The 139,596-nt window shown below is 47.5% G+C and overlaps 2 protein-coding genes and 1 long non-coding RNA gene across 3 annotated transcripts; all 3 read left to right on the plus strand.

Moving 5' to 3' along the window:
- Positions 1 to 16,256: 16,256 nt before the first annotated feature.
- Positions 16,257 to 36,724, plus strand: LOC119390656 (gastrula zinc finger protein XlCGF52.1). Its single transcript, XM_049415139.1, has 4 exons — positions 16,257 to 16,506; positions 31,069 to 31,137; positions 31,217 to 31,439; positions 35,472 to 36,724. Exons 1-4 carry the CDS (start codon positions 16,474 to 16,476, stop codon positions 36,461 to 36,463), a joined length of 1,317 nt encoding a protein of 438 aa, XP_049271096.1. The 5' UTR covers positions 16,257 to 16,473; the 3' UTR covers positions 36,464 to 36,724.
- Positions 36,725 to 43,808: 7,084 nt separating this feature from the next.
- Positions 43,809 to 47,052, plus strand: LOC125758206 (uncharacterized). Its single transcript, XR_007415971.1, has 3 exons — positions 43,809 to 44,301; positions 46,285 to 46,349; positions 46,719 to 47,052. It is a non-coding gene; the product is annotated as an uncharacterized LOC125758206 (long non-coding RNA).
- A 3,943-nt stretch (positions 47,053 to 50,995) lies between these two features.
- Positions 50,996 to 115,518, plus strand: LOC125756219 (gastrula zinc finger protein XlCGF57.1-like). Its single transcript, XM_049415143.1, has 4 exons — positions 50,996 to 51,091; positions 101,658 to 101,735; positions 101,815 to 102,031; positions 109,944 to 115,518. The coding sequence occupies exon 4, from the start codon at positions 110,051 to 110,053 to the stop codon at positions 111,188 to 111,190; it is 1,140 nt and encodes a 379-aa protein (XP_049271100.1). The 5' UTR covers positions 50,996 to 51,091; positions 101,658 to 101,735; positions 101,815 to 102,031; positions 109,944 to 110,050; the 3' UTR covers positions 111,191 to 115,518.
- The last annotated feature ends 24,078 nt before the right edge of the window (positions 115,519 to 139,596 follow it).

The raw sequence follows: 139,596 nt of genomic DNA on the forward strand, positions 1-139,596 counted from the left end.
TGCGGTCGCTGCCATGCCCTCTCGCAAAGCATCCGTACCTCCTTTCCAGCATCCTGCGAGCTATCCTCCACCTCCGGTCCGCTGGGCCAGCAATGCCACAGCCAACCCGTGGCGCACGCTCGACAATCGCCCGATATGCTTCGCATGTCGATACCCCGGACACGTCGCCAGGTATTGCCGCCGCCGTGTGCAAGGCAACGACGACAGCCCTCGAGAGCCGTACTGCCCGCCAGACTCAAACGCACATTACGCTCCCGCTGCTCCAGCGCCAGCTCGCTACCAGTCTGATCGCCGCCCTAGGTTGGAACATCTTCGCTCGCCATCTCCGCGCCGCCGCTCGCTTTCCCCTATGCGTCGACGGTCCGCACCTAACGAAGAGGGAAACTAGACGACGCAGTTCCTGAGGCAAGAACTGCGCAAGTTTCGGTTTGCCCAAGTCCTCATTCGTCACCTGCTAATGTTATTGATGTGTTCGTCGAAGATGTCGCTACAGTCGCTCTTATAGATACCGGTGCTGCTGTTTCTGTTATCGATGCTGGATTTTGCCGCTCACTTCGTAAAGTAACGACGCCTCTCTCCGGATTGTCACTTCGTACAGCCAGTGCTCAGCCCATTCAACCGGCCGCAGTCTGTACAGCGCGTGTGACCATTCAGGACGTTCTGTACACGATAGAGCTCATCGTACTTTCATCGTGCTCCCATGCGATTATCTTAGGATGGGACTTTCTGTCGCGTCACAACGCCGTTATCGATTGCGCTCGTGCTGAAGTCGAATTCTGCTCACTCGATGACCCACCCTCCGTCGACCACCAATCTTCTGCTAAACTTGTGGTCAACGACGACACCTCCATCCCTCCGTACTCTTCGGCAGCCGTACCAGTCTCGTGCAGCGCCATATCCGACGGGCCGGTCTTCTTCACGCCCTCTCAGATCTTCGTTACCCGAAGAGCCCTTCCGTTGCCCTTTGCTGCTCTTGACCTTGTCGCAGGTTTCACCACAATGCCCATTTACAATCATCATTCATCGCCGCTATCATTGCTTTGTCACGAGTGCCTTGGCCACGTCGAGACGGTCAACACCACACGAATCATCTCCGTCTCCGATGAGGTGCCTTCGACGGCCGTCTGTGAACTGGGTGTCCTCTCCACGCCTGACCCAGCATCTACAGACGTATTCCGACCGTTCATCGCTGAAGATTTGACACCTGCGCAGCGATCAGAGCTCCTTACCATCCTTCAGCACTACCGCCCTTCTTTCGACGTTGCACAAACATCGCTAGGTCGTGCCTTAGCAGTCGAACACCACATCGACACGGGTTCTCACTCACCGCTGCGGCAACGTCCATATCGCGTGTCTGCTACAGAACGCCGTGTCATCGCCGACCAGGTGGACGACATGCTCCGCCGAGGTGTCATTCGACCTTCCCAGAGCCCATGGGCGTCTCCGGTGGTACTTGTCACAAAGAAAGACGGTTCCATCCGCTTCTGTGTCGATTTCCGGCGATTGAACAAGATCACGCTGAAGGATGTCTATCCACTGCCGCATATTGACGATGCTCTGGACTCTTTACAGGGCGCTGAGTTCTTTTCCTCGCTAGACTTGCGGTCAGGCTACTGGCAGGTGCCGATGGCGGAGGCCGATCGCCCCAAAACCGCTTTTGTCACGCCAGACGGCTTGTATGAATTCACCGTCATGCCTTTCGGACTTTGCAACGCACCTGCTACGTTCGAAAGAATGATGGACAATGTTCTCCGTGGCCTTAAATGGAAGATCTGCCTATGCTACCTCGATGACATCGTGGTCTTCGCCCCTGACTTCGCAACACACTTGCGCCGCCTTCAGCACGTCCTTAGTTGCTTGACCAACGCGGGTTTGCAATTAAACCTTAAAAAATGCCGATTTGCCATGCGTCAACTGACCATTCTAGGCCACGTTGTGTCCAAGGACGGCATCCTCCCGGATCCCGAGAAATTGCGCGCTGTTACTGCGTTTCCTAAACCTACTAGCATCAAAGAACTTCGCAGTTTCATTGGCCTATGTTCTTATTTCCGGCGATTTGTTCGAAACTTTGCGTCAATTATATCGCCTCTCACACAACCCCTTGGCGACACTAAAGATCTTTCATCGTGGTCTCCTGCCTGCGACGAGGCTTTCACCACCTTGCGACGGCTTCTCACGACGCCACCCATTCTTCGCCATTTTGACCCTCAAGCTCCAACTGAGGTCCATACCGACGCCAGCGGTGTAGGCCTGGGTGCTGTGCTTGCACAGCGTCAACCTGGCCACACAGAATACGTCGTGGCATACGCAAGTCGCACGCTCACCAAGGCAGAGAGTAACTACAGCGTCACAGAAAAGGAGTGTTTGGCCATTGTGTGGGCGCTTGGCAAGTTTCGCCCATATTTATATGGCCGTTCTTTTGACGTCGTGACTGACCACCACGCGTTGTGCTGGCTTTCGATGTTAAAAGACCCATCCGGCCGCCTTGCTCGCTGGGCGTTGAAAATTCAAGATTACGATATACGCGTGGTTTCTCGCTCAGGACGGAAGCACGCTGACGCTGACGCGCTTTCCCGTTCCCCTCTCTCTCTGGAAGCCACTACTGATTCCACGTGTGAGAGCACATTATCATCTCTCGACTTTGACAGCCTTGCTGCCGAACAGCGCAATGACCCGTGGACTGCGTCTCTGCTAGACCTCCTCTCCGACCCTTCTCAAGTGGCAGCGTCGCGAATGCTCCGGCGCCAAGTCCCGCACTTTGCGATTCGTGACAAGCTCCTCTATCGACGCAACTATGCACCAGAGGGACGCACGTGGTTGCTCGTCGTACCGCGAGCCTTGAGGTCGGAGATCTGTTCCTCTTTCCACGCTGACCCACAGTGTGGCCACGCAGGAGTTTTCAAAACGTACGAAAGACTTCGACACCGTTACTACTGGCGTGGCATGTATACTTTCGTCCGCAACTTCGTCCGCTCTTGCCGTGAATGTCAGCGCCGAAAATCTCCACCGCACACCTCCGCCGGTGAACTATTACCTTTGCCATGCCCTTCCCGACCCTTCGAGAGGGTCGGTATAGATCTCTATGGGCCGCTTCCATTGACTCCTACCGGCAACAGGTGGATAATCGTTGCAGTCGACCACTTAACACGCTATACCGAGACTGCTGCTCTTCAAACTGCCACAGCACAAGAGGTCGCCTCTTTCATACTACACCGTTTTGTGCTGCGTCATGGAGGTCCTCAAGAACTTCTCAGCGACCGTGGCCGCGTCTTCTTATCAGAGGTCGTTGAAAAATTGCTCGCTGAATGTGCTATTGTACACCGCACATGTACTGCTTACCATCCGCAGACCAATGGCACTACAGAGCGCTTTAATCGCACTCTTGGTGACATGCTCGCTATGTACGTCACACCTGATCACTCGAATTGGGACCTAGTTCTTCCGTTCGTAACCTACGCCTACAATACCTCGACGCAAGCTACCACTGGTTTCTCCCCTTTTTACCTCGTTTATGGCCGTCACCCTTCCCACACCATTGACACCATTCTGCCCTATCGACCGGACGCGTCCGAGTGCCCGCCGATCTTGGAATCCGCCAGGCACGCAGAAGAATGTCGCCAGCTGGCCCGCCACTTTACCTCCGATGACCAGAACCGCCAAAAAGCCATCCACGATGCCCAGAACTCGACTCCCGTCTTTCTCCCGGGTGCCCCTGTGTGGCTGTCAGTGCCGCATCGCACACCAGGGCTCTCTTCTAAATTTCTTCCCTAGTACGATGGGCCATACCGCGTTCTCGAACAGACTTCTCCAGTCAACTACCTTATTGAACCTCTCACGCCACCGTCTGACCTGCGGCGTCGTAACCGCGAGGTTGTACACGTCCAGAGACTGAAACCCTATCATGATTCTACGGTACCTGCAGACGACTAAGTCGCCAGGATGGCTCCTTTTTTTTCGCCGGGGCCATTGTAACGAAGACGAAGTACTCCGGCGCAGAAGCAGCAGCATCGAGGGTGCAGCAGAGCCTCGCGCTAGCGGACTGTGCTCGGTGCATTACGCGACCAACGATAAGCTCGACGCCCAATAAATCTCCTTTATAATACATATAATGCTTAACAATGGGGGTGACGTGGCTAAGGACTACGCATTATTTGCAGGATGTTGTGCCTATAGTTTAGGTGCTTATTGATAAAACAGTAGGTTGTCATTACAATGTGAACATGTATGAAATGGCATGAAGTGTTTAAAACCGATTCAGAGAATAATTTTACGAATCACAGAAATTTCAGTTTGTTTATAGGAATTCATTGTAGGATGAAGGCATGCAGACGTGAAAGAGAAAAGACACAGACAAACCAAACGCTAGCGTTTGAGCTGTCCGTATCTCTTCTGTTTCCGTGTTGCATGGTTTACTTTCTTCTAGAATAAACATTTTTTGTTGTTTTACGCGAGCGGCAGTTGTTCTGAGACTCATCTATATAAACTTTGAGTAGTATTTTATTTCCCCCAGAGGAATCGAGTGCATCACTGTAAAGTTGCTACAAAAACTTGTTGCGGCTGTCATGCATCCACCACAGTGTTCCTGTTTGAGTAAGCCCGGTGGAAGTGCCTTGTTGAGTAACAAGAGGTAGCGGCACCAACTTTCGTCGATTGTCAGATAAAAACCCTAATGGTGTTCGCTCTGATTTGAAGCTCTCTTGAAATTCTTGATCAATCTCTATAAAACTTGTTTAGTTTATGTGTATTTGTACGCTGATTTTGAAAATGCAAATATTTTTTTACTATTATATGTCGTGTTAATTAAGTATATCAAACATTTTATGTGCCATGTTAGGCCTGCACGAGCTACAAACCTGAAAGAGTTACAAAGTAAGCATATCACAATAATATAAAATGGGAACTGTATGCAGCATAACCAGAATACATGTTCTAAACCCACTTAACAATAGTCATAGTATGCTGAACATTGACCAGTAAGTGTATGTCTAGCTGGTGATTCGCTCACGAGAGTTCAATATTACGTAACTTTTAACTCAAATGGATTTAAAACGCGAGTTCGTATGTGGGCTAGTGGGTTCATAAACATTATGCCAGAACAGCGCAGTAAACTCTTTTAAAACTATTCCATACAGTTTTATCCCCTAACTATAGCGATATGTCGAATTACTTTGTAACTCTCCAAGTTTGGAAAGGCTTGCTCATCAAGACACATGAAATTTTTATGTGTTAAAACTGCGTTTTCTTCGAGATAATTGCATATTTGAAATCGCCACATAAGTAAACCTAAACTCAGCAAGTTTCATCAATATCGACCAAGAAGAAAAATAAACGCATTATTTGTTGCAGAGTGTCTCATTGAGTACCACGAAGTGGTCACACTGACTCTTGCCAGGGGAGTCATGTACACCACTGTCCTTAAGGACAACGGAGTCAAAGGAACGCTCCAGTGGGGGTCAGCGTTACCATGGCAAAGGGGTCACCCTGACTACCTATAGGTACTAGCGGGAAATAAAAGGTAGTCGCGTAGACTCCTGCGTTGGGAGTAATACATACTCTCTCTCTGCTTGTGAAGAAGGGAGTCGTTGGTCTGAAGAACGAAGGGAGTCGTTTGACACCCCAAAAGGTCATCATATGTGTAGCAAGGCGATTACCACTTAAAGGTAGTCAGTACAGACACCCTTTTTTTAAGAGTGTACCGCGTCGTCGATTAACATAAATGGCGTGTCGAAGAGCGGTGATAAACATTGGCTGTCGATGACTAGTGGTAATTCATCTCACTGCATCGGCGGCGTAGAGAAATACAAAAATTGGCCCGAGCGTCAGCTTCTCCGCAACGCATGGTTGCTAGCGGCATTTGGAAGACAGATGCACAACCAAAAGGCACAACTTTGCTACCTAAAGGTAGTAACCATAGAGTTTCTTACAAAAATACCTAGAGGGAAATCTGGCGCCAGCGTCTATGCGAATTTCTTAAGGGGCGCCGTTGGAGCGCTGGGAATGACGGTATATGTGTCTGCGAGGCTTGTCTTGGCCGGTGTTGAGCGAGGCTTCGGCTCAAAAGCGGATACGACTGCGCAAATAAAGCTTCTCCAAAACAAAACCTTTATAGACGGTTTCGCCAGCGCCTGCCGTTCTCTGGCAACATTGTGCGTTGGCCGGAAACTGGCCCTAGAAAACTTCCTGTTTACCTTGTTTTAGCGTGGTTTTAGCCTGCGTTGCTGGCCGCGGCTGCTTGTGTTTCCATGTTTTCTGCTGATAGAATTATCCCGATGAAGCGCTCGCGACTCGGGCACTGTCCTGTAGTGCCAGGATGCAGTCTGCGGTACGGAGCTAATTTGCTATCGCAAGTCAAAACGTTCTGTTTCCTGAGAGGTGAAGGCAGAAAGAGCGCCTGGATTGCAGCGATCAGGCGAGAAAACTGGATTCCCATGAAAAGCGCGTAGATTTGTTCTGCCCACTTTATCAAAGGCAAGTAAAGTTCAAAGCATACTCTAATGGCACAGAGGCGATGCTGAGACGTTAGTCGAAGGTCCCCAATGAAAAAGAACACGTCGGACGCCGTCGTCTTCCACCCGTGGCAGAGAAGTACGCTGACGCCTGAAGTGGATAGCAAGAGGTGAAAGCTGGTTAACGCAGAAAATTCACCGTAAAGGTGTTTCCTGTAGTTGGAACCTCATCAGTGATGTGTACTGTTCGAAGCAACACGCGGAGCACCAAAGCAGTCGCGCTCAACATGAATTCCCGCACAGTGTAAGTCGCGGTGCCCGTGTTTTGTTGCCGTTGAGTTTGCATTTTATGAGAGCGACGCCTGCGAATGGGTTCGCATCAGTGAGAGCAAATGACTCATCACCTGTCTTGTTGCCGTCAATGGACATCGCCCCACTCTAGCTAAATCATCTTCCGGTGTGAGTGTGGGCAGTAGATGTAGGCGGGTTAACTTGAAAGTTGTATTCATGAATACTGTACTCGTGAATAAACCATAGTAGTTCGCGTGACTCAGCCGCACCTGACATCATCGCATGAGTACATTCATCTATATTATCTCAGTCACACCGAAAACGTCGGATTGCGTGCGATTCCGATCGGCGCCGATCTCTATCAAGAGTGCCCGGTGTGACACAGGCGCAGTAATAAGCGTTGGGAGCGGCCCGCTGCGCGCTAATCGCGCGTACCGAAGGACTAAAATAAAGTTGTTCATCCATCCATCCATCGTGAGGTTGTGTGCCTAGACGAATATACATAAATGTGTCCGCGGCTGTGATAAAAGGCAGGTTTTTGGCTCCTGTCGAAAAGCCGAGTTGCACGACTTCTCTATCCAGCGGATCAGGCAATTCTCCTCGCGGCTGCAGGTTCTGCTTGTACCTCTCCTGTGCCACGTCGTCGAGCCCCTTCATGCAGACGCTAGACATCGCTCTAAACACATCTGAAGGAATGCGCCAGAAATAATAGAGCAACAAACTCAAACACACCAGGAAATACGGCCGGGACCATTGAAAAAGTATTACCGGAAGTGGCGCACCGGAAGTCTTCCTGGGCAGGCCGTTCGGTGCACGCCACTTTGTTTACAAACAGCGAAACCGTCTATAAGCGGATATCATTTACGCGTATTATATTTTAAAATAAACCTCCACTCACCTTGACGGCATAACCAAACGGCGAAAGAAAGAAACAGACGACGAACAGCTAGTGGCAGGGGAACGCTGCCTTTGTCGTCTGCCTGCCAAGTTTAGCGTCCGTTGGTTACTTTTTACGCTTCGTAAAACTATACATCGACGCAGAAGTTTCCAATATTTAATAAAACTCGTTTTTCTACAATAATAAAAACAAATAGCTCACTCACTACGTGCTCCTTCAGTAAGAAATGAACCATTTCGACGCAAGGAACGCGTTGAAGCCAGACGCGTCTTCGAGGTGTCTGGTCTCTACGTGAAGGATACGAATCCGAGTCAAGTCCGAAGCTCACATATCCCGGCATTCCCATGCGTCCAACAGCTCGCAGCGCCACTTCTCCCTCTAGGTAAGTGTAGGAAACTCTATGGTAGTAACTCTAGGCACGCCTTACATCAGACGCCCCCGTGTGGTGGTAGACGCAGTGGGTTACTCCCACTGTTAAAAAGAAAGTTAAAAAGAAAGAAATATCTAAGAGCGTCGGATTCTTGTCGACATTTGCAGACGCAACGCTCCTAATTTTCTTTCAATGTGAAAACTGCCCTTGAGACGCGCACGAGAAGTTGCCCTTTTCTGTACCCACTCGTGATGTGGAAGAAAAAAAAAACAAAACAAAGAACACTGGACACACCGCACACATCTAAGGCACATCTTGCATCAGACGCCCCCGTGTGGCATCCCTTTGCGTTCTTTTCGGGCGTCCTTCTTTGTGCTTCAGCGGCGCGCTGCAAGTATCGAGCTGCTTCTCGTTCTTCGTGCGACATTCCAGTTTCTTGCTATCGCATTCATTGCTTCGCCCTTGCGGCGAAACTGTGACTTTTTTATCTAGAAACCTCGCCATTCGTCTTCTTCAATGCTTTCTTGAGTGCTTCTGGCCAGAAGGCGAATCTTTACGGTCCGCAATAAGGCTACTCAGCAGACCTTGGCACTCGTGCTACTCGGTACGTCCAACGCTGCAGTGAGAGTAAAATGACCTTGTGAGTACGTTGTTGCAAGTGAGCGTGGCTTTGTCGAGTGTAACGACAACAGTGTGTTGTCGCGCATTTTATGTTACCAATCTTGGAGTCTATGCTCACTTTCAAGCAATTTCGGTTTCTCGTGGTATGTCAGAGAGCGCCAAGCAACGGTCGTTACCTGCACACCCTTGTTACACGCCATGGCTACCGAGATTGCGCGCCGGCAGGTTTCTTTCCAGCCGTCCCAATCGCACGGAGAGAGCGTAATTTCAGAGCTGGGCGTGGCCGCGGCGCCTCCTCCGCACCACGGTACAGGCCACCGAGGCATCGGGGGAGCCGGCCTTTTGGTGCGGCTTGGATGAGGCGAGGAAAAGATGGTTTTTACTCTAATATATAATCTTCCACTGACTTGAATATGACAGTTTAATGTGTACATCCGTAGTGATTGTGTTAGAGACAGCACAAACACAGATGTGCATGTAACACGGCGTACGCAGACCGGTGACATTGAAATGTCCTCTCAGTTGCGCAGAGCGCCAGCGCCGCATCTACGAAAGGTAACCATGCAAACATTCAGTTTCAGCAGCATGATTGCCTTACAAGGACATAAGGTCGAGCACACCCTGAAGAATAACGCTAACTAAACCGACCCAACTCGATACTTGGCATCAATCACACCCTTTTCTCGCGATGTCGCTGACGCCGCCGGGCATGGCACGGCCAGACAGACCTTGCGGCGAAGGCGAAAGCCGTGCTCGCATAGCTTCCCATCCTCTCTAGCATAATGCCTCGCGCTCGCCTGGCGGCTTCCCACATTTCCCTTACAAACTACCTCCCGTCGTGTCGCAGAAGCGAGGGACATGCAGTGTTACCTGTGCGACGCTTTGGGTGAAATAATAATAATAATATATGGGGTTTTAAGTGCCGAAACCGCGGTATGATTATGAGCCACACCGTAGTGGACAGCTACGAAAATTCTGACTATCTGGTGTTCTTTAACATGCACTTATATCGCACAGTACAAGGGCCTCTAGCACTTCGCTTCCATCGAAATGTGACCGTCGCTGCCGGGATCGAACCCACGATCTTCGGGTCCGCAGCCGAGCACCTTAACCGCTACACCACCGCGGCGGACTGCTTTGGATGAATTTGAGACTGCAGGAAACGTGGAAGGTAATATTGATATAGCCGTTGTGCCACCAAAGCATCAGGAAAACAGGGACGATGGAAAAGGCGGCGATGAAAATTCTGACACTTTCACCATCAATGACGCGCGCGTACATGTAGGCCAGGTAACCAAAGCCTGCAACAGTATTCCGGCTAAATTACGTACAGTTTTACTTCGGTGGCTTGAACATGACACTCTAGGTTCTTTCTTGGGCGTTTTTTTAATGCTGCGCGTTGCTAAGCTTTTCTGCTGGGGCGCAACTAAGTGCAGGCGAACAGATAACGCATGTCTTCAGAACGGTGGACTCGTGAGACGCGCTATAAAGCTTCCTATGCGTATGCGCTGGGAAGTGCTCTCTCTCTCTCGCTCTCTCCTCTCTCTCTCTCTCTCTCTCTCTCTCTCTATATATATATATATATATATATATATATATATATATATATATATATATATATATATATATATATATATATATATATATATATATATATATGGATGGATGGTGGAACTTTATTAAATATAGTCCTGAGAGACGCGACTAGCGCGCAGTGCGCTTTTATATATACATATAAATAACCAGGGGATAGAGAATGCGCGGAATACAACCAACCCCTATACATAGCCTTCATCGATTACGAGAAGGCATTTGATTCGGTGGAGACATCAGCAGACATGCAGGCTGTGCGGAATCAGGGCATCGACGAAGCCTGTATAGAAACATAATAGAAGAAATCTACAGCGGATCCGCAGCCACTATAGTCCTCCGTAAAGAAAGCGACAGAATCCCAATAAAGAAGGGCGTACGGCAGGGAGACACGATCTCGCCAATGCTATTCACCGCATGTTTACAGGAGGTTTTCAGGGCCCTAGATTGGGAAGAATTAGGGATAAGAGAGATAAGATTCTTTAATGAAATGCCCGGAGAGGTTAGCCTGGTTTGTCGCCTGGCTTGCTTGTCGGGTGATTATGGTATATACAATGATCACATATACAGAGTATCTCAGTAACCTGCGATTCGCTGATGACATTGCATTGATGAGTAACGCAGGATACGAATTACAGCTCATGATTATTGAACTGGATACGGAAAGTAGAAGAGTAGGTCTGAAAATTAATATGCATAAGAAAACTAAAGTAATGTGGAACAATCTTGGCAGAGAACAGCGCTTTGCGATAGGTGGCGAGACACTGGAAGTTGTAAAGGAGTACGTCTACTTAGGACAGGTAGTAACCGCGGAGCCGAATGATGAGAGTGAAGAAGAATAAGGATGGCATGGGGCTCATTCGGCAAGCATTATCAAATCATGAATGGTAGTCTACCACTATCCCTCAAGAGGAACAGCTGCATCTTACCGGTACTTATCTACGGAGCAGAAACCTGGAGACTTACAAAGAGGGTTCAACTTAAATTGAGGACGACGCAGCGAGCGATGGAAAGGAAAATGATAGGTGTAACCTTAAGAGACAGGAAGAGCGCAGAGTGGGTCAGGGAACAAACGGGGGTTAAGGATATCATAGTTGAAATCAAGAAGAAATGAATATGGGCCGGGCACGTAGCACGTCGACAGGATAACCGGTGGTCACTAAGGGTAACTGACTGGATTCCAAGAAATGGCAAACGCGTCAGGGGGAGACAGAAAATTAGGTGGGTAGATGAGATTAAGAAGTTTGTAGGTATAACGTGGCAGCAGAAAGCACAGGACCGGGTTGATTGGCGGAACATGGGAGAGGCTTTTGCCCTGCAATGGGCCTAGACAGGATGATGATGATGATGATGATGATGATGATGATATATATTGCTGCAGTAACGTTTGGGAGCTTCTAAATTTAAATACGCCACCAAACGAAAGAAAGAGTCACCACGCAGTTGGATGAAGGCGGAGTCCCAATACATGCACAATCCTCATACTGCTGTAGCCGAGCATCTAAAGTAGAGAGTGAAGGCTGTTTCAAGAAATATCGCCGACTAAGGACTTTACACTTTAGATGTCTTTTGGAATAAATCTTGACGTTTATTGCCATGTGAACAAGGACATATGCAAAACAGAAGAGCGAGCGTAGTTTTGTGCGAAAAGTGTACGTGCACTTTTAACACAATCACATGCAATTATAGAGGTGGAAATGAATTGAGAAGTGGCTTGAACATTTAACCCTCATAGCAGTTGTGAACAAATCTACACCATTGCAACTTGGGAACCAATAAACATCTGATCAGGGTGTCGGAACGAAATGTTTTTCGTTTCGGTTTTAGTTTGGTTCCGACGCAAAAAGTTCCGTTCCGTTTCTGTTCCGGAACGAAAAAAAAAATGTTCCGTAACGGCACGTAACGGTATTTCTTATGCAAAAATTTGAAGTTAAGGTAATCATAAAAAACATATGATTTGTGATGTAGTTACTTTCCCTCCTCTTAAGAAAGTGGGACAAGAGTAAAACACTTTCTGCAGAGGAGCGGAAATAACTGTACCACGAATTCCTACCAACTAGCACAAACCAGTATTAATTTCAAAGTCATAGTATTTATTTTCTCAAAAGGCAAACACGAATTTTTTAGTGGGCTCAATGCTTTGAGTCAAAGGAGTGAGCACGATCTCAGAAGCAGCACGTCATTGAGTGTACTCTCTGATGTGCGAGACCGCTGTCCTGATAAAAAAGATCGCCAGGCCTGCGCGGAACACGCAGCACAGTCACAGCCAAAGCTGGAAGAGGGGACTTAGTAGAGCCCGTTGTATTGTCTGTTGGGGCAACTAATACAAGTACACATGTAAGGTACCCACTATGCCATAAATAATCGTAATTTTTCTGCAGTAGCCAAGTTTCCACTAGGTCATTTTGCGTCATTCTTCGGAAAATCGTGGCACCCGCTACACACCTGTAAGGCATTATGGGCACTTTGTGCTGTGGCCGATGATGATGAATTATGGCTGAGCACTTTGCAGTGGGTGCGAAGCAGTGTTGCGGCATGGGCGCCTCCATTCCATTCCAATGCCATTCCGGGGAATTAGAACTTACCGCAATTCCATTCCTTTCAATTGCTCGGAATGAAAAAACTTCGCCCATTCCCACTCCTGGAATAGCCTAGCAGTTAATTCCGTTCCTGTAATTCCTCAACGTAGGAAAGACACCTTGATAGTTTTATCGGGTTAAGAATGAACGCCCCATAAAGCTGATGTTCATCAGATGCATTAAGAACTGCAAAAAGTACGCAAAACACGTTACCAAGGCCGAGGGATATTAGCTTAGTGACATATCTCGTGCAGTATAACCACCCTACTAATTCCCATAGGGGCAGTCCTCCCGCTACTTACAGTATTTGCATGGTTAGCATGTTTGAACGAATGGTGATGTTTTATATATATTGTTTAAGCTTAAATGTGTTAATACTAAAATGACGACATAGCGTATTTTTATGCTGAAAAAAGATGTATTCAAGAAGACTAAGCAGTTTTGCCACGCGCCTGGAGTGATCGTGAATATGGAGAAACTAAGATTTGGTTAATGGGGAACATAACCCTCCAGATCTGCTGGTATTAGTTGGAACAGTGCACCGCTCGCGCACCTTGTGCCTTTCCATCGAATACGGAACACTGGGCCGCACTGCTCGTCAGCATTCACGCTTGTCAAGCGCGCCTCGCAAGCATGGATGGGGTGAGGAGAACTTTCTGTGTTCGCCTAGGTTTGCGCAGGTATGCAATTCCTTGTCGCAAAAGGTTATTTACGTGTGTCAGGTACTAAACTGCTCGTGAGATAAAGATCAGGCTGTGCATAGAGTATCCGGCACTTTCGTGCGGGGGTATCAATGGAAACCAACGCGCAGGGGTAATTTGTTTCTCCCTTCAGTATCTCCTGGGATAATGCATTTGTTTGTACACTAACTTATGCCTTGGTTTGTAGTAGGCGCGTTGCTTATAAATGTGGCGTTCTTGTAATCAGCCAAACCATGTTAAGAATACTGATTTATTGTTAAATTCGAGGCTCTTACTTACTAATGTTTGAAGTTTGAAAAACAGCACGTAGGGACGAAAACGTGCTCTATTTTCGGAAAAAGACGTAATTCCATTCCCATTCCATTCCGTGCGAAAGGCTCTTAATGCCATTCCCATTACATTCCTCCAAGCTTTGTCCCCATTCCATTGCGGGGTCGCGAAAATGTGGAATGATTCCGGAGTCATTCCAATTCAGGAGTGGCAACTCCGCAACACTGGCGGGAAGCATTAAACCACACACTCTTTGCGCTATTAACATTGTGTGATTACTGGTTGTTATTTTACTTTTCTGCCACGCTATATTACATATCTTAACACGATTCCTTGTCCGACATGACGCGTGTATAGAATATTTTTGCGAAGGAGTTACAAGCACCAGCGTGGCCCTGTGGTGGAATACCCGACTGCCACGCTGATGGCGCTGGTTAAAATCACATCGGATCTTAGACATTTGTTTCTCATTTGATTTTTTCTTATTTCACGCGATAGCGGTCACGGACACCGGCGGCGGCGGACAACTATGGCGCCAAATTCAGGTGTTGTGATCTCATAACAGCTTTCGCTGTAACAAACTTCTGCGCCGACGATGCCCTCTCCACTTTGGCCTGCGTGACAGGCGCGAAAAAGTCCACTTGCGTTAATATAAACATCTCTGGTTGCCACTGTTTTTGTTTCTCGCCTAATTGCAACACATCTTTGAGTCAGAATTCCTGCCTGAGGTACGCGCTAATACTGTACTCTGAGATATGCTCACATTGCATGAGCTCAGTTGTTCAGGATTGCGAAGTTTTCTTGTGAACCGAAAAACGATTGAAAAAATTTCGGTTTCACTCCGGAACCAATTAATAGATCAAATTTCGGTTACGTTTTCGTTCCGGTGAAAAATATCGTTTTTTTCGTTTTCGGTTTTCGTTCCGTTCCGACACACTGCATCTGATAATAAGTTTTAAGTGCGTCGTATTTGCATTATTCTTTCATTATTGCCGGATTTTGGTGATCACTGCGGCAGGTTTTGCATGGGTCATAACGGATGAACAGAAAAACGGGCTTCAAAATTACTCATGCTTGAATTTGTCAACCTCATCTTCAAAAACAACGAAAACCTTCAAAGTTCGCGATTTTTTCTTCAGCTTACTCAAACTATCCCGAAGCAATCTTAATAGTGGATGTGGTTTTCAGGAAAGTGTTTTTTCGTACAAAAATGTTTAGCGGTGAAATAGACTTAAATCTTCGCGAAAAAAATTGTGAAATCAGAGAACATGTGCGATTTATCACACGTATTTTTTGTACTGAGGCGGTCCAAGTAAAAATCCTCATTATACGGCGTGTGATAGAAGACTTCATGGCTAAGTAAGGAAGAAAGTCTAATCGAATCACTTTTGTCTTTTAAGGAAGAAAATAATTTTTGAATTTGACCCTCTGATCGCACCCTGCATTTCTTTCTGTTGCCACTTCGCTGCAATGCACGTGGTCGGCGTTGCACCTGACACTCGTCACAGGAGGCGTCAAGACGCGAGATGTATGTCAGCGGCTCGTGAGCACCCAAAAGTCTTGTCGCCTTCATGTCAAGGCTACGAGTAATGAATTCGCTTTACATTGTGAGCTCGCTTGGCGGGCCCAGTGGGAAGTATGTACGCCGGACAGCAGATTACGACTTCCTTGGCACATTGTGCTACAGGGTCGTCTGCACAACTAGTATGCACAAGAAAAGGTCTATACAATGTGCGTTATTTCTTTCGTTATGTGCATATTAGTTGTGCAGACGACCCTGTGCATCCAGCAGTACGATGACACCTGCTTCTTTCTTTCCTTGCTTTTTTTTTGCTGATGCCCCATCAACCGAATCATTGTGATTCAACCATTATTTAAAAAATGGAGAGCTATAATTCCTCTGCACAAAGCACTACTGCCAAAAAAAAAAAAAAAAACGTCAACTACAGAGATTATCAAATGGGTGCCGCAGTGCTACAGCTGACCTGCCGAGAACTGGAGGGGGGGCCAGGCCCTCCCTCCCCGAGCCCCCCCCCCCTGACTTTAAGCATTGCACTGCTTACGTTGGGCGATGTTTAGGTGGCTTTTTTCTCGTGATGGAAGTAGGGATTACCCAATTTCTGTGGCCCATATGGAGTACGAGTTTTAGCGTACATGGGACGGACAAATTTTGGTTTCTCGCCACCACAGATAGCCTCGCTGTAAAGAGAACTTGCCACAAGCGCAGTTGAAACAAGTTTCGGCACTGCAGGGAAGCATGCAAGCGCCAGAGTTGAGCGCTCACCAGAATAGGGACCTTACTCACCAGCCAGCAGCAGCGCCGCCTATCAGTCGGATCAGAAAGTATTACACTTTCTTTCCGCCGCTCCTGACAGCGGTTGCAGACTGACTATGATGCACAGGGCCGACGCTGCGGCCGCTATTGGCCGCTGGCGGTCACATGGCCTGATGGCAACTTTTGCTTTTGTTTCTTCGTTCTGGGGCCAAGATGGCAGCGCCCACGAGACGCGAAGCGGGGTAGTTTTGTAGTAGTTGTTTACATTGTGCCACCGTAGAAAAGACGCGTCCCAGGCGCTCGCACCGTCAGCGTGTGCAAGTTTTTCGCATCAGTCGTCCCTCTTATCGTATCTTATCAACGTCCCCAGCCCATGTTTATGATTTACGCTTCAAAAAAGAGCTGCCGGACGGAGAACTTCGTCTCATCACCATGCCTGCCTATTGCTCTGACGGCCGAAACGATGTAAGTAGTGTTTCGGAACTTCCTACGTGAGAAAAAAAAAACAAAAAACGAGCTACTCAGTGAACTACTGCTGTGAGAGCAAGCAGTTTGAAGCATTCGTGAAACATTGTACTCTCTTCAAACCATTGTCCTGACAGTGACAACCATCAGAGTTTATCGCTAATCCGTGTAATGAGAATTCCGGTAAAATCTGCTGCTCGTATAACGTGTGCTGTCATCGACCTTTGTTCACGAACGGAATGAAAGGCAGGCTCCGATGGCAACATTCTCGAAGGAAAGAAAACAGCAGGTGTTATATCCTATGTTGAAGCCTAATGTGCCCCACTAAGAAAAAAAAATTGCGATTGGTGTAGTTCAAAATTCCGCGCTAAATGCATCTGCACTACTGTGAAACATGAGGAAGTGCGTAGCACGGCCGCCTAGTGATTCCCGTTCGTGAAGTTCCCACTGCTCCGTTTACCGAACCGTCGATGCCGTCAATGTTTGAGGTAAGCTTACAGGATTTCGCCGGCACGAGTAGGATGTTGTTAGGGAGATTCGCAAACTCGGTGTGCGTGTTGTGCAACTTGCGCGCTACTTTTTGCTGTGCTTTATCGACTTCCTGCTTGTTGCTCAGTCGAAATACGTGTTGTCCGTAGCGAGTTCCGTCAGGTTATGGTCAGGTTGTTTCCTCTGAAGTACAGTAGTTGTGTACTGTGTAGTGGCTAGGAAGGTTTACCTGCAGTCGTGGGCGCGCTCTCTGGGCGGAAAGCGTTTTCGATACAATCGGCAGATGGCGCGGCAGCCCGCAGGCGAGCTTCGTTCGCGAGGGCGCGTGCTTCCGCTCTTTTCAATGAAAGGAAGCTTTATGGCTGCGATACAACCTCGTTGCGTTCGTCAAATTTTGTGCTAATATATTGCAAAACCAGCAAGAAGAAAAAAAAAAACACGTGAGCCTCTGAGGGTATGGTTAGCTTTTCCAAGCAGCATGCTGGCGCTGTACATTGATTGAGCGCAGAATTAAGCGATCGAGGTGCAAGTGTTGTGGAATGCAGTGTGCACAGTTCCCTTTTTTTTTTGTTAGAACCATAATAATAACAACAAGTGTCACAATACATATTCGCCTGAGCGGTTCTTTTGTTCTTACTGACACTGTAACATTTTCAGACGTTCTCGTGTTTCGAAGCCGCGTAGGTTCTTATTGCGCGACTCACAACTTTGTGAAAAAGTGTAGAACTGGTGAGTGCATGCTACTTTAAACTATCCCCATTAAGCCTTCGCCTGTATTCCGTACAGCCGAATGATTCTAGTTCACAGCAAAAACTAAAAAAAGTTCCAACAAACTCTCAGTTAAAATTAATAAGTTAAATGTCATTTATATTCCGCGAAGCCGACTTAAAACAGCGCTAAAACCTGAAAAACCTGCAGTATTCACTGTGTGTTCAGAGAGCCATTCTTATCCAAAATTCTCCATCTGCAAAAAATCAAGTCACAGTTAGGTGAGCTGCATGTGCAGTCATTGATAACTCAACTCCCAAATCTAATTGAGGAGTTATTGAGGCGTATATCTGGAAATCGTATAGTGCGATCATGTATGGTTCGAAATCATATAGTATTCGAAAATCGTACAGTTCGAACGGTGTCGCGAGAGCTCAAGAAGGCTGAGAGCTCAATAAGGCAAATGCTGACTTTAAACCAAAATCTTATTGAAATACGCAGATTCAAATGTTCTGCGCATGCATTTGAATAAAATTTTAGTTGAGAGCCGGCGTGTCAGTGTGTTCTCGGTGATTTCGTCTTATTTCCCGGCGCCCTTTCATGAATATGAATCCACACCAACTGAGCGAATCGTCAGTCCTTTTAGCATGAAAATTACAGACTGTTGCAGTATTAGTTCTTGGCATTTACTACACTTTGCCCGTTCTTTCTTTTTGCGAGCGTTGTGTGCATAAGGTACGTGTGCTTGATTTACAGTATGGCTAATACGGCCTTCATGTTCTTGATGATCGCATCGTTTCCATACACGAGGCAGAATATTGTGAGACGCAGTTTAATTCTTGTCTTTCAAATTCTGTTTTGAGGGTCAGTGGTAAATGCATATGGGTTGAAGATCATCCACAATTTGCCAGACGTTTGGCATGTGCGCACTCATCCGCTTTTTGTGTGATCTTGATTTTTGTCCGCAAATGTTCTTCTCATGTTGTTTGTGTGGCTGCATTCTAAGACAGTGGTATTGTGTTAGATCTAGTCTCGCTTGGACATATTGACTTTGTTGTGGCGGAAATGTTAGCAGAGAAGACATATTTTTGGTACGACATTTTTTTCATATTTTATCTGAATATACCTTTTTATAGCTTTTTTTTTTGGTGTTCGAAGATAATATGACATTATTATAAGTTCGGTATTTACGAAAGATGACCGACACGTTGTACTGCATTTTTCCCGCGTTCCACACATGTATTGTCCCAATCATTTAACTTACTTCCGTTTATTAAGTTACGTGCGCTTTAAACTTAATTTTATGGATATTTCATTCTGTGTTGAGCATTCCATCCAGGTGGCTTTACCTTTTCGGGGTGCCCCGCCACGGTGGTCTAGTGGTTATGGAGCTCGACTGTTGATCCGAAGGTCGCGGGATCAAATCCCGGCCACGGCGGCTGCATTTTCGATCGAGGCGAAAATGTTTGAGGCCCGTGTACTTAGATTTAGATGCACGTTAAAGAACCCCAGGTGGTCGACATTTCCGGAGCCCTCCACTACGGTGTCTCTCATAATCCTATCGTGGTTTGGGACGTTAAACACCACATAATATTATAATCTCCCTGCCGCGTCCTATTTGATCGTAGAACTAAACTTGGGCATGGAGCCGCCACGCGCGTCATACGACCACAGCGTACTTGAAGCGCAAGAAGCTGAGCTTCCACGGACCTAATAATAATTTGACTCAGCAGACGCACGGTCTGCAACGTCACTCCGCTAAATTCAATGGTGGCAAGTATTAAAGCACCTCGGCAGTGGATAAGGTACAATAAATCACTCGTATGCTAACTTGTTGTGGCGTACCTCGGTAATTTTTGCTAACACCCTCATTTATTTAGCCGTGCAGCAACCACGTGGATCTCGTGCTAACGAATTGTTAGCGCACAGCATAAAACATGCTTCGTACATCAGCGTTATCCTTTTGAAACATCGTCTTTCAGTATCAGCGGATCAGCTGGTCGTTTGATCAACAAATGTCTCAATGTTCACTTAATGCAGCACACAGGCATGGTACATACTGTTGTGACTCGCTACAACAGCGTTTCTAACACATTTCGTCCTATTAACTTCAATGGCATTGAAAGTTTAGAACTTCATAGAGAAAGCTAGCACGCAATATAACCAACGTTTGAACAAAAACAGACACCCAAAGGAGCGCTGTTTGCGCTTTTCGAAACAATGCAGATGCCTCTTTCCTTTTGCTAGCGCAAGGAACAGTATATGCGAAAACCAACAGCGAATCCCAGCCATGACGGCTATATGTCAACGAACGCATCGCAATAGACGACTTCATAGTTTCGGATAGCGAATGAAACACTCAGGCAACGTAAATGCATGTCGGCTCACCTTTTTTGCGCACGGTTCGCAAAACACGGTCTCTCCACTTATCCTGTACCATGGCGAGTTATGCGTCCACTCTCGAATCAACACACTCCTTGGTGTCTTCCTCTTCGGCATGGCTGAGAAGGGCAGAGCAGTAGCAGATATCCAGACTGCTAAAAGTGAGATGCCTTCTACTGGCCTGGCCGAATCGCGTAGAGCCAATTTCAACCCAGACCACCCAACGACATCAACAGCAGCAGAACTTGCCGCTCTTCGCGCTGCACTTTGTGTAGTCAACCGTGAACAGCCCCAACGATGGTCAGTCTTCTGCGATTCGAAGGCAGCCCTGCAATCTTTGCTATCAGCCCTGCGACACGGACCATACGAGCAGTTGGTCTTCGAGGTTAGATATCTCCTCCATACTTCGTTAGAGAAAGGACACCACGTGACATTTCAGTGGCTGCCAAGTCACTGCGGCCTGATAGGCAATGAACACGCCGACAATGCTGCTCGATCAGCTCTTCAAGGTGACAGGATCGAGACGATACCCCTATCAAGGACCGATGCTGCTAGCCAAATTCGAGTGGCTGCACAAGAAATGACTTCCTCCACTTATAATACAGCAAGCAGACTGCACAACCACCACCGCCACTGCCCGACCAATCTGCGTCTTCAGACACCTACGGGACTACGCCGAAATGATGCCACTCTGCTTTGCCGTTTAAGGCTAAGAGTGGCTTTCACAAAGTCATTCTCCTTTCGAATCCAAATGGCTGACAACCCGTTTTGTGACAACTGTGGTAGCGAGGAGACACTACAGCACATCTTCTGCGACTGTCCTCGCTACAATGCGCAGAAAAAATCCCTCGCAGTCGCTCTTGCTCGCATAGATCCCAGACCGATGACGGCAGAAGCCATTCTGGAATGTCGTCCTGATAGGTCATCGCGGGTGAAGGCGACGAAGGCAGTGCTCAACTTCTTGAAGGCATCAGACCTGCACCGTTGGTTATAGACTAACGTCGTTATGATGACCGTGAGATGTGTGTGACTTTTTGTGCGTGCGTGCTCTCCTTCTCTCTCTCTCTCTATCTTTATATCTCCCCTATCCCTTCCCCCAGTGTAGGGTAGCATACCGGTCCTTCTAGACTGGTTAACATCCCTGCCTTTCCTTTCTCTCCTTCTCCTTCCTTCCTTCAACCCTGGCGGTGAACATATCAAGAAGTAAATTACAAACAAAACAAAAGTTGCGTACACATCACTTCTTGTTGCGATAGCAATTATATGGACCCTCTCGGCGGGTTTTCGCCGCGGCGTCATGTTAGGTATAAAGTCCAAATCGATAGCATGGTCTACCCTTCGGTAAAAGCATGCGAGCGTGGGCGACGAACCTGGCGGAAGCAAAGATGAAACGAGCCGGCCGTTTCCGTGGCACGGAGGGCGCATGCGATAGCATCATCAAGACTGCAAGGTCTGCGCGTCGATTGCTCCTCTACCAGAGAGCAAACGACTTTCCTCTGCCGAAGGAGCATGGGCGCCGGATGAGGAGGGGGGGGAGATGTTGTCACCGTACGAGCAGCAAGTGTGAACTTTAGAAGAATTGACATTTGGGCAAGTTGGAATTGGTTATGCATTTCGAAAGGGGCAGAGCGAAAACGAGGACGCGAGAAGTACTACACGCATTTTATATTTTGGAAACAGATTACACAACTCCTGTGTCAGTGTAAGCGCGGCCGCTGCGGTTACGGGTGAGATGGCAGGCCGCCCCTCGTGCGTTTCTATGGTTTCGCATTCGCCAACCACTCGCGCCATGTCATCGCGGAGGCGTATATGCTGGCCGGTGTGACCCATCTCACTGCTGCTAGCGGTTGTTTTCCGGGAGTTGGTTGAGCCACAGAAATGGGATATGCTGCTCTGCGTTAAGCTAGAGGACTAGGTTGAACCCCATAGAGTTTTAAAAGGTCAATACTGCCCGGTAACATGAATAACGGTTTCAGCTGCACTTGAAAGCGAAATTTGAGGTTAAATAGTGCTCATATAGGCGCCGTTTTTGAAAATAGGAATTTATAGGCACTTATAGGCTTTTAGGCACGAACCTCAAAAATGGGCATTTTTAGGCACTATAAAAACACTATAAAAGCCCTTCTTAACCTCTAATTCATGCTCATATATCAAAGTGGCACGATAGGAACGCAAGGAACAAAATAGGCATTTGCCTAAGATCCGGTCTCTATACTGATGACTCCTTGCATCTACGAAAGATCTGGCAACGTGGGTGGCTAGTAGTTACTTAGTTAAAAATTCGGCAGATCCCACGTAGTGTGGGAGTCGACGTTACGCGAAGCATGCGGCAGGTAGGTGACCGTGGCGTAACTTCTTTTACTTAGCGACACGTTACAAAATGACGCTAAAGATTTGTATAAATTTTATACGCACAGATATATATGTTGAACAGACGCATATGTGTTATATAACCAGTTGTTTACGGTTGGGTAACGCTGCCAATGGCAACGTGGGTATTACCAACACCAGAAGCTGTAAGCTGATATGTAGTGCTTGTACGTGTCCCGAGAACGCACGCACGTTTCACGAACTCGTGTGCATGTGTGCAAGACGTTCTTGACAGTTCTTGAACAAGGGCATCATCACCGTGATCAGTGAGCACCAGCAGCTGGTCATGACTAGTTATAGGATCCGGTCGTGATCGTGGTGACGATGGGTCCATGTGTAGTGAAGTGTACGGTATAGTAGAGCTGTTGGAATTCGTGGATGCCTCGGTCATTTCGTCGACAAATTGTCTGTCGACAGAGCCGGCGCAATGTCAGAACCTCAAGCCACCCTTCGCGTTGGTGAGGTGGTGAGGTATAGGCCGTCGAGGTTGGTAGGCCTGGATAGTGCTACGTAGACCAACATCAGTGGATGGTGTTTGTCGTATTCGTAGACTGCCTGGGCGTATGTGGCCTACGCGTATGTGCGCGTATGTACGCGTATGGGCGTATGTGGCGTATGTGGCCTACGTAGCCTGGTCTACAAAGCGGCTGTCAATCAATCTGGCATCATCCTCGGTCAGCATGAGGCCATCGCCCAGCCTTGTAAGAAATGAAGAGGACACTGCGTCGTTCTGGTGAATGAAGCGCACTTTACGGTGTAGTGATGTGAATATCATCTGTAACTTTCGTTAGTGTATTCCGAGCAATGCTTCAATATAGCTTGCTGAATCAGGAATACAAACATAATGTTTATTAGACTGCTATAAAAGCGGAGCCAACACTGGAACTACAGACGTTAATCTCATATGACGCCTGTATCGTAGGAGTACACATCGTAGGAGTATCATGTAGTGTTTATTGCTTTTTCGTAAAATTAGATAGCCAGCACCACAACCGCAATTGACGTTGCACCGACATTTCGCCTGCGTAGGCTGTTTTTCCAAACCAGTTTATAGACCTCGTGTGGCTCAGTGGTAGAATACCTGATTGCCACGCAGAATGCTTGGGTTCGATTCCTGCTGGGATCCTAATTTTCATTTTTTCCATTCGTTGAGTCAGCGCTGCCGAAGTTGGTTTTCTTTAACGCTCTAGCATTTAAGTTACCAATGTCTGTTCTCGCCGTTCCTGGGTAGATATAAACTTTCAATCACCTGTGGCGCATACCCGTACACCGCGGCCCGTGGTAAACGGTTATGTGCCACACGTGTCTAGTGGAAAGAATTTGACGACGTACGCGACACGATTTTAACGTTATTCATGTCATGACCCGGCAATCATATTCGTCAAATCCTCTTACCCTCCCATGCAAATTTTGGTCTACACCAAGTTAAGGAGGCGATCATGAGAGCACCCAGACGTAGGCGGCTAGATAGATAGATAGATAGATAGATAGATAGATAGATAGATAGATAGATAGATAGATAGATAGATAGATAGACAGACAGATAGACAGATAGATAGATAGATAGATAGATAGATAGATAGATAGATAGATAGATAGATAGATAGATAGATAGATAGACAGATAGATAGATAGATAGATACGCTCAAAGTGCCAGAGGTTCGCTAAGAAATGTTTAAAACACCAAGTAGACTTTCTGGTTAGTGAAGGCAGCACTTTACGACCTTTACTAACTGCTGGCTAGTAAACAGATTTCGCGAAGGTAGTAAAATACGCTCTAAACTAGTAAATGCAAGCATTTACTAACCATTTACTAACTTTTTTTCTCAGAGTGTAGGGCTTCATTTAACCGCTAGCGCGCTGAAAACGACTGTTACGTTCGTTACAATAGTGTTCAGCGGAAATAAAGTAATCCTACAGATATCACATGTGCTTTCGGTTTTAATTGTTACCGGCACTACAATCGTTATCACGTCCACCAACCAACGTTGTGGGCATGTTTCACGCCAATGGAAGAAGACCGAACGCAGATCTAAAAATTCTGTTTTAAAAATTGCTACCCACTTCCCAGACAAACCACTGCAAGGTTGGACACTTCAGGCGGTACGCTTTCTATTGCGGTACAAAACAGGAAAGCGATGAAGGACGGTAGACAGTACCTTTAATACAAATATACACAACAAGTATTATGCCTTAAAGGCCAACTCCGGTGATTTTTCGAGGTGAATGGATGTCAATAAAATTGGCTGCGTACGTTCCTTTTCACATTCCCGTTATCTATGCCAAATTACAAGCTGGAGAGATACGCAGATTCATTACAAATAAATTTTATTGATTGCCCCGACTCTCCCGACCTCGCTTCCCAGAATTATTGGCAACATTGTGTGCATGACGTCATTTTTGACAAAACGGAAGTGATGGAACCGAGGGGCCACTGAGCGTCTGCTATCCGCAAGGCAACAATCGTGTATGTTTGGCCAGCGCTTCGTTGGCTGGGCGTGCGAATTTCAGTTCCTTGTGGTAGTGCGTGCGATGGGTGGCAAGTGGTGTTGCTTTCTGGGCTGCACACGATTCCCCGTTGGCATTTACAAAACGCTCGCACCTAACGATTACCCTGCGTCTCTATATTAGAGTGTTTTAGCTAGCAATGCCGGTTTACCGCACGGAAAGTGCGGTAGTACTGTACCGGCTAAAGAATGCACATGCGTGAACATTACCGTACGGAAACACTTTCGGTAACATACAGGGTGCACCGTGACCGGGTCTATCGGTATACGGTGATTTGCGCGTCGCGCGAAACAACGTAGCCTAACCTAGTAACGTTGGTGCGAAAGGTGGCTCGTACTTGGCTTATACTAAATTCCTTCGGCCCTACCAACGCGATGTTGAACGCCGCTATTGCCAAACTTATGCACTCTTCCCATAGCAATATTAAGAAGCTTTAGTTAGTCCACAAACTTCTCAGCGATAGCATTTTACGCGATCGTGGCCCTGCAAACTTGAGACGCCTGGACCGGTGGCGCCATCTGGCGGTGGAATGAGCAACCAGGCAAGCAAAGAACTAAACAGGTCTGTTCTACTTCATCGAAGAGGATTGGCGATTTTAGTTGGCCTCCAAATGCATCGGAATCACAGCTGTCATTTTCCGACAGCTCCAAGAAGCTTGTGCACGTGGCACGCTCAGTGACACACAAGATATATTTCCGACAGAATCACCTTTCCCCTGAGCGTCTGCTCTTCACCGCTTTCGCAGCTTTCATACTACACGCTGGCTGGACCGGTGTGCCTTGGATGATTTCCGGCTTTTGCCGACTTATACGTCACGCGAAGACAGTATTCTCGGTTGTGTTTTGGTGTTGCGCTTTTTTGCTCATTTAAAATTATTCTCCAATTTGCCGAGTATTTCTGCTATCGGGCCCGTGACAGGAGCGTCTCGGGAACATAAAAGCGTCATTACTTTCACATAGCCAAAAAATCGCCGTAGTTGACCTTTAAGGGCAAGTCTATGTCGCAAATAATAAAAAAAGATGCGTTAGGTTTCTACAATAGCAATCCTGTGCTTGCAAAGTTCTTTACGCCACCAGATGGCCCCACCTATCCGGCCTCTCACGGTTACGCCTGCAGTAACCCTGAATTACGCTAGCGTAAAGTAGTCTACGGACGAACTAAAATTCACTATTAACGCTACCTGCGTGTTACTTGTCAGCGATGATGTTTATCTATACGCTACTCCACTTTGACAGCTTGTCGTGTCGGCGTGTATCTCACGTGTAATGAAACGACGCAGTCATTCCGCTTTTTCAGCGCTGCCAACAACACAACATGCTGACTGACGAGCACACGTCGAATCGTGCTCTTTCCTTTCGCCTGTCTTTTCTTTGCGATTTGCGTCTTGTAATTTCATGAAATCATTCAAGCGGCGCGACGAAGATTGATCAGGCGTGAAGAGTGAGAGCTTTTCCAGGCGTCGGCGCCACTATAAAAACACTCGAATCGTCGACGTCATCGCTGTGCATCGTCACTCAGGATCGCATGCGCCACACCGAACACGTCACAGTAGTGTCCATGTCGCAGGGTGCTGAAAGCCCCTTTGAGCTTTCGTACGCTCTTTGCCCTCGAAATAAAATAACTTCCAGGTGATGGACGCCATTCAAAATTGGTCAAAAATGCTTATGCATACTGAACAATCGAATGAAGGACACATCTCGAGCTTGAAATTTTATGTCAGTACCCCTTTTAGCGCAGGAGAACGACCACGTAATGTGCCCAGGCAAATCTCATTGAACGTGGGAACCGCAACATCAAGCACATGCTGGTTGAGATCGCGGGGTCACCCAATCGCTCCCAGGGCTACTGTGAACCCGCTAGACTGGCTTTACCCCCGCCACTCTCAACCTTTGAAGGGAGCTGCCAAATGCCGTAGAACATACTCTGCAGGAATGCAGCATGACACTGGTTGCTTCGTCAGCACGCGCTGATTATGCAGCTGGGCTGCGCGTGAAGGTGACGAAGGCTTTGTGCAAAGCGCGACGGAACATGAGCATTGCTCGTGCGGAGCAGAAAGAGCAGTATGAGCGCTCTCATCCGGACGTTCAGTGCAAAGTGGGCGACCTGGTGTTGAAACGCCATCATGTCCTAAGCGATGCCAGTAAGAAATTCTCGTCTTCTCTGTCAACGAAGTGGATAGGACCGTACCGGGTAGGAGATACTGTCTTTTCTCTCGTGTACAAGCTGACGGACTTGACACCAAGGCCGATCAGCGGACCGGTGCATGTCTGCGATCTCAAACCCTACTATGACGGAGGGAACGAGTGGCCCGAGAGGAACGCTGCCCCGCGCCCGCAGGCAGTGGCATCCGAGGGCACGGCTCGACGTACGAGCTCAGGACGACGTTACAACATGCGATCTCGGTAGAAATAACTCTGTCCGGTTCGTAGGGGCTTACTTTACTCTGCGTGATATTGGATGGGACGTTCCTCTGATATCTAGAACGCAACCTTCGAGAGCGAGCACGCGCTTGCTCTTTTGGAGGATAAGAGAGGGGCCAACCAAATTTTCATAGTCGTAGATCACCCATCGGCAGCCGTCCAGCAACAGGCAAGCCAAAATGACCGTTTTCGCGGGCAGCTGCCCGCACTTTGTCAAGTCGTCAACGCAAGCGTCTTACAGCAGAAATCGGCGACACCAAAGACTGCGGCAACACCCAAGGTCAAGGCGAAATGAAAAACAGCAAAACAGCTTCCGGTCCCGAATGGCCTCGGTGTAGAAGAATCCACGGAATCACAGCACAGCCCGACGCAGAGTTGCGGACCCGGCGACCGAACTGCGGAGTGCACCCGCGGCACGAGCATTGTATCCCGCTGCGCGAAGGGGCTGCAGTCGGTAGCCGCAGGCGTCGAGGGAATTTCGACCCCAAAAGCCTTAGAAGAACAAGAGAAACAGAAAGAACAAAGAGCGGGAGGAGCAGCCAAGACGAGGAGAAGCGAGAGGACGAGGCCACAGGAGCAGAGCGGACACCACCTGAGCAACAAGTGGGGAGCCGCTGAGGACGGGTCGGCGCCTTCGTTGCTGCTTTGTGTGCCGATAGTCTCAGAGCAGCGGAGGCGCGCTACACGGAGAAATCTTCAAAAAGAAAAAGGAAGAACCATTCCACCACAAGCGAACCTGTAACATCGGGACTGCCACCAGAATCGAGCTCAAAGCCGGGTGCCCCTTCTCAACAGCACGGGCCCGCGAAGTCCGAGCAAGCGATTGACGCCAAAGGCAGACAAAGGCGTACACGAGCTCAGGCGTACACGGCGTACACGGTCCGAGCTGCCTGGTTTCCTGACGGGCCCCCATCAACTGTTATGTCTGTCCAGTAACATCACTCAGCGGTAACGGTGCGGTGATCTGCGTCTCCGTGTGGCTCCCCCATCGACACGGACGTCGCCGTGTTCCTGGTGGAGTCGCTTAGAAAGCCCCTGATGATAGCGGTCCTCTTTTGTGGCTACCGGGTTAAATTAAGGAGGGGGGGGATGTGGGGTTGCATGCGCAACCCAGTGTCTTTAACGTGGCGCCTCGGCACATGATATTTTTACGCGCGCAGCGGCGAGAGGGATTGCGTTGTAAGGGGGCATTTCGCCGCCCCCGCTGTCATTCGCGCACTGCGCTCATTCTGCAGCCGAGACTCCCCGTTTCTTCCTTCCCCTTTTGTGGGGAGATTTCTCCTCTCAACCCGAGGAACGCGCGTCGCTTTCTCGGGGCAGGAGGTCTCCGTCGGGGTCTTCGGTCTTGGGAGGTGTGACTGACCACATCGGACCCCAGCCGTGAGCAACGCCGCCGCCATCAACCCCTGCAGTGCTCCGGCCATGGAGTGCGAACTACCGCCCCGGACCGGAGTGCAAAATCCACTCGGGGTGAGATGAACAGTTATCATTCCCTCGACGTGTGCTTTATTTGTTTACGGTTGTTTCCCCCAGTAGCGCGGAACACTCCGCCGCTGAGGTGTTCTATTAACTTGATGCGCTATTGTATTTGTTGCAATTGGCAGATATGTATCTGAGGTGAATAAACACCTTCAGTTGAAAGACTTGTCTCTGTACCCACTGGCCTGAAGCCCGCAGCGGTCGCGACTCAACGCGAACCGCGGGATAGGGGGTCACTGCTCTGACTGTTAGGGCTGCTGCGTACAACTAGCTAGAGTGACTGACACTCCGATAGTGCGCGGAGCGATTCAAATGAGGGACAGGTTCGCACGCGCGGCTTGTTGTGTTCATGTTTCATATAAGAACCCCTATAAGCTAAAGCGGAAGGTATCGGTGATCGAGAAAGCGCATCGGTGTCAGAGTGCTTCCTGAATGATCTGTAGACAATGCGAATGTCATATTATTGTAAGAAAAGCGCCCATCGGTCGAGGCGGCCTGACGGATCTTTCAACGAAGAAAGCCAGCAAAGGGCGTGCTGGTCGGTATCAACAGCGAAAGTACAACCATGTATACGTGTGGACGAAATTTGCCGAGAGCCCAATCAATGGTCAAGTACTTCTTTTCTGTAACAGAATATCTCGCTTCTGGCTTCAAGTGCCTCTGGCATATGCGACGACGTACTCGTATTAGCCGTTTTTCAGTTGAGCGAGCGCTGCACCAAGGGCGATGCAGCTAGCGTCCGTATGGATCTCTGCAGCGCTGCGAAACTAATGTCGAAGGATAGGTGATGAAGTAAGTAGGATACGTAGTTGCTCGAAGGCTTCATCGCACGAGGTTCACCAAGCAGTGATTCTGTTGCTAGCGGTAAGCAAATTCGTCAGTGGTGCTATGATGGTTTACAAAATGACCTACAAAGAGCCCGAAATTAGAGCATAGGCCTACAAACCCGCAGAGCGCTTTTGGAGTAGGGGGCTTGGGAAACTCGGGGACGGCACGAAGCTTGGCTCGGTCAGTAAGCACGCCATCTTTCGATAAAACGTCTCCCAATATTGTTGACTTGCGGGCAGTGAAACGGCACTTTTTGGGAGAAGTTTTATCGTTTGGGAGTTTTAAACTTCTCCCAATATTGTTGGAAGCTGGTCAGTACTGTAAATTCGTATAAGCCACCGGTCGTTACAAAAGCCGTCTTCTCGCAGTCACCTTCAACCATCGACTCTCACTAGTAGCCAGAGCGATAATAAGTACTCCACGCCTTGAAAGCAGTCGAGTGCGTTATCTATGCGAGGTGGCGGATAGACGTCTTTACTGGTGATTCTTATTTAGCCGACGGTAATCCACACAGAAGCGTATTAAGCCGTTCTTCTTGTGTACATACCTTAGGAGACGCCCAAGAACTGTCGGAAGGGCGAATGACGCAACGCGGCAGATTTAATCCACTTCTTCATTAATCGCCTGCCGCTCGGCTACCGACACACCGCATATCGCTGGCGTAATGGAGGATCAAAACAAGTGTGGACGCTGTGACCGACATTCGCCGTACGCCCCAAGCGCAGTTGGTCGTAATCAAACAACGAGCGAAAATTCTACAGAAGCGCAAGGACCACGCACCTCCCCCAGATGTCTTACTGCGCCGTACGCCCCAAGCGCGGTTGGTCGTAATAAACGACGAGCGAAAATTCTACACAACCGCAAGGACTCCGCACCTCCCCAGATGTCTTACTGCGATTCATTGCAACACACTGATGACCTGCACAGTCGAGGTAGCGCCATTAGAACACAAACGTAGATCACGCGCACAGCAACAGACGCCCGAGCGTTTCTTCTTCCCCCTCTTCACTACAATTCTTTCAATACTTTCCACCCCTGCAAAGGCCGATTTACAGTATTCAAGTTTCTTTTGAAGTTTAATGAAGTCGATTCACATAATCTTCCAGTATCTGATATTCTATCATGCGTGCCAAATCAAACTGCATAATTAAGTATATAATAGGTTTGATTTGTCTGAGCGAGATTCATGACAATTACAAAAAAGACAAAGCTGAGAATAGCGTCAGAAAAGCGTAAGACCTGGCGATTATGCAGTAGTATAAGTAGTTTCACTGTATCCTTTTAAATACGTCTGAAAAGTACTAATTTTAATAATTGCCATACGTACCCGTTTTGTTGTTCACGTGTCAGTAACTCATATTTTCATACGCTGTTGCAGATTCTTGGACGGCTGCTCTCTGAAGACGGAACCATCAGGTACACGCCAAGACCAAGCGAAAGAGATCACGTAAGAGTGCTTTCATTTCTTTACTCGGCAACAATCTTTAGCGTGATCACCCGCAACAGCACAAGAATATTTATTTCAGGATGACATTGTACCAGAGCCATTACATCACGCAGCACCGAGTCCGGCTAATGAGTCGGGACAAGCTGTAGAAACACCACCAGAGCTAGCGTTTGATCTGGGCCATGTCACCGATAAATCTGTTCAAGTTCGGCTACTAACCTACCACGAAGCATCTCAAGCAAATGAAAAGAAAATTCTGTCAACAAGTGCTACTCAAACAGAGCCTCAAGTTGTTTCTTCAGGTATGTCTCCGCATTTGCTGTGAGATAAAAAAAAGGTCAGTGTTTTGCAGCAAGAGCGAAGCAATGAATGCTATAGCAGCATATCGGGATGTTCTACCAAGTTAGGCCAGGAGCTCTCTCCTTTAGGGGGGGGGGTGTGGTTAATGCTTCTTCAATCGCGTTTATCCCCTTGGAGGGCTGCGGTGAATTAACAGTCTCTTTTTGAAAACAACTTCCCATTTTCCACTTATATTGCAGCCTAATCCATTATATACTTTGGATTGTGATGATGATGTGACCGTGCTAAACTGCTACTTCGGATTAGTTATATTGAAACGTATAAAATTGACTATTCCCTATTTTCACTGCTAGTGTATTGAAATTCGAAACAAAATAATGCATTTCATTGAAACAATTAAATTTCGATCATCAGCGTGAGAAAATTGTTCTTGTCTTGCGAAGTGCTCGTTCAGACTAGGTATGTAACAATGTATACCTTTCTTTTTACATATCTATCTATGCTGAAAGAAACAGTTTTGAAGATAAAAGTTAACGCAATGCTCGGTAGTGGCACTTTGACTTGGCATTGCAAGATGTCAAAATTATTCCTAAGTAACTGTGTAAGTTACTCAAGCATTATCTGGAGAATAAGTGACATTGTATTCCCTCGTATCATTACGCTTTTGTTGACGCAGTATACAGACATTAGCGGCAAACGTGTAAACTGGGGCAGTAATATAATAAGTTCCTTGTGTAATGCACAATAATGTCCTTGTAATTATTAATGCCAAAAACTGTGATGCCATTGTAACTTTTATAATATTTTTCCCTTTATTCATATTCAGCTTGATTCATAAAAACTTCATTCACTGATACTTTATTTCATATGCTGCATGTGTTAGAATATCAAATGGCCCTTTTGTGGCGCAGTGTTTTGTGGATACTTCTAGGCAAAACAAAAGTACAGTAAGTAGTTTAATGGGTATATGGTGCATATTTGAGTTTGAGTTTATTCAACCACGTGACAAGTACATGAAAATACACTGTATACGTGGTTTGGTGCGAAGGGAAAAAAGCTGCATTTCACAGCTTGACTGGCCCCTTGACCCAGAAAAAAACCTAAATTACAAATTAAAAAAAAATTACAAAAATTACAGGCAGCGGAAGGCGACAATACAAAAAGAACACGTATGTGGCCCATGACAGCAAATAATAGAATGACAACTCTGAAATACATACAAAAATATGCATAACAAAGCAATGTATGAAAGAATGAAACTAAATAACCATTACAGAATTCACCCAACATTCATTGACAACACAATCAGCACATCCGATTTAACATTTCAGTTTTAGACAATATACGCAGATTATCAATTGTTAGTTTCCATCTGTTCATCACACTTGGAAGACGGCAACGTATTGTTTCGAATCCATAGTTTGTGCGAGGACATGGTACATGCGAAGTCTCCGTATACCGAGTAAAGCCTGTTTCACATGCGAGCGACCGAGCGGCGGGGCCCACGGCGATCGAGCGGCAGCAGGACGCTCGGATGCGGCTTCGTTTCACATGCACCGCTTTCGCGTGGCGCGCGCCTCTGCGATGCGCAGTGATGGTTGTGGGAAGCGCCCGTTATCCGCGGGTTTCCTTTCTCCGGGCTCGCTTGTTTTGGTGCGCTTGGGTTGCAAGTTTCACCAGCCTTCTACTTCGGTGATCGATTTTCACGCGCCTAAACCTTGAATGACGAAAATGTGCAGTGTATCAGAGTGCATTTAAACAACTTCAGTAGTCACGTTTATTTCTGTTCCAGCTTTCTTTTTTTACCACGCAAGTCATGTTGCACGCACATACACTTGGCCAGGGAAAAGCAAAAGAAAGAATTTGTTTTTGGGGTTTTAAGCTTTCACGGGGCTTTCGGTGGCTTTTGCTCTCGAATGCCGCAAGGCGTTGGTGCGCCGTATGGGCCGGCAAGCGGATGCAAGCGGCCCAGTCGACGATATTGTGGGTTTGTGAAGGAGCTCGTCTTTTTTTTTTTTTGCCTATGGGCATTCTGCAGTAAAGAGGCGGCGGCATTTGTCGTCTTCGGGGTACGTGACCACTAAAAAGAAAAAAGAAAAAGAAAACAGTAAACTATTCGAACGTGCTGTACCAGAGTAGTAAAAAAAAAAAAAACTGAAACATCTGCTGCGAACAAGTGCGGAGTGTCGTAGGTCCCCCTGTCCGGACCTATGTTGGTGTCACGATTAGATAAAAATACAAAAGAACAAAATGACATGTGCAAACGATTTGTCTGCTTTGATGGAAGCGCAGTAGAGAACAACAAAAGGAAAAGAACGCGGCGTTTTCTACACTGCCAGCTCGTTGCAGCGAATGTCGTCTGCTAGGAAACCGAGTCGGAGCGAGTTCCTCCCGGCGCGCGCGGCTGCTCTCGTCTCCATCCCTACAGTCACGTGCTCCTCGCGTCACTGCTCCCCCATTGGTTGACCTTGGGCAGACGCTCTGCCGCTAGCGAATTTTTCCAAATGTTGCGAAGAAGATCGCAGCGTCCTTTGGTCGCCCTTAAAACCTGTTTTCGGGCTCCCGCGACGGCAGCCGCTCCGCTCTTGGAGCAAAATCGCTGCATGTGAAACAGGCTTAAGGCGACTGGCAGGATTTGGTTGCAAGGTGGCCAAAGTGCGTAAAAGGATACTTCCTCTGCGTATTTCTGATTTAAAAGCTGACAGAAGCTGGTATTCGCAATAAGTGGTAATTCTTAAAATTCTATATTTTGCAAATATTGAAGCAGTGTGTGCGTTATAGGATACACCTTCAATGCATCGCAAGGCATTTTTTTTTTGTAACACGACCAGGCTCTTTAAAGTTGCTTTAGAGCCTGTAGACCAGACCAGATGACAATAGTGAAAATGTGAAGAAAAAAGAAGATTGTACACTAACATTTTTTTGTTTCACAGGTAGTATGTTCTGGCATCGACGCAACACACCTCAAACTTTACAAAGTTTGTGACTAATGTGTTCGGCATGGTAATTCCATACCATGTGTTCGTGATAATGGACACCGAGAGTTTTAACTGTTTGAGAAAGTTTAATTTCAACGTTATTAAGTATTAGTTTGTGAGACGTTTCAAATGACCTGGTTTTCGCACGGAACAGCACAGCCTTGCTTTTAGAGCAATTAATGTGTAGAGAATTTGCCACAGTCCAGGCATATATTTTATTTAGTATTTCATTAGCAGAAACAATGAGGTCATCAGCCGTTTCCCCAGAAAAAAAAAATATGCTGGTATCGTCCGCGTAGATTACATATTCTAAAGAGCTGTCAATATGTACAATATCGTTCATAGAAATTTTAAATAATAGGGGTCCCAAAATGCTACCTTGATGTACACCATTCTTAACGTTCATGGCTGATGATAGCTCTCGAGCGATTGATACACACTGTTTCCTATTAGATAAGTAGCTTCTTATTAAAGCTAAAACGGTACCGCGAACGCCATAACAGTGAAGTTTTTCTAGCATAATATCATGGTTTATTCTATTGAATGCTTTGGAGAAATCTGGAAATATTCCTAGGGTAAGTTTTTTTGCTTCTATATTTCTTAGAATCAATTCCTTTTGGTATAGTAAGGCACTTTCAGTTGAGAGGCCTGACTGAAAACCGAACTGTGACGGCGTAATAATGTTTTGTTTATTAAAGAACTTAGACAACCGAATGAAAATAAGTTTTTCACATCCCATCCCTTCCCATTCAAAAACAATTTACACTTTATATAGAGAATCGGAATGACATCTGAATCGAATTATATTTTTTGACAACCTGGTGTTCGCATGTATAAAGCATAGTACTTATGTGCTGCAAGGTGGGAATGTTGGTGAAATATGCTGTTTCGGTGCACTACGGCATAACGGTAGCTTTGATTTTGGTGAGGCAATGTGATCATCTGCTTCACATGCATGTGTAGCAACCATGATGTTAACCGCTGCCGCCGCCCAGTTCCATATAGTGTATGACACATAAATTTCATTACCTTTGTGTGTTCTTGATGGCTCTGCAGATTCCCTGTCTTTTGCGTCTCTGGAACGGTCTTCTTCATTGGAGCCTGTACGACCTCGACTGCATTCCTGCCAGCAGTGCACCTATGTGACACATAATAAGTCATATATGAGCAGACACCTTCGGATGCACAGAGGCGAACGCTCCTTCCAGTGCAACCTGTGTCCAGCTGCATTCACTCAGAACTCCAACCTGGTGGCTCACATGCGCAATCACACAGGAGAGCGTCCCTTTTCCTGTGTCCACTGCAATGCATCCTATACGCGGAAGCATACCCTCTATGTCCATATGCGCACTCACACAGGAGAGCGCCCCTTTTCCTGTGCCCACTGCAAGGCATCCTTTTCGCGGAAAGACTACCTCAGTGACCACATGCGCATTCACACAGGAGATCGTCCCTTTTCTTGTGTCCGCTGCAGTGCATCGTTTTCGCGGAAAGACACCCTCAATGGCCACATGCGCACTCACAATGGAGAGCGTCCATTTTCCTGTGTCCACTGCAATGCATCGTTCGCGATGGAAACCAGCCTCGTGACGCACATGCGCATTCACACAGGAGAACGTCCCTTCTCCTGCGTGCACTGCCATGCAACCTTCGTGCAGAAAAAGAACCTCGTGAGACACGTCCGCAAGCACACAGGAGAGCGTTGCTTTTCCTGTGCCCACTGCAGTGCATCGTTTGTGACTAAGCACTACCTTGTTCAGCACCTGCGCACTCACACAGGAGAGCGTCCTTTCGCCTGTGACCACTGCGATGCATCCTTTTTGCGGAAAGCGAGCCTCGTGATGCACATGCGCACTCACACAGGAGAGCGTCCCTTCTGCTGCGTCCACTGCAATGCATCATTTTCGCGGAAAAACTGTCTCGTGATGCACATCCGTACTCACACAGGAGAGCGTCCCTACTCGTGCGTCCACTGCAGTGCATCTTTTTCACAAAAACACCGGCTCACGCACCACATGTCCAGCCGTCATGAAAAGAAGAAGACATAAATGTGAGGGGCCTACGGGCTTACCTTAAAGAAAAGGAGGTGTGGCCGAGAGGGCAGAGTTTGTTGATTAAAAGTTTGGTTTAAAGGGACTCTCCAGAGACTGTTCAGACCAATGAGAAAGATTAAGTCATAGGGTTTTGTGCTGTCCTTTGTCGCATCAAAGTACCTAATGTTTAGAGGGTTGATTTCAAAGTCCTTTTTTCACTGTTCGCTGGAGAACATCCCAAATGAAAACTGCATCACAACAATCAATAAAATAGTGATGAATAGTCTCGGGCTTTTTGTACAATCTGCAATTTACGTCCCAGGGAACAAATTGTCCTTTAGTGCTTTGCCATGTCATGACAGGAAGCCATGTCATTTTAAAAAGAAACTCTTTGTTCCTGGAGACGCACATTTTTTTTTTTTAACTCGAGTTAGTACATCAGAAAACTGACGATTTCCAAATGTGGCCCGATATAGTGAGATCGGAAAGCATACATGAATAGCACTTTTCACGAACTCCTTTCGGCTTGCGCTAAATAAATAGGTTGTTGAAAACGTTGTCTGCAGAAATAGTAGAGCATCCACAATTTCTTTTTGCAACCCATAGAGCGAACAATTTTCCTCAAAGGATGACACAATAAGAGATGGTAAATAAAGTGAGAGACGACGTTGAATCATCTCTTGTAGAAAACTATGTGCCACATCGCGAGAGTAAATAAAATGGGCAACTAATTGCCATATAAACAAATGCGCAAGGCCAACACCACCCCTTTCAAGTGGAAGGAACAAGCTATCTATCCTCATCGGCTCCCAAGTAGAGCGCCACGAAGCGGGCGAATATCTTATGAACTATACTTTTTCTGGCACAATGAAGGACTTGAAACACATAAATTAGTTTGGCAGCTAAAAATACATTGCAGACTTTTGCCCTCGCAAAGATGGAGAGTTCTCTTCCACCCCAAGCCTCAGATGCATGGCGAAGCTTTATGCCACAATCAGACCAGTGTGCGTTACTGTTGCGGAATTGATCAAGGGGAACGCCATGATAACGTGAAGTACCCATGTCCCAACTAATATCGGCATACTGCGATGGAGTGACTGCCCATTGACCAAACCAAAATCCTTGGGATTTATCAAAATTAACGGATGCACCAGTAACTGCACAAAATGATTGTGTTAAACACATTTCTTATCACACTTTTCTTATCTGAACATAGAAATGCAACGTCATCGGCATAACCAAGGACTTCTACGGATGGTGCGCCATAACTGAAACCTATGACCGTATCCTGAGTAATGGCACTGTGACACAACGGTTCGAGATAAAAGAGCAAAAAATTCGGCTGATCCCACGCATTGTGGGAATCGGTGTCATGCGAAGCAGGCAGCCAGTATAGTTCTATGCTGCATTTTTTGGACTTGAGCAAAGCGTTACGAGTGTGGATCTACGTGTTTTTATTTTTTTATGGAGGAGTTGTGCGCACATCGTGGGCTCACCAGGCAGGCCGAATAGACTGACGTTTAAATGGCGGTCTAATGGTACGTTTAAATGGTAACTTATGGTCTGACGCAGTATCGGTACTCACGTTAGAGCGCAGACGCCTGCGTTATCGAAATGATGGGCATGCGACGGTGCGATAATGTGAATATCACAAGTAACTTTCTTTAGCTTATACTCCTCCGGGGTCGAGCAACGCTTCAATATAGCTTGCTGAATCATAGGAATACAAAATGTAATGTTGGTTAGAGTGCTATCAAAGCGGAGTCAACATTGGAACCACAATTCACGTTAACCCGACATGACGCATGTATCATAGGAGTACATATGTAGCGTTTATTGCTTTACTATAAAATTAGATAGCCAGCACTACAACCACAATTGACGTTGCACCGACATTACGCCTGCATAGGGTCTTTTCCAAAGCAATTTCTAGACATGGCGTGGCTCTGTGGTAGAATACCTGACTGCCACGCAGAATGCTTAAGTTCGATTCCTGCTGCGATCGTAATTTTTATTCTTTCTTTCGTCAGGTGAAGGCTACCGGTGTCGATTTTTCTTAACGCTGTCGCCTTTAAATTACCAATGTCTGTTCTCGCCGTTCCTAGATACATGTAAACTGTCAATCACCTGTGGCGCATACCTGTATACCCCGGCCCGGTGTATATGGGTATGCGCCACACGTGTCTGGAGGAAAGGGTTTGACGACGTATGCGACCGGATTTTCACTTCATTCATGTCATGACCAGACAGTCATATTCGTAAACCCTCTTGTTACCCTCCCATGCCAGTTTTGATCTACACCAAGTTAAGGAGGCGATCTTGAGAGCACCCAGACGTAGGCGGCTAGATAGATAGATAGATAGATAGATAGATAGATAGATATATAGATAGATAGATAGATAGATAGATGATGATAGATAGATAGATAGATAGATAGATAGATAGATAGATAGATAGATAGATAGATAGATAGATAGATAGATAGATAGTAGATAGATAGATAGATAGATAGATAGATAGATAGATGATAGATAGATAGATAGATAGATAGATAGATAGATATAGATAGATAGATAGATAGATAGATAGATAGATAGATAGATAGATAGATAGATGATAGATAGATAGATAGATAGATAGATAGATAGATAGATAGATATATAGATAGATAGATAGATAGATAGATAGATAGATAGATAGATAGATATAGATAGATAGAGATAGATAGATAGATAGATAGATAGATAGATATATATATAGATAGATAGATAGATGATAGATAGATGATAGATAGATAGATAGATAGATAGATAGATAGATAGATAGATAGATAGATAGATAGTAGATAGATAGATAGATAGATAGATAGATAGATAGATAGATAGATGAAGATAGATAGATAGATAGATAGAAACGCTAAACGTGTCTAAGGTTCGCTAAGAAATGATTCGCATTTAAAAGTAACGGTGAAAGGGGATATCCTTTTCTCACAGAGGGGGAGTGATTGTGAATAGGAGATGAGAGGGAATCGTTTACGATCAGCTTGGTTGTTCCACTATTGTAGCACATCCTAATTCCATTTAGCAGAATGTTCCCAGTATTGATATCACTTAGAAGTTCAAAAAGAAAATCATGGCTCACTTTATCAAAAGCTTTAGCCAAAATCCAGTTGAATAAGAGCAATCTGTTCATATATAACTGCCAGACACGCACTCTAGAATTCAACGACCAATGTGTATATTCGTCTGTATGCTGCCGCTCTGATTCCACCAGTCTGATGCTCTCCCACTAGATCACGAATGGCAGATTGCAGCCTCTTTGCTAGAATTTTAGCGAAAATTTTATAGTTGATAATATATAACGATATCGGTTGGTATCCGCCAATCTGTCTTTTCACATCCACTGATTCAACTTTCGGAGTGAGTATAGTGTGGCCATAATAAAACGTGGGTGGTACCATGTTAATATCGAAAGCATATTTGAAAACCTCCAAGAGAATTGGGCATAAATTTTCTTGAAACTGCTTATAAAACACAGCTTTGAGATCATCAGGACCAGGTGTTTTTCGTTCTTGTAGATTTTTCACTGTCAAAGCAATTTCTTCAAGAGAAATGTCTGCTTCCAACATTGATTTATCTTCCTCTGTTAATCTAGGCAAAAGATTGATAAATGTTGAAACTGCATCACGCTGTCCAGTGACTATCGGTGTGCCAAAAAGTGCAGTATAACACCCCTCGAATTCTTTTAATATTGAAGGTCTATCATAAATTAGTTTAGACTGTGTTTGAATTTCGCTAACTTCCTTAGAAAGTGCGTGTCTTCTTTCATCATCAAAACTGCGTTTTGAAGGTTACTCATGAAAGAATCGCTTCTCACGTGATCGAATAAATGCCCCTCTAAAACGTTCCGTGTCGAAACACAAGTTTGCTTTGACAGAACGTATGGCCTCTGTGTATGCATCGTCCAGGGTGTTCCAACTCCAAGGGGTGCAGTTCTACAAGATCGTCTAAGTATGCTTTTTGCTGCCACTTTCGTTCGAAAGCTAAGCGAGATGATTCTTCTATTGCAAGCATTTTTACCTCCTGTTTAAAACATTGAGCAAAAATACTGCCATTTTTGCGAGAGAATGAACAATTGTGCGATACACGCCATCGACAAAGGTATCACGCTGCGATAATCTGTTGTTAAATTTCCATAAGTCCAAATTCACAAGGTGCAGGCGGCGTCGAGATGTTCCAAAAGATGCCGATGCGAAACAGTGGTCCGAGAAAAATATAGGGCGAACTCGATAATTTGTTACCCTACTCGCGAGGCATTGGGACACACAAATTCTATCTAAACGAGCTGGAGATGAGCAGTTAAAGTGCGTAAACCGAATCTCGTTATGCTCGTGTTCATTGACATCAATAAGTCCACTATCTCTTATCAGGCCGAGCAAAGTCGCCGCACTGCGATCATATTGGTTACTATGCGTTGCACGATCACCAGGGCTACACAAACAGTTAGTCACCAATAAAAATGATGGCACTATCCGAGGACAAAAGTGGCGCAAGTGCATCAAACTACGCTGTTCGGTGTACAGATACATATCACACGAACACTCAAAGTTTCAAGCATGAAGTCACAGCAGATCAATCTCCCTTCACCATCGGTGTGCAGCGTCAACGAATTGTAACCAAGGCTCCTACGCAGAAACAAAACACCAACCCGACACTCCCACAGCGTGACTCATGCACACATCATATGCGTTGACGAACGATGTCACCACTTTCGCTGTGTCCTCGTCTGATGAAATCTTGGTCTCCTGCACAGCAACTATGTCTACTTGCTCTTGGTGAAGCAGCTTGGACAGCTGCTTCTGCCGAAGGGTAGATCTGAGGCCACGGGCATTTAAAGTCGCTATGTGCAGAGGCTTGGAGGTAGCCATGGTTGCAGAACTACGAGTTGCTTGCCCCCGGATTGTCATCCAGAGCCTTGTGCGGTGTAGTGCGCTTGTCTTACGGCTTGGCTCGCACACCCGCAGTTTTCTTTTCCCGGCTTTTCATGAGAAGAGCATCCTCCGTTGTGTCACCATCACCGCTGACTATGCTCACGTGGAAGCTCCTTAGGCGGAATGAGCACCTTTTTAGGAGGTTGAGCTTCGTAATTCTGGTTCTGCTGGCAGGCTGGACCACTGTCTTGTTTCAGGCTTTCCTTGGAACGACAAGCAGACGCAGTAGAAGGCTGCTCTGGTGTATTGTATCAGCGTACCCTCCTATATCATAATTCGACGGTGTTTTATAGAGAGGTTTTGGAGGCACATCATCGCACTGTTTTTCTGTGCTTCTCAACTCATTTTCATCAGTACACTGGGTTTCTTCTACCTGCTCCATAGCGCAGCTTTCTTTTGCTTCAGTCAAAGGACGACGAAGAGCGCCAGATGCGTCCACAACCTCTGTGACATTCATCAGGAGTTCATGATGCAGTTCTTCCTCTGCAGAACGTACCTTACTGGCGTAAGTGCTGACACAAACTTCGCTGGTATGTCTATACCTGCCACACAATGAGCAACGTGGAGTTCTGCACTGACGGCGCACACGCCCCACTCTGTTGCATCGCAAACAGAGTGGCGCCCTGCCCGGTATGACAATCATTGACTGGTTCCCGTTAATTGACACAAGGTGTGGTATCTCTTCAATGGTTCTTCCTTCATCTAGCGTCATCGCTACATGGCGGATTCCGGTACCCCCTTATGAAAATGAGTCTTGAGTGTCTAGTGTCGACTAGGTGCGCTCCTAATGAGTCACTAGACAGACATTAGACATGCAAAGCCTAATGTCGTTTAACATTAAGTGTACATCGGAGAGTCAAATGACCATGTGCACTTTAATTTCTGGTGACTGAAGTGTTCAGACTTTCAGTTGCCGTTCCTAATGTCAAAACGCGCATCACAACAAAGAAGTTAAAAAGCCTTAATCGCCACCGTAAAATCAGTTTATCACAATAGACAAGTTCGTCTTTCAGAGACTACAAGCAATAAACAATTTGTGTTGCAATGTACACAAATATCGTGTTTCAGTAGAATGCGTAAATATTTTACATATATCGCCCATGCACCGGCGATTGAAGAATTGCTGACGACCGCAGCAATGTTCATTATATTACCTGCCGTATAATAGAAGTAAGCATTTCCTTATTTTTAAAAGGCATGAGTCGATCACATATGCAAATATGAACAGATATGATCAAGTGACACTGCGAACACTCGCTCAGGGGCCCGTGTTGCCCATTTGTACACTAGAAATTAACGGAGGAGAGTGGGGATTACCCGCACGGCGTCGCGAAGGATTTTGGGGGGCGGAGAAGAATTGGAACTGTGGACAATGGGTGACGTACAGAAAAAAAGTTCGTTATTGTTGTGATAAAAATTAGGGACTGTTCTTATGCATGGGGCACTTACATATATGTCCAAAACAGAATGTTGTTGGTTGCAAAGATACGCGGACAAGCGTTTTTCCCAACCTCAAACTACTGTCTCTATCTCTCCTCGCTGTTGCAACGCTGGTCAGAAGCAGCCGACAACCAAAGTTCGATTTGGCCCAACGTCGCGTACATCCTTCTCCCGCCCCGCCTCCTCGTAATGTCGTCTCCACGCGACTCTTCCGTTCTCCACGGCGTCAACTCCTCTCTCCCTTCACTCCTTCCTTGTCCCATTCACCTCCTCTGTGTGCAACGTGGGGTGTCGCCTATCACACCCTACCCATTCCCTCCTCCTATCATAATCCCTACCTCTTTCTATCCACGGGAGAGGGCAGTAACTTGAAACACAAAAGCGTTTCTTTTGAGTAAGGACTCAGAGATGACCGTCGTCTGCGATGCGAGTTTGAAAACTGCCCATTTCTAACTTTCATTTCCCCAAAACAAAATGTATAGTTGTATAACAAAATCGAACAGCCATAACACATTCCCAACATGCACACACGGGTTAAAAAAAGCCATAAATACACTTTTTTTATGTACAGTGACAAATAAAAACAACAACATTGCTTTATTTTCTACGGAGCGCTGTTTGAAGAGAGGGTCAGCGCGCACCAAGGAGATATTTATATTTGTTTTGATTTATGCAGCGTCATTTCGCGTTTTTGCACTTGTGAAAACGTCGCACCTTTTACGTGCACCTCACAGTCAAATAGCGCCTTCGTCTTCAAGTGAGCGCTCGTCACCCTCCAGCTTTCCCGACGACTCGCCGAGGGAGCTTCTGACGAATTTCACTAGCAAATGGCTGTATAAGCCTGAGACGGCCGCTCGAACAATGAAATGGCCGTCACATGAGGTACGGAAGGTTCACAACCAAAACTAAATTCGAAACGCGCGCCGAACCGGACTATTTCGCGGAGCAGTACATGTGCAGTAGCTCCGCCCCCGTAGCCTTCCCTTCATTGCCAAGAAAAGTTGTCCTTGGGGGCGCTTTAGTTGTTTGACGGGTGCACGGTGCGCGCGGTTTGTGTGTGTGTGTGCCATGCTGTGTTCTGCAATGCTTCGTTACCACGTTTATCGATTATGCACGTTGGTTACTTGATTCAATGTCAAGTGTACCTTCCAAGACGATCTAGGTCCTAGTCTCGTGACTGAAGGCGAGTGCGGACGTACAGCAGCCTTTTGACAAGACTGTCGCCGAGTGTACGGTACATTGTGGACTGTAAAGCTGAAGAGTGCACAGTGGATGCATGATTTTGGTAAGTTCTAGAATATTTCTGAATTACACAGCTAGGTTATTTCATTACATGACGTCTTTTACGCAGGAACCGAGTGTGATCGTCTGGGCGGTGTGTTCACTCTGCGGGGATGATGGCCAGAGGAAGGATGATAGACAGGTATGTTTTACGCTATGCTCAATGCTTTCTGTGCACTTTATACGGTTGTATGAAGCACTCACCATGTGCGTTCACTACCTACAACTGCAACGGGTGGATGAAGGCGCGTTGCTTTGCGCGATACTCCGCTCGCTTCTGTAACGCAAGCGTTTCTTGTCATGGCGCTCTTCTTCCTTGGCTGTTTTTCGATTCCAAGAATGCCTGTCGCTCGGCCCGCCCGCTTCCCGATGCTGCTTCTCTACTCGGGAACTGGTTGACCTTGGGGACGCCTGCGCGATGTATGTGTCGCAGGGAGGGCAACACTCGCCCTTTTGGGCGTAGGGGACCGGAGGGGGGAGGTGAGGTAGGAGGGAAGGACTGAGAGCATGGCTCTTTCCCGGAGAGGGGACGGGTCGCGACCGAGGAGAGAGAGAAAGTGGCCCGCTCTTGGCATTCCGCCGCTCAGAAGCGATCGTGAACCGAAGGAAGAATAATTTGCAAGATTTTTTGTATCCGAGTTGTGATTCTGTAAATAAACTTCTTAGCGTCGTCGAAAGTTATTGAAATCGACTACAGCTGTATACTGCACGAGATCATCGCCTGAAGCTACTTGTACGATGGCTTATCACTTCGGAAATAGAACTGCTTTAAACATAACGTTCATCGCCTAGCCTTCTCATGATGCAGGTACAAATGAAGTAACTTTTCAGGAAACTCAGTAATAATTGGCATGTAGTACGCGGGGAGGAAGATATAAAACACGCTGCGGCTGCACATGCGCGCGCGGTGCTCTTCAGTGGCGTGTGTTTGTGGCTTTCTCCGCGACTACTGCACCGCGCTTGTTTTTGTTAGAAGTTAGTTGCACTATGGTTAGGATTTTAATCTGACTGTGCAAGGTCGTTGCTACGAGAAACGAACTTGCGTTGGGTGAACCCACTTGAAGATAATACAAGTCAGTGAATTAGGTTATATTCTGGTACTAACACCATGTGTACAGTAATTTGAAAGAGCACAAGATGTATATAATTATCAATTCTAGACAAATATGCCAGTTGCGTTTGGCAAGGTGCCCTTTGTTGCAATATTTGTGTTTGAGAAAAATGATGTCAAATATTTTTCCCGTCGTTATATTGTTTCCTGAAGCATACTGGTTTATATTAACAGAAGTTGTTGTAATGGTTAAGCAGCACTGTTCCAAGAGCTTTTTATCCACTGTGCTGGGGTGGCAAAAGCACACCTCAATTATGTGCTTATCTAAAGTTCATGTTTCTTTTGTGAGCTTTTCTTAAGGCAGCATGAAACTGAAAAGCGCTCTTATTTGCAGGTTGTGCGACTAAGACGTAGCATTCATTGTGAGAGTGCTACTTTAATTTTATGAAGTAATTATTATGGGAAACGAATCTAAACTCTCATATGTAACTATGTGTGCAGAAGTTTAGAGAAGGCTGACAAAAGTGGTTAACGGTTTTTTTTATGGCTTGCAGAACTACAAATTCAAGCCGATATTCCAGGCATTGATTGGCTTTAACACGACTAGAATTACTTTCCTAAACGGCTCAAATTCATCATATAATACAATATGTAAAGCTCGGCATTATTGAGTGTGCACATGGGCCACACATACTCTTATTTTATCAATTTATGCATTTTATATTGTGTAGCAGAGTTGATGTAATTTTCGTCATTTAAATGACCTATATCGTAATCTGCGTTCTCCAACCACATAGTGTTTACTAAGTAAATAAGTTTCTGAAAGTTCGGCTTGCAATGGCACCATTACAGTTGTCTGCCATGAGCCGTTGCTCAGGTTATACTTGTTCTTATAGCGCAATCTGAGTCCATCATTCAAGGCCCTTGCTGGTATATAAACATAGACTTGCCTGAATACATTGTATGTATTGTGTGTGAGCTGTAAGGTCTGTGTGGTGCGCCAACTCATGAATGTTTTCTGGTATCCTTAACATATGTACCCGGTGATCCTACCTGTTCGTGGAACTGAAGCAGACGACAGCTTGCAGACGAAGATGGGAGCGTTCTACCTGTGAGCCTGGTCGAGCTTATATTTTATGGTAGGCATTTGTTTCAATCTTTACAAAAAGCTTCGACATGTTGCGCCTGCTCATGAACCTATTGCAACTTTTTTGAGGGAATTCTAAGATCAAAGAAACAAGACCCTAGACGTAACTCCATTAATGTATACTTGATGCAGGACTTGACCTTCTGTGTTGTTTTCCTGTTTTCTTACAGGATTTGCTGAAAGTTTCTATTGGAAATGCGATATAAGATGCAATTTTGACTAACTCTAACTTCACAAAAGTGCTTTTTGTCAACTACCTGCACGGGGCCTTGGCAGTACATCTAAGTGTTCTAAGGTGCACGATGTGTTGGATAAAGTTTTCTTTGCAACTCTTATATATTTACTGCGATCTTTCGTGCAGGATACACATGCATGGATACACATACATGGATTCCCTACAAGGACCCTGCGCATCAAAAGCAATCTGTCATCAATGTTAAGTAGACAGATTAAACGAAACGAAGATATGACAGGTGTACACCATATTTTTCTTTCATTTAACCTCTGCATGTTTCCCAGTCAATAAATGTTTTTATCCATTTTCTTTTGTTGAGAAATGTCTTTGTACAGCACAAGTGTCGTAGAAGGTGCATACATGCACTTTTGTATGATGCTTGGCTGCATGTGTATCAACCAGCAAACACATTGTCAGGCACAACTAATATGTGATTCCGTACCATCATCCGGACATATCATAAATCTTATCATGCACTGTAATAGTTCTGTTTCAGGAATGTTATGAATGTCATTGGCCACGAAGCACAAGCTTGGCCGAGGGTCATTGCAAACAGGATGTTTCATACTCACAAGAAAGTCACTCATACGGACACATTAGAATGACGGTGGCCAATATGTTTTTGAATGACATTATGAGTACATTAAAACAATTCTGAAGAAATACATTAGAGAATCAAATGAGTGTTGATGTCAAAGGTCGTTTCATGCTCACTAGACTATCACATGTTAATACGCATCGGACTATCACATGTTAATCCGCATCAGACTATCACATGTTAATACGCATCAGAATGATCGGCCAATATGTTTTTGAATGGCATTTCAAATACATTACAAAATTCTAAAGGGACACATTAGAGCGTCAAATGACTGAAATGTCAGAAGTCATTAGACTTTCTTTTTGAACTCGTCTCACATTTTCATAAGGGCCCATATGATCCATATCATCGCACTGCCATTTTTCCTTAGTGACCAAGTGCACCTTTCCAAATCGCTCAAAAGCTTCAAGAACATGCTTGTTCTCGAGGTGTTCAGGAAGCCAGAGCAGCTTCAGCTTAACATCTCTTGAAGTAGCGTTCACTTCAAGACACCTGAGTCCTTTTTGCACGGAAGTCACTACATCGTAGCAGTTTCTCTTTAGTCGGCTCATTCGCGCATGTCACCATCCACACGTACGTGACTCATCTGATACTGTCCTAAAGCCAGCAGGTCTTTTAAGTTTACCACTTGCTTCAATGCATCACGGAAGTCAAGAGCCAAGTACGGGCGACCGCGGAGGTCCACGTGCAGAAATACGGCGTTTAAAACAAAATCATAATGGTATTCAGCGCGAACAGTAGAGAAAGGACAAAGGAGAGGACGTGGACGCGCAGCGCATTCTTCCAACTAAAATTTATTCGTTTTTTTTTCAACTATTCCAATTTTTCCAAATTTATTCCAACTAAAATTTATCCTTTTACTCTCAGGTTTTTTCTTCTCTTCTTTTTTTTCTTTTTTGATCACCTGGTCTGTATATATATATATATATGTGTTCTTCTCGAGTAAATTTTAGTTGGAAGAATGCGCTGCGTCCACGTCCTCTCCTTTGTCTACTGTTTGCGCTAAATACCACTATGACTAACTTGTTCCAACTCGTCCAACAAGCAACGTTGTTGTTTAAAACATTACCTCTGGGGCAGGCGGGGCAGAACGATACGGTAATCACTGGACGTGTCATCAGAAAGTCCTGTTGAACCTCCGCTCGTAGCCGATGCGGTGTTTCTACCAAAGTACATAGTCGACATGATGAACCACTCATCTTCTTGAAACTGCATCGGGAAAAAACACTACATGAATGTGGAAGGAGTCTTCTTAACGCATGTAATGTTGCATGGCAAAAGCGCAGAATCGCGCCAGGCGTCCAAACATGTGAATTGCGCAATGAGTGGGTGTTTTAAAGGCCCACCCATTGCAAAGCGCTCAGACATTTAATCATCATCATCAGCGAAAGCATCAACAAAGTGAACAGCTGCGTAGGATCGCGTGTTGCCCTACGGACGCGTAGTGGGCCCTTCGCTGATTCGCAAAAGGATTAAGTATGGCGTCGCGGACGCTTACCAACTTTATTTGTAATAGGTATTATAGGATACTTTGAAACGGCCAATGTTACGCGCACACTAGTTCGTTTCATTACGGCACGGTTGAGGCATGCACCGAGAACCGAAACGAGGCTAGCAGTTGAGAAGGCGATGCGCACGGGGCGCGATCAAACTATCGCGTTCTATTCTTAAGGGAGAAGCTCAAGCGTCCTCCATTTTTTTTTTTTTGTTACCTTGGAGAACGGTGCGGATGGTCCAAAAGTTCTGCTTTCGCCGCGCTGCGCTCTGCTCACGCGTGTCAGTGATAGTTTCCGCTTGCGTAGTCGCATCGCAAGGGTAGTTCGATTATCGTAAATTGCTGCGCTTGCCTTGCTGACTCGCGAGGTTCGATCGAAGTGCAATCTATAGAAAAATGCCGCGTCCATATAATCTCTTTTAATGCCCGAATTGTGTACGCCACTTGACCAAGAGCAGCTGGAGCAGCGAAATGAACGACTTACCGATGGGCAGGGTTGCCAGGTTTGGCTACTTTGCGCCAATTTGGCTACTTTTTTTTACGCCGGTGGCTGAAGAAAAATCGCCTTGGCTACTTCGCTCCCTTTTGGCTATTTTCTTTTGACCGCTGGTGTTCGAGTATATGGGGCCAAACCATGGCAGTCAAAGCGTGCTTATAACTCCGAAAATTAAATGTTTTCAGTTTGATTACGCAGATAATGAATTTCTATGCAAATGATGGTGCAGCGGCCTAAGCAGGCGTAAGGGTCAATGGTAGCGATCGCAACATAAATATAAACACGTTTATAACCTGCCAGCCAAGCATGTCTCGCGCGCTCTTAAAGAAAATTCTTTTGTATAACTGGCTCGGACTAAGCCAAAACTATTGCAGGATGCCTCATTTTGCAGATCAGCCATTGATGAACGCGGCCTTAAACCACAATTAAAAGGGAGCAGGACAATCGAAAGCGCTCTGCATTCATCGACATTAGAAATCGGGTGCCCAACATTTCAAGTGAGTACTGGAAAACCAGTACACAAAAGGCAAAGGCGGCAACACAAGCGCTCACTATGAACAGAGGTTAGTTACCGCTCGTGTTGCCGCATTTGCCTCTTGTGTCCTGGTTTTTTAGTGATCTCTCTAGAATGTCGTACCAACTCGCCCACCAATCAATCCATCGAACTGCTTGTATCGTTTCTTAGGCTTAGGTACAGACTGCGACTCTGGATTCGTCGTCACGGAGGAAATTGTGGTGGAAGTGGCTCCAGTTTATGAAGCAAAACAGAAAGGTGAGCTAGTTCGTACCTATTTATTCTTGTATACCAGAAGCGCAAAGAGGGCAAGGACAAGCAAGTGCACAACGCGAGCACAACACGAAGCGCTCGTGTTGTGCACTTTCTTGTCCTTGTCCTTTTTGCGCTTCTATTATACAAGAAGGTACAATTTATGCTTCAATGCCAGAGACTGTGATCTTGAGCGCACTGATCATGCCTAAGACTCGTTTTTATTGTCGCAACTTCTAGTCGTTTCAAGTCATGCAATACGCGTGAAGAGAGAGTAGTTTTTTTCAACAGCGCACACACTACGTTATCATGCACGAAATGATGGCTAAAGTCAAAAACTGACGCCGGAACCACAGGAATGGTAATTTTAAAGTGCTCGTGCTGCACGTATTTACCAACGTAGGTAGCGCAATGAGACAGGACAACACAAAGGAACACACTAAGACAAGCGCAGTGTTCGTCCATTGTGCTGCTTACGACGATATTTAGGTCCCAACACCAACTCGCCCAACATTAAAGTCTTTTAAAGCACATATTTACATTTTCCCCGAAAAAGCTATGGCATTTAGCCATTTAAATAAAAACGTGGAAGCGGTTTTCACACGCGTGGCTATTTTCGGCTACCTTTACTGCCCTTCGCTAAAGTTGGCTACTTTTTGGCTAGCTTTTATCATTTTCTGGCTATATTGCGTCTTTTCGACCTGGCAACCCTGCCGATGGGCTACACCATGCTACACCCCGGGCGCCACGGAGGGAACTCCTACGCTCGAAGTGTATTAAGTGCCGCACTTGTGAGCTGCTCATGGATCTGAGACGGATTGCGAGCTGCGCGCGTATCTGAACTGGATTCCCTTCCCCGTTCCTAGCCTGCGTGACGTGTCGAGGATCAGACCAGAACACAGAGAATTCCATGCGCATCGCCATATTTGCATCGCGCGTCGCGCCATCTATCGCACACGCGACGAAAAACATGCGCGGGCTGCCACGCCAGCAGACGCTACACAGAGCAAACGTGTAACTCCCGAAACTCAGCCCGTCGGAGAGCGTGTTTCGCGTCTTTTCCAGCCTGGACATTTTCGCTGATTTTATTGGAACATCAAGAACATCTTGAGTGAGCTGCGGAAGCCACCTCGTCAGATACGTACGCTGTTACATTTGTAAAAAAACGTTCTCGCTGTGGTACGCGTGAATCGTAATTGCAGTGCAGCTCGCGAAAGAGTGAAACGATGTTTTGTTGCGCCATATTACAAGTTGTGCACAAAGTTTTGTGGAATGTGATCATTTCAGCATGCATCGCGTAATAATTAGAGTACGCTTTACGGGGTAGTTTCGCGGAACGTAATTTTTGTTTCACGAGCGCTCTTACAATAATGCGTCTTGCTCACAAAAGCGTGCTATCAGAGAGTATAACCTGCAGTATCGTTCAGCGATCCCATTTGGAAGCTACCTGCGCGATTTATTCATGTAACGATGATGCTTTACAAGCGAAACTGTGCTACTCTTAGTTAAGCCGGTTAGCTACGCCTGCGACGTAAAGGACACTGGCGCGAGTACTGTTTACTTACGTGCCAATATATGTATTATGTGCAGCTGGATGCCTCGTGTCCAAATAAATTTGGGGACATCAAACGCTGCAATGAAAGCACGAAATTCTGACCAGCTGTTGAGGAGCACCGTGCCATTTATTACCTTTTGAAGACGAAATCTCGAAGGCGTGGATGCCATCAAATCACTAAAGCTTAATACTACGTTGAAAGTGGCAAAGCATGCTGATTGCTTGGCCTTGAAAGCACTACCTTGCACGAGACTTTCGTCAAAGGAAACGCTCAAAGGTATGAAGTGCACCCCCACACAAAGCTCGCGCCTGCATTCAACCCAGCTGCGTGTCACGCAAATCAGGTTCGCAAAATGAAATAGGTGGGCATCACACTGCAGAATACACGCAATTAGTGTACTTACTCGCGCATTTTCACTCGGCTCCTAGTTTTTTTGCTTGAATCACAGTTATCCACTCGCGGCGAAGCTTAAAACACCACACCGGCACTATTTCCGTGGCGCGTCGTAATCGTCGCAGACAACGCTAATATCCTCTTGTTGCGCTGCTTGTTTTGGCATCCAAAGACAACGCAGTAGTGCCCAGACGAGCTCTTACACGCTGAAGCGGCGTGAACGGGTACTTTTTCGCACTTTAAAGCCTCAGAACTGCAGCTTGCCCTGTTTACTTGGTGCTGCCCGCGCGCGCCTCGGCAGCCCGGTCAGCCTAGCGTCTGGGTGCGAGAGTATCCGCTCGGCTCGCCAGCAGCCTGGGTGCGAGACAGGCGTGCTCTGGTGTATACGCGCCTTTGTTTCCGCTGGAAGACGTATCCGGCTGGCGATATAATAAAAAGCCTAAATTGATCGTCGTCACGCTCCTGAGAGTAGATACAACCTTTATGAAAAAACAACAGATAGTGAAGCCAATAAAGGTAGAGGGGACGTTAATTGTATTGTTTTAACTGTACTGTAGTAATTACGATGTAAATGTGAAGAAAGTAAAGTGGAGACAAGTTGCCGCCTGCAGGAACGGAACCTTCAACCTTCGTGTAACGAGCCATTAAATTCAACTCATTTCGTTCATTCACAGCAGGGTCTGTTTCCGGCGCGCTTGATGCCTTCAGGTAGTATGCGTGGGCTTATCGGTCAGTTTTCCACTCGTTCAATGATCACGTGCTACGTGATGCCAGCTGGCAAAAGAAGTGATCCACACTCGCCGTCACGGCTACGAGCGGCGCTAGGACTCCCAGGTTTGCATGCACATAAACACCTGATAAAATGTACGAGCGGATTCCGCCGTAGCTCAATTGGTACAGCAACGGGCGCCTTATCCGAAGGTAGGAATGGTCGATTAAAATTTTAATCGTTATTCGTTCGTCGATTTAGCCTAAGCTTTGATCGATTAATTGCTTTCGTTGTGATGTTTCAATCGATTAATCGAAATTTTTGATGCGTGCTTTAAAAAACTGGCCGCCGTTCCGCCCTGCGAACGTGAATATCCGGCGAAGAAACACCACACATGCTGAAGGGAGGGCGGGGGAGGGGGGGGTGTTCCTTGTTACTTTAGAGTAACGGTAGTGATAATCGCTTTGTGGTCTCTGTGGTATTCGCAATGCCCACGGACTATAGGTGGCGCGCCGTGCTTTTCAAGATGGCGCCAGGAGGAGGGTCAACCCGTTTGTTAGCATAGGAACAGATAGGACGTGCGGACGTAGGGCCCGTGCCACTTTCACCGGATGAAGTCATGAGCCGCGCTGAATTGGATATGAGACTAAAATACTTTCCCAAACCATGGAAAGTGCAAAGTACCCCCCACCTAATTATTTGCTGCGGTGTGAAAGGTTATATTTCAGCTCCGTTACCGTGCATAACGATGCTTTGCGAAATCCTGTGCGTGCTACATAAAACTGCATGAACTAAAATTGACGTATGAGCTGAACGGCACACAGAGGTAGTACGTACCGAGCCTGCCTGACGGATTTGCCGCAGTAGTAGGCCGCCAGCGAGTAGCGTCATCGCTGCAGCACGGGACCGCACGTTTTAACGTGGTTATGGTTTGCAAACATAATACGCCGTCGTCATTACTTGCGCAGTCGGGAACGCGGTATTACGTCTTCAACGGAACACGAGCATTTAACATCCCATTCAGTAGCGCTTGTGTCACAGCCATGCTGAGACCCTAGCCGTGTGCAATTCACTTCACTCGCATGTTGCAGATTCGATCAGCCCGATCCAAACATGAATATCGAAAAGAATGCACACGTGTGCTTTTCGCAACGTCGAAGAAGTTAGCCGAGAGGCGTAGATTGTGGCCGTGACTGCACGTTCCATCGCTCTAACCATTTCGCTTCGCTGGTCGAGCTCGAGCACACGAGTTGGCGATGCGGCGCTCCATAATATCCACAATAATTGTGATACATGCAGTGCACAAGAGGAACTATGCTTTTATTCTGATCTCGCTCAAGGATATTATACGTTAAATACAATCAAAGCGACTTACGAGCGTGAAAGAACATTAACGCACGAGGGGACGTGAAGTGCAACTCGCTCCTCGTGAGTTCAGCTGATCGTTCATCGTCGCTGTCACAGCTGTCACTCTCGGTGCTTTCGCAGTCTTCAATGTCCAGTGAAAAATCCTCGTCGTCAATATGGTTTCTTTCAACATCACTGCTGAAAGCAATCCGAAGAAATTCCTCCGCCGAACGACTGCCACCACTCCGCGTCACCACGTTCACAATTAGAGAGACGACTGGGCGCGACGAACATTATGCTCTCGGATCGGTCAACGAGCAAATCGCTTGCAGTGTGCTGCCACCTATCAACAAACGTACAAAAACAAACGGCGCAGCGCTGGCTATGAAACCAACACACTGGCGAAGGACGGTGTGGAAAGCGTTCGCTCCACGAAAGGCGTGGAGCAGACGCGTCCTCGAATGATTGAAACGTCGCTCGCACGATTAGTAACAGCGCTTTGCTGACAAAGGATAGAGGCCCTATTTTGATGTATCGACAACTTGAGATCGCTGAGTTTTACAAGAGCACATCGCGAGCCCGCGCGACCTCCCGCGTAGCACTGACCAATGCTATATACAAGTAAAACAGGGTGAGATTCAACTGAATATGTCAGACGATAACATTTAACTAACCTACGTGGCTACAGAAAGCCTTGCGAAGCTGATAGTATGCGTACGCTGTGGGCTAGCATTGAAAGCGCGAGTCGCCACGTATTTTCACGAAAACTTCGCGCCTCGCAAAAACGCATCAGATTTCTCGTGTCACGGAGGGCCCGGTTTGTTCACTGATGCAGGGAACGTGCAAAGTCGTAGTGTTCCTTCCTTGCCATTGCGTTAACACTGAGGTTAGCACAGCCGAACAACGGAGAGACTGCGTAGTGCTGCCATTTTATCGTCTACTAACCCTCCTCGAGAGGACGCTCCTGAATTCCGCTTGGTGGCGCGACAGTCTATGGGCATTGCGAATACCGTGACGGATTCCGTCACCATTTTCAGCAAAATGAATTCATTGCTTTCGTCGAGCATTGTATTCACACTGTTCCTCTGGTGCCTTTAATTTCTATGGCCTACCCATGGCAGTCCTCGAATGAACTGAATGGGTCTTCCCATTCAGTTCATTCCCATTCCCATTCAGACGGGTCTCCATCTTCATATATTTAAGCGGGAAACAGACGCGGGGAGAATGAAGGGCCGTTTGATGTTATTCGAAGCCCTCGCGTGAAGTGCAAGGCAGCTGCAACCTAATATTTACCGGGAACGCGTGGGAGGGTGTACCCATTTTTCACTGGCGCCTTATCATCCTTCATGCGGTTTTGATTCTTGTTTGCAGTTTTCTTTATTGAAACGAACACTGAGCTCTATGCTGTATGCCGTATTGCAAAGAAAGATGCCGTTTCCTTTCATACGTTTCCTTTCCACTTCGATAACCTGTGGTCGTGTTGGCGTGTACCGTACGTGTAATGAAACGCCACGCACTTTCTGCTTTTTCCGCGCCTCGACGAGCAGGTGCGTACTACGCAGCGGTTCCCCGACATGCTGGCACGTAGTCGCTCTGATTGATCGCACTCGCGCTGAGGATCACACGACAAATCAGTTGATACGACACGATGAATCGTAGGCACGGATCGGGACAGCAAGGAGAGCCACTGGCTGGGAGTGAGAGCCGGTGAGAGCGTCGCTTGGCGTCGGCGGCACAATAAATACCATGGAGGAAGGAAAACTCAGGAGAGGCCCTATCGTATCCCAATGCATTGCGAAAAGTGTGGCGGAAGTGACGTCAGATTTATGGGGCAAACAAACCGGTATGGGGCAAACAAAACAGCAGACGCCCCGCGGCGTGCTCTCCGCGGTGGTTCGCTTCTGCTCAGATTTGTAGTCCCGGCGTAAACTTAGCGCGTATTGTGCGCTTTGCACGTAGTAAAACGTTGCAAGCAGACGTTTACCAGGCTGTTCGTGCGCGGCAGGCCCGAGCGAGCGTTTTTGTGCTACAGAAAGTACCGGTACGCGCCGTAATCCAAAACATTCAGCCCCTGCACCATTGTATTCGAACTCACCTAGCAGTGACTTACGCGTTCTACTGGGCGTTAGATCTCTATTTTCCGTTCTCGTAGCCCGATTGCCCGATTAGCGGTTGCGGCGCAACGCCAACCTATAGTTGACGTAACTTCACGTCGAAAAGAGGACACCGCTGTATTGTATACGCGATCGTGCACGTAAAGTTTGTAATTCCAGTACGCACACAACAAGCACGCAGCGAGCGCACACAGCACAATACATACATCACGTAGTCCGATAATAACAACAAAAGTTTATTGCCCTTTCGTTGAACGACACAGCCTCTAAAACGTACGATATGCCTTCAGCGCATGTTATGTACGGCGCGTCAGACGCCAAAAACAAAAGTTCACATGAGTTCTGAGTTGACAGAATGAGTAACAAGCAACAGAGCGCACATCCGAGAGCTTCGCACGCAAATACCATGCCTTAGTGATCAGCAATGAAGCGAACGTATACGTACACATGAAAAGTGACACCCGGTACTGTCCGCGTGCACGCGATTTGCACCGGGTATACGCAACAGCTGGGCATTGCGTAGCTTTCCTAAAGAACACACACAAAGAGCAGCATGCGTGAATCGACTACACCGCTCGCACGGCAAAAAACAAACAAACAAACAAAAAGGCTGCAAAGTTTCGCGATGCGCGCATGCGCATGCAAACATCGAGACGGAAGTCGCGAAATGTTTCGCTGCGCCTTCGCTAGGAGGCAATGCGGGTGTTTGCGATGTGGAGGCTTCACGAATGTGACGTCAGGGCCTCTCCTTAGTTTTTCCTTCCTCCATGATAAATACACTCAGATCGTCGACGTCATTGTTACTGGCGTATCGTCACTCAGGATGGTATGGTCGGAATCTATCACACCTGTTACGTAGCACTAGTGTCGATGTCGCAGCGTGATCAATCTTCCGTTGAGCTTTCGTACGCTGTTTGCCCTCGAAATAAAATTACTTCCACGCGACGGACGCCATTCAAATTTGGCCAAGGAGACCTATGTATACGGAGCAATCGAATGAAGGACACATCTCGACTTTGAAATTTGATGTCAGTGCTCCTTTAAACCACCCAGAGGTCGAAGTTTAGTTGTGGCGTTGCAGTTTGCACGAGTATACAGCGAACGCTAGCGGAGTTACACGAGTTTTCTCGTTTCGCTCTTCGCTACGCTGCCTTCGTCGGCTCGTCTGTCCACCTCTCCGAATGCCCTTCCTCAGCGTCCGAGGGGAAAACGCTAGGAGCGCGCGCATCTGCTAGCAGAGGAGCGCGCCAGCGTCTGTTGGTTGTTTAGGGGCCCTTTAACCTGGTATTTTGTGTTTGGTTTTATGCCACAAAATTTTCCAAAGTACGAGAGGTAAAATGACCATCATCTTGAACCTGCACGCGCTCAATCACACTGCCCAAGCACTTGGTACATAATAAGATGGTTAACAAGAGATGCTTCAACGTGCGGTCCCTAATCAGTGTTCACTGCCCGTGTGTTCTCTTCTTTAGTTGACCAGTGTGGTGAGTAGTGGGATTTGCCCGAATCCTGTGGCACGTACGCGCTGTAGGAGTTTCTTGCTTGTTCCACGAAATTTTGCGACCATCGAGAGGTATATAGCATCGCTGTAAAAGGATATCTCATTGTTTGAGAGGCATTGTTTGTGCTTGATCTCGACCTAAGTTGTTCTATCAGGCGCGCTAGATATCTCATGCATGTGCGCATTTGCGCCTGCGTGAAAATTTGCACTTTCGCCGGCTGGACACAGGGGCGTCGTCTTTGAGTGACGTCACGGATTCAAGGATCTGTGGCCATCATCCATGGACGATTCGGCAGCAGGTCGTATTTCCTCGAAGCCTGCCTACTCGAGCGCACCGAAATCGGTGGCGCTTTCGGCGACCACACTGGCCGAAAAGTCGCACCGGAAACATGCAGCGTTGCCGAGGGTGAGGACATCTCGAGAAAGGTAAACGAGACGAGCAGGAAGAGGAAGTAACTAAGACGCTCGCATTCGCAGGGACAGCATCTTTTCTCCATTTGCCCATTACATATTGCGGAAGCCCTCTATAATACTATAATTGCGGACTGACGTGATCTCTTCCGTGAGGTCACCCTTGCGAAATTTCGCAGCAACATGCTGGCCTCAAACAGATAATCGGTACAGGCATCTGCAGCAAATAGAGTGACGAGTTCTTTCGTCCCGGCTAGAACAAACGGCAGCCGCGCCAGTATACTCCACAGGTTTCACCTGGTCGTCGCCTTAATTCCGCGCTACGCGCATCTCTTCAATCGTGTGTACAGCCGGAACTGAGACAATAATAAATAGGGGTATAACGTACAGAACCATTATATGACTATGAGGGACGCCGTAAAGGAGGACTCCGGAAACTTCAACTACCTGGGGTTCTTTAAAGGGACACTAAAGGCAAATAACAATTTATGTCAGAGTGAAACCTCAATGTATGACAACGTCTAAAACGGCAATATTATCAACAGCAGTACCCTACTTGCCGAGAAATTCAGCTAACTGTATCACACGATGAACGCCTTGAGCGGGACGTTTTGGAAGTGATCCCGATGACGTGAGAGAATCCGACTACAATTAATCACTATTCATCAAAGGAGCTGCAATAAAAAAAGAACCTTCCGTTCATCAAGAGACGTAATAAAATGCTGCTTGTTCGTTTCTGTTTGATTCATGGAAAAAAGAACCTCTTTGGCGTTACCATGGGGAACGGCGCGCGTGGTTCAAAAGTTCAGTTTTCGCCGAACTGCGCTTCGCCCGGCGCCCTGCTTCGCTCACGCGGTCACGTCTCAGTGGTAGTTTCGGTATCGCGTGCTGCCGCGTGTGTTTTGCACGCTCGTGAAAGTCGCTTTGACAGGAAGTTCGACAAAATGCCGCATGCATGGGATGTTGACGGATGCCCGAATGGTGCACGCCGCCGCGCAGTAAAGGCGGGCAACATTGGGCATGGCAACAGTGACGTGAGAAAGACCGCTTTCAGGCGGGTGATTTGAAGTGCGCTAACGCGATGCGGACCACTAAAACGTGACTTTATTTGAAAATAAGCACTTTCTTGGCACAAAAATAGCACTACAGGGTTTCTGGACCGCTATTTCAACAATCAACGTCGACTTAATTTGCCCTTAATGTCCCGTTAACGTGTACCTAAATCTAAGTACACGGGCTTCAAGCATTTTTGCGTCTATCGAAAAAGCGACCGGGATTCGATCCCACGAACTTCGGGTCAGCAGTCGAGCACCGTACCACTTGTCCACCGTGGAGCTCGAATTGTGAGCGCTGTCTAATGTATCAGGCATTAGAACATATAGTATTTCGCTACCGTCCTCCCTTCGTGTCACAGCAGAAGACGGGGGCCTCTAGGCTGGCTGACATGGGTGTGCAAGCATATTACCTGATAGGACTGGATTTCCCCAGAAATATGCGACCATGCAGCTTTACCAAATGCTATACAAGGGCACTTTTTTCAATATTATTGGACTGTATGCCATGAAGTTTAGTAAACCGATTCGTAAAGTTGTGGATTATGAAACGAGTCTGTTAGACCCTTTTCATAATCCGCGAGTGCGCTTCCTTGCGCTGCATATTCACCCAACTAATGGCGGCACCTGTCGTGCTTCCAGTGGAGGCGAGGTTCCAGTTGCACGTCTATTATGCGTGTTCGTGTCTAGAGAGCCGAATATATACTTTCCGCGTCATAGCGCAAGCAAACTGCTCTTGAACACGCTGTTTCCAGAAGTGATTATATAACTGTCATTAAGCTAACTGCATCGCAGGAAAGCTAGCTTTACAATAATGAAAAGGGTATATACGCTATAAGGCGGACAGTTGAGCTAGTTACCATATAGCATAATAAAATATTATTGTTAGAGCCCTTATCCCATTTACGCTACAAATCATGTCTTACTATCTATATATATATACCGGGTGTCCCTGATAACTCGGCCCAAGATGAAAAAAAAAGAGCCATGCGCTCTAGGAAGTTTCTACCTGTTGTGTATTAGTGGTAGTCGTATGTACATACAACCTGTATTTTTTCATGACTAAACACTCAAGAAATAATTAACTTTAATCGGCTAACTTTTTTATTCTTGCTCAACTCGGTGAAATAATAAGTAGGGGTGTGCGAATATTCGAAATTTCGAATATTTTTCGAATAGTGTTTGTTATTCGATTCGATTCGCATTGGAATTTTACTATTGGAACTATTCGAAGTTCCCAAAGACAAAAAATTCGGCAGATCCCACGTACCGTGGAAATCGATGTTATGCGAAGCAAGCGCGGGATGGCGACTGGCATAATTTTTCATTTTGAGCGAAACGTTACGGAATAACGCTAGAGAAATGTGGAAGTGGTATAAACAGACTCATATGCTGAAGAGTCGCATATGTTTTATATAACCAGTTGTTTACTGTTGCGTAACGATGCCAACAGCAACATGGGTGTTGCCTTCACCAGACGCGGTAAGCTGATATGTAGTGCTCATATTCTTCAATACTGGCTAGCGCGAATCCGAACAGCGCAAAGAAGAAACACAAATGCACAAGGAAAGCGTTACTCGCAACTAAGCTTCATTCAGCAAAGTTCCCCTGGATATACACACAGCCGAGTGGCACACGCAGGCGCACTGCACGTACGTTACAGTCACAGTTGCAGTTGTTACAGTTGCGTTATACAGTTGTTATGCTAATACTTATCTGTTATGATGGGAACACACGCACGTTTCACGAACCCGTGTGTATGTGTAGAAGGGGTTCTTGACAGTTCTTGATCAAGGTCAGGGGCGTAGCCAAGGGGGGGGGGGTTGGGGGGTTCAACCCCCCCCCCCCCCCCGAAATTTTTCAGTTTTGCTAGCGTATATATACACGCACACATACAAACGCACGCGCGAACATACATAAAGTATGGTTGAACCCCCCCCCCCAAAAAAAAAAAAAAAATTTCTGGCTACGCCCCTGATCAAGGTCATTATCACCGTGATCAGTGAGCACCAGCAGCTGGACCGGACATGTTAATCGGATCCGTTCGTGATCGCGGCTACGAGGGGTCTAAGTGTAGTGAAGTGCGAGGTATAGCATAGCTGGTGGAAATCCTGGATGCCTCTTACGATGAAATGATCTATGATGCCTCCTGTCTTGGACGTGGCAGCGAGGTCTTTTGATGCCCTGTCCACATCCAAGCCGTCTTTCACACAGTATAAAGACCAGGCCTTGTTGGGTCTTGAGAAATCAGTGTTGAAGTCACCGGTAATGATGAGAGGCCTGGTTCTCTCGGCAGATTTATTATAGGAAGCATTGACCCCGGTTTTTGCGTAATCCACGTGGTCCACGTTGCGGAACACGTAGACGACTGGATTGTAGTTGAGCGTCTTCAAGGTTTGTTCTGTCTTCAGCTTCTTCACTTTCCTTGTGTCCGCCACGGTGGTGTAGCGGTTACGGTGCTGGGCTGCTGACCCGAAGGTCGCGGATTCGATCCCGGCCGCAGCGGTCGCATTGCGATGAATGCTAGAAGCCCGTGTACTGTGCGATCTCGGTGCACGTTAAAGAATACTAGATGGTCAAAATTAAAGCCCTAACAATTATTATTATTATCACTTTCCTTGCGTGTCAATGTGTGTGTGCGCGTTTACTGTGTTCGTTGAGACTTTGTATCACCTGTGGCACATACCCGCATAACTTAAACTCTGGTATGCAGCTATGTGCCACACGTGACTGAGAGAAAGGGTTTCATGACGTACGCGACAGGTATTTTGCGTTATTCATGTCATGACCAGTGAATCGCGTGCACCATACCCTGATCCCCTGCTATGCCAATTTTGGTATATTGGAAGTTATAGAGACGACCAGGAGAGCGCCCAGACGTAGGCGGCTAGATAGATAGATAGATAGATAGATAGATAGATAGATAGATAGATAGATAGATAGATAGATAGATAGATAGATAGATAGATAGATAGATAGATAGATAGATAGATAGGTAGATAGGTAGATAGATAGATAGATAGATAGATAGATAGATAGATAGATAGATAGATAGATAGATAGATAGATAGATAGATAGATAGATAGATAGATAGATAGATAGATAGATAGATAGATAGATAGATAGATAGATAGATAGATAGATAGATAGATAGATAGATAGAAACGCCCAAAGTGCCTGAGGTTCGCTAAGAAATGCTTCGCATTTAATACAGTCAACGTCCGACTGAAAGTGACCCCTTCAGATTTTCAATATGCTTCAACTCATTACATTCTCGTATTGCGGCAAAGCTCCCTTTCAATCTCCGTTACGGTCGAACATAGCAAATACACAGTCAACGTCCGATTAGAAGTGGTCCCTAGATTTTCAATATGCTTCACCTTATTACACTACCGCATTGCGGCAAAGCTGTCTTTTAGGCTCCGTTACGGTCGAACATAGCCAAGACACAGTCAACGTCCGATTAGAAGTGGTCCCTAGATTTTCAATATGTTTCACCTCATCACACCCCCGCATTGCGGAAAAGCTGGCTTTCAAGCTCCGCTACGGTCGCAAGAAAACGCTGGTTCCAACATGGAGATGAAAGATGTGGCAGAGGTGGGGGCTCAATAGGATGGATGGATGGATGGATGCTATGAGCGTCCCCTTTATAACGGGGCGGTGACATGTCTGCCACCAGGCTCGAAGGATAAAAAAAGAAAAAAAAGAAAAAAAAACTTCCTTGTTTCATGTTGTCCTAATGCCTTATCTACATTGATTAAATCTATGTTATTATAACAAAAAATATAAATTCACAGTCCATCTCTCTGCCTCTTAAGGCAGAATAACCTTTTTTCCCCCAATTATTTATTTTTGTACTTTATCTCTACTTTTCTGCCACCAATACTCTAACCGTCTCTTACTTATTTCTATCGCGGGCGTGTTCAGCTTTCCATTGTTGTCCCTAAAACCCAAGGCTTCATGTAGACTCGTGCCCACACGTATACCTGGGTGAATATCGCCACATTCAATCAGTACATGTTCCATCGTTTCCTTAGTTCCCCCGCAGCATGTACATAGTTCTTCTTCGTTACTGAATCTCGCTTTATAACTACGCGTTCTCAGGCAGCCCGACCTTGCTTCAAACAGTAAAGCGCTTCCCCTTGAATTATCATAAAACCTTTCCCTCCTTATTTCGTTTTTTCCTTTTCGGTAGTTACTCAGAGCCGGCTTCTTTTCCATCGCTGTCATCCAATAAGTCTTCTCCGCCTCTCTGACCTTCCGCTTAATGCTCCTTGTTGCCATATCGCCCGCACTGCCAGCCGTATATTTACTGGTGAGCCTCCTAGTTCTTTTTCTCCACTGCGTGTCAACGCTTTTTCTATACAAATACCTGAAAACCTTCTCTGCCCATCTACTCTTCTTCATTTTCCTCAGCCTCTCTTCGAATCTCATTTTGCTCTGCGCTTCCCTCACTTCAAAGCCTGTCCATCCCATATCACCCTTCACCGCCTCATTTGTCGTCTTCCCGTGAGCGCCCAAGGCGAGGCGGCCCACCGTCCTTTGATTTACATCCATTCCTGATTGCACCTCTGACTTCATGCACACCACTGAGTTCCCAAATGTAAGCCCCGGAACCATCACGCCCTTCCACAGCCCTCGAAGCACCTCGTACCTATTGTATCCCCATAAGCTCTGTGCTTCATAATTGCAGCATTCCTCTTTCCCTTTGCTACCGATGCTTTCTCTTGTACCTCCATATATCTATCCCCCTCATTTACCCATACTCCGAGGTACTTGTACTCGCTTACCCTCGGTATTTTTTGGCCCTGTATTAAGACCGTATGGTCTCCGTGATCATTGAATATCATCAATCCACATTTTGTTGCACTAAATCCTAGTCCTAGAGCCTCACACTCCCTTCCGCATATATCTGCCAGTCGCTGTATATCATCTTGACTGTCCGCAAATAAGACAATATCATCAGCATAAAATAGACCTGGAAGCTTCTGCTCAACCATCGCTCCGACATGCTTGTGTGACAAATTAAATCCAATGTTGCTACCTTCTAGCGCTTTTTCCATCCTCACCATGTACAGCATGAATAACAGCGGGGACAAAGGACATCCCTGTCTCAGCCCCTTGCTAATTTCAACGCTGTCCTTGCTACTTATTCCTTCCCATTCTATACAAACTGTATTTTCTCGGTATATTTCTCTCAAAAGCTGTACACAGTCGTCACCTATGCCCACTTCCTTCAATATATCCCACAAAATTTCCTGATTAACGTTGTCATACGCCCCGGTGATATCTAGATAAGCTACGTATAAGGGCCTGTTTTCTATTTTAGATATTTCTATACACTGGGTAAGAACAAACAGATTATCGTCTAACCGCCTGTCGATTCGAAATCCATTCTGAAGTTCTCCCAAAATATCATTTTGTTCTACCCACGCTTCTATTTTTAATTTTACTGCCTGCATCGCCAACCTGTATAGCACCGATGTAATTGTTAGGGGTCTATACGAGCGTATGTTATCTTTTTCTCCCTTGCCTTTATAGATTAAGTTCATTCTACTTTTTCGCCAACTGTCTGGTATTTCCCTCTCCTGTAAGCACTTTTCTACGGCTTTCAGCAGTGCTTCTTTAGTGTTATGTCCGAGTTCGTTAACGAGGCTGACGGGAACCCCATCTAAGCCCGGAGTAGTGCGCTTAGGAATTTTTCCTTCGGCCTTCTTCCAATTGAAATTCTCTAGTACTACATCTTCGTCGGTTGCTCTCCTTTGCGTACTTTTACTCACCGGGGGAATCCCTGGGGGACCTTTTTAAACGAATCGGCTGTTATCTTTCGAATGTAACCTAGCGCTTCATATCCTTCGAATTTATTTCCTCCTTCATCTACCATATGTTGTTGCATTGTGACAGACTTCCTACCCAGCGCTTTTAGGTGGCTCCAAAATATCCTAGGCGCGGCCTTCTTCTTTTCGCGAATCTCTGTCATCCAGCGTTCACTTTCACCTTTAATTTTTGCCTCGACTAATTTCTGCACAATGGATTTTTGCTCTAAATATATTTCCCATATTTGGTTAACTTCGTCCTGTGGCCGCTTCTCCTTTTTTGCCTGTCTGTGCTCCCGTGATGCCTGACGTCGCATCTCGATCGCTTCCCGGATTTAATTTAGGAGATTTTCCTAATTCAGCGCCACCTGTCGGCAGCAACGAGAAGCATTTCTCAGCCGCCATTAGTAGGTCGCGCGCCGTCAGAGCAGTCAGAGTACACGCGCGCGCGCTTCCGATTGAACGCTCGCGTGCGATCATGTTTGCGCAAATAGTTGCCGTTTCCGATAGAACGGGATCAGCGCAATGCCAGCCCATTGCTGTGTACCGCAGTGCACGCAAAGAGGATTTCGAGACGAGGATGGGTCGAAGGTAAGCAGAAGCGCGCTTGCCCGCGGCTTTGTTTACAATCGGTGCGCGGCTGATGCCTACCTTTTCTTGCAGGTCTCGTTTTTTTCTTTTCCGAAGGATACGGACTGGAGGAAAAGGTGGATTATAGCTATTAAGCGTGACGAAGGCCCTTTCTTCACCGTGACGAAGTTCACAAAAGTTTGTTCAAGGCATTTTACTGAAGCAAACTACTTGCCAAACGTCGCCGGACACCGTCGTTTCTTGAAGCAAGACGCCGTGCCCAGCATCTTCGCGTTTAGTGCTCCGAGGCCTCCACCAAGAAAAAAAGCCAAGAAATCGAGAACCACTTAACCTCGTCAGCGCTACAGTGCCTTCCGAAGGTGGGCGATCGACTACCGCGGATGTGAGCGACGTAGACATCTGCTCTCCTACATCGGTGACGAGCAGCATCGATGGTGTGGTGTGTGGTTGTGCGTGCTCGCTAAAGATTTCCGACCTCACCGAACAACTCGACGTATATGACGGCGCGTGTCCGTGCGTTAGTCGGAAGTAAAGAAAAAAGCCGAAGAAGTGGAGCTCATTAAAAGTTCGTTGTACAAAGCAGAGCAAGCGCTCGACATTGCAGCACAAGAGCGTAGCCAGCTGGAGAAGCGCGTGAGCCGAAAGTTTTCCGTTGAGTGCTTTCGGGATAGCCCTGATGACATGATGTTCTATACAGGCCTTCCAGACTACAAATTTTCATGGAACTTTTTGTGTTCCTTGACCCAGGAGAAAACTGCGAAAATATTAAGGCATGGTCAAGAAATTATGCCGACTGCCGTACCAATGCAGGAAGGCCTCACCTACTGCCCGCCAGAGAGCAACTTTTCTTAGTACTTGTAAGGCTTCGCCTCGGACTTTTCGAGAAGGATCTTGCCTACAGGTTTTTAATTTCTCTGCCAACGGTATCCAGGCTGAGTACAACTTGGATCAGCTTTATATCCCTACAGATAGGCCAGCTTAATCTTTGGTGGACAAGGGATGAAGTTAATGAAGCCATGACGTTTCGATCGAGGCGGTTTGGACGTAGCTTTCCACAGCAAACTTGTGACTTCGTTCATCGTTGTGCTTCGCTAACCTTTTTGAGGCGCTGTAGGTTTCCACTTTTTCTTCCGTAAGAGTCTCCGGAATAACTGCGAGACTTTTGGACCACGACATAAGCGAGACGCTGTAGTGTGGGCTCTCCGACACTGCCCATGCAAATGCCTGAAATGACGCCCTACTAATGGCGGACGGCAAAAAAATCAGTGTGGCCAGACTGAATTAGGAAAATCTCCTATTAATGCTGTTTGGGATCTGAAATTTGGGCAGGAAGTCCAAAAAATCGAACGCCGAAGCTTTTTAGCATCCAAAATTCGGCCGAAGCTTTTTAGCATACAAAATTCGGCACACGTGCTGAACACGTGTGCCGAAACCAGGGTGCAGCGCTCGGAGCCCACGCTGCCCTCAGCCACTCCAAGTCGGTCCTGGGAGGAGGTCGGCATCGATGTTTTTCATCTCAACGGCCAAGACTTTGTCCTTCTGGTGGATTACCGGTCACGCTTCCCGGAAGTCATTAGTCTACGTTCAACCACAGCACTTGCGGTCAGCAACGCCATCAAGAGCGTTTTCGCACGCCATGTCATTCCCAGACAACGCGCAGCGACAACGAAAGAGTTCTCCGCCTTCGCCAAGTCCTGCTTCTGCCACGTCACCAGCAGCCTCCATTTTCCACAGTCGAATGGGGAGGTGGAACGGATGGTGAGGACAGTCAAAGACCTGTTGCGGAAGGCGGATGATTCCTACCTGGCACTTTTGGCATACGACAAACATGGGGTAAATGGAGTGAGTCCTGCTCAGCTGTTCGTAGGCGCCTACATACCCGGCTGCCGAAGACGTCGCACCTGCTGGAGCCAGCCTGGCCTCCTTCGGTCACATTCACTCAACGGGACCAAGACAACCGGAGGCGCCAAGCGTCAGACTTCAAACGAAGGCATGCAGCTCACACCTTGCGGCCTCTTCAGGCCGGAGAGCGGGTCTGGGTGCGAGATGTCAACTCCCCAGCAACCGTCTTTGGGCCAGCTCAACGGCCGCGCTCCTACGTGGTGGAGTATCCGACGGGTGTACTTCAGCGTAACCGGATGCACCTGGTGCCAACGACGGGAACCCCCCACCTGGAAGCTCTGTGGCGGATCAGCCCGAGACTACTACAACACCTGGAGCTGACCAAGCAGCACAAGACCAGCAAAATGCGTCGCCTCGGGAAAGCACCTCCACTGCAGAGGAACCTCAGGGTTCTGCTTCCACGCCACGCGTCTCACGGTCGCGGTATGGCAGGAGGATCCGCAGGCCGAAAAGGATATTGACCTGTGAACATTGTTTTGCTTCGGACCATGAGTTCTGGTGCATGTGTTTTGTTAAAGTTTACCGTGGTGGGGGGGGGGGGGGGGGGGGGGATGTTGTGTACGGCAGTACCACTCGATGGCTGTATCATTCATGTAGTGTACAGCAGTACCGCCAGATGGCAGCGCGGCATGCGGCTTTCAGAGGTGCAATCAGAGGTGCAATCAGGAATGGATGTAAATCAAAGGACGGTGGGCCGCCTCGCGTTGGGCGCTCACGGGAAGACGACAAATGAGGCGGTAAAGGGTGATATGGGATGGACAGGCTTTGAAGTGAGGGAAGCTCAGAGCAAAATGAGATTCGAAGAGAAGCTGAGGAAAATGAAGAAGAGTAGATGGGCAGAGAAGGTTTTCAGGTATTTGTATAGAAAAAGCGTTGACACGCAGTGGAGAAAAAGAACTAGGAGGCCAGTAAATATATACGGCTGGCAGTGCGGGCGATATGGCAACAAGGAGCATTAAGCGGAAGGTCAGAGAGGCGGAGAGGACTTATTGGATGATAGCGATGGAAAAGAAGCCGGCTCTGAGTAACTACCGAAAAGGAAAAAAACGAAACAAGGAGGGAAAGGTTTTATGATAATTCAAGGGGAAGCGCTTTACTGTTTGAAGCAAGGTCGGGCTGCCTTAGAACGCGTAGTTATAAAGCGATGCGCTCGACACATGTGACGGACAAATTTTGGTTTCGCCCCGCCAGCCTCGCTGTGAAAATAATATGCCACAAACGCAACTGAAACAAGTTTCGGCAATGCAGGGAAGCGTGCAAGCGCCCGAGTTGAGCGCTCACCATCCAGCGGCTGCGCTCCCTATCAATCGGATCAGGGACCTTTCCGCCGCTCCGCACACCCACCGGACAGCGGTTGCAGACTGACTCTATAATGCACAGGACAGACGCTGCGGCCACTATTGGCCGCTGGCGGTCACGTGGCCTTATGCACGCTTGATGGTAACTTTTGCTTTTGTTTGTTCGTTTTGAAGCCAAGATGGCAGCGCCTACGAGGCGCGAAAGGGGGTAGTTTGTTTACGTTACGGTCCCTAGAATGTGCTACCGTAGAAAAGACGCGTCCCGGGCGCTCGCACCGTCACCGTGTGCAAGTTTTTCGCATCAGTGGTCCCTCTAATCGTAGATAATCAACGTCCCCAGCCTACGCTTATAGTTTGCGCTTCTAAGAAGAGCTGCCGGACGGAGAACTTCGTCTCATTGTATCACCATGGCTGCCTATTGCTCTGCGCTCGGCTGTACCAGCAGCGACGGCCGAGACGATGTAAGTAGTGTTTGGGAACTTCCTACGCGAGAAAAAAAAAACACAAAAAAACGAGCTGCTTAGTGGACTACTGCTGTGAGAGGAAGTAATTTCAAGCCTTCGTGAACCGTTGTTCTCTCCTCGAAATATTGTGACAGTGACTACCATCAGAGTTCACCGCTAAACCGTGTAGAGAATTCCGGTGAAATCTGCTGCTCGCATAAGGTGTGGTGCCGTCGATCTTTGTTGACGAACGGAATTAATGGCAGGCTCCGAGGACAGCATTCTCGAAGAGACGAAAACTGCAGGTGCTACATCGTATCATAATTGGAGATTTATATGCCCCACTTAAAAAAAGAATTGCGATTCGTACAGTTCAAAATCTTGCGCTAAGTGCCGCTCTGTGAAACCTGAGGAAGTGCGTAACACTTCCTAGTGATTCTCCTTCGTGCAGTTCCCACTACGTTTACCGAGCCGTTGGTGACGTCAATTTTTGAGGTAAGCATGTAGGGTTTCCTCGGTCCGTAGCGAGTTCCGTCAGGTTGTTTCCCCTGTAGTACAGTAGACGTTGTGTAGTGGCTAGAAATGTTTACGTCGTTTACGTAGTGTCGTGAGTGCGCCGGCTGGGCCGAAAGCGCTTGCGATACAGGTGGCAGATGGCGCGGCAGCCCGCAGGCTAGGATTGAGGAGCAGTTAAACAAAGAACAGATAGGCGTTTATGTGGTTACAGAAACACACCTTAGAGACTTGGAAGAGCCACCACATATTGAAAATTATGTTTGGGAAGGGTGCAACAGGATCATATCAGAAAGGAAAGGTGGGGGTGTAGGAATGCTAATTCACCGCGGCGCCAAATGGGTTAGAGTGAAACAGACGTGTTCAGAGCACCTCTGGGTTTTGGGCACAGTAGGTGGAAAGAAAACGTGGCTAGGGGTTGCCTACTTGTGGACGGGAAATAACTCCAGAGAAAAGAATCAGGAGATACTGGATTGCATGAGTGAGGATATTAAGGAATTTGGTAATGGGGCCGAAACCCAAGGCGTCATGTAGGCACGAGCCTACATGACGCCTTGGGTTTTAGAGACAATGGAAAGCTGAACACACATGCGATTGAAATAAGTAAGAGACGGTTAGAGTATTGGTGGCAGAAAACTAGAGAGAAAGGACAAAAATAAATAATGGGAAAAAAAATAAGGACATTCTGCCGTAAAGGGCACAGAACGGAGCTGAAAACTTGAGGTTTTTTTTTTCTTCTGGAGTAAAATAGTTTTAATTGAAGTAAAGACACTAGGCCAACGCTAAAAAGGAAAAGAGTAAAGTTTTTTTTTTTTTTTTTTCGAGCCTGGTGGCACACTTGTCACTGCCCCGTTATAAAGGGGACACTCATAGCATCCATCCATCCATCCAGCTTCGTTCGCGAGGGCGAGGGCTGCACACTTTCCAGTGAAAGGAAGCATTATGGCTGCGGTGCAAGCTCTTTGCGTTCGCCAAATTTTCTTCTTGTATAATGTGATAACAGTAATAAGAAAAAAAAAAAATCGCGTGAGCTTGTGGGGGTACGTTAGCTTTTGCAAGTCGCATGGCGCCGTGCATTGAGCGCAGAACCCATCGAGCAATAGAGAGTGCACAGTTTTTTGTTTTTTTTTTTGTAAAAACCATAGTGATAACACGTGCCTAGATGCATATTGCGCCTGAGCGGTTCTTTTATTCTTACTGGCACTGTGACATTTTCATGCGTTCTCCCGTTTCGAAACCGCGTGTGTTCTTATTGCGAGACTTTGTGGAAAAGTGGAGTCAAGGGAGGGTGACATGGCCATAGAGCCAATGGGGACGAAAATTTGGATACGATGGTAGCGCCGTCTGGATTCTAATGGTAGTTGCACGAACAATTAAAAATGTCATCTTGCTCAACTACGAATATTGTTTGTAGATTTTATAGCTGTGTATAAAATGAAATATGTTTCAAACGCACAAGGCCGCTTTGATATGGTGGCTGGCGTTCCGCATAGCAGACGATGCCGCCGTCCTCTGCTTCTGCGTCGCCGCTGTTCCCCGCTCGCTCCAGCAGCCCCCTCTCCACCGTCCCTGAATTTCTCTCGTTTCCATAATGTACACTGTAGTCAATTACTCATTAGGTAATCACAAGTATCTTGCATACTTACTTCAGTAGGGTAGTGCTGCCACATACAGGTTGAGCAAAATGACAACGCTGATCACACAAACTTGCTGCAATAAATTATTTTATTCCGACTGCATCTATGTTTACACAAAATGAAGGACATGTAAGTAGCGTTTTTGCATCTACACCAGTGAATAACATGCATGCATAAGCGTTTATATGCAAAGAAAGTACGTACTACACATAGCCCCACCACAGATGTCCAGAGCACAGAAGCTGTCCAGCGTTGTATGATAAATACATTGAACTGCACGAAGCCTTCGCTGGTATAAGAAAGGTATACCGCTAAAGTCCCTGCACTTCTGCTGCTCAAGATGTTGCACCACTTCGTTTACAGTATTCAGCAAACTGTCTGTACCCGATATGAACATATCCGTGTCCCTTTCACTGCCACCAGTGACTTTTGTTTTCTGGTTTGGTGCTGCCACCAAAAGTGCGTCACTTTCAAATCTTTTTAGCCTTCGTGCTATACACGCTTCCGACAGCCTAAAATTAAATGAGAAACGGTTTTTTATGCATATTGATCACAAGTCTTACAAAAAAAATCAGCGAAAAAAAGGCTTAGATGGCGTTTCGATTACCGCTGCCGGCGGTGCACTGTCGTCGTTTCGATGGGGGCGACACCTGAAGGCCCGGACGCGAAGCTCGCGTCATGCCACTGGCTTGGTTGTAGTCTATGGGGCGCGAGGACCTACCGTGGCACCGCAATGCGGAGGAATCCCTGTGACTTGCAAGGTTGGATTGCTCCGCCAGCCGTCTCCCGCTCAGCTCGCAGCCGCGTTCGCGTCTGCTTGTTTATTATTATTGTTGTACCTCACTTTGAGGAAGACGGTAAAATACTGCTGCGGCTTCGTCACTGACTGTACGAAATGCTAAATAACTGCTCAGAAAAAAAATATTACGTCCTCATAATGCCTTAGACAGCGTCCTGACTGCCGGCGTCGTCTGCTATGGCCACCGATATGGAAACCACGCGTGGGCCGCGCACGCTGATTTTGTAAAACGCAACGTTACATCGAATGGGCTTTAGCGCGTGCTTGCTACAAAGAAACATATTTTTGCTACAAGAAATGCGGGCAGCCGTGCAACTTCGTTTATTGTAAGTATGAATATAAAAACGGGCCGCGGTTGACGCGACAAGCATGGGCAAATTTACATTCCTGTTTAGTACACATAGCCCTATGACGAACATCAGTTGTTTCTCCGCTTTGTGGGAAGCACTCCAGTATGCTTAGAGATTCATGCATCCGCAACCTTTCTGATATGATTGGAGACAAACGCACGAGAGCCATATGTACGCACGCGCCTCATTCAGTGTTGTAGCTAGATAACATTCCACATGAGTTTGTCTGGGGCACGATATTAATATCTATCTGTTGCTTCTAATTGCGCGAATTTTCTAAGGTTGGCACACGTACGGTGCATTTTCGATCGCCACCGAGCCACATCGGGATGAAAATTTTCGACGATTGACTCCGTTATCCAGCTTGCACAAAGAGGCCAATCATGATCGAAAAATACGGTCCCGATCGGCCTCGATTGCTATAGAAAATGCACCGTGTGCCGGCCAGCCGTATTACTTGCGCACTTGAATGGCCATGCTGCAAGGTGTAGCTTAACCGTGGTCTAAATGGCAATTTTATGTTGCAGTGAAAATACCAGCGTCCAGCATTTATAAAGCTTCATTGATAAGCAGTATGACACTTCGCGGCTACTGTTAGAAGGTGAATCAGTGTTTGAAGCTGGCTATGTTTTCGCCTGTAGCATAAAACAACGTAGAGAAGAACAAGTGACACTGGCTATGGGCTCATTTTACAGAAATAATCTATAAGCAAGGAAACCCATGGGCTGAAGTCGAGAGCCTGACCAAAACCCGTGTGGTTGGAAAAAGACACGAGGACAATTAAAATGGACACGTGGGCAGGTGGAGCGTGGGGGGGGGGGGCAGAGTGTGGTGGAAAAGTAACATCGGTGAGACAAGTAACTTTCAGCAAAAACTGAAGCAGCACGTCTATGACATAAAAAATGTTTTATCGAACGCGCTGGCCGAACACGTAGCAGCAACTGGCCGCGAAATAGACCGGGATAAGGCAAATATAACGGAAAGAGAAAAGCACTGGACTTCTCGGCTTTATCTGGAATCTCTGACAATCTAGGCAACAGCGCACACGCTTAATCGTCATGATGGCAACTTTCCACACATGTCCGCACGTTACCTACGTCATATTTTAAAACATACATAACCGAACTGTTTGCGCATTCATTTTTAACTGTGAACAAGGCTCCTGTACGGGAGCCGGAGCGTCTTGCTTTTATGAATATTCATGGTCGGTGTCCATTTGAACACCATAGACTTGAAATAACAAAAAAGAAAGACAGGTGACAGCGGCTTCATGCTCGTGGAAAACAGAGTAGCGGTAAAAGTGAAAGCTCATGCCTGGCCCCTTCGCGTACGTAGTGCACTGTGGCACGGAGCAGAAAAGTACGAGGCCGCCGATAATTTTTACTGCACTTTAACAGATTGTGTAGCCTCTAGGGGTCCGCACACATAAAGTCAGAGCTAAACAACGCTGTTCAAAAGCGAAAACTCTGTGAAATTGTGGTTAAAAACAACGAATTCAACTGTCCGCTTCCCTTCGTCAGAGTGACGCGAGGTCACATGATCCAACTCTGCACGTCAGCGATTGCAGTGCCCGCGTCTCCAGAGGTGGGCCTCGCGCCCAATATAGCTGGTGAGTGCATGCTACTTTATTAGCCCCGAGAACGAACACTGGCGGCGCGGCAGTCGCGACAATGTGATGTCGCGGCAAGGACTCGCTTTCTCCGCGGCCGAGGATCGGCTTATTCTGCGCCCGCCGTGTACCCGCTCTTTCGCAATTCGGTGGTGATTACATTCTTGCGATGCAAATCTCCCAGGGTAGAAGGTGGAAGTTTACACTACTAGCGAAAGTTAAGTAAGCTGTGGAAAGTTTTGATAATAAAGCTTATAATAGGCAAATTCCCGTCTGAATGGAAGATTTACCTTGAAAATGGTGATGCAGGACAGCACCACATTCGTTCTTTTCCCCGCGTACTCCAAGACATCGGTGCTAAAAAAATTTACGCTAATGGTTCCAACTTCAGAACTTGGCGTAGACTCCGCGGTTAGAATATGTGTCCCGAAGAATAAAAATTAAATTAGGACATTTTCAATTCACTAACTACAATGCAGTTTATCGTACAAGTTATGTCTGCTTTGGCAGATTGTCTAGGTGATTTGACAGAATTGTACTCTCTGCTACAGGAGACTTTAGATGAATCTGTCTATCATAAAGAATCACTTAATACATCCGGAACATTAAACAATATTGTTACACGTAATATTGTGCACGTAACAATATATTACTGCCACACACACAATGGTTTCAGAAATGCTGAGAAGTAAGTATACTTGTGATTATGTAAAGATTTCTTCTCAACACTCCTCAGGGATTACGTGGCCGTATACCCTGATTTGCATGAACTGCTGTCAATAAACAATCGGGTCACAGCGGTAATGTTAAATTCTCGTGGGAGCACTGTTGAAGCCGAAATGAGCGTTCTGAACTGTTTTGATGCGCTTTCAGCGAGGTGGCACACATATTAACGTCCTTCGCCTCAATGAGTCAATTAATGGTCACGGACGTCATGTCCGCATAAAGGTTGATGATGCTCAGGGGTAATCAAAGTAGGGTAAAAATAATTTACCAGCTTGGCTATCTAAACTAGTACTTCACAATTGTTACAGGCGGCGCTGCTGCGATGTTGCATGAAGATACAATCTGACAACAATCAAAGAGGTTCCGCAATTAACCTCAAATTGTTTTTGTAGAGAAATCAAGCCCTGAAATTATTGCGAGGAAAATGTGAAACTAAACATCATGATGACTGAGCGAGTACACACAACTGCGGCGGTATTCTCAGGCAGCCCTTTCGAGATATTTTACGAACTCAACACTGCACGCATTTTTGTAATCAAGCGCGGGGCTTGGCACACCGGCTGTTCGCAGATCGCGGATACGTCCGATGCAAATAACACTTGTGGAGGCGAAGCCATCATATTTGTTAAAGGAATCTCTTGTGAACAACGCAACCTAATAATGTGAATAAAGTGTCTTGCGTGCCAAGGCCACAACATGATTGTGAGGCGCACTGCAGGTTAATTTTAACCGCCTCGAATTCTTTAACGTGCTCCTATATCGAAGCAGAGGGGATATTGCTTTTCGCACCCACTCGGAATGCGGCTGCTGTGGTCGGGAATCGGACCCATCCCTGAGGTTAGCAGCGACACAACAAACCTGATCACCCCTATCAAAGTGTGCACGACGAAGAGGGGGCACCGCTGGTGACTATTAAAAAAATGTATAGTTTTTTGTTGCTTTAGTAGGAACATTATCGATGCTGTTTTCGTCATTCATCTGAAGCTTGAGACAGGCAAAAAGCTAGCACAAACAGCGGAACAGCATACGAAGCAGCGCATGATATGCCGGCGCATCACGGCGGGCGTCGAAGAGTCCGTGCCGTGACGTCATCCAGGCCTCCCGCCAGGCGGCGCCACCCCAACTTCTCAGGGCTAAATCTGCAAAAATTAAACTCCGCACATCCTTCAGGCTTGGCACCACTGTGCGAAGCTGCCTTAATTTTAAATGCGAAGCATTTCTTAGCAAACCTTTGGCACTTTGAGCATTTCTATCTGTCTGTCTGTCTGTCTCTCTGTCTATTTATCCATCCAACCACCTACGTCTCGGTGCTCTTATGATCGCCTCCTTAACTTGGTGTCGACCAAAACTGGCATGGGAAGGTAAGAGGATTTGCCGAATATGACTATCGGGTCATGACATGAATAACATGACAATCCGGTTGCGTACGTCTCGAAACCCTTTCCTCCAGACACCTGTGGCACATAACCGTTTACCACTGGCCACAGTGTACGGGTATGCGCCACGGGTGACTGACAGTTTATATCTTGCCCGGAACGGAGAGAACAGACATTGGTCATTTAAATGCGAGAGCATTAAGAAAAACCGACATCAGCAGTGTTGACCCGATAAATGGAAAGAATGAAAATTAGGATCCCAGCAGGGCGAACCCAAGCATTCTGTGTAGCAATCGGGTATTCTACCACAGAGCCACGCCAGGTCTATAAACTGTTTTGGAAAAACAGCCTATGCAGGCGTAATGTCGGTGAAGCGTCAATTGCGGTTGTGGTGCTATCTATCTAATTTTACAAGAAAGCAATAAACTTCACATATGTACTCCTACGATACAGGCGTAGGAGTACATGTGTGAATTAACGTCTGAGGTTCCAGTGTTGGCTTCGCTTTTATAGCATTCTAATAAGCACTACATTTGTATTCCTATGATTCAGCTAGCTACATTGAAGCATTGCTCAACCCTGGAGGATATATTATCGAAATAAGTTACGATGATATTCACATGAGTGCATCATAATGGCACTTAGTTGTCAATAATACTCACGTATCTACTCTAACAGTGAGGGCTGACGTTAGTGCCACTTCGCACACAGAAGTTACCCCTTCAACAACCAGTGTTGGCGGCGTGCCTAGTTAAGCACACGATGTGCGCACAGCTACTATCACTTAACAAAAAACACGTCAATACACCTCTTAACGCTTGGCTCAAAGCCATACAAAGCCAGCAGAGAAGTCACTCGATGACTGCTGCGCATGAAATTGATTCCCCACAACGCTTGGGATCCTGCCTAAATTTTTTTCTCTCTCGTTCCTTATATATAAGGCCTCTCTCCTCCTTTCCCTCATGTCGCCTATCCTCACCCTTACTTTTATTTCCCGCTCTTTGCTGTGCTACATTGTACATGACTATGCTATGGTGTACCCTCTCACCTCCTTCTCTCCATTTCACCCTTACATCAGTCCTCGCCCTTACTCTATTACCCATACACTTGCTACACTATACAATGCTAATGCCATGCTTTACCCTCTCCCCCTCCTTCCTTCTCCTTACCTTCACATCACTCTCCTTACCCTCACTTTCCTTTCTGCCCCCTCGCTAGACACAGCTATGCTATGCTAGGAGCTGCTTGGCACATACCCGCTTTCTGTGGTGCATACCCGCCGAGTTTTCTGTAAGGCCGTCCTTACTCCGATCTTAAACAGCTCCGCTGTTGAAGATCCATGCATAATCTCCTTCGAAAGTTGTGCAGGTGATGCGTAAGCGTTGAGATTTATTGTAGGAAGCGGCCGTCCCTGGAGTGCTGTTCATGGGTGCCGTCAGCATGGCTACCCACCTCGTGTGATGCCGCTTTGAGGTGTACTGGTGGCACCACATGTGGCGAACGGTGACGAAAACCAGATACGCGAGGCCCATAAAGGATTGGCGCAAAGCACCTGCTCGTCCTCGTTTTTGCAAAACCGGATCAGGCAGGTTTCGGACTCGGAAGTGCTTGCCACTGAGCTGCATTCCCTACTTGCGGATTTTCTTGATGTGTAGAGTCCTCCCTGTCAGCTTTAATGATGTCCTGCTGAAGGATTCTATTCCACTTCCACAGAAATCAACGAAGCCTTTGTAGCAAGGGTTGTCTTTCTACATTGGCTTTTCAGTGTGGGTGCAACATTCATGTAGGTACCGTATATTTGTAGTGTGGGGCCAGGGTTTAAACTCGAGCACTGGAATGAAAGTTTATTTTCCTTTATTCACATTTCTTTATATCGGCGATCGTCTTACGTGACAGAAGGATTAACAGTTTTCTCAATTAGTCAGTATAGAAATGCTTACGCATTTAAAAGGAATTCATGAAGTAGCTATATATATACTCTGTCATATGATGATTTATGACAAAACACTGTTGACTTGCACAGTCGAGGTAACGTCGGTCGAGCACGAGCGCAGATCACACGCACAGCAATAGACTCCCGAGCGTTGACATGGAAGCAGTGTAGTACACGTTCCTCCATAACAGGAATGAAAGCTCATTCCTTCCCGAATTAGAAACGAGTTTCCGTTAAAAGTTCCTTTATTGAGAAAGGAACGCGTTCCACTTACATTTCGAACATTGGAATGTGACGTTACTTTAACGTTACATTTCATTTTCTAAATTAAAATATAGTGTCAGATAATTCCGAGCGAAACTAAAGTGAGCGATTTCAAGCTAACATCAAACTACATATACGAAATTGAACATCGCCGGCAACAGGTTATATGGAGATTAAAAGAATCTAAAGAAACATTCCTAAACAAGCATTCCTTTAAAAAGCACCGGACATACTTCAGACATGTCTAACTGCAAGTTTGGTGGTCACCTGGCCTGTTCAAAGTGCAACACGTGGCACTTTCCACGTCAGTATTCAGATGCGTAGTCAGGATACTGCGCTTCAGGTGTTCAAAGAGAAATTTCCTGTCCAATATGATTAAATTTCTTGTTCAGGAAACGGCATCGAAAGAGGCAATACGCAGGTTTTAATGAGTAAAGTCGATATTGCACTATGAGGGGGGAAATAATGCCCAGGATACACACCGGAAATTTAGTAATGTTCCTTGGTTCGCATTTTATTAATGTCCCTTGTTTGCACAGTAATGTTCCTTCTCTGCCATCTCTGGAGTTCGAAGATTTCGCAGAATCACGCGCAGGCGCCTCGACTCTTGTAGTTCGGCTCCCTAACGGCCAATCTGTTGGGGAGCCCCGCTTTCCCTGCGCCGAGAATGTCACGGGGACTTGAGCAGAACCGGCCAAGTACGCAGAAAAAGAAAGCTACACTGTAAACTATATTACACGCATATAGGTGTTTATGGTGTCTATAACTCACTCCCATACACTCCACGGAAAGGGCAAAACAAGCAGGATTACACCCTCATCATGGGCATACTTCACGGACTAACACCCTTTGTGCATAAGTTTTCATGGGTGTAATATGAAAACTGCACCCTTATGGCAAAAGTGGAATGGGGTGCTTAAGCAAACATACACCTGTATGGTCGCCCATTTGATGTCGTCACCGATCATCATGCACTATGCTGGCTGTCGTCATTGAAGGATCCCTCAGGCCGCCTCGCCCGCTGGGCACTTCGCCTACAGGACTACGATATTCGCGTGCTGTACCGCAACGGACGCCAGCATGCTGACGCCGACGCCCTCTCGCGCTCCCCCTTGCCTGACGACAATGCCCCCTGCTCGGTACCTATGTTGTTTCTTCCATCGACGTTCACACCATCGCTACCGAACAATGCAAGGATAAATGGATCGCCTCGCTGATAGACTTGCTCACTGATCCGTCGGCAACACCAACCACTCGCGCGTTGCGTCGTCAAGCCCACCATTTCACCATTCGTGACGACCTACTGCACCAACGCAACTACAACGCCGACGGCCGCCAGTGGCTACTTGTGATACCCCGCAGTCTGCGTTCTGAAATATGCGAGTCTTTCCACTCTGATCCACAATGCGCGCACTCTGGGGTATCCAAAACTTACCACCGCATTCGACAACGATACTTCTGGCGAGGGATGTACCGCTACGTGCAGAAGTTCGTTCGCTCCTGCCTCGATTGCCAACGCCGAAAACCTTCAACGCACGTGTCACCCGCCGGTCTACAACCATTACCTTGCCCGAACCGTCCGTTCGGGCGCGTGGGCATCGACTTGTACGGACCACTTCCTCTGACATCGGCTGGTAACCGCTGGGCCATCGTCGCTGTTGACCACCTTACGCAATACGCCGAAACCGCCGCTCTCCCAGCGGCTACAGCGCGCGATGTTGCCTCCTTCCTGCTACACCGATTCATGCTGCGTCACGGTCCACCCCAGGAGCTTCTCAGCGATCGAGGCCGTGTCTTCTTGTCTGAGGTCGTCGAAGCCATTCTCAAAGAGTGCCATGCTGTTCACCGCAAAACTACTGCTTACCACCCGCAGACGAATGGCCTAACCGAACGCTTTAACCGCACGCTCGGCGATATGCTCTCAATGTACGTCGCTGCCGATCACACAAATTGGGATGCCATTCTGCCCTTCGTCACCTACGCCTATAATACCGCCCCTAATAGCACCACTGGTTTTTCACCCTTCTTCCTGTTGTACTAAGGCACCCGTCGCACACTATTGACACGATACTACCCTACAAGCCGGATCCATCTGATTAAGCGCCAATTTCTGACACAGCCAGGCTTGCTGAAGAGTGTCGCGAGCTTGCAAAGTCCTTTACAACGCACGAACAAGAGCGGCAGAAGAGCCTTCGCGGTGGCACCACCACTTCTGAGTCCACGGTCCTCCCCGGAGCGCTCGTATGGCTCTCGGTCCCTACCACTGCAACTGGTCTCTCGTCAAAACTACTGCCAAAATACGAAGGCCCCTACCGGGTCGTCGAGCGAACATCCCCGGTCAACTACCTGATCGAACCCATCGAACCATCTTCGGACATGCGCCGTCGAGGGCTCGACATAGTCAACGTGGAGCGCCTCAAGGCCTACTATGACCCACTCATAGTGACGAGCTGTTAGGTCGCCGGACGGCTCCCCTTTTCGTACCCGGGGTAATTGTGGCAAAGTAATTGGTACTGTTTAACGGTTGCGCTCTCCAGCGGCTCCTAGTGGGTCGTCCTCTTCTAAACGCCGCTCGCGCTCGGAGCCCGTGCTTTTGGCCTTGACTGTCGCCATAGCTCATTGTCGCTGAGTGCTGTCCAATAAACAGCTTAACACACCCAACACCCTTAGAAAAAAGAGAGGATATGACCTTATTTTAGGATTGGCGGTCCCATACAGCCTATTTCCCACAGGGTGGGTGCCCTCCCAAGCGACTATGTACTTCGTTCTGCTGGCCAGAAGTGTGCTTGTACCTATTTTGCCGGTAGGTACCCGGCGGCAGCAATTGTCTGCCTCCCACAGCAGCGGTGGATGCTCAACTATTTTACTAAGGCTGTGGTGGGTTAAGGTACGCCCAGGGGCCTTTGCAGAAACTTATAAGGCCACCTTTTGAGATGAGTACCCATGAACAGCTGAGCGCCAAAGAAGAAAAAAGCGTGCCCTTTCCTGGCGGGTTTCGGTAATTCTCGAATGTCAAGTTGCTGTCAGACTGGCTCATAGCGAATGAAAAAAAAAAAAAATAATAATAAGCGATCCTTCTCGCACGTGGTCGGTCTCGGTGCCGCGCGTTTCGCAGTGCCCCTGGCCGGTGCCTTGAAGTGAAAACAAAGTAAGTAGCATGCAAATGGCTACATACATGCTGGCAAAGATCTGTTTTTCCAATAAAGAGCCTCTCTCCCAGCATGCAGCAATCACGTGATAGGTCAGCGGTTTTTTGCTCCTCATGAGGTCGCCCGTCCGCCCTGCTCTGCATGATGTGCTGCATGCAGGCGTCTGTTGACTACCGTTCACTGTTTACTGAAGGAACGCTGTTCCCTCTTCTGTTCCTGCGTAAACGCATCGAGTAACCCTTACAGTTCCGCCGGTGTGACGGAACGATGGCGTTCCTCCGTTTCTACCAAAAGGAAGTAATTCCTGGAACGTCGTTCCTTGGAACACTGTTCTGTACAACACTGCATGGAAGCTACATCGGAAGTTATCGGCGATCGAGAAAGCGCATCGGTGTCAGAGTGCTTCCTGTTCGATCTGTAGACAACGCGAATGGCATATTCTTCTAAGAAAAGCGCCCATTGGCCGAGGCGACCTGGCGGATCTTTAAATGAAGAAACCAAGCAGAGGGTGTCGTGGTCGGTAAGAACATCGAAAGTACGACCATAAAGGCATGGATGAAATTTGCCAAGAGTCCAAATGATGGCAAAGCACTCCCTTTCTGTCACAGAATAGTCCATTTCTACCCTGTTCAAAGTCCAACAAGCATATGGGATAACGTACTCGTCGTAGTCATCTTTCCGTTGAGCGAAGACTGCCAAGTCCGACGCAGCTAGTGTCCGTATGGATCTCTGCGGGCGCTGTGTAACTGTGATGTCGAAGGATAGCTGATGAAGTAAGCAGGCACCGTAGTTGCTTCAAGGCTTCATCGCACGAGGTTCACCAAGCGGTGATGCTGTTGCTAGCAGTAAGCAAATTCGTCAATTGTGCTATAATGGTTGCAAAATGACGCACAAAGCGCCGGAAATAAGAGCATATAGGCCTACAGTGTTGCGGAGCGCCTTAAGGTTAGTGGGCTGGGGAAACGCAGCAACTGCGCGAAGCTTGGCTGTATCAGGAAGCGCGCCATCCTTCGATACAACGGGTCCGGATATTGTAAGGTTGCGGGCAGCGACAGGGCACTCTTTGATGTTCAGCTGGAGGCCGATTGAGGTGAGGCAGGTCAGTACCTCAGTACCTCATGCAAGCCAATGAGGTGCATCAGAAAACCTGATGAAAACATGACGATTTCATCAAGATGGCATAGACATGCTTTCCACTTAAAGGAATCATGAAGCACCCCTTGGGCTTGTTAAAAAAACACATCTTGCGGAAAGCTGACATGCTATGAACTGCTCAGGCAAATATTGCAGTCGTGTGCGCCACGTAAAGGCTACAAGCGGAGCGCGAAGTTGCTGTTTTCTCAGGTGCCCTCTTTTCAAACAGAGGCCGGTTCTCACTCTCTTCGGTGGGCGGGGCGCCTGTCAGTTGACATCACGGATCTGGTTTTCTGTGTCGCAAGAGATATAGCAACCTTATTGGTCAATAGCTGACATAAATCAAGAGCGGTGTTTGTATCACATGCGCTTGTTCCCGTTGACACTGTGTACAGTAGTTATTGTAGTTAAATAAACAGGCTGAAATATGGAAAAACTTTGTTGCAAGTTTTCAAAAAGATGACTCGCTTCCGGTAGAGGCCAACTGTCGTCTGCTGAACTCAGCGTGCCCGCACACGTTCAAGCGTAACCTAAGTTTGGCCACACTGCCTTTTCGGTATCGCAGCTTCTTGTGCCTCGTTTGTTTCGATTATTTTTGCCGAGTACTGCTCGCACCGGTGGCTAGATGGAACATGAGGCGATGAACTCGGAGAGCTGGAAAGTTTTTTCAACTGGTTTATTATGACAGCTGCGCAAAAGGTGGCAGCCAGCACTGCCTGCTGCATTCAACATGGCTGCTCCGCTCCTGGCAGGTGGTTGCTACAGCAACACCACCTGGCGGTACACAGCAAGTTTTGAATGTCATAACTGGCCTCAAATCTTTAAAAACTTGTGTGTGGCGTTGAGTTCTAACGCCACGGATCTCGTGCTGACTTGATCAGTGCGTGCACAGATCGAGTTGATGCAGGTTCTTAATTAACAGGCCGGAGAGTGGCCCCTTGTGAACCATGGGTTGGATTATAGCTGAGGGTTTAACATTATTATTCTTTTGACAGTGAATGCGCACAATCATTTAATTTTTAGATAATACACTTCCCGTCAAAGATATCGATCCCGAAGATGGATTCAGCAATAAGGTCAAAACAACACAACCTGATTTCCACTGTCAACTCACTGAGAGTACTTTTGCTTCCAGTCGTCTTGAAAGAACAACCATCGGCCTGTGTTTAAGCTTTAAGGCCACCACATAACTTGTGGGGCGTCATGCAGGCCGAAGTGAACACCTTCGGCTCCGGGTTCGTCATTTGTGCCATTATACAAATGATAAACGTGTGCCCTCTTGAGTGCTTCTCCATATATCGACAATGCTTCGCTCACCCGAAATTCGTGAATACCAGCGTGACGAAGGTATCTTCAGTTGGCCGAACGTATGTGCATTCCATGGGTGTATGCTGTGAGGCAATTTTAGTAATTTCTGCCGCGAGCTGCACGAGTCCAGTTGCAGCAGCATGTTCTGAGCTGTTCTAAGACCGCCTGTATTTGCATTGTAGGGGTCTGGGCCAGCCGCCGCGCAGAACCCCTCAGAGACGAGGACGAGGCACTGAGAAACACGTCTTTATCATTCCACAGCTGCGACTTACTGTCAACGGCCACTGAGCGCGAGCCGCGAATGTGTCCGTGTCCTTCATTCTCTTCTATTGTCGTCGCGCTCGTGGCTGCTGCTTCCATAGCATATAAAAATTACACACGCAGACGCCACAGTTACAAGAATAGTGTAACGTGCCTACATTAAGTGCACTTAAAGCGCGCCTAGTGTCATGAGCTGCACACATAGGCAGCAGCGCCTTCTGAGCAGATGAACAATAATCTATTTCCGCAATTAGCACTTATATGCAATTCACGCTTTAGCATGGCATACAGTGGTTCTCTGTAACTCATATTTTGTATTTAGTTGCTTTTATACTCGGAAACTACCTACTGTCTCACTAATTAACAGTTATTGTTAAGCATCACGCCACCGTGTTAAAGCGAATGCCAAAGATTGCCCCGATGTCAAGCTAATCTAGTAACCTTGGTCAAGCACAACGTCCACAAATTTACCAGTGACATGTCTCCTGCAAAATAAAAAAAGTTAATGCACTTGCTTGTACTTCTCCCTTGTAAACGTCCATGTGTATTTTGCACTCCCCTTGCACAGATGATGCAGTAAGAATTGTAAAAAAATATGTATTACTCCTCAATGAAACAGCTGTTCAGAAAATAATGGTTTGTTTGAATTGCTCGTATACTATATTCACAGCAGTAGACAGATTGGCTTGTTTGCATTTCAGAATTTTACATACGTAATGCAGAAACACGAAGGCTACACCAAATAGGCAAAAAAACAGGAAAAATTCGGTCATATGTGCACTCCTTCATCCACCTGCACATTATGTTGAAGTTCACTTATACAACAGGCACCTTCAATTATGCTACGATTGATGAGATATCACCTAACCTACATTTTAACACATTGATGACTTGTTGCCTAACTGCCTGTAACCTATTTCTCTTCCACAATTTGTTCTAATGTGTAAATCATTTGTTCTACTTGTTTGGTGATAAAACACAAGCTGGTACATTGAGCTAGCAGTGTTTCACCAATTTGTATTGCATGCAGAAGTTAATTTCTTCCATTTGCATGCACGACAAATAGTCATGCTTCAACTGGTACAAGAAACAGTGTTTGCACTATTTTATTGGAATCAAAACAGTAGCAGTTCTCATGTCAGTGTAAGCATATGTATATTTCCATCATTGTGCACAGAACATGCACCCAATATTGAACACCTGGAATAACATATATAGTACAGCCCAAGCACTCTGCATAATTCACAGCAGTAAAGCAACATGAAAGTACTGTGTAGAACCTCCTCATAATGCCTACTAACATGTGCACTTCACAGTGCCAGTATCTAAGCACAATCCAAAGAAATGGGATGCACAAGGAACTTGGTGTCAGCCTACACATGAAGGCAACTAAATTAGTACAATAAGGCTAGCTTTACTTTTCAGAAATATCCAGCCGTACAGATAGGCATGTTCTAGTTTTTTTATTGCATTACTTTGCACTATGGCATCAAAACATGTCGCACATGATCATAAACTTGAGTTTTCTCCAGAAAAGTCTAAAATTAATTTTAGATTGACTTACCACGATTTATAAAAGCATTCAGCAATGCCCACAAAATGGCAACGCTGCCTTCATATATTGCTGCACATATTTGCTCACAGATATCTGAAAACTAACATAAATTTCTGGAATTATGCTAGGGAAGTTGTTGGTATTATCACATGACTGCAATGTACCAATACTTCTATTATGCATAATTAGTACATCTATGTTTACAATATATCCATGCCAGCTAGTGCCATCTGCAACTTAAAGTTCATCTTTAATTCCTCACTTCATGGCTTATGCATAATTACCACATTGAAAATTAAGCCCAGCATTATGGCTGCAAGGTCAACTTGAAATTAGGCAATCACATGCTTAAAATTAAAGAATTCCTATAAATAGTGGCTGCTGGCTTGGCACATTGGATCCTAGGACCTGATATGCTATGAGGTTGAATAAAATTTGACCACGCACGTATATAGAGGCTGTAAAGCAGTCAGGACTTAAAGTTCATAGCTAAAGAAAGTGGGAAAACAAAACCACAACACACATAGCAATGAAAGGGACAGGATGACATGGTACTAGTGACTGAAGTTTAACATGTGTTTGGCTTTTTTAGACATGTTTTTACTCTTTCTGCGACTGCGTGATTCTTTAATTTTGTAGTTTTTTCATACTGTGTGTGTATATCTTCCTGTGATTTGCTTCAAACTTCAGTTGCTAGTAGCGCATTGTGTTGTGCCTTTCATTCTCATTATTCTGTGTTGTGGGTTTTTTTCCCGTACTTTCTTCAACTTTGAATACACATCAACTCGCCCAACTGCCCATTTTAGGATAAAGTTTGCTGAATAAAGCCAGTTCAAGTAAGTGTCATTTTGAACAATGCGAAATTTTCAAATGCACTTTCTACTGGAAAGGTTTCACGCAGTATCATGCATAACACTTTGCATCAATCCCAGTATTTGCCCAAATGCTGTAAGATGTACGAAATGTTCGAGATAGTGTACAGTGATGCACAGTGGAGTGTTCGCACAATGCATTGTCTCATACATAAGCAGTGGGCGAGCAACTCTTGCTGCTTTGCCAGCAATGTCTTCCTGAAAATGATACAAAAAAGAAGTTGAATAAGCTTTCTGTCTCCATAAAAATGAATTTCTTGCCAAGGACTCACACCTGACTGGACTTATTGTAGACTTTCTAAAAAAACATGAAACAAATGCAAAATTGTGAGGCTGCTGAGTAGTTCCTCGTGAACTGTTCACTTAAAGGGACACTAAAGAGCAAAACGATATTTCTCATATTAGTAAAGTACTCTTTCACGATACCAAAAACACCACGATTGCTGTGAGAAGACGCCTAGTAAGCGATAAAACGTGCAAAAACAAAATGTGGGTGGCGATGCCACCTTGAAGTTTCCGCACCATTTGCCGTGACGTCACATGTTTTGACAGTGCCTACTAGGGACTACGTAGTTCCTAAGTGGTAAAAATGAAGTGCATTGTCCTCTGAGGGGGCCATAGACTTAACATACCAAGTTTGGGGTAATTTTGTTGAACCAATGGTGCCAAAATACGATAAATACTTTAAAATCCGTGACGGCACGCGGGGATATTTCGGTGCGAAATTTAAATGAGACTTTGAACTTGATTTTCTCCTCTATTAATAAACCTATGATGGCGAAGTTAACTACATTGTAGTTCTCAGAGCACAATTTATCGATCTAAATGGATTCATTGTTTCTCTTTAGTGTCCCTTTAAATTACACAGGGCAAAAAATACACGAAAGTAAAGAAATGCGAAACAACACCAGAAGTGTTACTCTTGTCCTGTGTACCACCATTCGGATAAGTTTCGATGTCAGTCAAGTTAGCATTATAGTGTAAATGGGCGTGAATGTTAGGTTCATTTTTTAAACACTTTGAACCACAGCTGCTCTGTTTAGGACTGAAGACTGGGTGACTTCGTCTTGATTCATGGCAAAAATTAACAGCTTACTTGTAATGAAGACAACAGAAGACCTGGACACAATACCAGCGCTTTTACCTTGTCAGAAATAGCATCAACAGTGAGAATACTGTGTACAGATCATAAACACTATGGCAACATGATGCAAAACAAAATAACGAGAGGGAAGAAACAAGGTGATTCAACAACGTGGTTCAACAGGTTCAACTGACTTATATTAATGTGATTAAAATAGCCTTGCACAACTAATACATCTCCTAAAGGCTATGAATATGCATATGTAACCCTGACAAGTTCCAGTGCTGATATGTGGCTAATGAAGCGACAATACCCTAAAATGCTTGTTCTTCACAACACACACTGTCACTTAACACATGTCTGTCGCATCATATGGCTATAACTATGTTTTATCATATGGTCATAATTATGTGACAATTATGCCACATGTCAACGCGCACAAATTGACATCGAGACGGAGGATCAGGACAAGCAAATCAAGCATGAAAACAGCATAAACAGAAAACAAATTTGGCCTCAATGCACATTTCATCACATGACAGCGTGATAATAGTGGCTTTTTTCTTTTTTTGCTTTAGTGTATACTCCTTGAAAGCACTCTGCTTCGTTTCTTTTATCGCAAGGAAGGAAAGTAGCGCGAATCCGAATAGGACAAAGAAGGAACACAGTTGCACAGCACAGGCGTTACTCGCAACTAAGCTTCATTCAGGAAAGTTTCCCTAGATATAAACACAGCCGAGTGGCACGCGAAGGCGCACTGCATGTACGTTACAGTCATAGTTACAGTTGTTATGCTTATACTTGTCCGTTATGACGGAGAATGCACGCACGTTTCACGATCACCTACAACTGCCCGAATGACGATAAGGACACGCGAACAGAGAAAACATAAGTAGTATTACGTAAAATTGTGTTCCCGTTGGTACCGTGAACGCAGCGTGCCCATCATCTGCTTGGTAATATACACAGTAGCATGTTCGCTTGAGTTGCCGTTCATCGTCACACCATATTGCACCCGCAGTAAGGCATATTGCACTGTCGTCACACCATGCATTTCACATCCAGCGGCGAGAGCAGGCACAAAACACGCGCATGCGCTCGACACAGCTGCGCAGTTCAGAAGCGGCGTCCACAAGGTGAAGGTAATCCCATTACAGCTTTGCTTGGGCATCCCGCACGCTGCTGGGGCCAGCCTAAAATGACTCTCCTCTCGTGTTTCCTTTTTTATTACAGCAAAAGCTGTTACGAGATCACAACAAGGGCCGTTTTTGGTGCCAAAGTTGTCCGCCGCCATCGCCGGTGGCCATAACCACTATCGCGCGAAATAAGAAAAAAAACTAAATAAGAAAAAATACCTGGGATGGAACAAAGTTCGAACCTGGGCCCTCTGCGTGGGAGCCCAGTATTCTACCTCAGATCCATGCCGGTGCTTGAAACTGCTTTGCAAAGAGACCCTATACACACTTCATTCCTGGAAGGAACCACATTAACATATTTAATGTAGTGTGGTAGAAGAGTGAAATAACAACCAGGCGTCGCACAACGCGAATTCTGTAACCAGGCGGCACACAATGCAAATTGCGCAACGAGTGGGTTGTTGAATGCTTCCAAACCATTACAAAGGCCTCTGCCATAATTCTTCATCGTCATCAGCCACAGCAACAACAAAGTGCACATAATGCCATATAGGTGCTTAGCAAGCACAACGGTTCTTTGCAGAATGACGAAAAATTGCATAGTGGCTGCTTCCGTACTTCACAAAAATTATGATTATATATAGCGTAGTGGGTTCCTCGCAAGTGCACTTCTATTGGTTGCCAAGGAAGCTCATAAGGCTCCCATGATCCATTTCCTCAGGGCAGTAAGGTTAATTCCTGCTCTCTCTCTCTCTCTTTCTCACGTTAACGTATGTTATAAAGTGTGGTGGGAGAGTTAAATGACGATTGGGCGTCACACAATGCGAATTACGTAACTGGTGGGTCGTTTAAAGCTTCCAACCCATTACAAAGGGCTCGGCCATAATTCTTCATAGTCATGAACGTCGCATCAACAAAGTGCACATAATGCCTTACAGATGGTACCTCGCTTCTCTGCAGAATGACGAATAATGACGTGGTGAGTGCTTCCGAACGTCACAAAAATTATGATTTGTGGCGTAGTGGGTATGTTGCTAGTGTACTTGTATTAGTAGCCACAAGAGAGTTTATCACGGGCTCTAGAAATGCCACTCTTCCAGCTTTCGTTGTGACTGTGCTGCGCTTTCCGCACAGGCCTGACGTTTTTCTGCTTTTTATTTCCTTTGCGTGCGCATACGTCGCGACGCTTTCTCAAATCTCGCTTGTATTCTTCCGCGTCCGATTGTCTGATTTCCTCGCTCTTGCCAACGAGCAGGCGGGCTGCAGCCGTCTGAAGGTCGAAGGGCATTTTATCTCGTTTCTTCCCGTTCACAGCGCCCACTTAAAAAGAATCGCATTTTTTTTTCTTTTGCGTCGCATTTTCTCGGCATACGATTTTATTCCGTGCGTTGAGGCAGGCCGCCTTGGCCAGTTGGTTATCTAAAAGCGTATACTGAGTGTATATTCTGTGCCAATTGGCCACATTGAGGACTTGCTGGCTTTTCATTTTAGTTTAATTTTGATTTGATGGAAAAACGACATAAGCGAAGTCACGAAGCAAAGTAATGACATCGATGCGACATAAGCGAAGTAATGACAGTATGAATGCCAATAGATCGCGTCAGCGCTTAGACCCCAGACGCGATACGCTGCGCCAGAATGTGCCACACAACGAGAAGCAGCCGACTTGAACTGTTAGTTGCCAGCAGCAGCCGTTGACACCGCCAAAAGGAAACCACACATCGAAGCGAGTTGACGTAATGCACTGGGCGGGGCACCTCGAACAGTGCTGCTCTCTGCTCTGGAATGAAGCGAGTTGAGAGGGAATGCGTCAGGTAAATGTAGCGATCGCTATATCTCCGGTCCTACTTTAGCTTTTCGAAAAATTCTTTCGGCTATATATTCCTGGGAAGGGTCTGACTCATTCCACGGTGTTTTTTCACGCCCAGCGCGAGGAGTGGTTCATGACCCCTCTAAGCCATCGGCACTAGCCAGTTGCCAGAGCGATGAGAAGTTCTCCATGCCTTCCAAGTAGTCAAATGCATTATCTACGCGAGGCAGCGGGTGGTGGTGGTAGAAACATTTATTGCCAGTGTGTGAACGTGGGGGCCAAGCCCCCTACATGGCACGTGGGTGCTCCCTCAATGTGAGGGGGCACCCTTACAAAGCGAAGGAAAGTCCCTGAAGCGCAATCCTCTTCATCGCGCAGGAGATGATCCGGCGCTGATCGAAAGCAGAAGTGCTGGTCATGATGGACTCCCAGTAAGACACCGCCACAGCCGGTGATGGGGGATGAGGGAAGGTGGGGCATGTGAGGAGGATGTGTAGGAAATCTGGTTTGCGGGTAGACGTCCTTAATCTCATTTAGCCGACGGTAATTGACACAGAGGCATATCAACCCGTTCTTCTTGCGTACTAATACCACAGGAGACGCCCAAGGACTGTCAGAAGGGCAAACGACGCCACAAGGCAGCATTTCATTGACTTGCACAGCAGCAGACGCGCAAGCGTGTCCTCTTCCCCCTCTTCACTACAATTATTTCAATAATTTCCAGCTGTGCAGAGGCCGATTTGCAGTATTCAAGTTTATCTTTTATTTCAATGAAGTTGATTCACATAAACATCTTTCGGTATCCGATGTTATTCTATCATGTGCCCCAAATCAAACTGCATAATTACACTAAGAAAAAATCGAGCATGTGGGGATTATTTCTGCCCCAAAACTATAATCCTCATCAGGCTTGCTCATGTTTCTTTTCTTGTAAACCCGGCTCTTGCCACTTTGCTATCAAGAATGCTACGTGACGCTGATATCATGCAAGCCGGTGACTGGGAAGTTCCGGGACCACGGTGACAACGCAAGGAAAGTACGCGAGGTAGATGACGTTATAGTTGTGTGGCTGAAGTATACTCCCCAAATACTCTTTTTTAGGGGCGGAGCTACTTAGGATGTGGGTCGTTCCCTCCTCTGTAGTATGTATGTGCCAGCTCTAGTTTAATAAATTGCTCACTAGATGGCGTTTCATGTATTGAGTTGCTGTTTAAAGATGACCGGTGGCGCTCTTATAACGCGAATGGCGCATGTCATTGGATGCCTGCGATCATAAAAGGCACTCGCTCTTGGCGCGCTTTCTCTTTCGCTCGGAGTCGCTGGATGGAGGCAGACAAGGCTGTGGAGCAATGAGTGCGCAAGGCGGCGGCAGCGTGCGCTCGCAGACAGAATTTGGCCGTGCAAGAACGAGAGGTCGAAGTGTGTCGTCAGGCTGCACGTCGACGCCGCGAAGATCCGGCCGTACGTGAAAGAGAGGCCGAAGCGTGTCGTCAGGCTGCCCGGCGGCACCGGGAAAACCCCGCTGTGCTAGAACCGAGAGACCGAAGTGGCCCGGCAGCATCGCGAAGATCCAGCCGTTCGAGAACGAGAGGCTGAAGCGGCACAGCAGCGGCGCGAAGAGGATCTCCAAAACGTCAGGGATCGGGAAGCGGCGAGAAAACGTGCGTATCGGCAGGCAGACCCCAATGCAGCGAGAGCTCGTGAAGTGTCTGCAAAACGCATCAGGCAAGCTCAGCCCGAAGGTGCCGATGCCCGGTTTAAGCGAGACTTTCTAGACGGTATGTGCGGACACAGTTGCAGTGTGTGCGACAGATTATGGTTCTCCAATAATCCCGTAACGGTGTCCGGAATCAAGAACGACCAGGCTCGGGGTAACGCCATTGCTGTGCTTCAGCACGAGTTTCCCGCCGGCGGCGGTGAGTACAATATTTGCTCTAGCTGCAAGGATTCGCTAGTGGCGGGAGAGGTGCCACTAATGAGCGTCTCCTACGGTTACAGATATCCACCGAAACCGGATCACTTGCCTTCTCTGAACTCCGTGGAAGAACGACTGATCGCTCCTCGTTTGCCGTTCATGAGCATAAGGCGGTTGATGCACGGGAGCGGACAGTACGGCATCAAGGGGCAAGTTGTTAATGTTCCGATAAACATCCCCAACACGGTTCGGTGCCTACCTCGGAACGTTCCGGACGACGTGGCCATCGACGTTCATCTCAAGCGCCGGCTCGTATGCAAACCGTCGTATAAGAAAGGTCTCGTTAAGAAACGTAACGTCCACGAGTGGCTCAAACACCTCGAGCATTCTCCGTTATACAAGTACCTCAAAATCAAAATTGATTGGAGCCGCCTTGCGAACATGGAAGACGACGGTGACGTGGACGACGACGAGATCGAGCCGGCGCCGGAGGTTACCGACCTGGAAGATCCGATGCAGGCTGCGATTGCTCTCAATACAATGGCGCATACCATGATCTTTGACGACAGAGCCTGCATCATCACTAACTGCGACAACAGCGGCAGTGACACTGCGGCGGCAGCAAAGGCGACGGCGGCTGAATTAGGCCTAATTGAAGGTACACACAGTCTCCACGTGGCACCTGGTGAAGGGCAGACTCCCATCTCTTTGCTCTTTGACAAGTATGCCGAAGAGTTGTCGTTTCCTCAAATATACCTCGGTGTACCTTGTAGAATCACCGGACCCAGACCAACCCCCTTCACAAAGGCGAGTAGCGAGATTCGTCGTACAGACCGTCATGGAGTGTGCCCCGATCACGTCCTGTACATGGCCATGAAGGTCATGCGCCACAACGTTGCCAGCAAGACCATGACGTTCAGGACCAATGCAATCACCAGTACGATTACGCGGCAGCAACTTGAGAGTGCAGATTTCATGGATGAAGTCCTCAACTGAGATGTTGGCTTCATGAGAGGCATATCAAACACCGTACAATACTGGCAAGATCGACGAAAGGAACTCTTCACCATGATTAGCCAGTTGGGTAAGCCTCACGCATTTCTCACGCTCTCTGCTGCAGAACTGCACTCGGACACTCATCGAAACTTTGGAGCGCTTGCGAGTGGGTCCCGAAGGGGTGGCACGAGCCATGGAAGAATTGAATTCCATGCAACACGTCGAACTGGTCAACAACGACCCAGTTGCGTGTGCAATTTACACCCATCGAATCTTCAATGTGATTCTCAACATACTCAAAGATAAGAGATGCTCCCCGTTGAAGCCGTACGTTGTGATAGACTTCTTCAAGCGCGTCGAATTCCAACAGCGTGGTAGCGCGCACATTCACACCATTCTGTAGCTCGATAACGCTCCGCAAGAGGAAGTGTCGGGCGACATGCCGCACACGTTGGACATGGTCGAAGTGTTGCTCGCGTTCGACACAGACCTTCTTAAGAGACCCAGGACCCAGCTGCTCGATCACACCCTCACTTGCTATAAGCGGGGACGCACCAAATGCCGTTTTGGGACACCGTTCATGCCCAGTAATGACACTAGGATTGTAGTCCCCTTTCCTCCGACCGAGGACGAGGCCGAGAAGGAACATAGTCAGAAACTCAAGCAACGGTACGAAGAGATGCACGACGCTTTGGAGAGGGGATCGTTCGTCTCGTTGGAAGAGTTTTTTGCAACCTTCGACGTATGCAGAATACATGGACATTCTGGAGCCGGATTTACACGTCCCTGTGTTCTACATCGTCGCACCCCGGAAAAATTTGTCAATCCCTTCAACCCCTGGATCGCCAAGGTCCTAGATTCCAACATGGATTTTCAGGTGATCCTAGACCACTACGCCTGTGCCACATATGTCGTCGATTACGTCAACATGGCGGATCGCAGCATGTCCAACCTACACAAGGCCGTAATGCAAATTTTAGAAGAAAAGCCAGAAATGGAATACTCTGCCATCGTACGCTCTCTGGGAGTGACCATGCTCAAGGCGGTCGAAATGTCGGTGCAAGAGGTGGCCTGGTTCCTCTTGGGTCAGGAAATGTCGGAAAAGAGCCATGAGGTCGTCTACATACCCACATGCTACCCAGAGGAACGAGTGCGCATACGCAGGACCAACGAGGAATTGGCAAAGATTGCCGCCTCGTCCACCGACGTCTGGAAGCTCAGCATCGTCCAGAGGTACGAGGGCAGACATTTGGAATGGAAGACGTTTGCCTTGCCGACTTTGCAAGCAAGTACAAATGCGGATACGGTCTTCGCGAGCACCCCGTCATCATCCGCTACCGCCAGTACAGTGCCGGAGATCAACCGGAGGATTACATGAGAGAGCAAGTCCTCCTTTACGTACTGTTCAGGAACGAAGCTGTCAACGTTCTCGATCATAACAAATACCTTGAGACGTTCGAGGCCAACAAGGACCTGATCGTTACCAAACCTCGCCAATACAAGATCGGCAACGATGACGACATCGTGGCTCAGTTGATTGAAGAGTACAGACTACGAGAAAAAGATGCCGCCGCGCATTCCATCGCCGCCGTCACCGAAGAAGACGCCGACCTCCTGCCTAGCGACGAGTTGATTCGTGTCATAAAAGACAATAGTCCCTGTCCCACTGTGCGTAAAAGGCAAGATATCATGGACAGGGACGAATACTCCAAAATGATGCAAATGACCAACGCAGAACAGTACGAGTTGATAAGAGAGATTGTGCCAGGCAAACTACCGCCGGTTCACCCGCTCTGCGGGTCTTCCTCACAGGACCTGCAGGGTGTGGCAAAACGTTCGTTCTCAAGCTCATCATGGACATGTACAACCGATACAACGGAAACGCACGACCGTACAACTCGTACATCATTTGCGCCAGCACGGGGAAGGTGGCAGTTGCGGTCGGAGGCACCACCGTACACTCTGCGTTCAAGCTTACCCACAGTAAGAAGGACATGGGGTTGGGTGACAGCAAACTCAACACGTTTCGAGTTGCCTTCCGTAACGTCAAATGTGTAATCGTTCATGAAGTGAGCATGCTGTCATCCGACAACCTCAGTGCCATCGATGTGCGCTTAAAGCAGATAACTCAGAGGCTCGACGAGCCCTTTGGAGGCTTCGATATCATCATGTGCGGCAACTTACGTCAACTACCACTGGTTTATGCTAACGAGGTCTGCAAGAGGTGCAGAGATGTCGGTGAACTCTTTGGCTCCACCATAAAATGGCACTACCTGGACTACTTCCCCCTAGTTCAGGTAGTCAGGCAATCGGACACCTCCTTCTCCGCTGTCCTTACCAAAATTGGAGACAGAAAGGCGCTCGACGAAGACGAGGTCCTCCTACTCGAGAGCCGATTCATCACTGCCCAGGAAGCGTTGGTGTGTGCCTCGGCAGCCCTAAGGATTTTCTACTCTAATCAAGAAGTGACTAAATTCAATACCTTCATTGCCCACCAAGAAGGAGAGGACGTTGTAGCGTTGCAAGCTGAAGACACTTATATTGGGTACGCAAATCCAGATGGTCTGAGGAAGGCAATTGCGAAAGTGGAGAAAATGTCCCACACCGAGTTTGCTAACCTCCCCAGGGAGATCCTAGTAGTTATTGGAAAACTGTACATGATAACCACGAACATTGACGGCACTGACGGTCTCGTCAACGGGGCGGTTGGCATTCTCAAGGTGTGCGAGAAAAGCGTTGGCAATGCCAAGACACTTGTGGTTGCACTTTTACGAGGCGGCTACCACGGGCAGTCTTGCTTGTCTGCGAACTAAGCAAATGCTCAAAAAAGCCATGCGAAGCGGTCACCACGTAGAGCCGTCCTGGGTCCCCATCGAACCTAGAATCACAATGCTCACTCTGGACCGCAAGACCGGCGTCACTTGCTAGAGAAAACAGTTCCCGCTCGTTCAAGCTAGTGCCATTACAGTACATAAATCTCAGGGTGCAACATACTCTTCCGTTGTGTATGAGTACAATAAAACACACCCACAAAAATTGGTTCACGTTGCACTCACCAGGTGGACGAATATAAATAACCTGTATCTCACGAATGCCAAGGGCGACCACAGGTTCTACCACAAGGAGAACAACGAAGACATGGCAATGTCGAACGAATCCCAACCGCTGATGACCAGGATCCAAACTGGAAATTGGCATTGTCTCATCGCTCCCGACAGAAGCAAAACAGATGCGAATGCGAACGGGCAGCAATGCAGGAGCAGGCCGGGCAAGCTGCGGCCCCGAACGCCACCAGGAACGCTTCAACAGGGCATCACTCCGTTAACTCGTCTGCCGCGGTGGCGGTGGTGGTGTCTCCGACAGCAACAGTCTCCACAGCGTCGCGTTAGCTGCCTCGAAGCGACCTTAAAATTGTGCTACGACCGAAGGAAGGCCTTGCCATCAAAGAATACTCCATGCATCAAATCTCTCATGCCATAGTGGCAGCCTGTACACCCCACCCTCACTGCATGGGCAACGACTTCATTGTCCGGATTCGACCCGGATCCAACATTATCATCGTAAGCACACCGCACGAAGAGACAGCGCAGGTACTTCGCCGAGTGAACACCCTGACCCTGGGTGGCAAAAACTACGAGTTAACACATGTGGCTGCCCCGGAAGGCACCTTGTGTGGTGTTATGCACGGCATGGATCCAGGAACACCACCAGAACAGTTCTTAGCAAACCTCCGGGTACGCACGCAGGGCATCAAGGTGCATAGTGCCCGAATGCTAGGAGACACTAACACTGCAGTCGTCACCTTCAACGGCAGCATGATCCCCCGATACGTGCTCTACTACGGGGGTGAAGTGGCGTGACATCCTTACAAAGGTACCCGACAAGTCTGCAAGGTCTTTGTCTGCAACAGGGGCACAGATCAGACGTGTGCCCTAACCCAAAAGCTCCTGTGTGCCGCAACTGTGGTCTTCTCAACCCACCGACAGACCATCCCTGTGCCCCTCAGTGCCAGATATGTGGGGAAGGACACCTCACAGGCGCTGAGGAGTGTCGACAATGGCTGAAGACGATTCGCCAACATCCACCACCCCAACAGACCAAAGCCCCGGCAACGTACAGTGAAAGCGGTCATAAGCCACAACGCCGCCCTCGATGGTTCAGCTCGGAGAGAGACGTGTCACGCAGCGGGTCCAGATCTGGGTCTTGATCCAGATCCAGGTCCAGATCCTTCCCGCCCCTTCCCCCGGCGGACTTGGAGCACCACCAAACCCAGGGCAGCCCCCGGAACCACCAGGACACCGAGCAACAGCAGCAGCAGCAACCACATAGTGCCAAAGGCACCAAGATGAAAAATCCTAACGCACGCCCCGCGGGGGATGGCACTAAGGTGAGCTGGCTGGCAGAAGGTTCGGCTCCTGCGGCTCCGCACTCACTAAACCAACCCCACCAGCACTTGTTTGACAGCCTAGCACGTGAAAATCTGGCACTAAAACGCGAATTACAAACCCTACAAGCCACACATGCTGGGGAACTGGCAGAGTTAAGAGCCCTCATCACTGGGATTCACACCTCACACGCCGCCCCAACCTCCATGAACTACCCTGCCCCCGTAGGCCCGCAATCCTCCAACGACCCTCCGGTCTCCCTTACAACACTTCAGAGAATGATGAGTGATCTAACACAGCAGATTACGCACCAACTTACGCAGCAGCTTAACCAAACCCTCTTGCACCAGACCACACAACTAACTGCTCGTCTCAACACCAATGAAAATCGAATTGACGCACGAATCAGCGAACAGAGCAGCATCGCGCGGAAAAAGCGAGCCACCACTGGCACCACACGTGCCGCTACACAACCACTCTTAGACCCCGGTGTCTTAACGGTGGCTCCCCAAATCACTCACTCCACCTCTCAGAAATAGTATGGGCAGCGCACCTTCTCCATTTCAAAAATCCTTAGAAATTTGGCAATGGAACTGCCGCGGCTACCGTCGTAAACGGGGCCTTTTACAACAATTTATTCAGAAGCAACTGGTGCCGCCGGATATCATCGCACTTCAGGAGACAGGGACACTCCCAGAACTAGCCGGATACGATATCTTTGTGGGTCCGGAGGATGGGAAGGTGGCCGTCCTAGTCAAGAAGGCCATAACGGTCATTGGCCACGACACCTTACATGACACTAATGTTGACCATGTAATTATTGAGCTGATCCTGCAAGTAAAAAAGCAGAAGATGAACAAGAACAGCTTAATCGTGCTCAATGTTTATAGCCCGCCTCGGCAATTGGACGCGGATCTATGGAAACTCATTTGTGGAGCATGCCATATCGCACAAGGCAAAGAAATCGTCATACTAGGTGACTTTAACGCAAACCATCATCGGTGGGGCTACCGCAAAAGAGATGCCAAGGGGAGACATTTAGACACAGCTATAGACAACTTTCAACTTGTCTTGCTTAACGATCCAGCTGCACCCACACGACTTGGCAACAGTGTATGCCAAGACACCAGTCCTGACCTTACCCTAGTTCAGGGCAACGCAACGTACACATGGGAAAATATGCAAGAGACTTTGGGCAGTGACCATTGCATCGTCCGAACCCAACTCACGGAGTGCGCCAAAAGCCACCCCATTGGGCAAACAAAGATCACTGACTGGGATGCTTTCCGTAAAGAAGCACGTTGGCTCTCGATCATCTTTCAGATCTTGGTGATTGGACTGCTCAATTAACAAAACTGAGGGACAAATGCACCAAGAACATAGCCAGAACATTAAAGAACCCGGAAGTTGACGGCGATCTACTCCACCTCTGGGAAGCACATAGCAGCCTCATCAAGAGGTGTAAATCCCAGAAGCACAATCGCAAATTAAAGCTTAGAATTGCAGCCCCAACAACTCAGGCGGAACTATATGCGATGCAGCCAACCTGCCTTAATTGGGCTCAATTCAGGGACAGCCTTCAAAAGTCACTGGCGACGGCCCGCACTTGGAATATCTTAAAGTCTCTTATCGACCCCACAAAAACAAAAAATGAAACAACTAAAGCAATAACACGACTAGTCCACACCTACCCAGGTACTGAAGATCAACTCTTGGAGCAGGTCCGACGGAAATGCTTTGGCACCACTAATCCTCCTCCCTATCAGGGCTTGTATCAAGGGGAGCCAAACCAATACCTGGACAGCCCAATAACGTTTGACGAGGTCTATGCCGCAATCCGCAGCAGCACTCGTAATACAGCCTCCGGTGCCGATGATGTCCACTATAGCCTCATATGGAATCTCAGCGATGCAGCTGTGTATGATCCCACGACCTTCCTCAAGGCACACTGGGAGCAGGGTACAGTCCCACCCGAATCGAAACACGCCAAGATAATTTTGATTCCAAAACCAGGCAAAGCACTTCAGATCGAGAACCTTCGACCCATCTCTCTGACCTCCTGCCTTGGCAAAATTTATGAGTGATTACGACCAGTCTCCAGAACTACCTAGAAGACCACTCACTCCTTCTTAATACCATGTTTGGCTTCCGGGCTCGCTTATCAACTCAAAATGTGCTCCTTCAAATTAAAGAGGAAGTCCTCGAGAGAGTGCCCCAGCATGGAGCTCACATCCTCCTGGCCCTGGACATTAAAGGCGCTTTTGGCAATGTCAGTCATCGAGCTATACTAGACTCACTCGATGCCCTCAATTGCGGCCACCGATCCTATGAATACGTCCAGACTTTCCTTACAAATTGCACTGTGACGATAAGGCTGGGCACACTTCTATCTGCCACACTGTCTGTTTCTAACAAGGGAACCCCGCAGGGGTCTGTAATTTCCTTGGTGCTTTTTAATGTAGCAATGATAGGCCTCGCGTGGAAACTCCAACAAATTGAGGGAGTCCACCATGCGCTCTATGCGGATGATATTACGCTATGGGCCACACAGGGTTACCTCAGAGAAAAAGAGACTCATCTGCAACAAGCGGCTACCTGCGCAGAGGATTACGTGTGTAATTGTGGCCTCGCCTGCTCCACAGAGAAGTCTGAGCTTCTCCGCATCTGGCATTCGAAGAAAAATAAACCCAACCCCCAAGATCCCAGCCATCGGCTACGCATTATGCTGGCCGGGCAAGAAATACCGGAAAAAGCTATTGTACGCATCCTGGGCATGTGGATACAGTCGAACCGTCAGAGCAGCCACATTCTCAGCACCCTTTGCACCATCGCTCTACAGGTCTCTCGTATGATAGCGCGAGTGACCACCCGTCGCCACGGTATGCGAGAGGAGGATGCACTAAAACTTGTCCGCAGCCTCGTCGTCAGCAGAGTGACCTACAGCCTTCCTTATCAGCGTCTCACTAAAGTGGAGGTAGACCAGATAGACGCTAGGTTACGACGAGCGTACAAGGCAGCCCTTAAGCTCCCTCTAGGAACCTCTACCAACAAACTTTTAAGTCTTGGCGTTCACAACACATTTGAAGAGTTACGGGAAGCACAACTGGCCACCCAACTCTCCCGGCTCGCGCAGACTTCTACCGGCAGGGACCTACTGCGGCGCCTTGGGCATATGGGCCCCCTTCGAGATATCGCTAAACAACAACCTGTTCCATCAAACCTCCAAGCAACCTACAAGGTTGCCCCCATACCCCATAATATGGATCCTCAACTCCATCATGGTAGGCGGGAGGCCCGAGTCGAGGCTCTACGGAAACAACACTCAAATAAGACGAGCGCAAGATATGTAGATACCAACAGTGCAATAAAAGTTTGATGTTTTAATATATACACGGGTGTTTCACACTCTTTCTTTGATATACTGGGGTGAATTTCACGGAAGAGTTTCACAGTTTTACCGATGATTTCCTCCGGAGCTTCGCCCCACTCATCATCATTCGCTTCGTGGATATGCTGTGATTTTTTTCTTACACTTTAAGTATACAATAGGTTTGACTTGTCTGAGCAACATTGATGGCAATTAGAAAAAGACAAAGCTGAGAACAGCGTCAGATAAATGTTAGACCAGACGATTATGCAATAGTATAAGTGGTTTCACTATATCCTTTTAAATACGTCTGAAAAGTATTTGTTTTGTGCGATACATATACCCGTTTTGTTGCGTACGTGTCAGTAACCCATTTTTTTATGCACTGTGGCAGGTTGTTGGACGGCTGCTCTCGGGAGACGGAACCATCGGGCACACGCCAAAATCAAGTCTTTGTACCAGAAGAGATAATGTAAGAGGGCTTTCATTACTTTTCTCTGTAATCATTTTTAGCGTTATCACTCGCAACAACACAGGCCGATTTATTCCAGGATGACATCGCAGCAGAGCCAGTACATCAGGCAGCACCGAGTTGGGCTTGTGACTTGGGAGAAGCTTTAGAAACGTCATCAGAACCAGCGTGTGAGCCGGGCCACGTCACCGACAAATCTGTTCAAGTGCGGCTACTAACCCACCACGAAGCATCACAAGCAGAGGAAAAGAAAATTCTATCAACAAGTGCTACGCAAACAGAGCCTCAAGCTTCAGGTATGTCTCCGCATTTGCCGTGAGATAAAAAAACAAGTCTGTGTTTTGCGGCATGAGCAAAAAAATAATGTTGTACCAAATTAGGCTGCCAGCTCACTTTATGATTCCATCTTGCTTTGTTCTACAAAATGCTGTGGTTAGGGGTTGTTGTTAACACGTCTTTATTTATGTTTTTGCTCTTGGAGGGCTGCACTGAATGATCCGGGTTGGGATAGGGGAGCAAAAAAAGGGGGGGGGAGGCTCAGTGAACTGGGGAGGAACAATAATTAATGTGCTTCTTGCGAGTGGCTGCTCTGGCTGTCACGCCTGAGAAGAAGACTGGTGCTAGTGGCTGGGGCTTCGGGGTCATTCAGGTACACGTGCAGCGGCCGTCACAGCTTGTTGGCGGTCGCGGCGATGCTGCGTCCGTGTTGTATGCGGTGCTGAAAGGAAGACAGTTGCCATTCAGGGTTATAGAGGCATTGTCTTGGGTCAGAGTTCAACGAGCAGTCCCAGATGAGGGTTCTGATGTCTGCCCGAGTGTTACAGGGGCTGTAGACGTCAACGTCTGAGGTTTCTAGGCCACCGGGGTCAGGGCTTAAAATGAGGGGGTGGTCAGGGCCTCCTCTCCATCTTTAATTAGGGGCTCAGCCGCTCTCGGCAGATTAACCCATATATGCCCAAACCCAGAAAAAATCACAAAATAAATATTTCTTTTTTCACAAAAAGTGTACTTGTACCTCAAAAGAAAGCACAAGTTTTTTATTTACTGCCAGGTAAACGCAACGCTGTTTTTTAAGGCGTCCTATACATATAGGGCACTGGGCATTAGGGGTGCTATGTGCAGGTGTGGTAAGCCTTTGAAACATTTCACGTGCACACCGACATTGCAATTCTTCCTCTGCATGACATCTTTCATACAAAGCATGCGTTTGTCCGGAGAAAACGGTCGGCATGTCACGTGCACTTCTTCCGCTCCATGACATCTTTCACAGAAAGCACGCATTTGCGCGAAGAAAGCGGTCGGCACGTGGCAGCATGAAAAGCAAACAATGTGTAGGCTTGCACTTGTTGAGAATGAGGCCTGCTTGAGGTGCTGTAGATGGCGCTAGTCATCAGCTAAAGAAATAGCGACGTTAGAGTGCATCAAAGAAGCATTTTGCGTATAGCGGTGTGCCAGACAGACTAAAATGCCCTAAACGCTAACGCAAAGCTTTGTGTACGCTATTCTAAAGCTCCCTGGTGTCGGTGCAGCGAGGCTTCTCGGCGCCCACGACGCTGAACTCAGCTGCAGCAAGCTGCTTTTGTTTCTGCAAAGCGGAGTGCGCTTGAGCACGGTCCCGCACAACGAGGTGGCAGCGATCAGCGGCTCAGCGTGGTCAGGCTGTCGCCTATGAAAGGCGCGCAGCAGCCTTCAAGGGACCGACAACCAATTTTCATGGTGCCTATTCAGCGCAGCGGAAAGCTCACCGGTCAGAGTACCTGATCACAGAATGGTACCATGGAAAACGCCGCGAAACATTTGTAATCGGAATTTTTCCATCTGCGGCGAATATGAAGTCATACACACGAGACAACATATGCTGCAAACAGTGAGCGCGAGAGCACTTCGTCTTCGAGCGCGGTGAATTACTGTGCATGCGTGCACATCGCGTACTGCATGCTCCGCGGCTCGACATGGTCCACTGGCTGCCGCGAAGGCAGCGCTGCTTCTCATCGTGCAGCTCCTTTTACCTCGTAAGCAGCACAGAATTCAGTGGGGCAGGATAATAATACACATACGCTAACTTTGATGACTAAATATGGCACCCATAACAGCATCAGACTACGTACAGAAAAGTGATCAACTTCATAATCCAGCTTCAAGGCTCTTCCGCTAGGCTGCGTGACACACCGGTATTGGTACTTTTACACACGATTTAAGAATATAAATCCTACTCGCAACGCGAAAATGATGCTGGAATCGGTCACTATATTTTACGGTCTTTTCATTTATACCAGGATCTAATCCCACGTTCTGGCCAGTTGTCAGTCCCTTTAAGGTAGCGCTACGCCATGTTTCTGCCCAAGCAGGTAGCTGCAGGTGATAGTGTTGTCGGCCATAAGTCGTACTGACGCGTTCGTCGGCAGCCGCCATCTTGCCTTCGTTCTTTCCGGATTCTTACCCACAAAGGCATCGCCGCAATCGCGTGGAAGTTGGAATCGTTGATCGACCGATCTCTGCACTTTTACAGAAAAGCGAAAGACATTTTGCAACATATTTTGGCGTCGGCAAATTCAGCGGCGCAGTAAACTTTATGGTACAAAAAGTTATCACGGTACCCTGTGAGTGTATACGCACTGACCTGTATTTATTTATTTATTTATTTATAGTACCCTGAAGGTAAAAATACATTGTAGAGGGGTTGGGTATAGATAGCAAAAAAAAAAGCATAAACAGTAATAAGAGTAAAGGCATAGGATGAACCACTACTGATTAGGCGGTGGGCGAATGCATCAGTCTCTATGAGACTGGGTCGGGGATTGGTCAAGACTACGTTTTAACCGTTAGTATGATTAAAGTGGGTACATAATAATGAGGTTTGTACGCGGATCACATGCTTGCTGAGGATGGGTGCCTGTCTGATGGAGAGACGGATGCTGGCTTTTTCTTCATCGATTGCCTTTTACCTTTTGCCGCCATGGATGTCAAGAAAGTCGGGTCTTTCCTGGGGCCAGTGTGAGCCCAATCTCCCTAGTGAAGTCATCGATGCAACTAGTACCATTTGCATAGCCTCCTCTTGCTTTCTCAGAGAACCTTTAGCAGCAGAGCGTCACGTGGTCAGCATAAATAGCATGCCCAATGCGTTCGATTTTTTCCAGTCTTGGAGGAAGAGCGGCTAGGGCAAGATTGTATAGCGTAGGGGAGATTACGGCTCCCTGCGAAAGACTAAGCCAGTTGTGCTGCGCTCGTTGCCGACTAGAACCTGAAACGTTTTGCATTCCAGAAACGCAGCATGAAAGTTGTACATCTTGCCTTTGATGTCAGTTTCTTGTGCAGCTTGCGTAATTCATACAAGAGGAGGGCTTTCTGCGGTTGTTTGGACGTCTATACTCCAACGACTATACGACGGCATAAAAGCGAGGTGCCCACGTTCTCGATTAGGCGAAACATATCTTGATTGGAAAGAACAAGTCTGAATCCGTGTTGGGTGTTTGGTAGAAGGCCGTCTCTAACCACCATACTAACCTTCTATTGGTCGTGCTTTTTATAAGCTTGTAGAGTAATGACGTGACAGAAACCGCTCTCAAAGCACTGAACCAGTTCGGTGAATTGTTCGGTTTTCGAATATTCGTGAAAACTGAATGACGTCAATCCACTGAAAAATGTCCATTTTCCCTATAAGGTTGATCTCCTCCAGAAGAGTGATTTTGCATCCTGTGGTGAGGTTCTTGCTATGCGCTACCGATGTGCACTACCGTGTACCGAGCTGTAATTTGCCTTTAGTGTCAATTTAAAGTTAGGAAAGATGCTTAGTTCGGCCACTCGCAAGCGAGAATGACACCACCTCGTGCGAGGGAACAGGAGTAGTTGAGAAAGCAGTATAAAGAGGCGAGCTTATCGAAAGTTTTGGGTTCTATTCCCGGCGCCGCCGTTTTTCTAATGAGCAGAGAAAGTGCCCATCAGCTCGGTGTTATGGGTACTCATTTATCGAGAAGGTTAATTCTTCTTTTCTCTAGCTTCTGTCACTCCTGTCTTCTCTTTCGACAACGACGCTGAGCCGTGCTCCCTTATGGGTTACAGAAATATGTGTCTTTCTTATCCTAAATCACTGCTACTCGAACATTCACACTAACGAGCTCTAGCACAGGATAACTCTCCGTCACAAAAACTGGTGAGCTGCTACAGGCACTGGGAACCGTATCTTGCGCCTCCTGTATTCGAAGAGGACCCTTTGAACATTCAGCATAGCTGTGACTATTAGGGGTGAATGCAGTGGAGGAAGGTGAGCAGACAGCACAGATGAAGGTTCCTCTCTTCTATGCTGGCTGTAGAAGTGTTTTTTGTGAATAAACAGTCGGCGTTCCTTCTTTACATCGTAAGGGAAGACAGCTCACATTCAAGGGAAGGCAGACAAAAAGAATTGAACAGTGAATGAATTTGAACCATGTGGTGGGGTTGTTTGCTCATCTGTGGCCTTCGCAGAATAAGTGGCGTAGGTCGCATTCATCCATGACAGTTTCCTAGGTGCTGTCGCAGCCATAGATGACCTGCGCCTTGGCTGGTGTGTGGAGCACTACACACTAAACACAAAAAATGAGCGCCACAACTTTGTATTTCGGTTGGCTTGCCACGTTTCCTGGCGGCAAGTCCTCGCTACTGTCGACGCTATACCAGGCGCTCCCGTAGCGCCTGGTATTCCGTCAGCGCCTGGCGCACCACATGTGTTCATTCTACTTAAGGCGTCTTCGATGTCGGTGACCATAAAAGGTTGCTCTGAAGTCTTCTCCCGCTCGGGCATCATCCCTGACATGGGTTCTTTGCGTGGCAACATTTGTCTGTGGAAAAAAGATGTCTGCTGGTTTTTCTGAGAGTTCTGCACTGGTGATGCCTTCTTTCAGTACAACGCGTGCTGCACTACAGATGTCTTGCGCCGGCCCAGAAGGGATCTCATGATACCCCACGCTTTGCTTGAAGTTGTTGTTCTGTTAATCTGTTCACATATTTGCAACCGCTGTTCAAAGGCCAGCTCCCCAGCAGTGTTGTATGCATTACCAAAAAAAAGCAACTCAAAACGTTACTCGTTACGCTAACGAAAAAGGAACACAGTACCGTCTATACGTTACCTACAAAAAAGCTAACGCGTTACCGTTACCAAAAAAAGTAACGCCTGTTACTTTTGCCGTTACTCCAGGGTCAGAAATTTGAATCGGTGCGCCCTTGCTGCAAGAACCAGAATAATAATTTTATATACGTCATATTTATGTTTTGCATAAAACCTCTAACCGAACCTACGATTTTAGCTGAATTACTGATTTAACTAGAAAGCTTTGCACAAACGTGCTGGACTTAAGCAATATTATAGCAACCTAACGTTTACTTTAGAGTTGCATGTGATGGCTTGTAACTTCGCTTCGCGCATTCGCCAGCACCTAGTTATCAAACAGCGATGCACGGACGCTGCTAAATCAACAAATGCTGATGTTTGCGCTTAGTTCTCGTCCGAGTGCAGGGAGGTGCTCACGCGGCAGCGCGCTTTTCCATCATGCGTCCCCTTTGCTGTTCGTTTTGTCATAAACATAGAGGGAGGTTGTACGTGTGTGTGAACGTAGTACTGAGCGTCTAGTCACTGCATGCGGACCGTCATCGAGAGTGAGGTGCATTCCGCTTCGTCAAAACGCATCCGTCTGTGCTCGGCGCCGTTCGGCCTCCACTTGCCGCTTTTCGTGATGCCGCTTTTCCGCGCGCCATGTCGCGCAGAGCCTGCATGCTTGCAGCTGTAGCTGAGTCGTAGAGACGGCGGCGCCCAGCCTGGATTCGTCTCGTCGAACAACGCGGACGGCTCTCCTACGAACACTAGAGCATTCGCGTTAATTAGTGTCTTCATATCTCCTATCTTCTTCGCTTGCATGCCACGAAGTGTGCTCCGGACACACGAACGTTTGGGGTATTGTTCGTCGAAATTCGCACACCTTATGCACGCCAGCCAGGTCCTCTGATGGTTCACGCTGAGCATTTTAGTACGCTCGCACTGGCCTTAATAACCTTTGGTATTCAAAAGAAGTGCCTACTAGTGGGCTGCTTCTTTCTCCCACGGCTGTTGATATGATTAGAGCTGCATACAACTGCGCATAGAACCATAGTGGAGGACAAAACTCGCAGATGCTACAAGGCAGCTCTAAACAAGGTCTAACCGCTGTTCGCCAATATGGCCGACTCTCTCCGAGTAGGGACTTCAAGTGACGTAGGTGTAAGCCTTGTATAGTACTGCAGGGACAAGTTGCTGGCAACTACAACTTGTAGAATTTAAGCGACAGCTCTATCTCTAAGCTGTCGTCGCACAGTATGCCTCGCTTTTTAGTGAACACGTCCGCAGCTACGGTAAATAGGCGCTCGACGGACGCATTAGATGATACTCATATTTTCAACACCTGGCAGGCCGACAGCAGTCCGCGGCTGCGTCATAAGGATAGCTCTGGGAAAGCGGCGCCTACGAGACGAAGGAGTTTTGTGGAATACTTCCAGGATAATTGGAATAAAAAGTAGCGACTAATGGGATACCTCACATTACCGAAAAATGTTAGCGTAAGTACGTTATCCGTTACAGTTAAGAAATGCAACTAGTACGTTACTAAAAAACCGAAAAAAGTAACGCATTATCTGTAACGGCATATATGTAACGTGTTACCACCAGCACTGCTCCTCAGTATACTTCCGGATTTGTTTTCGTAAAGAACGCAGTAAACCTGGTAGTGTCTGCGGACGTCCCTTCGCTGGATATTAACGCAATAGCGTTAAAGAGCTCGTATCGCAGAAATTCAGCTGCCGGCGGCAGAGTCTTTGGTTGTGAGTGAAAAAACAGCAACATATCACCTGTCGTTTGAAACAGGTAGCCTGTTGTGTGAAATAAGTAAAACATATGGTGTCACTCAATTACAGTGGTAAGAAAATGTAACTCATTAAGGAATTTCTAACGTTCAAGCCGGATTGGTATCAAGGGTAAAGTATATGTGTGGGTGTACTGTGTTTGTGCTTGCCTTAACAGTTGTATGTGTGCTGTTGCATGTGTTTAGATTCGTCCTAATTATCAACCAAAAAGTTGCATACTTTGAATATTGCTAAAAGGGCATCGCAACAGGCTCTTCTTCAAGATCATTTACCATTTTACAGTTATGTTGCAGCCTACTCCATTATGAACTTAGGATTGTGATGTGACCATTTCTAAACTGCTACTTCTCATTGGCCATATTGAACGATATAAAATTCACTTTTTAAGTTTTCACTGTCAGTCTACTGAAACAGGGAAGAAAGTTATGCATTTCACTCCAACATTCAAATCTCAATCATCAGCGTGAAAAAATTCTGCTTGTCTCGCAAAGCACTCGTTCAGACTACGTAATTAATAATACATGCTTCTGTTTTTACATATTATCGGTGCTGAAGAAACAGCTTTGCAGATAAGTTCACGCAATGCTCGGTAGTCGAACTTTGATTTGACATTGCAAAATTTAAATAATGATCCATAAGTGACTTGTAAGCTATTAAAGCATTATATGGTCAATAAGTGACATTGCATTCCCTGGTATCATTACGCTTTCATTGAAGCAGTATAGATACCTTAGTCGGAAATGTATAAGTTGGGGTGGTAATATAATGAAACTGTTCCTTGTTTATTGCACAATAATGTCCTTGTGGTTCTCAACTCCAAAAACTGTGATGCCATTGTAACTTTTATAACTGTCTTTTTCCTTTATTGATCTTTTTCAGTGTGATTAATAAAAACTTAATTCACTCATAATGTATTTCATATGTTTGATTTAATGTGTTAAAATATAAAATGGTGATTTTCATGTGCAGTGCTTTGTCGATACTTCTGTGCAAACAAAAGTACCGTCTGTAGTTTAATGAGTTTATTGGTGCATATTCAAAAACACTCAACTCTTTAGATATAGCATCGGAAGGACATGTAAATCGTGTTCCATTTTTGGGCAACCTGGTGTTCCCATGTATATAGCGTAGCGCTCAGGTGCAGGAAGATAACAATTTGGTGAAAGGTACTGGGTCGGTGCACTGCTGCGATAACAACTTCTGGTTTGGGTAAGACAAGGTGATCATCTTCTTCATTTACATGTGGAGCAACCATGGTGTATTAACTTGCTCCTGCTTTCCAGCTCGATATAGTGTATGCTACATAAATTTCACCACCTTTGTCTGCTCTCGGTGATTTTGCAGGTTCCTTGGCTTTTACGTCTCTGGAACCGGCTTCTTCATTGGTGCCTGTACGAAGTCGACTGCATTCCTGCCAGGAGTGCACCTATGTGACACATAAAAAGTCAAATATGACCAGACACCTTCGGATACACACAGGCGAACGCCCTTTCCAGTGCCACCTGTGCCCAGCAGCATTCTCTCAGGGCACCAGGCTGGTGGCTCACATGCGCAATCACACAGGAGAGCGTCCCTTTTCCTGTGTTCATTGCAAGGCATCCTTTTCGCGGAAAAATGCCCTTACTGTTCACATGCGTACTCACACAACAGAGTGCCCCTTTTCCTGTGACCAGTGCAATACAACCTTTTTGAAGAAATGCAACCTCATGAGACACATCAGCACACACACAGGCGAGCATCCATTTTCCTGTGCCCACTGCAATGCATACTTTGTGCACAAAAGGAGCCTCAGGAGACACATCCTCACGCACCACAGAGGAGAGCGTCCCTTTTCCTGCGTCCACTGCAGTGCATCGTTTGTGATGGAAACTGATCTCGTGGCGCACATTCGCATTCACACAGCACAACTTCCATTCTCCTGTGTCCACTGCAATGCATCCTTTAAGCAGAAAAAGAACCTCTTGAGACACGTCCGCATGCACACAGGAGAGAGATGCTTATCCTGTGTCCAATGCAATGCATCGTTTGTGTCTAAATACTACCTCCTTCAGCACATGCGCTCTCACACAGGAGAGCGTCCCTTCTCCTGTGTTCACTGCAATGCAACCTTTTCGCGCAAAGGGATCCTCGTGATACACATACGCACTCACACTGAAGAGCGTCCCTTTTCCTGTGTGCATTGCGATGCATCCTTTAAGCACAAAACGGCCCTCGAGAGACACGTCCGCAGTCACACAGGAGAGCATTGCTTTTCCTGTGTCCGCTGCAGTGCATCATTTGTGACTAAATACGACCTCGTCGAGCACATGCGCTCTCACACAGGAGAGCGTCCCTTCTCCTGTGTTCACTGCGATGCATCCTTTTCGCGGAAAGGGAGCCTCGTGATGCACATACGCAGTCACACAAAAGAGCGTCCCTTCTCCTGTGTCCATTGCGATGCATCCTTTAAGCAGAAAAATGCCTTTGAGAGACACGTCCGCACTCACACGAGAAAGCGTCCCTTCTCCTGTGCCCACTGCAATGCATCTTTTTCACGAAAACACATCCTCGTAGACCACATTTCCCGCCGTCATAAAAATGGCAAGCCATAAATGTGACGGGCCTATGGGCTTTTCTTAAGGTGTGGCCGAGAGAGCAGAGTTTGTTGAATAAAAGTCACTGTGAAAGTTTGGTTTCAAGGGACCCAAAGGCAAATAATAACATTGCATGTGAAAATGAAAGGCCAATTTTTGAGAACGTCTAAAGCGTAAGTGTTAGCAGCAGTACTCTACTAACCGAGAAATTTAGGTAAGTATAGCACACAATATGCGCCACCAGTGGCACATTTAGGAATGAGCCCGATGACGTCGAGCGTCCCAAATACAGTAATCACTAGAGGCCGTATTTTTAGTCATTAAAAAAGCTCATTTTAGGTGCCAAAAGTAGGCAGGCAAAAGAACGTTTTAGGCCTCCAATATCCTAAATATAGGCACAATAAAGTTTCACATAAATACAAATAATTTCAAACACAGACGTGCGCGACCTATGTCTATGACAGGAAAACAAAAAAATTACATCATCTCCCGCTAAAGGGTACCATGAGGCGATGCGAAGCCGGAGCACTTGCACGATCGCTTTCCGTTGGTGTTCGCTGGGCATGCCACCGACCTCGCGCCGTGGAACGCGAAGAGGAACACTACGCGTGTCGTGTCTTCTTTCTAGCCTGGCCGTTAACTCTCACAGGGCGTGCGGGGAACGTCGGCAGGCGCGCGAGAGAGAGGCAGCGTAGGAGAGAGAGAGGGGAGGGGACGCGCATGCGTTGGCCCTCATCGCGGCGCTGCGCAGGAGAGAATTTCGGCATGTCGAGCCCGCATTTCAGAGGAGCCAACCGAGGCAAGCGCTAGACTGAACGCGCGCTTCGCTCTACCACTTGAAGGACAGGAGACTAGAGGAGGAGAGTAGCGTATGCGCCGTGCGAGCAGAAGCGAGAACGCAGGAGAAGCGCAAGCAGGTGCTGGTAGAGAAGTGGAGAGAGTAACGCTTAGCTGTTGGAGAGAGGGAAGGAGGAGAGTCGCGCATGCGTAGTGTGAGTGCGGACTACTACGCCGCGTGCGGATTACCACGCCGCGTTACATACCCCCGAGCAAGAGATACTTCGCATCTAAAATGTTATTGCTTAAGATGGCACAAAGGTGTCACCAGTTGAGCATCGCCGTGCAATTGTGCTTTTTCCCGCATGGTTCGCAGAACACGATCTCTCCCGTGTTCTGCACGGTGAGTCAAGTGTCCAATGTCGAATCGGCACACTCCCGGGTGTCTTTTCGGCATGACTGAGAAGGGTCTCTGAAAGGCCTGAATGAGAAGGATCCCTCCTATTTGCCGGGTCGAATCGCGTATAGCCATTTTATCCCCTGGCATTGAGCCACTGGCGTCGCCAGGCGGGGCTGGGGAAGGGGGGTTGTATTCGGGGGTTTCAACCACTCCGCCCCGAGACTTTTCAGTTTTGCATGTGTATATATACACGTACAAACGCACGCACGAAGATACATAAAGTATAGTTGAACACCCCCCCTCCCGAAAAAATTTCTGGCTGTGCTATTGTAGTGAACACCTTAAAAACTGTATTAAATGCAAAACAGATGCTGCGTGCATATCACATTTTTCTTTCTTTTCTTGCTCTTCACTCTCCGCCTGCGGCTTTGGTGTTTCGCATTCGCCAACCACTCGCGCCATGTCAGCGCGGCGGCGAATTCTCGCCGGCGTGTCCCACTTCACTGCTGCTAGCGGTTGTTTTAGGGAGTTGGTTGAACTAAAGGACTAGGTTGAACCCCATAGCTCCGAACAGTCAATGTTGCGTGGTAGCATGAATAACAGGCTCGAACTGCAGCCGGGAGGGAAAGTTGAGGCTAAATAGTGTTCATATAGGCATTTGTAAGCATTTACACTAAGAAAAAAATCGAGTATTTGGGGAGTCTTTCTGCCACACAACAACAATCGTCAACCACCTCGCGTACTCTCCTCGCGTTATCACCGTGGTCCCGGCACTTCCCTGTCACGTACGACGCGCGCATTATCAGCGTGGCATAGCATTCTTGATAGGAAAGTGACGAGAGCCAGGTTTTCAAGAAAGGAAACGCGAGCAAGCCGGATGACTAATATTGTTGTGTGGCAGAAATAGTCCCCAAATGCTCGATTTCTTCTTAGAGTGTAGACACGAACGCCAAAAACACCTTTTCAAATTCTCACGCCAGGGGGGCGCCATATTGAAATGCGTGCTGTCTAACGCGCAAGTATGGTGGCTAGAGCACCATAGTGCAAGATTGGCGAAATCGCCATCTTGGGCTGCGCGTACTCGAACCGGCGCGCTATCCGTTCGTGCGAGATCCCTGCTAAAGCCTGTGTTTGCTGATTTTTCGTTTCTGGAGACTGTTTGATGTCGTCGCTGCCTCTGACCGATTCGTCACTGTCTGAACCGTTCAGCGGCGCGCATTCACGCTTGCGACGCAAGAATGAGCTCCGCGTCTGCGAACGGCAGTGCTTCGTCGTCGGTCAGTAGCAGCAAGCCTAGCACCGGGTCGATCACGGCGTGAAGTGTTAATAATCGGTAACTAGAGTGTTCTTACAGCTGCCTACCGCTTTCCTTCATTGGCGTACTAGAAGTCTACGGATTATCCATCAGTTTCACCCCTCCGCGCATACTCATTCGCGGCGCGTAAGTTTGTCAGCTGTAAACTGCAAACACTGCACAATCCTTCTTCTTCACAGATACATTGACCTACATTCACCCCAACGACGTCGAAGACTAGGTCGAGGACACGTGTGAGTGGCCAGAAATACGGCGAGTGAACATTTTAGATGCGAAGCATCTTATAGCGGAGTTCAAACCGGTGGTGGTGGTGTGCGGCGTGACCACCGTAACTGCGCATGCGCAAATCTCCGCTCCCGCTCCCCTTTCCTCTTCTCCACTCTAAAATGCGGGCTCGACATGCCGAAATTCTCTCCTGCGCGATGCCGCGATGAGCGCCAGCGCATGCGCGTCCCCTCTCCTCTCCTACGCTACACCCATCTCGCGCGCCTGTCGACCGCGTTCCCCGCTCGCCCTGTGAGGATTAACGGCCAGGCTAGAGGGAAGACACGACACGCGTAGCGTTCCTCTTCGCGTTACACGACTCGAGGTCGGTAGCATGCCCAACGAACGCCAACGGAACGCGATCGTGCAAGTGCTCTGGATTCGCATCGCCTCATGGTACACTTTAGCGGGAAGTGGTGTAATTGTTTATAGCTCGTTAAGGCGAATGCGTGGGGTTTTCGCCAGGTGTACAGCTACGAGGCACTTGAGTCTCACAACTACGTGCAGTCTGGCTGGGTGGGTCAGTCGCTGGCGCACAATGTTAAGGAAGAAGTCGTGCTGCGTAGGGGAATGTCACACCGTCGCAAGCCGTGAACAGTAGACCCCATCGCGCGTGGGTTTCCGCGACGCCCTCCGGTGAAGTACGGCGGGCGCAGGCTGCACATGCGTAACCGGACAAGGCGAAGTTTGCAGCCGTGTTGGCCGCTGTGTTATGGACGATATGAAGTACGAATCCGCAACATTCTTACGAGTCATCGGGGGCTTGCGTACCTTTCTTTCCTATCCAGAATGCTGCACGGGAACGTTGTTCTTGCCGCCAACAAAATACCGGGAACAGAGGCGTGACGATGGAGGCACGCGGAAGTTCTTCCGATTTACTGAAGCCACCCACTGCTGCAGCAGTTCAGGCGACGAAGGAAAACGATGCAGCGCGGACATGCCAGACTTGCACTCATCGCGTGGCGTGCTGTGCTACGGACACGCGATTGTGCCTAAAATACTTCTATTCAGCTGCTTGTTCGTTCACCCGTACACGACACAGTGATGGCCAAATGACTTGCTATGCGAATGCAGTAAATTTTCTGCCATGATAGTCACTTCGTATCGGAGACAGGCGCATACCGAAGTCACACAAACGCGTACAGAAAGAAACACCAACACAGCAATGGCACAGTCCAAAGCACGATGGCAACACTGAGCATACCCTCTACTACCTCTACCCCAGCAGCTCACTGGTGCGAGGCTGCTCCTCGGAAAAGGTGTATAGGCACTATAAGAACACGATAAAAGCCCTTCTAACCTCTAATTCTGGCTGATATATCAAAATGGCCCGATAGGAGCGCAAGGAACAAAATTGGCATTTGCCTAAAATCCGGTCTCTGGTAATCACTAGCACTCGGACTACTTATAAGGAAAAATAACGTTCCGTGGATTACAAAACCTACTAAAATGCTGCTTGTGCGTTACTATTTGACTCATGGAATAAAGAACCTAACAGCGAAGCTGTTGAGCAAATCATTCCTTGTGAGTCGATCGCAAAAAGCTATCTAATTGGGTGTACGCCACTGTGCGGCCTATCGGAACTGTCATCATCATAAACGGTTATGTGGAGCAGAAATTTGGTACATACCGCTACTCGCCACTGGTCCACTAAAAATGAAAAAGGCAGCAGTTAGCCCAAGAAATTGGTGTGATGGGACGGCGGCGAGCCGAAGACACCGAGTACTTACAACGAGAAAGTAATAGGGAACGGTAAAGTCAAAGGCGGCTGCGAGAAGGCACCGAAGCAATGGAAGGCGTACGCCAACGACGACGCGCCCGTAGATCTATGAGAAATGCGAACGCTTGCTTTCAGCGCGAGTTTGTCTCAAGAGTATGGACAAACGTGGCGTGTCTGTGGCTGTCTATGGCTTAACTCCAACCTAGAAGCAACCTAAAATTTGCATCACCTAGCTATGGCCTAGAAGCAACCAGATTAGTCTTCAGTCCAGTTGCTGTTTCAAGCCTTGCGCGTTTTAGTGCAAGCTTCGCCAATTTTCTTTTTGGCGTCACCTTGGAGAACGGCGCGAAAGGTTCATATTGCTCATTTTTCGCCGCCTGCTCTGCTCACACTGTCGTGTCTCAGTGATAGTATTTGATAGTAGAGTGTACTAGAACATGGGAGTGCTCGGAACGGATTGTAGCACCAATGTACAGAAAGTGAAGCCCAAACAGGGTCAACCACCTGCGGCGCTGCGATCGGTAGTATGCAATGTGTCCTCGTTCAAGAGTTGCGCGCGGCTCCGCAAAAGTGGCGCAGGGGTAGAATGCCGGCTTCCCACTGAAAAGGCTCGGGTTCGAATCGCAGCTGTAGATGGTGGGTTTTTATTCTTATATAGTGTCGCCTTTTATAGCTCTGTTGGTTTTCCTTTGTTTCTTAAAACTAGCTTCTGTTGCTACGTATTGCGACAAAAAATAGCGTAAAATGTGAAATCTCGTTTCGACTCTCGTGTTCGCGAAAATCTCGAAGGCCATACATTAAGTGCACAAGCCACACAAGCCGTTAAGTGCACATAAGTGCACAAGCCGGCATTCTACCCCTGCGCCACTTTTGCGGAGCCGCGCGCACCTATTGAACGAGGACACATTGCAGACTACCGATCGCAGCGCCGCAGGTGGTTGACCCTGTTTGGGCTTCACTTCTGTACATTGGTTCTACGGCCGTTCCGAGTTGGTGGAACAAAGAAATCCGGGAGGCGATCGAGAAGCGACGTGAGGCATCACGGGAGTACAAACAGGCAAAAAAGGAGAAGCGGCCACAGACGAAGTCAACCAAATATGGGAAATATATGTAGAGCAAAAATCCACTGTGCAGAAATTAGTCGAGGCAAAAATTAAAGGTGAGAGTGAACGCTGGATGACAGAGATTCGCGAAAAGAAGAAGGCCGCGCCTAGGATATTTTGGAGCCACCTAAAAGCGCTAGGTAGGAAGTCTGTCACAATGCAACAACGTTTGGTAGATGAGGAAATCAATTGGAAGGGCATGAAGCGCTAGGTTACATCCGAAAGATAACAGCCGATTCGTTTAAAAAGGTCACCCAGGGGATTCCCCCGGTGAGTAAAAGTACGCAAAGGAGTGTGTGGGGGTCTGAATGTGGGCGCAGGTTGGCCAGACGAACGACGTACGCTCCAGGAGACACAGGGAAGTTTAATATGACACGAACCAGGACGTCAGACCAAACATGTACACAACGAGCATAAACATATCCTATATAGCCTATTTACAAAACCTCAGTCACGCGCACTCACAGTCTGCGGGCGTCGGTCTTGCGGCGCGGCGGCGGGTCCGAACAAATCGACGCGGTCGGGCTTGTGGCGAACCTTGGCACGGCCACGGCAGCACGTCAGCACGGTGACGTAGCCAGGGTGTCAGAACAGCGCCGGTCGTGACCCCGGCTCAAGAACAGCCCTGGAGGCACCCTGAACAGCATCAGGCGAGGCTCCCAGGTCAAAGACGAGCACCGGGGCGTGGCCCAGGCTCGTGGACGGCACCCGGGTGTGGACCCGGTATGAAGAACTGCCCGGGACGAAACCCGAGCCAAGGACGGTAGGCCGGTCACAGGAGCCGGGGCGAGGCCCAGCTCAGGAGGCCGTGACGATGGCGAAGCCGGAACGGAGCCAGAACTTCATGCGCTCTCGTCGAGTTCGTCCTCAGTCTTCCCAGGCCAGCCACTTCTTTTTTTCGTCGCTCGAGCTGCGTTTCCGTGGCCCGCCTTTCTTCATCGGCCCCGCACGCCGATCATCATCACGAGGAGCCCGCGCACTTCAAATTCGGCACCGCACGCCGAGCACCACACGACGCCGACGCTCGTTCACCGTCCTCTTACCACAGAGTGCAACTGACGAATATGTAGTACTAGAGAATTTCAATTGGAAGAAGGCCGAAGGAAAAATTCCTAAGCGCACTACTCCGGGCTTAGATGGGGTTCCCGTCAGCCTCATTAACGAACTCGGGCATAACACTCAAGAAGTACTGCTGAAAGCCGTAGAGAAGTGCTTAAAGGAGAGGGAGATACCAGACAGTTGGCGAAAAAGTAGAATGAACTTAATCTATAAAGGCAAGGGAGAAAAGGATAACATTCGCTCGTATAGACCGCTAACCATTACATCGGTGCTATACAGGTTGGCGATGCAGGCAGTAAAATTAAAAATAGAAGCGTGGGTAGAACAAAATGACATTTTGGGAGAACTTCAGAATGGATTTCGAATCGACAGGTGGTTAGACGATAATCTATATGTTCTTACCCAGTGTATAGAAGTATCGAAAATAGAAAACAGGCCTTTATACGTAGCTTATCTAGATATCACCGGGGCGTATGACAACGTTAACCAGGAAATTTTGTGGGATATATTGAAAGAAGTGGGCATAGGGGACGACTGTATACAGCTTTTGAGGAAAATATACCGAGAAAATACAGTTTGTATAGAATGGGAAGGAATAAGTAGCAAGGACAGCGTTGAAATTAGCAAGGGGCTGAGACAGGGATGTCCTTTTTCCCCGCTGTTATTCATGATGTACATGGTGAGGATGGAAAAAGCGCTAGAAGGTAGCAATATTGGATTTAATTTGTCACACAAACAGGTCGGCACGATGGTTTAGCAGAAGATACGTTAAGATGATGTTTAGCAGAAGCTTCCAGGTCTATTTTATGCTTATGATATTGTCTTATTTGCGGACAGTCAAGATGATATACAGCGACTGGCAGATAAATGCGGAAGGGAATGTGAGGCTCTATAGTGAAACATGTGGATTGATGGTATTCAATGATCACGACGATCATGCGGTCTTCATACAGAGCCAAAAAATACCGAGGGTAAGCGAGTACAAGTACCTCGGAGTATGGGTAAATGAGGGGGATAGATATATGGAGGTACAAGAGAAAGCATCGGTAGCAAAGGGAAAGACGAATGCTGCAATTATGAAGCACAGAGCTTTATGGGGATAAAATAGGTACGAGGTGCTTCGAGGGCTGTGGAATGGTGTGATGGTCCCGGGGCTTACATTTGGGAACTCAGTGGTGTGCATGAAGTCAGAGGTACAATCAGGAATGGATGTAAATCAAAGGACAGTGGGCCGCCTCGCGTTGGGCGCTCACGGGAAGACGACAAATGAGGCTGTAAAGGGTGATATGGGATGGACAGGCTTTGAAGTGAGGGAAGCCCAGAGCAAAATGAGATTCGAAGAGAGGCTGAGGAAAATGAAGAGTAGATGGGCAGAGAAGGTTTTCAGGTATTTGTATAGAAAAAGCGTTGATACGCAGTGGAGAAAAAGAACTAGGAGGCTCACCAGTAAATATACGGCTGGCAGTGCGGGTGATATGGCAACAAGGAGCATTAAGCGGAAGGTCAGAGAGGCGGAGCTACTTATGGGATGACAGCGATGGAAAAGAAGCCGGCTCTGAGTAACTACCGAAAGGGAAAAAAAACGAAATAAGGAGGGAAAGGTTTTATGATAATTCAAGGGGAAGCGCTTTACTGTTTGAAGCAAGGTCGGGCTGCCTTAGAACGCGTAGTTATAAAGCGAGATTCAGTAACGAAGAAGAACAATGTACATGCTGCGGGGGAACTAAGGAAACGATGGAACATGTACTGATTGAATGTGGCGATATTCACCCAGGTATGCGTGTGGGCACGAGTCTACATGAAGCCTTGGGTTTTAGGGACAACAATGGAAAGCTGAACACGTCCGCGATAGAAATAAGTAAGAGACGGTTAGAATATTGGTGGCAGAAAAGTAGAGATAAAGAACAAAAATAAATAATGGGGGGAAAATAAGGCCATTCTGTCTTAAGAGGCAGAGAGATAGACCGTGAATTTATATTTTTTTGGTGTAATAACATAGAGTTAATCAATGTAGGTAAGGTATTAGGCCAGCATGAAACAAGGAAGCTTTTTTTTCTTTTTTCTTCGAGCATGGTGGCAGACATGTCACCGCCCCGTTATAAAGGGGACGCTCATAGCATCCATCCATCCATCCTCACTGTCAAATTTCTTCTAATTTACTTCCCATTTTGCATTATTTTTTGAACCAACACCTAGCAACTGCACCTATTTTAAGAAACAAAGGAGAACCAATACATATATAAAAGGTGACACTAAGAATAAAAACAGCATATCCACGGAGTGAATGATGATGAGTGGGCGAAGCTGCGGAGGTTCATCGGTAAACCGTGAATCTTCCGTGAATTCTGCCCAGTACATCATCACCGACGTGAGATCGGGCGCGTTTATACTAAAGGTTCGATGAGTTATGACGACTTGCAGCTCACTTTAATTTTACATGTACGCTGTAAATTTTCATTGTTTAGAAAACTATTGCTTTAGAAAACATCTGGCGTCTTTTCGTTTTGCTTTAGAAGCATCTGGCGTTCTTTTGTTTTGCTTTTACAAAACATCTGGCGTCTTTCGTTGGTTTATTTCATCAATCAACGGCGTTTTGAAGAAAACTTTTGTTGTTTAATCACGCACAGGAGAAATCTCACCAGGCACTACCTTGGAGGTAAAGAATGGCTGCTAATGGGAATGAGAGACAGAAGAAGTCGCCTTTTAGCTAACGCTGCGAATTTTTTATTGTTCAACAACGCACAGGAAAAATCTCCCACCGGCACCACCTTGGAGGTCAAAGCGTAAGACTGGTTACGCACTACGACTACGACTACGAGGGACGAACGGGTGCCGCCTTAAGGAGCTTCGCCCCTAAAACCCACCATCTACAGCTGCGATTCGAAGCCGGGCCTTTTGAGTGGGAAGCGGGCATTCTACTCTTGCACCACTTCGGCGGAGCCGCGCGCAGCTCTTAAACGACGACACATTGCAGGCTACCGATCGCAGCGCTACAAGCGGGTTGACCCTGTTTGGGCTTCACTTTTCGAAGCTCGTTCCGAGCACTCTCCTGTTCTAGTACACTCTAGTGATAGCTTTTGTCTCAGTGATAGCCGCTCGAAACCTGTTCAGTATGTTAAAACGATTACTTAAGCCACGACTAAAATACGTGTTTGTGCTCGTACGCCAAGTACAAATCGCAGAGCATTCCTTGTGCCGTGAGAATTGAATTCCTTGTGCCGCTGGCGTAGTCGCATCTCAAGGGCTCTTTCATTATCGCAAATGGCCGCGCTTGCCTTGCTGACTCGCGAGATTCGATCGAAATGAAGTTCATAGAATATGCCGCGTCCATACCTTCGAATGCCGGACTCATGTACGCCACCTGACCAAGCGCTGCAGCAACGAAATCAACGACTTTCCAATGGGTGCCACGCAGGTAACTCCTACGCTCGAAGTGTGCAAGTGCCCCACTTTTGCGACAGTGGGATGAACAACAAGAACAAAAAAAATGCTGGTATGCTTGCAGCACTTCTACCTAGGCAGGAGGGTCTACCCCCCTCCTCACAGAAAACTACACAGAGCCCAGGCCATGACGCTTAGACTCCTGCAGACTGATTCATATCCAAATCTGGCCTTATTTCACAAAATTTACCCGGATACTTACACTAGCAGCTCGTGTCCCCTTTGTGGGAAATAGCTAACTTAGAGCGTATGCTCTGGCGATGCCCCTCGTTACTGGGCAGTGAACAAGCCGACCCAGCCAAGTGGAGCTCCGCCATCAGAAGCCCCAACAAGGGGGATCAGCTTTGGGCCGTCCAGAGAGCCCACGATGCGGCGGTCAGGCTAAGCCTGCCCGTTCCAACGTGGGAGAAGCCCACTGCGCGCTAGTCGCGTCTCTCAGGACTATACTTAATAAAGTTCCACCATCCATCCATCCCTGCATTTTCTTGCAGATGATTACGAAACCAACCCTAACGTAAGCAAGTCGCGCAACCCGCCCCTCAATGTACTGCTTCCGCGCAGCGCTGTTCCGTCGCTCATGTCAGGATGCTGCGTGCCTTTGTGAGGGAAATGGAAGAATAAAGAAATGGTTCAAAATAAGTTTCAAAAAAAAGTAAAACTCTACTAATAGGAAGGGCTATATATCATTTTAGTAGATGTTTTCGTGAACCATCTCTCTCCGCTGCTCAAAGCCAAATGAGTCGTCAGCCGCCTTCTGCACGAATCCTCAGAGAGGATGAACATTGGTACCATGTGTATCACACAAGTGAAGGCTGCGCTCAGAGATTTCACAGTACACATGGGTTGATCGTGTCGCATACCGGCAGCACGGCGCACCAGCGGCGTAGACAAAGGCTCACCGAACGATGCCAGCGCAAATAACCACACCCACATGGGGCGGCCGTACTCCTGAACTGCGGATGACATGCTGCTTCTCGACAATTTGCAGCAGTGTCCAGGTATCACGCTCTTCGCTGACGTGGCGGATCCAGAGCATCCGCCCCCCCCCCCCCCCAAAGCCTGTGTCAGCCACCCCCCCTCCCCGTCTGCAGTGTCCATCGCCCACCTCCTTTATCAAGTTGCTTCGGCTACCATTACACAAAAGGGGAAGGAGAATCTTGTCCCCGCTGTTGTGGCTGTTGTGATCGTGCCTGCCTTTCCCGGGGTGGACGAGGGGAGCCTCGGACATCGGAGCGGAGATGCCCAGATGTGCTCTCCTCTGCTGTGGCGGCCGCGCGGAAGAGACGACAAACACGTGCTGCCCCGCCCTCTTTCAAGCGGCCGACGCCGCCGGTTCTTCCTGGAAGACGGAGATCTTCGGCGCAGAAGCCTGGTGTGCGAACCGCGCGGCCGCGGCGAGATCAGAGGGTTGGGCACCGCGTCCAACCCGGCGCCGCTTGGACGGCATCGCACGAGAGCACGGCCGAGACAAGAGTTACGAGCTTCCTTTGCCCCCTCGCGAGCGGGCACGACCGTTAGAGGAGGAGGGCAACTGGGAGGAAGGAGGCCTGCAGCCACGGAGTCGGACACTTGTGGCTGGGACTCGAGAGTCAGCAGTCGACATGTGAAGATGATCTGTACATTTTGTAAATACAGATGATTTTATACACCAACATGGTTCCTGAATGCCGTCCGCCACGCTCAAAGGTCTCCTTGCCCGTCGTGGTGGCCTCGGCACCCCAGCTCCCGGTCCCCCAGTCTCAACAGTGGTGGCAGCGGTGGGACGATCTGCGCGGCAGCTTGACTCCGGCTTGGTGAGTGCACGACCTTTTCTTCTTGAGAGTTGCCAGGCTTAACGTGGTTGTTCTTCCTGACAACAAGGGTGTTGGAAGCCTGTTCAGGAGAACCTTGCTTCAACACATATCCTTGAGAAACTTGTCGACAGAATTGTACTAGCCATGCCGTGGAGAAAGTTGCGCAGGTCGTACCTGGACGCGATATGCGGGGAATGCGGGATTGATTGTGGGAAACACCTAAAGAAGGCGGAGGTTATCGAGGCGATAGAGGCGAGCGGCAGAGATGATGACGAAGTCATGGAGTTATGGGAGATCATTCAGGAACAGCGCGAGCGGGAACTGAAAAGGGAAGAGCGCGAGCGGGAACTAAAAAGGGAAGAGCGCGAGCTGGAAAGGAAGCACATAGAATTGGAAATAGCTCGAGCAAATTCCTCAGGAGGCGCAGCACCCAATGCTCCAGTGAATAAAGTGCCAAAGATAAAAGACCTCATGAACTCCTTTAAGAAGGGTGAGGATATAGGTTTATTTTTGGTCAATTTTGAAAGAACTTGTGAGGGTAGGTTTCAGCGCGAGTTGTGGCCGCAGATGCTTTTGACCGTTCTTCCTTGTGAGGCAGCAGAGGTACTCGCTCGGTTGCCGCGAGATGAGGTGGATGACTACGACGTGGTAAAGCGGGCACTACTAGAGAGATATCGGCTTTCTGCTGAGGCTTTTCGCCGACGTTTTAGGAATGGTAGCAAACGGAGCAGCGAGTCATTCATTGATTTTGCGTACAGCCTGAAGTGCAACCTCACCGAATGGCTTAAAGGCGAGAAGGCATTTGGAGACCATGACAAGGTAGTAGAACTAATTTGCACTGAACAGCTCCTGAACAGCCTAAGTGAGGAAACACGCTTGTGGGTGCTGGACCAGCCAGGGGAAAAGAATTTGGAGCGCACCGCTGAGTTGGCTGAGGAGTATAGCATTAGAAGAGGAGAAGAGAAAGACCGTTACAGACCAGCAAAGAAGCCTTATCGGGAGAATCCTAAGCAGCCTGAGCGCAACGGTGTTTCATCGAGTGCACCAGGAAAGGTAATCGAAAAAGACAGGCACCGAGATTCGACCGCGAGTGGGCGCGCAGGCAAGGAGAAGGGAGAACAGGACAAGAATCGCGACAGAGCATTTGAAGCAAAGAAGCCCATTGTGTGCTTTCGATGTAATGAGCCAGGGCATTTAGCGATGGGTTGCCGTAAAGAAAAAGTAGTATTTTCTCTTTTGAGCCACACGGATGAGAACATGAAGTTACTCAAACCGTACTTAAGAGAGATGACTGTCAATGGGCTAAATTGCCGGGTCCTACGCGATTCTGCAGCTACTATGGATGTAATCCACCCGTCCTACGTGCCAGCGGACAGGTTCACGGGGGAGTGCGCGTGGATTAGACAGGTAGCGCAGGTAGATAGTATGTGTCTGCCAGTGGCCAAGGTTCTCATTAAGGGTCCGTTCGGAGAGTTGGAAACGGTGGCCGCCGTGTCACAGAGTTTGCCGAAAGAGTGCGGTTACCTTTTTTCGAACCATTCGGAGGACATATTGAGAAAAAAGGGTCTAAGTTTTGGAGAACACGCAGTGCAGGCTCTAACACGTTCAAGGGCAAGAGAGATCGCGAAGGAACTCGGGAGTTCCAAAAACGGGGAGGCACAGGCCCCCAGCCAAACAATGACAAGCGGAGATCAGGAGAACGTTCGGGACAACGGCGAAAATAGTTCCGAGAGTTCCAATGAGGCCAGCGAGGAACTTAACCCCATTTTCCTGCCACCTGGCATGGACGGGCTCTTGGAGCTATCGAAAGTGTGCCCAGAGGCTATTGCTGCAGAACAGGCAAATGATGAAACAGGAAGTTGAGTAATACGGCGGACGAGGGTTTGGCGCGTAAAAACGTCACTTTCCGCCGTCGCGCAGGAATTGTGTACCGCCAGTACAAAGACGCGAAGGGGGTGCATTGTGATCAGCTAGTAGTTCCACAGAAATATCGAGCCAAAATACTGGAGCTGTGTCATGGTAGCGGGTGGGCTTGCCATCTTGGTAATAAGAAGACGAAGGCTCGTCTGCTAAGAGAATTTTATTGGCCCAATTGTTTCAAGGATGTCGAGAAGTACGTGCAAACTTGTGATGTGTGTCAAAGGATAGGAAAAACACACGACCAGCAGAAAGCACCCTTGCAATTGGTGCCACTTATTAGTGAGCCCTTCCGTCGCCTTGTGGTGGACGTTGTGGGCCCTCTGCCAGTGACAACGTCAGGTTACCGCTATATCTTAACAATGATATGTCCTGCAACTAAATTTCCGGAAGCGGTTCCCTTGAGGGAACTGTCATCAGTGGAAATAGTGGATGCACTGCTTTTAGTATTTTCAAGAGTGGGCTTCCCGTCAGAGTTACAAAGCGACCAGGGCAGTGTCTTTACTAGCGCACTCACTACAACCTTCTTGGAGAGGTGTGGCATCAAAATAATACACAGCTCGGTCCGACATCCCCAGAGTAATTCTGTGGAGGCATGGCATTCTGTCCTCAAGAGAGTCCTTATGCTATGAGAATCAGAAAGATTGGGAGGCGTGCTTGCCAGCTACCATGTTCGCCTTGAGGTCCGTACCACACGAGGCCACTGGCTTTAGTCCCGCCGAACTCGTGTATGGGAGATCATTAAGGACTCCGCTTCGCATGCTGCGAGAATCTTGGGAGGGAAGAGGCGAGGATCCTACGGTGATCGAGTACGTGTTAGGCTTACTTGGGCGACTCCAGAACTGCCGGGAGCTCGTGGAGGCGAACATGACAAGAGCACAGTTAAAGGCGAAACGTCTCTACGATAGAAATGCTCGTCAGCGTTCGTTTTCTGAGGGGGACCAAGTGATGCTCTTGGCATCGTCTAAGGCTAACAAGCTCGCGGTTCAGTGGGAGGGCCCCGCGAAGGTAATGCAGAAGCTGTCGGACACCAATTATGTGGTCAAATTACCGGGAAGGCGGAAGAGGTAAGGAATTACCATGCAAATTTGATGAAGCCTTACCACCAGAGGTCGGCCGTGGTCCAACTCGCGCTAAACATTCCCGAAGAAGTGGAGACTGACTTCGTTTTTCCCCGACAGGCTTCTGATTCACAGTCACTCACCCGCTTGCTGGACACGGTCGCCCGTAACTCCAATCTGGGTGGAGATCAGAAGCGGGAACTTGAGCGAATGCTGCATGAATTTGAGGGAGTTTTCGTAGATAGGCCAGGCAGAACCGATTTACGTGCCCTAGATACTCCACTTCTGCCTGTCCCAACTGACACTTTTCCGCTCTCACCGTGAGTCCCGCGTTCCTTAAGCGCGTCAGGACATCGCGCAAGTGGCTCAGGTGTGTTTCCCAACTGTTCGAATAAACCGCAATATCATCAAGATAGGGAACAGCGTAATCCTCTGCTCCTGCCAGCACTCGATCCATGAGCCGCGAAAAACAAAAGGATGCATTTTTGAGCCCAAAACTCATGGCCAGTGGTCGGAAAGTGCCCAAGGGGGAGATAAACGCTGCATAATTACTGGCTCGGTCAGTCATGGGTTCCTGCCAGTAGCCGCGTGTGAGGTCTAGTGTGGAGACGTACTGAGCCTTGCTGACAGTATCCTCGATGTTGGGAATAGGGTACAACTGGTCCCGCGTGACTGCATTCAACTTCCTGTAATCGATACAGGGTCTCGGCTCCTTCCCGGGTGCCTCTACCAGGATTAGGGGTGAGGTATACTCACTCTCGGACGGGACGATGACACCAGGGGCGTAGCCAGAAATTTTTTTCGGGGGGGTTCAACCATACTTATGTATGTTCATGCGTGCGTTTGTATGTGCGCGTGTATATGTACGCAAGCAAAATCGAAAATTTTCGGGGGGGGGGGGGGGTTGAACCCCCCCCCCTTGGCTACGCACCTGGATGACACCGATTTCCAACATTCTCTGAATCTCGCGTGCGAGAATTTCCTTTTGCCTAGGTGATACCCGAGAAGGCCGGGAAATAATGGGCTCATCAGAAGTGAGTTCGATGTCGTGCTCCACTAAATCGGTCGGGCGAGGGTGCCGGCGGCCTCATGAGATAAAACTTGCCGCCATCGAGAACTATCCCGGCCAATCACTAAAACGGATATCCGGGCATTCCTAGGTCTCACGGGATATTACCAACACTACATCCACAACTATTCTCAGATAGCCAGTCCGCTCACCGACAGTTTAAAGAAGGGAGAGCCCATTAAGGTCAGTTGGGACGAGTTAAAGGAAGGTTCGTTCCTGACATTGAAAGCCGCCCTGACGGCCGCGCCCGTCTTGGGAGCCCCGGAATATAACCAACCTTTCATACTTCAGTGCGACGCGAGTGAAAGGGGCCTTGGGGCTGTTCTGAGTCAGCGGGACGAGAGTAAACAGGAGCACCCCGTGTTTTTTTCGTAAGCTTTCAACACGTGAGGAGGCTTACAGTACTTCAGAAAAGGAGTGTGCATGCTTAGTGTGGGCTATTCACAAGCTTAGCTGTTACTTGGCCGGCTCACCCTTTGTTGTTGAGACGGATCACTGTCCCTTGTCATGGCTTCGGAATATGTCTCCCAAAAATGGTCGCCTACTGCGATGGAGTTTGGCACTGCAGGAACATAATTTTGAGGTGCACTACAAGAAGGGGAAGGAGAATGGAAATGCGGATGCTCTCAGCCGAGGTTTCTTCTAACAAGGAGCTGCGCATTCGGATTTAGTTACGCCATCCATTGTTTTATATGTTTTGTAGTGTTTTATTTTACTTTGTAATTTTTTGTGTATCTTTTAGTTTTGTTTTGTTTGTTGTTGTTTTTTTGCGATTAGAAGCGCCTAGTAAGATTTTGTGTATGATCTGCCGAGGGCAAACTCTGAGAAAGGGATTTAGTTTTATTGTTATGTACTCCCGTTCTTCTCTCAGCTGTCGTTTGCCTCGGAGCTAGATGATTTGCGCCTTCAATTAATTGGGATCAAGACAAAGGTCTTCAAAATGTTAGGTACGCTACCATTGTACTTTGTTTTGTTTAGGGCCGATCGGTCAATGCTCCGGTGTGGCTGCTTTTCTGCCGATAAGAGGTTGAGGTCATAAGATTTGAAATGAGTTCGGTAACCTGGCATATCTCGGGAGGGGTTGTGTGCCTGCCTTGTCGCTGCTCGGGTATACTGTGCGGATTTGATCGCTAATGTCAGTTCCCAGCCTTCCACCTGCGGAGACATGGTGGCCGTTCGGTTTTGCAGGAAAGCCCTTTGATAGTTATAAGTTCTTTGACCAACCCTTATGTCTATCAAAGCATTTGGAATGGCTTCATGTTTGACGTTATCGAATGCTTTTTTGAGGTCGATTGCCAGGACAGCTTTGGTATGTGTAGGTATGAGGGGATCCAGAATAGCTGTTGTGAGCTGAAGCATGACATCTTGCGTGGATAGGCCTGATCGAAAACCAATCATTGAGTCTGGGTATTGACCGGTATCGTCCATGTGACCGTTAAGTCTAGCAAGAATGACTTGTTCTAAGAGTTTACCCAGGCTAGAAGTAAGTGAAATAAGTCGCATATTAACATGACAGCGTTAGAGAGCTCGTGTCGCAGAAATTCCGGTGTCGGCGTCGGCACCGTTGGTTGTGAGCGAAAAATTGTCCGTGACCGAAAAATCACGAAAGAAGCAAATAAAATAAAGAATAAAATCTTCGGTCCCATTGGGGATCGAACCCGGGCCGTTCGCGTGGCAAGCAGGTGTCTTGCCAGAAAGCCACGATGTTACTTGCAACTGCTTCGGAAAAAAATACTACATAAATTCCACGTAGTGAAAGGAGTCTCCTTAACGCATTTTATTCGGCAGGTGTCACGACGAAAACGAGCCCATTCGGCGATTTGTAGGCGCATTCGCGAGGCCACCAAACTACGTCGAAAAAGGCCGGGGTAGTGCAGCCATCGCCGCTAAATACACACACGAACTTTCAAACAGCTCTAAAAATGGACAACTATGTCCATCTAGCGGAAAACATATCAAGCCAACTAGGTGCTGCCATCTGTGAGGCACTGTGAGAAATATGTCTCGACTTTTTATGGCATATCCGAGAGGGCGGGCGCGCGGCGTATATCTTGGAGGCCATGCGACTCTTGCTGCACAAAACCTGTACAAAACCTGTACAATTCGCGCGCGTTCGTGCGTGTGTGTCTGTGTGCGTCTGCGTGTAACAATGCACATGAATAAGTATGCACTTAGTGGTTGAAGTGCGCACTAGGGGCCGGATTTCGCTATCGCGTTCAACTCTTAAAGGCGAAGCTTAAGGGTCCCCCAATTTTTTTTCTGCGGTAACTGGTTTGTCCATTCCTCTGGCAGTGTGCCGCTCCGCCAATGCGTGTTCAATATATCAGTGAGATCTCGCAGGGAGTTATCATCTAGGTTTCTAAGAGCGGCATTTGTTATGCGATCTTCGCGTGGAGTGGTGCTGCGGAGTCTATGAAGGGCTGCTCGAACTTTGTCTATTGTGATGTCCTTGTCCAGCTCATTGTTTCGTGGGCCGGGGAAGTCCGGCAAAGGAATGGGAGTGCCCGGCGAGGTATGGAGGGTCTTAAGCTTCTGCAGTAGTGCTTCTGTATCGTATTTATGATTGTGTGTTAGTCGAGCAACAAGATTCCTATTATGCTGTTTACTTTTGATGGGATCAAGTAGATGTTTTAAAAGATGCCATGCGCGAGTGGTAGTAAGACTGCCTCTGAGATCGTCGCATATCTGCTGCCAATTCTGTCTACAAAGTTGTTGGCTGTATTCGTGAATCAGCGTTGATAGCTCAGATATCTTACTTTGGAGCTTCCTATTGCGTTTTTGATGAGCATATCGTTTCACATACGAGACTCTCATGTGCTTCTATCAAATGGGCCAATTTTGAGTCCATAACTGGAACTTGGTGTTTCGGTATATACTCCCTCGTGCACGCCGCTTGGTCTGTAAGAACCTATGCTGTCCATGTGTGCGCATCCATCGGCCCTGTTTGCTGATTTCTTTCCCGCTGCTTTCTAAAGTTATCCCAGTTAATTAGTTTATGTTTTGTTCTCGCTCGAGATGCTCGGGGACCACTGAGTTTAACTTCAATAATATAGTGATCACTGCCTAAAGTATGTGTCGTTCTATTTCATTCTAGGTTTTGGATGCGCCTACCCATAGTGAGATCCGGACTTGTATTCATCATTCCTGTTGTTCCTTGTCTGGTTGGACAATCAAAATCGTTGAATACCGTGAGCTGTGACTGCTGAGTTTGTGTCATCAGTACCTCACCTCTGCCAGTAGCTTTCTTGTATCCCCAATCGATGTGGGCGCAATTAAAGTCTCCGGCCACTATGAGTGGAGTCTTATTTGCCGCTGCGGTGGTTTGTGCTATTAGCTGGGCGCAGCGCGTTGCTGGTATGCTAGGTGGACTATAGATATTGGTGATAAGTAAGGAATCTTGTCGGATGTCGATTGGCATAACCTGAAGGACAACAGTGTGGACTATATGAGGGAAATTACGTTATGTATGCCTTATGACGCGCTTGGTAAATGTGGACACAACCGGAGCAATATCATCTGGCGAGTGATAAGCAGTGTAGCCTGGGAGCGATATGCTGTAGTCTTAGGGACCTGTAGGAGAATCAGATCTGGTGGGTGCTCTTCGTTTAGTATCAGCTGAATTAGCGCTTCTCGCTTACGGCGTATGCTGCGACAGTTCCAATGCCAAATTAAAAGTGGAGGTGTTTTAGAATTAGGTGAATCACCTGCCATTTTGCTGCCCAGCAGTATTGGAAATAGGAGGGGAACATGTTGTGTGGGGTGACGACGCCGCCTGCACATGATTGCTTGCCTCCGCCACCATTACGCCATATTGTGCCCCGAGTTGGGCACAGAAGGTGTCTAGTTTGTTATCTAAAATTTTGAAGCGTTCGTCAATAATGCTGTCGATCCGAGCTTCGAGAGTTGGGAATCGAGCCTCAATTGTTTGGAGACAATTTTCGAGGAACTGCTGAAATTCATCGTGCATCTGTTTTTGAAAATGTTCTAGTTTCACTGTTAATTTTGCCTCAAGTTTGGCTTCAGACTTAGCCTCCAGCTCAGCTGTTTTGCCTGACTGCTCCAATTCAGCTGTGTTTTCTGATGACGGAGGAACTTCCTTTCTTTTCTTTTTTACAGGTGGTGTGGGGGTTGGGGATTCTGTGGCAGGTAAAATCTGACTGTCTATGAGTGAAGGGTGACCAGGGGATGGGTGCGATGGTTGGGTAATGGTCTGTCGCAAGCCTCTTACCTCCTCTCGAAGGCGGGCGAGCTCCTCGTCCCGGGGGTCTGGTTTACTGGTGACTCGTTCTGCCTAAAGTCCCAAAAATCTAGGGACTTTAGTTCTGCCCATGTGAGCTCCTCGGGGGTCTTCGATGGGGCTGATGGATGCCATCTTGGGAAGCGCTCTTGGTGCAGCTGCTGTCTCCCGGTAGGTTCCCGTCGGGCTGGTGGCTTCGTCGTGATCTGTCGCTGTTTTGCTTTACACCGCCCGGTTCCTGTAAGGTGCTCTCCGCCGCATAGGATGCATCGGGGCACGCAATGACGACTCTATCTTCCCCGTGATCTTCACCGTACCTTGGACATTTCGGTTTCTTCTGTTCCGGGCACACATCATATCTGTGTCCAGGGGCTCGGCAGTTTGTGCAGGCTTCTGGTCGCGCTCTGTATGGCGTGTGCAGGTGCTCTCCCCCATAGATGATTCTATACGGGAGACGGGTCCCTGGGAAAATGTTTTAAGGATAGACTTGGACTTGCCCATCCGTCTTGCTAGCAGGATTCCCGCTTCCGGATTTCTCGCTTGCAGTTATTGTAGAAGCTCTTCTTCCGTTTCATCCCAGAAAGCGTTCACGCCTTGTACAGTTTCCGCTGCAGGGGTTATGTACGCGGCTACCACGTACGCTTTTGCATTTAAGATGATGCTCCTTATTTTAACCAGGTTGAGGGCTGTTTCCTGGTTAGTTATGGCTACTGTGCACGTATTGTTCGTTGGGTGAACGCGTATCTGCACTTCTGTGTTCACCGGTATCTTCGCTGTGGCGCAAAGGCAACGGAGTATCAGCTGCGGCTGTAGGGCATGAAGAGGCCTCCCTGTGAGCGGAAAATCACCTTGATGGCATGCTGCAGCAGTGAAGCCATTTGCCGACTTCTGCGCGTCACTTGCTGCGTTGCACGCAGCTGCGCCGGGTTTGGGCGGTACGTGGGACGCCACGTCGACGCCGTGAGCGTTTCGGTGCGTTCCTACGGGGCCTTCCGTTTTTCGCTCACTTCGGGTAGATCCTTTCATGCGCCCTTTTGACTGGGACTTGCCTCGATAGGTGCCGATGATCGTAATCCAGTCTGCTGCGTCGTAGTCTTCTTCCCGGAGGGTGGTTCCTTCGAACTGTACAACGTCCATCGTATCGGTGCGCCGCCGAGCTAGGCCTCGCGCTTGGCTCAGCGCGGCCTGTGCGGCGTGCCGGTCTTCTCAATAAATCGGGCTGGTTCGGCGCAAGGATAACCAAACTTGGTGGGTGGTCTCCACTCACTTTCCGGTAGCGTAAAACTAAAACTTCACGTGTGAGGGTCATTATTTTTGCCTAACCTGTCTCTTAAAGACCCGCATGTTCTAAGCACGTCTACATATGCATAAGACTCCGTCACATGACGAATGAAATAAACAGGAAAATGAGTGCCGAGAAAGTGAGGTGTGCTCTTACGAGGTTGATTATTTTTAAAAACCAGCGATACAGAGCCTTCGTCGGTGTGCATGCTTGCAAGGAAAACGCCATAAGAAACTGATTAAAACTGAATGCATTCTTATCTACCATTTGGCTTCTTATTCTTGACAACTTCTCCCTTAACGCTCGCCATAACCGCTAAAAACCACGGCGGAGAGACTCGATCAGCGCGGCGGGCGCGCTTTGGCTCCCGTTTCTTGTCTATATGGCAAGAAGGCCGCCGCGCGCGCGGCACGGCTTAACTGCGGCCACTGCAGCAAGATTTATTTAAACCTGCTTTACTGCCACCTCAAAGCTTAGATGCCACCAAATTTGTGGCTTGAGCGTTCTTTGCTGCAAACGTTTCTTATACAGCTCCAGGGAGCGTGATACACGCACCAATATTGTATTCTTGGTAAATCATTTGTAGCGAGTAGAGAGAGAGACGTCAAGGCGGCCGACGTGGCCGTGCCGTTCTCGCTACTTTATTAGAAGGCCCTAGTACCAGCAGAGCGGCAGCGGCTGCCGGCGTCCAGCCCCCAGGAGCGTGAGCACGTTCTTAACTGCTCGCGCCTCGAGCGCTAGGCATGAGCTGCGCGAGAGGCGCGGCGCGTAAATGGTAAAACGATGATGATGATCGTGAGCGATGATGATGATGCCGCGACAAATTTAATATCGGCTTATTTATTTGAACAACCTTCGATTTCGGTTTCTGGGCGCCGAGTTGGGCAGTGACGTCGGGGCATAGGAAGCTTGGTAACGTGAGCACATAAGGCTGCGACGCACATAGTTCTGAGTCGTCTGCTCTGGCACACACGTGCCGCGCCCAAGCAGCAGCAAGTCAAACGCGCCGACCGTAGCCATGGCTAGCTGCAGCAGCCGCGATTCTGACTTTGCGTCTGCATCCACGTCTCACCCCAATGAGGACATCGACGTTATCTTTTCTGGAAGCAGCGAGGAGCACAACGTAGGCGGCTCCATTGAAAACATTATTTTAGTCCCTCAGAACGCGCTGACGTTGCAGGCCGCTCCCGCGTCGAACAGAGAGGCCAATTCTCTCTGCTGAGTCGCGGGCCCGTTGGAAGGGTTTCCATGGAAGCAAGCGCTCTAGGCGTTTGGCGCCTGCCCTGCCGAGTATTACTGCTATGCGCTGTGATCTGGTGTGACGTCACTAAAACTTTCATGGCGCTTCCCATAGAGCGATGTCAGTGTTAGGCGCGAGCGATGGGTCTCGATCGCGCGAACGAACATTTAGGCACTCTTTGGAAGCAAAATAAAATATATATTACAAGTTTGATGTGTCCAACCCTTCGTCTTGAGTGTCCTTCCATACAGAGCAAACCCACAAAGGCTTTTTATAGCCTCGAAATTTGATGGCACCGCCCCTTTAACAACGAGTGTTTAATAAAGAGCAATGATCCAATATAGCGGAGCATCTTAAGCGAAGGCTTCTTTTTGTAAACCTGTCTATAAGAGTGGTATGGTCAAGATGCAATAAAACTATAATACCAACTCAAGCTTAACAAAGAGTGTTCAATAAAGAGCACTGATACATCATATCTGAAAGACTTGCAAAACATAGGGTGAGTGGAGAGGAGGTTGTGGGGAGGGTATGCGCATGCGCAGTAAGGGTGGTCAAGCCGCACACCACCACCACCACCACCGGATTGAGCTCCGCCTTAATACTTCGCATCTAAAAATCGAGTATTTGGGGAGTATTCTGCCACACCACAATAATCGTCATCCACCTCGCGTACTTCACTTCCCGGTCACGAACGGCGCGCGCATTATCAGCGTGGCATAGCATTCTTGACGAGAGCCGGGTTTTCGACGACAGCTTAGTGCCGACGAGAGCTTAACGAGAGCCTGGTTTTCAAGGAAGGAAACGCGAGCAAGCCAGGTGACGATTATTGTTGTGTACCAGAAATACTCCCCAAATACTCGATTTCTTTTTTCTTGGAGTGTATTGTTAAACAAATATGGGTATAGAAATATCATGTACTCCACATAGAAGTGTAACAACCAGACTTGGTCACCTGCTGCTGCAGCCTAATTCCATGTAGAGACACATGGTTTATATTATTTTTCTGTTCTCCGCACATTAGTTCTGAATTTTACGGAAAACGAGCCTCTCGGACAATTCCATTTCTTTCGTACTTTCTGTTCTTGCGGCTTTGCAGGTTGCTTGTCATCGATCTCCCTGGGGGAGTGCAATTCACATGTGTTTCCACAAGGCTAAAGACACTCTGTTGCCGCAGTTCACGTATTCGGAAAAGGACAAGACTCAAATCTATAGACACCTTCACACACACACGGGGGAGCGCCCCTACCATTGATACTTGTGTCTAGCTGCGTACACTGAGACATTCAAGCTAGCGATTTATGTGCACACCTGCACAGGAGAGCGTCCCTTTTCCTGTGTTCGCTGCGATACATCATTTTCTAAGAAAGACAGCCTCAGAGTCCAGATATCCCGTCGTCATTTAACAACAACAACAAAAAAATCAGGGACGTTCAATATTGCAAAGGCAAAAGGGGGGTTGATTGATTGTTAAAATTTTGGTGACTGAAAGTTACATCCAAAGTGTGTGAAACAATTTCAAGTGCCTTACACTTACAGTATATATATAGTTCTTTGAGAGAAATCTGTCATTGTTAATCAAAATGTAAGTAGATCTGGATAGTTCTATAGCTGACTTGCCTTCAATGTGGATTGGCTGAAGATGCGTTTGACTTTAACCTTGTTGTAGTTGCATATTACATATGTAATTAAGGAGAAGGGCAGGGGTGATTGTGCAATTTAGGTCAGGCCATTGTATAGGATGTGCCAGATGTTTCTCTTTTGATCCTTCAAGCTTATCAACAAACCAGCGGTTTGGTGTATATATATAAGTTTACTGCCCCACCTACCTAAAGCAAGCTCCTGTGTAATGAACTTGTCCATAACGATGTATATATTTCTTTGTGGCAGTGTCCATCGAACATTTCGTATTTCGAACCTAATATAAGGAAGCATGTTCACTGGCTACTACAGTATAACAGTTTCACCTTTCCATGAAAAAAAGATTGACACTATAATATGATGCTTGCCGGTACCAGTGGTCGAATGGTTACGTGTTCTTTTTTGTGTGGCGTATACATTTCTGGATATTGTGCACGGCGTGGTAGAGAGGAGCCACAGAGCAAAACGTCTTTTTTTTTTTTTTGCAGCGGCTGTGGTCAAGGGGGCAATCCCCTTTCAATGTCTTGCATACCAATCTACAGCAGCAGGTCTTATTTTTTCTGCAGGTAAACTTGTCTGCGTCCATGTCCCGATCAGTGTTTCCAGGTGGCACAGGGCGACATAGCCAAAACAGACGGAGATTACAGGCCAAAAGTAGTTAACAATGCAGACACGCCTCGGTAGCATGTAGCCAACATAGAGACGGAGCGACCTTCCAACATTTCAGCAAAGAAATCGGTAGGAGCATCAAATGTTGAGAGTTTTTCCTTGAAGGTGCAGACCAAAATTGATTGATGGATTTATCACGATAACATACCAGCATAATTCTGGAACGTATACATCTTTATTTTTTGTCAAACTCGCGCTGGAACACGCGCTGTGCTATCGGCATTAGGAGCTGACGTCAGAACGGATAGTGGGCAGCGCGCTAGCCACGTGTTTGCCATCACGCGTGCAATTTCGTCACTCCGTCTTTGCATGGGCACCGGGCGTTGCATGGAGGTTGCTCGATGCGCACCAGTCTGCTGCTGGGGCGAGGACATGCGCGCGCATGGGCTGACGCGACAGAAAATGTTTAAAACAATGGGTGATCTATATACTTGCTGGATATTTCACTTGCGTATATTAACAAAAATTAGCTACCCAATGCGCCGAAGCAGAAGTTGAAAGTAGCCAAAAATAGCCATGGAGCCAATCTGAAATTTTCGTCGCCAGATGATGTCTAAATATATATATATATATATATATATATATATATATATATATATATATATATATATATATATATATATATATATATATATATATATATATATATATATATATATATATATATAAGGTAGCCAATTTGGCGCAAAGTAGCCACCAACGGCAACCCACAGTCATTAATATCGGAACACAGCTAGGCCACACGATTCATTCAAACCAACCTGATCGTAGAGTACACAATAACGTCGTAATTGAGCTTCTGCTACTTTTAAGTGAACACCCGCGAGGTAATACAACAAAGCAGGACACATAAACAGAAAAATATTAACACACCTGTATATAGGACACGCTGTCCAGTGCCTAGTTTCGCCTGCTTCTCTTCAACATGAATCAGTCATGTTCCGTATACTACGCCGAAGAAATCGCATTTCGAGACATGAAAGTTTCTTTTTCGGGCATTTCCCCTTGTATGCTTCGCAAAAAAAAAAAAAAAAAAAAACAGGATATTTTCCTTTTAAATGTAAGCAATGCGCGCAAACAAGCACACACGCACACACACACGCACGCACGCACGCATTCACGCACGCATAATGCGTGTGTGTGGCATCCATTTACAACTGTTCAAATCATGACTAGCATCTGCGCTCCTGCACAACACAAAAGTATGGCGTTCGTTACTCCTGTGCTGTAAATGCACTGTACATACGTGAATTTTCAGTTTAACGCCGCAGTGAAAGAAATCACTCCGTATAATTGACGAAACCAAATTTCAAGGGCTATGCCTTTTCGTGCGGCATGCACCAGAACCAAACGGAGAAATTCCTTTCTTCCCATTCGTCCAAAAGGACAACTGAGAAGTTCACGAAAAAGGGAGAATTCCCTCTACGGAACATCATGTAACATGTCTAGGGAATTTCTGTGACCACGGCGCCTGTTTTGCACAGCATCACTCAGGTAGAGGTGGGCCAGCTATAGCAACGATGTATACTTGGAATATCAGCACGAACACGAAGGAGACACAAGACGAGAAGGGCACAGTACGAGCGCTGTCTAACAACTGAAGTTTACTGATACACAATTGGTGTCATAGGCGTGGAGACCCCCCCCCCCCCCACTTTTGACAGTGGTCATTGTCGACTGCAGACAGGGAGACCAACAAGTGAGGCCAATTTTTGCTTCAACACAGGAATCACGTAATCACATAATGAAATTTGTCCTACGCTTCTGCTGTGAAGGTTGCCCTGCGTGCCTCACGACTAAGTACTGTTCGCTATCTGCGGTGCGGACTGCCTAGGTGACGCTTTCGCGTCTTGCGCTCCAGCATTGCAGAGGAGGATATCGCTCAGCTGAGGCTCTATAACATTACAGCAATCTGTCGTGATTTTATTTTGTTCGGCCTGGCCTGAAATTTAGGTAATTGGCGACGCCAATACGGGCGGGAACCAGTGAACGTTTTATGGCCCGATCAAACGCTCTCCTTTTTCAGGAAATTTAGTTTATTTCATTAAAAACGAATAGCATGGCCACTAGCTGCTCCATATCCAAGCTGCTGCGAGTTGATGAGTGTGCAGAAGTGTCGAGTATTTTAGTTGTGCCTAGCCAAGAGAGCTAAAGAATATTCACAATTTAGTCTCTGTTTGGCCTGCTTCACCTTGCTTATCAATTATCATATGGTAGCCTGCAGCGGTCGCGGCGGCTTGTAACAAGGCAGTGGACTCGAGCACATTGAGAAACCCAGCTTTCAAGTTTGCCCCTTAACTTGATCTACCTCACCGGGGAGATGATCAGCGTCCACGGTTTTCTGGACTAAGAAGGCTGCCATCATTCAAAGAATTGTGTCTGTTCTTAATAATTTTTCTTATTATTACTTTTCTTATTTTCTTTCTGCCTCTCTGTCAGCAACGATGAGTTCACAGAGAGTTGTATACGCGCGAAAATAGCTGAACATATTTATACTACAGCTGAAAGTGCAGAAGGGTTGAAAGGCGGTCTAGTTGGTATAGGTTCATACTGTAATGATGGCAGCGCAAACATAAGGGACACAGAAGAGGAAAACAAACAAGCGCTTGTTTGCGGTCCTATTCTGTGTCCCGTTAGTTTGCGCTGCCATCATTACAGTATGAACTGAAAGTATCTATTATACATATATAAATCCATCTCGCCCGCTGCTACAAGTAGCCGCTGCTGTGACTGGCGGGTTGCCTTCTTGAATTACGCTGAGAAAGAGACACTGTCTGGCTATTACGAAAAAAAAAAAAGTTAGTTATTGTTCAGCACAGTAATGCGCAGACTTGCGACGCCGCGTAACAAGGAGGCGATTTTATGGCACACCGAAAATTTTTGACGAAGGCTAGCAAAGGCTAGCGAAGAACCAACGACCAATGAAAACAGTTTTTTTTTTTTTTTTACGCGGTCGTGCTCCAGTAGTAATTACGTGGTGGACCGGTCATTTGTTGCGTCGTGTTACGAGGAGGTGCTGTGAGCATGACCCAGAAAATTTCGACCAATCATTAAGAGCTAACGACCTGTACGAAAGGTGACAATGCGGGGTAGTTTAACGTTATAATCACCCACGCTTTTTTTTTTTTTGCAAAAACAAATTTGAGCTTACACAGTTTACGTAGGCTATTTGCTTTGAGGAACCGGTGCATGGGGAAGAGTAAAGGGCCACTTCACCGCTTTCCCGTCCATCCCCCACACCAACTAGGAAAAGTAGGATGGCAAGGAACGACACCTATTATATAAATTCGTAGTCATTTATAATCTTATAACGATACACAACCAGCTCAGTGTGGTTTCCATAAATATTAATCGACTGAACTTGGTTTGGTTCTTTAGAAATACTTTATAATAGAGGGCTGTAACAGTGAAGAAATTGGCACTCGGCTTATCCTGAAGA

Source organism: Rhipicephalus sanguineus, chromosome 4 (genome assembly GCF_013339695.2).
Source record: "Rhipicephalus sanguineus isolate Rsan-2018 chromosome 4, BIME_Rsan_1.4, whole genome shotgun sequence".
Classification (NCBI taxonomy): Eukaryota; Metazoa; Arthropoda; class Arachnida; order Ixodida; family Ixodidae; genus Rhipicephalus; species Rhipicephalus sanguineus.

Coding starts and splice junctions, on each gene's coding strand:
- LOC125756219 (XM_049415143.1), top strand. CDS start 110,051: ATGACCAGACACCTTCGGATACACACAGGCGAACGCCCTTTCCAGTGC.
- LOC119390656 (XM_049415139.1), top strand. CDS start 16,474: ATGCCTGCCTATTGCTCTGACGGCCGAAACGAT. Junction 16,507..31,068: donor GCTCTGACGGCCGAAACGAT/GTAAGTAGTGTT, acceptor ACGCTGTTGCAG/ATTCTTGGACGGCTGCTCTC. Junction 31,138..31,216: donor GACCAAGCGAAAGAGATCAC/GTAAGAGTGCTT, acceptor TATTTATTTCAG/GATGACATTGTACCAGAGCC.